This window comes from Carica papaya, chromosome 4 (assembly GCF_054855325.1).
Source record: "Carica papaya isolate Zhongbai chromosome 4, ASM5485532v1, whole genome shotgun sequence".
NCBI lineage: Eukaryota > Viridiplantae > Streptophyta > Magnoliopsida > Brassicales > Caricaceae > Carica > Carica papaya.
The window spans coordinates 13,665,152-13,771,848 of record NC_142312.1 but is presented as its reverse complement, the minus strand read 5'-3'; the positions used below and the strand labels follow the sequence as shown (position 1 = coordinate 13,771,848).

At 36.8% G+C, this 106,697-nt stretch overlaps 5 protein-coding genes and 1 long non-coding RNA gene across 13 annotated transcripts; 2 read left to right on the top strand and 4 right to left on the bottom strand.

Moving 5' to 3' along the window:
* The first annotated feature begins 15,685 nt into the window (after positions 1-15,685).
* On the top strand, positions 15,686-20,945 carry LOC148266289 (uncharacterized). Its single transcript, XR_015818432.1, has 2 exons — positions 15,686-16,398; positions 20,650-20,945. It is a non-coding gene; the product is annotated as an uncharacterized LOC148266289 (long non-coding RNA).
* Positions 20,946-31,898: 10,953 nt separating this feature from the next.
* LOC110812392 (Galactose-binding protein) lies at positions 31,899-34,689 on the bottom strand. The gene is made up of 5 exons (XM_022039164.2): positions 34,302-34,689; positions 33,850-33,942; positions 32,620-33,767; positions 32,419-32,504; positions 31,899-32,331 (listed from the first exon to the last, which is right to left on the bottom strand). Exons 1-5 carry the CDS (start codon positions 34,543-34,545, stop codon positions 32,097-32,099), a joined length of 1,806 nt encoding a protein of 601 aa, XP_021894856.2. The 5' UTR covers positions 34,546-34,689; the 3' UTR covers positions 31,899-32,096.
* Positions 34,690-35,060: 371 nt separating this feature from the next.
* Positions 35,061-48,992, bottom strand: FTSHI1 (FtsH extracellular protease family). Its single transcript, XM_088217901.1, has 15 exons — positions 48,042-48,992; positions 47,856-47,940; positions 46,771-47,205; positions 46,595-46,648; positions 46,434-46,499; positions 42,281-42,376; positions 42,065-42,193; positions 41,665-41,717; positions 40,858-41,053; positions 40,525-40,639; positions 40,179-40,453; positions 35,955-36,038; positions 35,763-35,875; positions 35,425-35,674; positions 35,061-35,320 (listed from the first exon to the last, which is right to left on the bottom strand). Exons 1-15 carry the CDS (start codon positions 48,749-48,751, stop codon positions 35,117-35,119), a joined length of 2,865 nt encoding a protein of 954 aa, XP_088074027.1. The 5' UTR covers positions 48,752-48,992; the 3' UTR covers positions 35,061-35,116.
* An 828-nt stretch (positions 48,993-49,820) lies between these two features.
* Positions 49,821-83,774, bottom strand: LOC110812349 (RING/U-box protein). 5 transcript variants are annotated; one of them, XM_088217898.1, is made up of 16 exons: positions 83,653-83,667; positions 83,484-83,515; positions 83,291-83,395; positions 82,944-83,029; positions 82,182-82,272; positions 81,861-81,910; positions 75,140-75,209; positions 74,147-74,256; positions 62,744-62,809; positions 54,922-55,466; positions 54,734-54,784; positions 54,519-54,600; positions 52,270-53,506; positions 52,093-52,167; positions 50,644-51,741; positions 49,821-50,394 (listed from the first exon to the last, which is right to left on the bottom strand). In XM_088217898.1, the coding sequence occupies exons 3-16, from the start codon at positions 83,357-83,359 to the stop codon at positions 50,176-50,178; spliced, it is 3,849 nt and encodes a 1,282-aa protein (XP_088074024.1). In that variant the 5' UTR covers positions 83,360-83,395; positions 83,484-83,515; positions 83,653-83,667; the 3' UTR covers positions 49,821-50,175. The 5 variants fall into 5 exon arrangements, with proteins under 5 accessions (XP_088074024.1, XP_088074022.1, XP_088074025.1 ...); XM_088217896.1 differs by lacking the exon at positions 83,484-83,515 and having other exon boundaries at positions 83,653-83,774; XM_088217899.1 differs by lacking the exon at positions 83,653-83,667 and having other exon boundaries at positions 83,480-83,641.
* Positions 83,775-94,316: 10,542 nt separating this feature from the next.
* On the top strand, positions 94,317-97,731 carry CBL8 (calcineurin B-like protein 8). Of its 4 annotated transcripts, none has more exons than XM_088217895.1 (10): positions 94,317-94,588; positions 94,765-94,822; positions 95,323-95,418; positions 95,829-95,930; positions 96,100-96,159; positions 96,327-96,435; positions 96,574-96,626; positions 96,914-96,994; positions 97,077-97,189; positions 97,352-97,731. In XM_088217895.1, exons 3-10 carry the CDS (start codon positions 95,365-95,367, stop codon positions 97,410-97,412), a joined length of 633 nt encoding a protein of 210 aa, XP_088074021.1. In that variant the 5' UTR covers positions 94,317-94,588; positions 94,765-94,822; positions 95,323-95,364; the 3' UTR covers positions 97,413-97,731. The 4 variants fall into 4 exon arrangements, with proteins under 4 accessions (XP_088074021.1, XP_088074020.1, XP_021905170.1 ...); XM_022049478.2 differs by having other exon boundaries at positions 94,321-94,588; positions 95,848-95,930; XM_088217894.1 differs by lacking the exon at positions 94,765-94,822 and having other exon boundaries at positions 94,318-94,588.
* Positions 97,732-97,986: 255 nt separating this feature from the next.
* On the bottom strand, positions 97,987-100,157 carry LOC110820101 (SGNH hydrolase-type esterase superfamily protein). Its single transcript, XM_022049491.2, has 5 exons — positions 99,651-100,157; positions 99,142-99,269; positions 98,734-98,973; positions 98,398-98,653; positions 97,987-98,316 (listed from the first exon to the last, which is right to left on the bottom strand). Exons 1-5 carry the CDS (start codon positions 100,063-100,065, stop codon positions 98,078-98,080), a joined length of 1,278 nt encoding a protein of 425 aa, XP_021905183.2. The 5' UTR covers positions 100,066-100,157; the 3' UTR covers positions 97,987-98,077.
* Between the last annotated feature and the right edge of the window lie 6,540 nt (positions 100,158-106,697).

Genomic DNA, 106,697 nt, shown 5'->3' with positions numbered 1-106,697 from the left:
ATCTTGATAGCTAAGAAATGAGAGGACTTTGTGAGCTGGTCAACAATTGTCCAGATAGCATCATGTCCTGAGTGTGCCATAGGCAACACTATCACGAAGTCTATGGTGATATGTTCTCATTTCCACTCCGGGATCGGTAATGGCTGAAGTAACCCACCTAAGCGTCGATGCTCAGTCTTAACCTATTGACATACCAAATACTTGGAGATAAAGTTGGTTATCTCTCTTTTCATCCTGCTCTATCAAAACTGGCGTCACATACTTTGATACATCTTAGTACTTCCAAGATGTATCACGAACCTTGTGCTATGAGCCTCTGTCATGATGTCATTTTTCAGTTCATTGTCATCTGGAATACACACCATGTACTGAAATCTGAGCAACTCGTTGGCAAAGACCTTGAATTTTGGATTTACCCCCTGTTCTGCATCATTCCTTAGAGTTGCTAGGATGGAATCAGTCAATTGAGCTTTATTTATTCTCTGAATCAGTTTGGGTTGGACTGTCAGATGCGCCAGGCATGTAACCCTTTTCAAGTCTTGAAACCATTTTTGTTGTGCAGTCCTATTATCCTGCATTCAGAAACTATTAGGTAAGTCAACATACCGACCCTTTTTTTTGCTGAGTGCGTTAGCTACCACATTGTCTTTTTCTGGGTGATACAAAATCTTACAATCGTAGCCCTTGAAGAGCTCTATTCAATGCCTCTGAAGCATGTTGAGATCATTTTAAGAGAATAGATACTAAAAGCTCTTATGGTCTGTGTAAATCTCAAAAGTCTCCCCATACAAGTAGTGACACCAGATCTTCAGCGTGGATAATGACAATTAATTCCAAGTTGTGAGTAGGGTAATTCTTTTCATGAATCTTCAACTACTTAGACCCATAGGTTATGACCTTTTCGTGTTGCATCAGAACACAATCCAATCTCAGATAGGAGACATCACTATACATTTTGTATTTACCTGTCCCACTCGGTAGAGTCAAAATGGGTGCAGTAGTCAACAACTTCTTGAGTTCTATAAAACTCTTTTCGCAATTCTCGTTCCATTCAAACTTAACGTTCTTCTTTGTGAGTCAGGTCAAATAAGCGGGTAGACTAGAAAATTCTTCCACAAACTTGGGTAATAACTTACCATTCATAGAAAGTTACGAATCTTCTTAATCGAAGTCAATTTCTCCGAACCAAGTACTGTCGCAACTTTTTCGGAGTTCACTGACACTCTATCATTTGATATGATGTGCTATAGGAACGTAGTCTGTTCGAGGCAGAATCCATACTTACTCAATTTTGCATACAATTTTTTTTTCTTAAAAACCTGTAGAATCTGAGTTAGGTGGTGGGGGTGTTCCTCTCTACTCTTTCAATAGACCATGATATCATTGATAAACATAATAATAAATTAATTTAAAAATTATCTAAAACCCCTGTTCATCAAGTCCATAAATATAGCCAATGCTTTGGCTAGCCTAAAAAGCATGACCCTGAACTCATATTATCCGTATCGAGTTCTGAAGATTGTATTGGGAATGCCCTCTGCCCTGATCTTTACCTAATGGTAACCTGAACGCAAGTCTATCTTGAAAAAAATCTGTGCACCATGTAACTGGTAAAAAAGGTCATCAATTTTGGAAAGGGGGTATTTGTTCTTAATTGTGACTCTATTCAATCCCCTGTAGTTGATGCACAGTCTCAGGGTCCCATCCCCTTTCTTTGCAAATGTGACTCCAGCACTCCAAGAAGATATATTGTGTCGGATGAATCTACTATCCTGTAATTCTTTGATCTGTTTTCTCAGCTCTTTTATCTCTATACGACTCATACGATAAGAGACAACTGAGATAGGCTATATGCTATGCTGAAGATCTGTGAACTCAACTTTTCTGTCTACTGGCAGTTCGGGTATCATCAGAGAACACATCTGAAAATTCTCAGACCAAAGAGATTTCTTGAATGCAAACTTCTTTCTTAGGTTTTCCCTGTGTCACATTCGGGTTAGCTTCAGCATCCTGCTGAGTGAGGTTATAAGCTTTATCCTGGATAGGAGGTCTGACCTGATTCTGATTTCACGGGCACTCACTCGCGTAGTGTTGGATACTTCCACATATGCGGCATGTGTAACAATCCCAGAAATCTAAAAGGAAATATATAATAATTTAAGTCCAGAAGCGAAATAAAAGGTTAAGGTTTACATTCCTTACACAATAACTTAAAAGTACTAAACAACATTACAAAATTGGTTCTTTGAAAGAAACACAAGAAATAAGGAAACAAATGAAAAATAAAAAATATCTAGCATCTACTCGTAATCTTCTTGCGGATCAAGCTTTGGAACCTGGTCTTTTTGATTTGAAATTGTTAAATAAAGGATGAACTATACTAATCCAGTAAGGATATCCATTATATCATCGGCACATAAGTAAATATTGGTATAAAATTAAAAACTACTAATGGAGCATTAAATTTAATAAATTCATTTATCAATTAAAAAATCACTTCTCGTTCACTTACCGTAGTGGAATTTATGAAAACAACCTATATAAAAATAAAAATAATACCATATAGATCATACTTTCATGAACCATCAGCAACATAGAACATATTATAAATCCATATTCATTAACAATAAACCAAACCATAACTGTTTCTCTTTTCACCAGCCTACTAGTATCCATGGGGGTTCATAGGGATGTTCCCGCTATACGTAAACCCTTTCCTTTAACAATCTCAATTACAAGGCCGTCCCCATACCCCGTCCGATGTGAATGCCAAAACATTAAACCTCAATACCACGTCCGGTATGAGGGTAAAGCGGGCCATCCTCATACTCCGTCCGGTATGAGACAGCATTCACGGTAGGGTTCCCTATATATTCGGTTTGTCCACCACCTCCCAAGATATCTAGTAAGGCTGTTTTTTCATCTAATCATTTAATCATACAATTTTTTTACCGTTTAAACTTCATTTTTCTCGATTTAGCAGTAAACACGTAAAATAAATCATACATGCATTCAAAGCCATAAAATAAATAAATAAGATACCATCATGCAAGTAAACTGTAAAAACATTCAACAACAGCAGTAGATAATTTCTGTTTCTAGATCTATTAACAACCCGTAATTAATGATGCATGTTTACTAAAATCGCACAAAATACCACATTATTATTTATTTAAACTTCAGTTCTATGATAGAGAATAGAGTGACGGATCCTTACTCGATTTAACACTGAAGAGCTAAACGGTTTACTGCGCCTACGGGCGGTACTTGGGTTCCCTGAATTTTTTTCCAAGAACTGAAACAAATTATAGTACCTATAAATATTTTAAATAAACCCAAAATTAGTCCCAGGACCCACTCGGCCAATTTAAAAAATATGGCACGACAGCTCTGCCATGCTCCAGGGACGGCACCGCCGCCCGCGGCGGCAGTCTGCCTCGGGTTGGCCGTTTTAGGCAAAATTCGACCGATTGTGCATCAATTCCTGCGAGCAAACACGTTAAAGGATCTCGGTTGGTGAAAAAACACGAAAAATCGAAACTCATCGGCAGCGAGGCTCTTCGGTGCGGCGGCTCTTCCGGCTCACGTTGCGGTTGGGTGTTTTGCTTTGGTCAACCTGTAGAGAAGAAAATGATGATCATAACAGTGGAAAAATTACGTGAAACGGGAATCTGGAAGAGCCTCATCGGAGGTAGTTTGTGAAATTCCTCGCGGCAGCGTAGTCGGGCTTTGCCAGTATTTTTTGGCCAATTGACCGGTCTTTGCACTCCAATTTGGCCATGAGTGAGCTTAAAATTGAATTTTGTGCAAAAAAAAAAGTTTTTACCTTTTTTGGCAGTAGAAAAGGGTTCCGTTGTGGGGGTGGGTGGCGACAGTCGGCTCCCCAATGGCTGGGTCGTCTTCTCCGGCGAAGGGTTCTAGTGGCTAGGGTTTGGATTTGGTGCAGATGGGAGTTATTTATACCCATCCGCTTTTGATCTGGGCCGTCTATCGCGTTTGATCTTGACCGTCCGATCGCGATTAAGTAGGGAGTGAATCTGGACCGTTCATCGCGATCCAATCTGGACCGTCCATCGCAATTCACTATGGAACGTCTGATCGCTTTTGAATCTGGCTGTTCTATTTCGTTTGGGAGGAAGCGCATCCAGGTTGTTCGTGCACGCAGGAACAGATCTCATCCGTTCGATCGCGCGAATGTGGATTGCCCACGTGACCCCCCGCGTGGCTCCTTGTGTCAGCGCCTTTGCCATTGGTGCATTCTGGTTAGTCAAGGCTGCTGACTCAGTGTCTGACGTGGCAAAACTTTCTAAAATTGTGTTTTGACCATTGTTTTCTTATTTTTCTTTCAAAAATATCATAAGAACCTAAATTTTCACCCCTTTTCCCCAAAATTATTTTTAATTAAATCCTCCTTACATTTTATTTCATTTTTTACTCTAAATTAAATAAAACAAAATACAATAATACAAAATAAAATAATAAAAATTTATATTTATTAATTTTTAATCACTAAAAGGAAAATTCTGGGTGTTACAACTCTCCCCGCCTTAAAAGAAATTTGGCCCCTCAAATTTGTCTCTCACTCTCCATCGAACAACTGGGGGTATTGGACTCTAAAATCTAGTTCTACCTCCCATGTAGCCTCCCTCGGTGTGTGGTTATGCCATATGACCTTTATAAAAGGAATTTTTCGGTTGCAGAATAATATGCTCTTTTGATCCACAATGCCGACCGGTACTTTCTCGTAGGTTAGATCCTCCTGGAGTGGAAGAGGCTCGTGGGCCAGGACCTAAGAGGGGTGCGGGTTGTACTTGCGTAGCATGGACACATGCTATACATTGTGGACCTTGGAAAGTTCCGGAGGTAGTGCTAGTTTGTAGGCGGCGGTACCAATTTTGTCTAAGATTTCAAATGGTCCAATAAATCGAGGGTTCAGTTTCCCCCTCTTACCAAATCTACTGATTCTCCTGAAAGGAGTGACCTTAAGGAACACCCGATCGCCTTTCTCAAATTCTAAATCTCTCTTCCGGGTGTCCGCATAACTCTTCTACCTGCTCTGAGCTGTCTGAATGTTCTTCCTGATCTTAACTATTTTGAATGTAGTCTCCTCTGCCAGATCTGGCTGAATAGTTTTTTATTGTCTACTTCTTTCCAACAAATCGGCGATCTGCATGGGCGCCCATATAACGCCTCATACGGAGCCATGCCAATATTCCCTTAGTAGCTGTTATTGTAGGCGAACTCTATCAGGGGTAGATAGTCATCCCAATGGCCCCTAAAGTCAATGACACAAGCTCGAAGCATATACTCAAGTGTACGGATTGTCCTTTCTGATTGTCCATAGGTATGAGGGTGGAATGTTGTACTAAGGGACAGCTTGGTTCCCATGGCTTGCTAAAAGCTATTCCAAAACTGAGAAGTGAACCTGGGGTCCCTGTCAGACACTACTGTCACTAGCACTCCATGTAATTTGACTCTCGGATATACATTATTGCTAACTTGTCCAAGGGATTGGTCATCCTCATAGCCAAGAAGTGGGAAGAATTGGTAAGTCGGTCAACAATTACCCAGATGGTATCATATCCTGAGCGTACCTTAGGTAATCCTGTCACGAAATCCATGGTGATATGTTCCAACTTCTATTCTGGGATCGGTAATGACTGAAGTTGCCCGCTTGGGCATTGATGTTTTACCTTGACCTGCTAACATACCAAATACTTAGAAATAAAGTCAGTTATATCTCTTTTCATCCCATTCCACCAAAATCGGGGTCGCATATTTTGGTACATTTTGGTGCTTCTGGGATGCGTGACAAACTCTGAACTATGGGCCTCTATCATGATGTCCATCTTTAACTCACTGTCACCTGGAATACACACCCTTTCCTGGAATCTGAGCAACCTATCGGTGGAGATTCAAAATTCTGAGCTAACTCCCTGTTCTGCATCTCTCTTGAGAGCTACTAGGGTAGAATCGGCGGACTGAGCTTCTCTTATTCTCTAGATTAACTCAGGCTAAACGGTCAGATGACCTAAACATGTGACTCTCCTAAAGTCCTGAAGTCGTGCCTATTGTGTGGTCCCAATCTGCATGCATTCTGAAACCATCAAATTGGCTAATATACTTGTATTTTTTTTGCTAAGTGCATCGGCTACCATGTTGCCCTTACCGGGTGATACAAGATGTCACAATCATAGTCCTTAAAAAGTTCCATCCACTTTCTCTAATGCATGTTGTGATCATTTTGAGTGAATATGTATTTCAAACTCTTGTGATCGGTATAGATTTAAAAGGTCTCTCCTTATAAATAATGGCGCCAAGTCTTCAAGGCATGTATGATTGTGGCAAGGTCTAAGTCATGGGTGGAATAATTTTTCTCATGAATTTTCAACTGTCTAGACCTATAGGCTATGACCTTACCATGCTGCATTAAAACACAATCCAGATCTAGGTAGGAGGCATCACTGTAAACTGTATATCCCCCCGATCCACTCGGTAAGGCCAACATAGGTGTAGTAGTCAGCCGCTTCTTTAACTCTAAGAAACTTCTTTCACAGCCCTCATTCCACTCAAACTTGACATTTTTCTTTGTGAGCCGAATCAAGGGAGCAGATAGATTAGAAAACCCTTCCACAAACCTGTAGTAATAACCTGCCATCCCCAGAAAGCTACGGATCTCCTTAACTGATGTCAATTTTTCCCCGCCAAGACCGCTTCAACCATTTTAGGGTTCACTGACACTCTATCTTTTGATATGATGTGTCCTAGAAATGTGGTATGCTCAAGCCAAAATCTATACTTACTCAACTTTACATACAGCTTCTTTTCTATGAGAACCTACAAAACCTGAGCTAGATGGTGAGCATGTTCCTCTCTGTTTTTTGAATAAATCAGGATGTCATCAATGAACACAATAACAAACTGATCCAAGAATTGTCTGAAGATCTTGTTCATCAGGTCTATGAACTGGTTAGTCCAATTGACATGACCATGAACTCATAGTGTTCGTACTTGGTTTGAAAAGCTGTCTTGGAGATGTCTTCTATCCTGATTTTTACCTAATGGTAACCTGAACGCATGTCTATTTTGGAAAAGACCTAAGCACCCTGCAGCTGATCGAAGAGATCATCAATCCTGGGATGGAGATATTTGTTCTTGATTGTGACTTTGTTCAACCCTCTGTAATCAATACATAACCTCAACGTCCCATCTCCCTTTCTTGCAAAGGTGACTTCGGCACCCCAAGGGGACACACTATGTCAGATAAAATCACTGTCATGCAATTCAATGATTTGTTTCCTCAGTTCATCCATCTCAACACGGCTCATTCGGTAAGGAATAACCGAAATAGGCTGGGTGCCTTGCTGAAGATCTATGGTAAATTCGACTTCCCTATCCACTAGTAGTCTAGGTAGTTTATCCGGAAACATATCTGAAAAGTCTCGGTTACTGGTGTAGCGCCCGGACCGAGGAGGAAGGAAAAAAAAAAAAAAAAACCACGTCGGCAGCCACGTCAGCAGGCCCGGTCAGCAGTCCCGGCCAACCGGGACCTGCCACGTGGTAAAATCACGTCGTTCCAAAAAGGGCCACGTTGGCGATCCGCGTGGGCGCGATCGGACGGCCCAGATTTAAACGCACGGACGGCCCAGATTTAATAAAAAACGGACTGCCCAGATTAAAACAAAATGGACGGCTGAGATCAAAAGGCAAGGGGTTATAAATAGAACCCCCACACCAGACCACAAACCCTAGCCGCCTGCCACTCGCCGGAGAAGACGAACCAGAAGCCGGCCGCCGCCACCCGCCGCCGCACCGGAGGAACTTCCGACCGCCGATCGAGGTAAATTTCGTACCCCCGACTCGTTTTTCCACGCTGATTCCTCCTGTGGCCAAATCGGAGCCAAAATCCCTACCAAACGGCCGAAATGCACGGCCGAAGCCCAGCAGCGCCGCCGCGCCCTTCTCGGTTTTTGCCTCCGATGAGGCCCTTCCCAGCCTCCGTTTGATGCAATTTTTATATCACCGTGATCACCACTCTTTTCTCTACAGGTTGACCGGAGCCGAATCACCAAAACACGAACCTCGCCGGAGAGCCGCCGCACCCGAGAGCGCTGCCGCCGGTAAGCTCCGTTTCTCCGTGATTTTTTGGCCCGCCGAGGGCCCTAGGGTTGTTTTCTCGCAAGGACTGATGCGAGTGTGGCCGAATTTGGCCGAAAACGGCCGAAAACAGCCAACCCGAGGCGAATCGCCGCCGCCAACGGCGGCGCCGTCGCCGGAGCACGGCGGAGCCGCCGTGCCGGAGTTGCGATTTGGGCCGAAAGGGGCCCTGGGCCTAATTTGGGATTTTTTTGGAACACGTGCAGGTACCAGTAGTGCGTTTCAGTTCCCCGAGGAAAATTCAGGGAAAATTAGGGACAGCCTGCAAGCGCACTGTGAAGCCGTGTTCGGACCCCGAAACGAGTAAGGACCCCTCACCTTATTTCCTATCACGGTTTTAAAGTTCAATAAATGATAAAACGATATTTCATGAATCAACGAATGTGTGAAATTGCTTAGGGTCGCTAATGGAGCCCGAGTCTAGTGTGTTTGTCGGTTAATTGTTATTTGGCCTGTTTTACAGTTTTAAACGTAGCATGAGGTTCGATGTTTTCATTTTATAGTTTCGTGTGCATGTTTTACTGTTTTATTGATTATGGATTAAATGACCGGAATATTGATGCTGTATGTTGTCTGCTTAGCATAAATTATCGTTTTGCTTGCTTGTATGTGGATTAATGATGCTGATTGAGGAAAAAGAGAACGAACAATTATGTAAATGGATAATGGTATAATGTGATCAGCCTGACTAGATATCCTGGGAGATGGTGGACGGACCGGGTCCGTAGGGGGCCCTACCGGGATTGTGGTCTCCCATACCGGACGGGGTATGGAGATCTTATGTGTTTTGGCGCCCGTACCGGACGGGGTATGGGGACGGCCCGTTTCACCCTCATACCGGACGGGGTAATGAGGTCTATGGTTTGGCGCCCATACCGGACGGGGTATGGGGACGGCCCTGGAATTTGATTTCAAGTATTACGGATTTACGGGTAGCGGGACCCCCTATGGATCCCCATGGATACTAGTGGGCTGGTGAATTAGGAAAATATGTTGTGTAACGATTGAATTACGAAAAGTGTGATAGGTATTATGTTATACAGTTCATATATATGTTTCCATGATGATAATGATGTTATTGCTTTCGTACATTGTTTTATGAATTTCACCGAGGTAAGTAAATGGTAAAGGTTTTATTTATCGATAAAAGGATTTGTTGTAAATTATGCTCCATTGGTCGTTTTGTGTTTTCTACCCACTTTTCTACCCACCTTTACCTCCATGACGGTGAGATATCGTGATGTCTTTACTGGGCTAGTGTAGCTCATTCCTTATTTAATCATTTCAGATCAAGAGGACATCGTTCCCGAGCCGATTCCGCAGGAGGACGACGAAGGGGACGCTTAAAGACTCCATAGTCACATTCGTAGTTTTTACTTTCAAGTTTCTCCTTTAGGTAGTTTAATCTTTTATATTTTGTGAGCACGTTTCGGTTTCAGTGTAAGGGATGTTATTCAAATTTTGACCTCGCTTCCGCATTTGATATTTTTGAAAATAAAATTCCATTTTAAATTTCCGGGGCTGCTACAACTGGAATCTCTTGAATATAATTATCTTTCTTGGATTTACCTAGTTAGAGATAATAGTATGGTTAAAGTACTTGATGAATAAGAAAATTTGTCATGAAGGAATAAATGGTAAATGGTTTTATTAATTTTTAAATGGCTCCTCATTAGGAGGATTGAATACAACCTTCTTGCTAAAACATTCTACGGTGGCGTGATACGCTGCTAGCCAATTCATTCCTGCGATTACATCAAAATCTCCTGTGTCTAATTCTATCAGGTCTACACTCAATTTTCTATCTGCTATATCTACGACACAAGCCCTATAGACAACTTCTTCCAATAGTGTCATACTCTCAGCGGTAGACACAAACAATATAGAATCAAGTTTATCAGGTAATACATTAAATTTTGATGCAAAAACAAGTTAAACAAATGAATGCGATGCATTAGTATCAGTTAAAACATGAGCGAGGTAGTTACAAATAGTGTATATATCTTGTGCCACGTCCCGGTTGGCTTCTGCATCTTACTGGGTGAGATTGTAAGCTCTGCCATGGATAGGGGGTCTGTCTTGATTCTGGTTCCTTGGGCACTCTCTCGTATAATGTTGGGCACTACCACATATGCGACAGGTGTTGTTGAGGTGGTAGCAGAATTGGTCCCCATGATCCCTTCCACAATGCCTATAGATTTTACCGCGTCCTACCACTAGAGCCTGAGGGAGGAGCCTGGATCACCGGCCTAGACATCTTGTTTTATTGAACAGGCGCAGTAAGTGCTGGTCTGCGGGGTGGAGTTGAGGGTCTGAGGTTCATTGCTACCTGAGAGAGGGTGCAGAAGCTCCTCTCCACTAGCTGTGCCTTGGCTAGAATGGCTAAATAAGTCCTGAGCTCCAGCACAAATAAATGTTGTTTGATCTCTGGGCGGAGGCCCCACTCGAACCTCCTAGCCTCCTTGCCTTTATCCAACAACGTCTCAGGGGAGTATTGACCCAATTCTAGGAACTTGTAAGCATATTCTGACACAGTCATGTTCTCTTGGACCAACTGGACAAACTCCATATCCTTCAGATATCGGAGATGCTCTGGAAGATACTCTGTATGAAAGGCTGCTAGGAATTATTCTCAAGTAACTGGAACAGGCAGGGTGGTCTGTTTGAGTTCCCACCAGCGGTCTGCTTCTCCCACTAGCATGTACGTAGCAAGGGTGACCTTCTGTTCGGGAGTCACTCCCAGGGTCTTGAAGGCATTCTCTATCTCTGCTAACTAGTACTCAACATCTTCAAAAGAGGATCTCTCTGCAAAACTAGATGGGTTTAGTCTCTTATACCTCTATATGTAGTCTGGGTCAATCATGGAAGGAACTGGGTCCCGTGGAAGAGGGATCGGGCCATGCTGAGGAAAGACTGGGGGGCCCTACGGTGGTACTTACTGATACGATGGGGGCACTAGATTGTACTGTGGCGGTGCCGGGTGGTACTGTGACTGGGACACCGGATCATACTGCAGTGGTGCTGGGTGGTACTGTGGAGGAGTAGGGTCGTACCGGGGTGGTTCGGGATCCTCTTGTTGTAGGGGTGGCTCAATCTGTGGTAGCGGGGGAGGGTCAGGTAGCTCCCTCCTCTCCTCTCGGCCTTGTTGGGTAGCAAGAAGTCTCTCCAGCATCTCAAATATCCGGTCAACATCTTCCTTAAGCGAACCATCCCGGGCTGCTCGGTTTAGTGGGGGTCTTCCTGTCCTCATCTCTCTGTACCTACATTTCACAAGGAATGGTTGAGTGATAATTCATTATTTTGGTGTTTTCCTAAGGATTATTGTGTAAGGAATGGGTCTGAGGAACGCGGCTCTGATACCAACTATAACGACCCTAGAAATTCAAAAGTAAATATATATTAATTGTACTGTAGTGGTGCCGGATGATACAGTAGAGGAGCAGGGTTGTACCGGGGTGGCTCCGGACCTTCCCATTGCAAGGGTGGCTTAAACTGTGGTAGTAGGGGAGGGTCAGACAACTCCCTCATTTCTTCCCGGCCCTTCTGGGTAGAGATGAGTCTCTCCAGCATCTCAAATAGTTGATCAACATCCTCTCGAAGCGATCCATCCCGGGCTGGTCAGTTTAGTGGTGGTTTTCCTTTCCTCATATTCTCGTATCTGTATTTCATAAGGAATGGTTAAATGAAAATTTGTATTTGGTATTTTTAAGTTTTTGTGTAAGGAATGGTTTCGAGGAACGCGACTCTGATACCAATTGTAAATGCTCGAACTAAAAAAAAGATTTATTATCTAAAGGCATAAGAAAATAATAATTAGGATTTATATTTATTACACAGTAAATTAGAATGCCCAATAGGGATACAAGAATATCTCTACTACAACGGCTCGTAAAAAGAAGCAAAAAATGACTTAAAACAAATAGATAAATATCCTAGGGGTTAACCTCTACTAGCTCTTGAAGGAGTTCGGGAGGTAAACTACTCACAACCTTCTTACTAATCGAGATTTGGATCTTGATCCTCTTGATCTGAAATGGTTAATAGAAGAGTGAGCTACACTATCTCAGTAAAAATATCATGCTAATCACTTATACAAAAAATAAAAGTTAGTAAAAATCACAAAATAATTAATGAGTATCTTAATTTAAGTAAATTCATTTAATATCAAAATGTTATTTCCATACTTATTGTTATGAGTTTTCCAAAACCAACCAATAAGACAAACACCCATATAACATTTATAATTTCATGTACAAGTGAGTAAAATCAGTCATTCTCTTTTTTTACCTAATTACTGGGACTCTTAGGAGTCCATAGGGATATCCCACTACTCATGAACCCAATATCTAGATTTTTTAATTTATCTGAACGTCCTCATACCCTGTCCAGTAATGGGTGCCAAATACACCATTGCCTCGATACTCTGTCCGATATGATAGTGAACCATATCTCCCAACCCTTCCGATATGGGACCCCTCAGCCATGTCTGACAGGTATTGTCCACAGTAGGGTTTTTTCCTATGTACTGTGTCCGTCCACCCTTTCCCAAGGTACCCAATAAGTCTTTCATATTTAGATCCCCATCAATAAACAATTACCAATTGCCTACTAACATCTTATTTTATATTCGCAGATCAATTAAATGATATTTAAACAAACTGTACATTTTTTTATACCTTAACAACTAAGAACATAATTAGGGTCTCTATTTTAAATTAGTCAATCAGATAAAAATCACAATCAGACAATCAATAACAAGGAAGTAATTAAATGTAACAATTTAATTCATACGGCAGAACAATAAACAATTTAGGCAATATAAGAAAATAAGTAGATATATAGACGAGCTTAGGGTAGTGTCAAACTGACCAATTTTTTAACTCCATTAGTGACTTATAATTATTGTCAGGATTTTTTTAATTTTTACAAAGTACAAGATTATTAATAAATTTATTAAACCTCCATTTACCGTAACAGGAAATAAGGTGAGAAAGTCTTACCCGAATCGGTATTTCGACGCGCTGTACTACCCACTACGCCTCCTGACGGGCCCCAGATTTCTTTAATTTTTTATGCAGGAATCAAAATATTCGTCATGTACCCAAAAATATCTCCAAAAATTCAAAATCGGTGTTAAAAAATCTTTTCGGCCAATTTTAAGGTTCCAGTATGGTAGTGATTTGCCTCGGCCTAGCTTGTTTTGGCTGATTTTACACGTATCCTTTCAAAAAAATACGTTAGGAAGCCTCGATTGTCCAGAAAAATAATAAACTGAACCTACGGCGGGGGGTCTGCGGGTGCGGCGGCTCTGCTGGTTCTCCTTCACGGTTGGGGTTTCTTCTTTGGCTAATATGCATAGAAAATGACAGTAAACACAATGGTCAAAAAATCGTATGAAACGGGAAACGAAAAACGGGAAACGAGAAGGAGGTAATTGGATAGGGTTTAGGTTTTGGCTGTGGCGGCTTCGCTGGGGTTTGCTCACGGTTTTCAGTTTACTTATTGTACCTGTTGCTCCGATATGGCCACAGTGAGGCTCGAAATTAAATTCTGAGTAGTGAGAAATTTTTTTTTACCTTTTTTGGCAGTCCTTGGTGGCTTCAGTGTGGCGTTAGCCGGTGGTCGGTCTTCTTTTTCAATGTCTAGTTCTTCTTCTTCAGCGAGGGAAGGTGCGGCTAGAGTTAGGGTTCCCTAGAACGTGATGTTTAAATACCCATCTTATGTCGATCTGAGCCGTTCGTTCGGGGATACGTGATCCTCTCTCGTCCATTAGATCTATCTTATTCGGAGAATGAATATGGGCCGCACGATCGGACTGAATTTGACCGTTCGATCGTATCTAAAGAAAAAACGCATCTGAATCGTTCACACGTGCAAGATGAGATCTAGACTGTCGGATCGCTGGGCAGGCAAATCACTCGCGTGTCGTGTGGTGCCAATGTCAACGAGGTTGCCACGCGACGTGCTCTGGTTCGCTGGGGCTGCTGACTGGGCCGTCCTACGTGGCCAAACTTTCTCTTTTTGTGTTTTAACCATGTGTTTTCAAATTTTATTTTAAAAACACCATCCGAATTCAAATTTTCACTTTTTTTTATTTTTTTTTCAATTTCGTTCATAATTCATTTTTTCTCAAAAATTCAATAAAACTAAATTAAAACAAATTAGATTAATTATTTTTATAAATAAAAAAATAAAAAAATAAAAAAATTCATCTCGGGCCGATTTTTGGACCCGTATATTACATTTTATCTCATTTGTACCCAATAGTTACCATACTAATCCATTTAAGATTACCAATATTGGTTATTAATTTTTTTTTAAAAAAAGTTTAGTCATATTGGACTAGTGCCAGAATTATTCTTAAATTTTAGCAATATTTTCATAGCATTGAAAAAAAAGGTCATTGATTTTGATTTTATTAGTTTCAACCACGAATTAATTTACCAATTTATTTCACTTCCATGATAAGTTGGCATAAGTGTTAATTACATGTTGCTAACTTTGTTATATTGAATATTGCTTGTTATCTAATTATTTTATTCAAATATCCTTTAATGTCACTAATACATGAAATTTTATTAATATTGACTTCAATCAAGTATGCCTACAAAGTCCATTCTACCATATTAGCAATAACTTCTTACCATATTTAGCTACTCTATTTTTGTAGAATCGACATAGAAATTATTAATTAATATTATGTTTATTCATAATATCTAACTAAATAACATACAATTTTATCGGATTACTAAAACTTTGTTATTTAGCTAAAACATTGTCGTATAATGTAACCAATTTATTTGAGGTAAAGGAATTTAGTAATGATTAATAAAAAAATTATAAGAAATAATAAGTTGTTAATATTTTTTATAAAACATAATCTACCATATTTACAATTAATGAATATAAGAGATATATAAGTTTTAATTAAAAAAATTATAAAATAAAAAAGGCAACCACATATATTTAGTAACTTATGTTCATGCAAAAAATTTAAAACAAAAAGAGAAAAAATCACAATAAATAGATAAAATATTAATATACTTTAAATAATTATTAGACGTAATTTTACACATACAATATAGAGATTAAAAAATATATATAATAATAAATAATATGTCATTAATTCTCTATTTAAATTATGTTAAATAGTAAAATTTTAATATATGGTATTTTACGAGCATAAAAAAATTGTGTTTGTTTTAATTTCTAATTATAACAAATGGTATTTAACTGATAAATTTTAGAATAAATTTTTAAATTACTAAATTGATGGTATTTAACTGATAAATTTTAGAATAAATTTTTAAATCACTAAATTGATGGTATTTGATGAATATTCTCTCTTTAGATAGATACATAAAATAGATAGATGAGAAATATATATAAAAATTCATAATATTAGCCAACTTAACTTTAAGTTGTATATATATATATCTATATATCTATATATAAAAGAAATGAGACACCCCTCAACCTATTCCAATATATGAATTGACCCTTAAAATTTTATGTGCATATTTACAATTTTAAAACTATTCTAAACTTAAAACAAAAGGGAAAACAAAAGAAAAGCAAAAGAAGAGGGTGGATGGTTTAACCCCATGGGCAAACATTGCAGAAAATGGTCCGCGGGTACACACGCAAGCATGCAAACCTCGGGGGCAGAAGTCCCCCGCCCTGCACGATCGTATCTGCACGCCTGCACGACTGCAGAATAGTATCTGTGCGCTTTTTAACAGACAAAAAGCTGACCCGCCACAGTTCCATCTGACATCGTCTGCCACTTGGCGTGCATGCAAGCTCCTCTGCCAGCGCCGATTAGCCACTAGGCCGATCAACGACCAACTTTCTTTGCATGTGATCCAACGGATCACATTACTCCAATTTTCGGTATTTAAGCTCCCCTCTCCTTCCTTTCTTCATTCTTCCCTTCTGCGACTCAAAAAAGAAGAAGAAAAATTGAGAGAAATTATTATTCCAAGAGCAAGGAAAGGCCACCACTTCCTCTGCCGTTGAAGGCTTGCCACCGAGGCTTTTCCTCTCCTCGAGCGGTAAGTCTCATCAATTCCATTTCTTCTTCTTTACAGTCCTAAGGCACCTCACATGCACACTTTCTTTCATCCTCGATCGTAGAACACGTTTTGCAAATCCTTAGACAGTCGTTGCAGCTGTCTTCTTCCCTCGAACCCGTGAAGCTTCTCCATTTCTTTTTGGAACCCGAAAACCAAACTGTAAAAGGTAAAGAAAAGGATAACTACACTCACGTTTCTAATGAGTTTTTTACTGTTTTGAAATGTTAAACATCTGGACTTGAAATTGCATGAAAACTGATCAGTGTGTGTGTCGAAGTTTGATTTTTCTCGATTTTTATGGTTGATTCTTGCTCTGTTTTGGGTAGTTTGGATGCTTGGAAAATTTTTCGTATGCATGCATGAAACTATGATTTAAATTGTAATAGAAACCGGAAAGAAAGAGGGAAAAGAAGACGGATTTTCGAGCTGATGCAATGAGGGCATTAAGGTGCTGCACAATTTGCAGCAAGCGGCTCTGCCACACCTGCGTGCGTGAGAGACACTGTCCTGGTACGCCCAGGTGCCAGGACAGGGCTCTCGACTCATTGTGTGCACACAACAGCTGTGCGCAGGAGCACAAGTCCAGCTGGGCATGCCAACATGCCGAGGAGACTTGCTGCAGGAGCCGTGTGCGTGTCTGTGGATGTGCGTGTGCGTGTGCATGCGTGTATTCGCGCGCGACCTACCAGACATGTTCGCATGATGAGAGGCTTGCGTATGAGGGAACGATGCGGAGGGGGCGTGTGCAGCACGCCGTGTGGTGATGCCTTGCCAAGTGTGTGCGTGCATTTGCACGCATGAAGGCCTGCCTCACCACACCCCAGTGCCGACATAGCTCGCCCGGGGCACATCACTTATGCGACATGTTGTGCTGTGAGGATTTGTGAGGCGCACCCTTGTGCCGAGCGTGCCTTGTGGATGGGCCTGTGCCCTGCCCCATGGGCGAAGGCAAAGAGGGTTTACGCACACGAGGCCTGGAAGTGGCCCGACAGCCCTAGTGGTTTATGGGCCCCAGTTGAGCTGAGTTTGGTAATGGGCGCTTATTGGGCTGGGTTTGTTAATTGGCTCTTATTGGGCCAGGTAGTGTAATGGGCTGAGGAACTTTTAAAAATGATTCGATGGACCCAATGGGTCGAATTGAAATTTGTAGACCAAAATTTGGTTATGTTTTACATTACGTTTAAAATAACAAAGAAAGATTTGAAATTCATTTGATCATTGTCACTGACGGGTGATTGAATATGATTATTATTCACTCCTTATGATTGGTGCTGCCTTTTCCTTTGACGAGAGTAGATCGCGACTAATTGTAGGGATTACAGTGACAAAGTAATGTCATTGTCATGACAAAGTAATGCCATTGTCATAGTATCTGATCAGACTACTCTATACTGAATTAAATTGTTTTCCATTCACAATAGTAGTTGGTAATCTCCTCTGCCCTCCATGATATAAGTTTAAATGTGTTCGCTCGAAAATTTGTAAATGGTGAAACTAAATCAAGGAACATGATTGGTATAATTAGGACTCTTGCTTGTTATGTTAGGTGTCTAAATAACTTTCTTTATATTGATTGTGATTGTTACTATTTAGTCATGTTGCTTTTGGTTTTTATGTATTTCGAAATGAATTTCATATAATTAAAAATATAAGGTTTTTAGTAACCTCTTAAAATAAACATAACTGCACTACGAAATCTAGAATGGTCTAGAACGATAAGTGATATTGTGTAACATCCTGAACCTACCCGAACCTACATAGGTAATATGATTGTTACCTTTCATTCATATATATCGAAGTAATTAATAACATTCATATATTTTTATAAGGATTGTTATTCTTATAATTAGTTCCAGCTTGTTTCAACTATAACATGTTACCTTTCATTCATATATATTGAAGTAACTAATAACATTCATATATTTCTATAAGAATTGTAATTTTTATAATTAATTCCAACTTGTTTCAACTATAACATGTAGTAAGATATTTAAGATATTTAAAATTTTTTCCTAATATACTTGAAATCTAAGAGGATCATATGACAGCTTTAAAGTTTGTAAGATAAAATTCACAAAAACAAATGTTTCTATATCCTTTGTTCATTTTAAGTAAGATGTTCCTCTTCTAACATGTAATATTTGAGTTCGGAATTTTATTTTTAAAAAAATTGTATAAAAATTTAATTTTAAAATTAATAAAATTTTAATTTAATGTGAATTATGAAAAAAATAGATTGAGAACGAAATTGAAAATAATTTTAGAAAAAAATGGTAAAAATTTAGGTTTGAATGGTATTTTTGAAAGAAAAATTAAAAATTGGGGTCAGAATGTAATTAAAAAAAATTACATTATGTAGGATTGCCCAGTTAGTAATTTTGATGCATTGGAGCATGTCGCATGGTAAGGTACGTTGATTTAGTGTCACGCGAGAGGTCATGCTGCGATCTACGTGTCTTGCAATCGGACGGTTTTAAAGCATTCTTGCGCGCGTGAATAGTCTGGATCTATTTCCTCAAGTGCGATCAGACGATCGTAATTAAACACGATGAACGGTCTAAATTTTTTCTCTCTTTAAATACGATCGTACGGTCGAGATCAAATTGTGATGAACGGTCAAGATTTATTTTTTCTTTAAACGCGATCAGACGGTGGAGATCAAATGTGATGAACGGCTTAGATTGACGCGAGACGGGTGTAAATATCTTGTATCACACCGAACTTAAACCCTAGTCGTCAGTCTCCTGCCGGAGAAGAAGAATCAGTCGCTGGAGAAAGAAGCCGTTCGCCGCTGCGTCGGAGCCACCTCTAACCGCAAAAAAAAGTAGAAATTCTCCTATCAACTCGAAGCTTGATTTCGAGCACCCACATGGCTAAATCAGAGTAAAAGAAACGACAGATGAGATGAAAACTGCGGTCAAAGCCCAGTGGCACCGCCACGGGCAAAACCTGCAACCGCCTTCGATGAGCTCTTTTTCATTTTCCGTTCGTACGATTTGTTCATCATTGTGATCATCATTCTGTTTTTCACAGGGTGATTGAAGGAAAATGCCCAGCTGTAAAGATGAGCCAGCGGAGCCGCCGCACCAGAAAATTCCATCACCGGTAGGTTTCCATTTTTTGATTTTTTTTCGACCAACCGATGCCCCCTAATGTGTTTTCCCGCAGGAATGGGTATAAAACTGGCCGAAACCGGCTGAAAACGGCCAGGTCGTGGCAAACCACCGCCGCGGGTGGCTATGTCGTCGTGGGCGGTGGTGCCTTCGTCGGAGCACGGTGGTGGCGTAGTGTCGGAGCACTGAAATTAGTCGAAAAAGGATTTTTAACACCGATTTTAGATTTTTAGATATTCTTAGGTACGTAAAACGTGTTTTAATCTTCGCAGAAAAATTTAAAAAATTCAGGGACTGCCAATAGGCACTGTAAAAAGTTTGATATTTCGGACACCAATTCGAATAAGAATCCCTCACATTGTTCTCTGTTATAGAATTGAAGTTTAATTATAAATAGTACGGTATTTTGTGTAATTTAGAGAACTTCGAGAATTAATTACAGGTTACTAATAGAGACGAAAGTAGTTATTTATTACTGTTTGTCATGTTTTAACTGATTGTTTGATTTTACGATTTTAAATGCATAATAATACAGTAGAATTGGTAAGATGATTCAGTTGTGTTTTTTTTATGCATGTATTGCTTATCTTGCGTAATTTACGCTTAAATTATGAAACTGAAAATTAAAATATAAACGAAAAATTATTTGGTTAAGTGCATGAATGAATGATTGTCTAATTAGATATCCTAAGAGATGGTGGATGAACCGGGTACATAGGGAACCCTATCGTGAACGTTGCCTCATACCAGACGGGGTATCGAAAAATTGTATTTTTTGCGTTTATATCGGACGGGATATGGGGACGACCTGATTCACCTTTATACCGGACGGGGTATTGAAAGATGGTATTTTTGGCCCTCATATCGGACGAGGTATGAGGACGACTCGATTCACCCTCATACTGGACAGAGTATTGAGGGATGGTACTTTTGGTGCTCATACCGGATAAGGTATAGGGACAGCCGGTTAGTTGACAAGGTTTGATATGGGTTCACGCGTAGTGAAACATCCTTATGGACCTTCAGGGATACTAGTAAGGAAATAGAAAGGGAAAGTTGTTATTATAGTCATTTGAATATGAGATTATGGTGTTATTTGTATTATTGCCTCTATAGGTCAGTTTTGGAAATGTAGTAACAGTAAGTATGTAATAAATAATTTTATTTATGATAAATGAATTTACTTATTTTAAGAGTTCTATTTATTATTTTTATAATTTTTACCAATATTTATTTCTGTATCAGTGAGTAGTGTGATATTCTTACTAAGTTAATATAGCTCACCCTTTCATCAATCATTTCAGATTAAGAGAAACAAGATCCAGATTCCGATCCACAAGGGGGTTGTGAATAGCTCACCACCCAGATTTCTTTTAAAAGCTAGTGAAGACCGTCTTAATATGTCTAATTGTTTACTTTTCATTTATTTCTTTGATATTTTATTTGTTCTTTTAGAATGGTCATTTCCGTATCCTTATTAGGTATTCTAAATTATTGTATAAAGAATGTAAATCTTAACTCTATTATTTCGCTTTCGCATTTAATTTATGATTTATTTTCTTTTAAGTTCCGATCTTTTACATAACAGTTCTTCAGTTTAGTTCTGCACTTCCTGTTCTGAAATTTATAAAAAAAGAGTAAGCCACTACTTGTTCAGTAAGAATAATTTAATACATCAATCTAGAGATCGGAGATAATATACTAATTCAAAGCATTACCTTTACTTAAACTCAACATGTCCTTCACAATCATCTGATTTTTATATCTTACTACAATTATATTGATTTTACTAATCATATATCTTCGCTTCTCAAATACATAATTTCAATTCGAAGAATAATCACCATTTTTTAATCTCAGTAGTATGACATCATAACCACATTGATTGTCGATATTCATATATAGAATATTTTTTCTTCTCATATATTTTCAAATCATCCAATAAATATCTATAATTATATAATTGCATTATAATATATTACTTTTGGCTCACTCTAGGGCTCATAATAACAACATCGTATTCATATTAATTTCACTTATTCACATAATAATAAATTCTCATTATTCGTTAAACATAATCAATACACATGCATAAATTATATTGTTTTATATAATAACATTTACCTACAAATACAGAAGGAAATGTTACTCACACTCTCAACATAGTAACATATTCATAAATCATAGTTACTGTCATAGTTACAATTATAATCACAGTCAAAATTACAGTCATAGTTATGATTCATATCATTCTCTAGGGACACAAGTGATAGTTACATTCATAGTTACGAAGCAATATATGGCTCATGAGATAGAGTTTGTAATTATTCCTAACCAATCCTGGACGACACATATACTCACATCTCAACGAGAAGAAAAATCTTTACTGCTAATCCCAAGTATTCTCTATCATAATTTACTTCATATAATAATATTTCTACTTAATTTATCTTTATTCAAGAACTCGTCAACTTCTAAAATATCTTAATTTAATTAGGATATTAGAAGATCGATCACACTATTTAAATTTCAAATTATTCACATAATGAATTATTTAAATTCTCCACTAATTCATAGTCACTCAACAATTTCTATATTTTTCTCATTGTCTACATTGTTATCACAATTTGATCAATCGCAATTCATCTATAATTTCGTAAATAGAGCTTATCAACTACATTAGTTATTAAATCAAATCACATATCTAATCTTTATTTAAGGTATCATATCCATTGATAATGCTACATTTTATATAATTTACCCTTTTTTTTACTGTAGTACATTTTTTCAATCAAGATTCTAGATCTCTAGCCAACAATTTCTATTCATTTCCGGGACTATAGATTCTTTTTGTTGGACTGTAGACGAAAAACCCAAATAACCCTTAATTTAAATTTGCTCCCAGGTTAAAAAGTCCAATAGAATAACCCATTTTATTAATTTCTCAATACCTTTAATTCATCTTTTATTTTTCAATGTATACCCAATTAACCACTGGATTCACTTAATTTATCCTACATGCTTAACCCATATAAACCTGGATACTTTTATTTTTATTTATTTATTTATTACATCTTATATATATATTATTCAAAACCTTAAGTCTAAGCTACTGACAACTTTGGTCAATTCTTCAAATCTTTTTTTTATGACTAGGCTCATTCGAGGATGACTCTATTTATTTATTACTTATTATTATTATTTTCTTTTTTTGTTGACTTAGTCCATTCCATCATTGAATTTTTTTACACTTCTTATAGGTTTAGCTCATTCGAACTAGGTATTTTTTTTTTTGCTCAAACTTTAATCAATTGTTACATCAAACTCATTAAAATAATAAGGCGGCCCACCTCGCTAGGCCCATTTCTCTATTCGGCTCGATCTACCTAAACATTTATCTTCCCTTCTCTTTTCCTCTACTCTTTTTTTATTAAGACCATAACACAACTTATTACTAAGTCCAATACATATACACACCCACTTGGGCTTGGTTCATCTACACTTATCTTTCCCTCTTTGTTTTACTAACAGACCCATTCAGAAGGTTTATTGGGCTCAGGTTTAATAATATTACCATGGGCTCGGATATGAACCCCATAGGTTACCCAACCCAACCCGACATTAAAACCTCTTCAAAATTGTCTTCAACCACGAAACCCTACATACATCTGATACCAGCCAACTCCCTCGTCTCAAACACCCAATCATTTCATATTTTTCAAATATCCATCATAAAATTCATCGGAATATCCACACTAATCATAAAATGTTTTAATCCTATCACAAGCAATGAGTTAAATCACTATATTAACTTAAATATAGGGATTTAGAATACAAACTAATATTACTTTTTTCTAGATTTAGGACGGACGACGATCACGATGCGGTGAATCTTTCTTTTATCAATTATCTGTATAACATGAGCCGACAAACTTTACATTATCTCACTATTCAGTGTAGGACACTGAAATACCTTCAGGTTTAAGATTAAAATGGATAAAGTTCATTTAACGCGAAGGATTTATTGTTAGATCAACAATGGTATACTGCCAAAGTGAGCTCGTGCGGCTACTTCCCCTCTCCTTTCTTCTTGAACTGATGGCTCCTAAGTCTCTTAGGGTTTTGTTGCTAAATTTTGAAAAAACTTATCTATATTTATAGTCTCTCTAATTAAATCTGAACCATTGGAATTTGAGAAAAAAATCATAAACGTTGATTATACAACTTTAAATTTCTTAGCAACTTTCCAATTAAATCCCTACGATCCCTTTTCTTAATTTATTAAAATTTCTAAAACTTCAGATTTATTTAAATAATTTTACCCATGCATTTCATCAATCATAAGGCATCCATATATATATATAAACTTTTTTTTTTGGGTCATTACCATTCTTGCCCTTTTACAAAATATTTGGTCATCTAAATTTCTATATTACAACAAACAACTGAGGAGACATGGCTTTAAAATATGATTCTAACTCCCAAGTAGTTTCATCCTATGAGTGATTCTGCCCTAATACCTTGACAAAGTGAATAGTTCTTTTGTGAAGCATTTTTTATTGACATTCTAGAATTCAAACGAGTACCTCCTCATAAGATAAGTTTTCTTGAAGTAAGAAAGACTTGTAGGATAGAACATCTAGAGGATCAAGATTATACTTGCGTAACATTGATACATAAAAGATGTTGTAAACTCGATACAATTCTAGTGGCAATACTAACCTGTAAGCAGACACTCCAATCTTTTCCAAAAATTTAAAAAGTCCAATGAAGTAGGAATTTAGCTTTCATCTCTTTCCAAATCTGGTAACACTTTTTAGAGGAGTGGCCTTAAGGAGTACATGACTACCTACTTCAAACTCTAGATCCCTTCTTCGAGTGTTTGCATAACTCTTTTGTCTACTATGAGCTATCTGGATATTTTTCTAGATTTTGAGAATCTTTATCATAGTCTCATCCACGATATCAATGCCAATTAATTTTCTCTCCCCTACTTCTCCCCAAGAGATTGAGGACTTACAAGGTCGACCATATAGTACTCCATAAGGTGTCATACCAATATTTGTCTGATAACTACTACTATAAACAAGTTATATTACTGGTAAATGATCGTCCCAATGACCTCCAATATCTAAAAATGCTATGAGCATATCCTCAAGTGTACGAATGGTTTTCTCGAATTGGTCATAAATCTAAGGATTGAATGCTGCACTAAAGGATAACTTGAGTTCCTATTGCTTGCTGAAAACATTTTCAAAACCTAAAAGTGAACCTGAGATCTCTGTTTGATACTATTGACACTAGAATCCCATACAATCTGACTATCTCTTTGATGTATTTCTTAGCCAGGTTATCCAAATGATCAATCATCTTTATTGCTAAGAAATGTGATGATTTAGTAAGTCGGTCCACAATCACCTAAATAGTGTCATGATTGGCATGAGCTCTAGATAAACCTACCATAAAGTCCATTGTAATATATTCTTATTTCCATTCTAGTATTGGGAGTGATTGTAGTAATCCACATAGCCACTGATGTTCTAACTTAACTTACTGACATGTGAGATATTTCAAGACAAAAGTGGTTATATCATTCTTTAGACCACTCCACTAAAACCAAGGCCTCAAGCTTTGATACATCTTTGTGTTGCTCGGGAGAATATAGTAAACTTTGAACTACGAGTCTCGGCTAAAATATCCTATTTAGTTTTTCAACATTAGGAATATATAACCTGTCTTAAAACCTGAGCAAACTGTCATATTAGACTCTGAATTCTAGCTTCAAACTTTGTTCTGTCTTATGGCTGTTAGAGTTGGATTGGTCAATTGAGCCTCTTTAATTCTCTGAATTAACTTAGGTTAGATTATCAATTTTGCCATATATGTAACATTTTTCATGTCTTGGAGCTATAAAACCTGCATGGCTTTGGCTAATTGCCACTCTAAAATCATTATATGAGCTAACATGCATGTATTTTTTCTATTAAGGGTATCAACCACCTCATTAACCTTACCTGGGTGGTACAATATCATACAATCATAGTCCTTTAAAAGCTCAATCCAACGCTTCTAGTGTATGTTGAGACCTCTCTAGGTAAATATGTACTTTAAATTTTTATGATCAATAAAAATTTCAAAAGTCTCCCCATATAAATAATGATGTTAAATTTTCATGGTGTAAATGATCGCGACAAGCTTCAAGTCATGTGTGGGATAGTTCCAGTTTTGAGTTTTCAATTATCTAGATCTGTAGGCTATAACTCGCCTATGCTGCATTAGTACACAACCCAATCCCTAATATGAAGCATTATTGTATACTGTGTATCTCTTTGTTCCATTTAGTAGAGTCAATACAGGTGTAGTAGTCAATTATTTCTTAAGCTCTGCAAAGTTTCTCTCACATGCTTTATCTCATTCAAACTTGACATCTTTATTTGTGAGCAGTGATAGGGGAGCTAATATTTTTCAGAACCCCTCTATAGACCTGCGGTAATATCTAACAAGTCCTAAGAATCCCCTAACTTCCTTGACTGTAGTAGGTTGTTCCCAATTCAACACTATCTCAGTTTTACGCAGATTTATTGATACTCTATAAGCTGATATTACATATCCCAAAAATATGACTCGGTCTATTCAAAACGCACACTAGCTTAGCTTAGCATACAATTTCTTCTCTTTAAGAACCTATAAGGCTTGTGTCAGATGTTGAGAATGTTCTTCCATGCTCTTGGAGTAGATAAGAATATCATCAATGAAGACTATAACAAACTGATCCAAAAATGGTCTGAAGATTTTATTCATCAAATCCATGAAAATCGTAAGTGCATTGGTGAGTCCAAATGACATGACCACAAATTTGTAATGTTCATATCTTGTCCAAAAAGCTATCTTCGGAATGTCTTCAACTCCAACCTTCAATTGATGATATCCCGAACACAAGTCAATTTTTGAGAACACTTTCGCACCCTGAAGCTGATCAAAGAGATCATCAATTCTAGGAATGAGATATTTATTCTTGATTGTGACCTTATTCAGCTCCCTGTTCACGAAGGCAGCCCCAGCACCCCAAGGTGATACTCTATGCCGGATGAAGCCCTTGTATAACAATTCTTGAATTTGTTTCCCCAATTCTTTCATTTCAAAACAACTCATCCAGTAAAGGGCTACTGAGATTGGATAGGTTCCTGGTTGGAGGTCGATTGCGAATTCAGCATCTTGATCTATTGGCAACCCTGGTAGGTCATCTGAAAAAATATCAGGGAAGTCTCAAGCTATAGGGATGTCCATCAGATTAATCCCTTCTGTAGTTTTACTTATTCTCAAAAAAGATCTTGAGTTAGTTTTTCTTAAAGCAAAATTTATATTTCCACATGTAATGGATTAAAATAACGAGAACAATAACAAAAAAATGACTCTTCATTAAGGATATTGAATACAAGTCTTTTGTAGTGACAGTCCATTATAACATAATAGGCATTTAACCATTCCATTCCCAAATTACATCAAAATTCTCAAAATATAACAATATTAGGTCTACTGTTAATTCCCTACCAGTAATCTCTATAATGCAGTTATTATATATTACATCAGTATATAGCACCCCACGTGCCGAAGTTGATATGGCTAACCTACAATGCGGTGGAAGTGGATTAATATTTATATATGATGCAAATGTGGGTGATATGAAAGAATGTGTAGATCCAGAATCTATTAAAACTGTAGCAAGATGTCTAGAGATAGAAAACATACCCTGGATGATTGGTGCTGCCTAGGCCTCTTCTCCGAAAAGAACAAATGCCCAACCCAGAACCATAGGTCTAGCTTTTCTTGAGAGCTCTAAGTAGTTGCAGACCATATGTTGGGTACTACCACACTTATAACATGTCTTGTTGAGACGATAAGAAGGCCTAATCCCATGATTCTTACCATAGTGTTGATAATTCTGATCTTGTCCCGTATTCAAATTTCAGGGTGGCATGGATGGTGCAATCTTGGGTCTTTTACTCTGTTGATATGGTATTGTGAGTGTGAATCTATAGTGTGGCGCTGAGGGTCTGGAACTACCTGCAACTGATGTGAAGCTCTAGAGTTCACTCTTAATCAACTGTACTTTAACTAACACTTCCTTATAGGTACAGAGTTCTAGTACATATAATTGACATATTATCTCCGTATGTAAATCCCACCGAAATTTTCTGGCCTTCTTTCCTTCATCAGTCATAACCTTTAGAACATAACGACCCAACTCTATGAACTTACGAGCATATTTAGTGACTAATAAATTCTCTTATCTAATTTGCATAAATTCCACCTCTCTCTGGTAGTGTACGTGCTCTGGAAAATACTTTAAGTTAAATGCTGCCACATAATCCTTCCAAGTGATAGGAGTAGACAAGATGATTTGCTTCAGCTCCCACCAACGTCGAGCTTCTTTGACAAGCATATAGGAGGCAAGAACAACCTTCTATGCTTGAGTGACTTCCAGTACCTCAAATGCTTTCTCAATCTCTTTCAACCAATTTTCTGCCTCTTCAATTGTGGATGCACCTGCAAAGGTAATAAGATTCACTCTCTTGTATATTTTGATGTAATCTGGATCCATCACAGGTCGTGTCAAGTCATGCTGGGGAGTAATCGAATTCTGCTGAGGTAAAGGTGGTGGAGGATCAGTTGCATCACCCCTAGGAGGCACTTGAAGATCCCTCATATCATCTCTTGCCTGTTGGCTATTAATGAATCTCTCCATCAGATTGTAGAGATGATCAATGCTTTCTCACAGAGAGTCTTCGGGGGCAGCTCTATATAGTAGGGGCCTTCCTCGCCTCATTTCCTATTTCCTGTAGTCACAAGATGACAATTCTTAAAGTTAGTCATCTGGATATTTCGAGGAACTTAAGCTTTGATACCAACTATAACAACATGAAATCTCATAGTAATATGGTTGTTACCTTTCATTCATATATATCGAAGTAAGTAATAACATTTATATATTTTTATAAGGATTGTCATTCTCAACTAATTCTAACTTGCTTTATCTATAACATACTGTAAGGTATTTAGAACTTTTTCCTAATATACTTGAAATATAAGAGATTAGATGATGCTTTAAAGTTTGAGAGATAAAATTCACAAAAACAAATGTCTCTATATCCTTTCTTCATTTTAAACAAGATCTTCCTGTTCCAACAATTCTTTGGTTTGGTCTTGCACTTCCTGTTTTGAAATTTATAAAAAATGAGTGAGCCATCACTTACTCAGTAAGAATAGTTTAAGACTTCAATAGAGATTGAAGATAATATACTGATTCAAACTATTTTCTTTACCTCAACTCACCATGTCCTTTACAACCATCTGATTTCTATACCCTACTAAACTACGCCGATCTTACCAATCACATGTCTTCGCTTCTCAAATACTATTTCAATTTAGAAAATAATCACCATTTCTCATTCTCAATATCATAATGCCATAACCACACACATATTCGCATATATAATATTTTTTATTCTCATATATTTTCAAATCATATAACTACATTATAATAGATTACTTTTGGCTCACTCTTAGGCTCATAAATACAATATCGTATTCCTATTAATTTCACTTATTCATATAATAATAAATTCTCATCATTTACTAAACATAACTCATACACATGCATAAACTGTATTGTTTCATATGATAACGGTTAGCCACAATCACAGAAGGAAATGATACTCACACAATCAACATGGATAGTAACATCTTCATACATTATAGTTACTATCATAGTTACAATCATAATCACAGTCAAAGTCACAGTCATAGTTACGATTCACATCGTCTCATAGGAAAACAAGTCATAGTTACAGTAATAGTTACGAAGCAATATACGGTCAATGATATAGAGTTTGTAATCATTCTTAACCAATCCTGGATGACACATATACTCACATCTCAATAGTAAGAAAAATCTTTATTGTTAATCCCAAGTATTCTCTATCGTAATTTGCTTCATATAATATCTTAACATTTCTACTTAAGTTATCATCATTTTAGAACTCATCAACTTCTACAATATCTTAATTTAATTAGGATATTAGAAGATGGATCACAACATTTAAACTCCAAATTATTCACATATGAATTATTAAAATTCTCCACTAATTCATAGACACCCAATGATTTCTATATTTTTCTTATTGTACATATCGTTATCATAATTCGATCAATCGCAACTCTTCTATAAATTCGTAAATAACTTATCCACTATATTAGTTATTAAACCAAATCACATATATAATATTTATTTAAGATATCATATCCATTAGTAATGCTACTTTTTATATAATTTACTCTTTTTTTGTTGTAACACATTTTCTCAACCAAGATTCTAGATCTCTAGCCAACAATTTCTATTCATTGCTTGGAATATAGATTCTTTTTATTGGGCTATAGACTAAGAACCCAAACAACCCTTAATTCAAATTTGCTCATAGGTTAAAAAGCCCAAAAGAATAACCCATTTTATTAATTTCTCAATACCTCTAATTCATCTTTTTTTTTTTTTTTGCTCAAACTTTGATCAATTGTTACATCAAACTCACTAAAACAATAAGGGCCACCTTACTAGGCCCATTTCTCTATTGGGCTCGATCTACCTAAACATTTATCTTCCCTTCCCTTTTCTTTGACTCATTTTTTACTAAGCCCATAACACAACTTACAACTAAGTCCAATACATATACACACCCACTTGGGCTTGGGCTTGGGTTCGGTTCATCTACACTTATCTTTCCCTCTTTGTTTTACTAACAGACCCATTCAGAAAATTTACTGGGTTCAGGTTTAACAATATTACTATGAGCTCAGATCTGGACCCTACGGGTTACCCGACATCAAAACCTCTTCAAAATCGTCTTCAACCCCAAAACCCTACATGCATTTGATAATAGCTGACTCCCTCACCTCAAACACCCAATCATTTCATATTTTTTAAATATCTATCACAACATTCATTAGAATGTTCACACTAATCATAAAAAGTTTTAATCTCATCACAAGTAATGAATTAAATCACTATATTAACTTAAATATAGGAATTTAGAATATAAACTACTTTTTTTTTTCTTCCTAAATTTAGGACAGACGACAGGCACGTTGCGGTGAATCTTTCTTTTATCGACTATCTGTATAAAATGAGCCGACAAACTTTATATTATCTTGGCATTCAGTGTAGAATACTGAAATAATTTGAGATTTAAGATTAAAGTGGACATAAGTCATCTAAAGTGAAGGATTTACTGTTGGATCAATGACGGTACGTTGCCAAAGTGAACTCGTGCGGCTACTTCCCCTCTCCTCCCTTCCTTACCCGACAACTCCTAAGTCTCTTAGGGTTTTGTTGCTAAATTTTGAAAAACCTAATTATATTTATAGTCACTTTAATTAAATTTGAACGGTCGAAATTTGAGAAATAAATCATAGCGGTTGATTATACAACTTTCAATTTCTCAACAACTTTCCAATTAAGTCCCTATGGTCCCTTTTCTTAATTTATCAAAATTTCAAATTTATTTAAATAATTTTATCCATCTATTTCATCAATCATAAAGCATTTATATATGTATATATAATTTTGTTTTGGGTAATTGCATGCTGACTATAAAAGTAATGATATTTTCTTAAAATTAATTCAATTTTTAAAACTTTAGCAGCGTAATTTAAATACTATTTTTCTTACTAAATTTTATAAAATTCATCCCAAATCTAACTCCCCAGATGACGTGAAAACTGTAGACTTGCCTCTCGATCTACCTATTGATGCTTTCTTAGATTCATTCCTGGATCCGTGGTTGAGGAGTGCATTGATGCGTTGTACTCCGATGATGAACTCTATTTTATATTTTGTAGGATTAGCTGAACAATCATTTGTAAATTTGTAGCTAATTATTTTGCCCCAGTGTTATACACATTGTATTTTGTAAGAAATAAATTCATCTTCCGTTAGATTTAATATTTTAAAATGCACTCGTATTTATTCTATTATCGAACAGTGTTATCCTTATCCTTCGGATACTAAAGATGTCACAAGAAATATGTAAAAAAATTAATAATAGACAAATTAACGGGGAACATAATACCAATATCAAAATTAAACAACATAACAATATTCCCCCAAAAAAATAATAAATCCGATTATAATTAGACTGAAATCCCCAACAACTCAATATAACTTCACCCAATCATTTTGATGAAAGAAAGGAAATTACTGAATTAGTAATAATAATCTCTAAAACTCATCGAACATTTTATCAATCTTGAGGGTAGGACTCTACTACATACAAAACAATTAAAACTTTCTCCTCATTAGAGATGTTACCTACTCTTCTTACAGAACTAAAAAATATAAAATTTTAAAAGCTTTGTTTAGCACATAAAAATAATATATATATATATATTTAAATTTATATACTTTTATGCGTGTATTTATTAAAAAAATTATTTAAAAATTACATATTTGTAGAATAATGACAATTTTGAAAAAAATAATTTTCTAGAGAAATCAACAACATTTTTGAAAAAATTAATTAGTTTTACTTCTTCCTTGTTAATTAATTTATAAAATTTTGTACATAAAATATATGTAAATTTAAAAATAAAAATTAACAAACATTTTCACGTACTAAACTGAGCCAGACTGAAGAATTGTTTTCTACCATAACTACAAAAAGGAGGGGCTCTACCTTCTGCTTTTTGAGCCAGCCATGTCCTAGCTCGAAAGTAAGGTAATGAAGAGTGTCATGCTGCTGCTGAGAAGTGTGAGAAGCCAACCCCTACTCGACTGGCAAACCTTCTCTGGTTGAGTCGCTCCAAAGATGGCCAAAACCCGCCATGAAACTAGCCTCACAATTGACAAGGACATAAAGAAAAGACTTACTGCTAGCACTGCAAGCTCTTTGCTCTCAAGATTTGATTGTTTTTTACTAATTTCTTCAAGTTCTGATCTGCAATAAGATGAAACAACAAGGTGGGCATGTTGAATATGTAATGATGGGGAATATATCTTTCAAAACTAAAATATACATGCCAACCTTAGAATGCCATTTTCTCTAACCAATAAATCCAAGCGAGAGGAGACAATAGCTTTCCATGACTCAAGCTCTGCAAATTCCTTTTCCTGAGCGAAGAAAGAAAAAGAATCCATATTATAGTATAAAGCTGCTTTCTTTGATTCCGAGGAGTTCAAAAATTAATAATTAAAAGAAAAAAGAAACTCGGTAGTCATTAGGTACCATTATCTCCTTCCATGCCATTAGATCTCGGGTTTCTTCTTTGCTTTTTTCCAGGAGTAGTGAAATTCTTGTTAGCTCTTTATCTAGCTCCGATAAAGCATCACCCTGTCTTCTGTTCAATTCCCTAATATACTCCTCCAGCATGCATAAATTTTGCTCAAGCAACTTCACTTTCTGCATCAAGATCTTCAGAACAGTATCACCTGGCATTCTGCCAGCAGACTGTTGTCTAACTTCTACTAATGGATCAGGAATCTTTGCCATGCTCATTGACTCCTTTGTCACATCTTCATTGAGCTTTCGGGTATCCTCTACTTTTTCTGCCGCACTAGTAGCAGTTGCAGCTCCAACTTGAGCTTCACCATTTTTCTTACCATCAACAGAATCCACTTCTTGTTTTGAAGAAGGTGCTGTGGTCAATTCAGGCATTGGAAGTTTAGCAGGAACAGCTTCTTCAGATGCCACAAAAAGATCTTCCAGCATCCTTTTAATTGCATCCACCCCATATACTTCTACAACACTTAATGTGCAGTAAAATCCTGACCCATAATGACTAAGTAAATTTAACTTCAAGTACCTAACCCATTTTGGTTCGGGCAGCTTAAAAGGTTGAATGTGCTTGACATTTCCAGCAACAAAACTTCCTAAAGGAGACCACACTTGAGTTGGATAATTTAGACTCCCTGACAACTCAAATTGCTTGAAATTCGAAGAATAGTGCTCAAAATTTGCAATTTTGACAGCATCAACAAGAGTCTCCTCTGCAAGTTCAATCACAACAAACTTGTCTCTTACAGAACAAGGATTCCTCAGGTACTTATCATGATCCTTCCCCAGTATGTTACTTGCTCCTTTTGCTTCTTTATTATGAGCTACCACCTTTGCACCCTTCATTGCAGAGGCATAGTTGTATTCTGTACCATCAAGTTCAAGACGGTGGGTGATATTAGCAAGCTGGTTTGATGTCTCCAAAGCCTTTTCCTGCCTTGTTATATTGCGGAACTTGTCGAATTTCAGATAAGTTGAATGACAAGTTTTCACATCCGGCAGCTCTCTTTTATCTCTACTCCCTTCTTTTTGCTTTAATTCACATACTAAAGGCTTGTAACCTAAAACTTTCCAGACCACATCTCCTAGTCTCTCCGTTCCTGGAAGAGAACAACTGTAATTTGTGAAGAAAAGAGGAGTTAATTACCACTCAACTTAATTTAAGTTCCAACAGCATTCCACCTGTATAATTCTTGCTTTGATATGAATATGCATCTGAATCGTTGCAGACACCTGAGCAGATTGTGCTTCTTTTGATAGGAGCCAACTTATTCCCTAGAGCAGGACACAATTCAATCAACATAATTCAAGAGAAAAACATAAATGAAATTTAACACCAAATGAACACAACAAACATGTATTGATGAACAAAATTCAACATCAAGAATTGAAACTTGGCGTAGCTTTGGATTCTCAAATTCATAAAAGTAGGAAAATAATTCTTGGAAAGGAACCTATATATATAAGATCATGTTTGATACTCAAAGTGTTTTAGTGATTGTAACAAGATTCAAAGGATATCCACCTTATTTCAGTCTATCAACCATTCAGTCCACATAAATTCAAAAGCACATTAACTCTCAAAAGAAACAAAGAAAAAGAAAGGTGTGTGTATGACAAGAGGAAAAATGTACCCCCATTTTCATGGCTGAGGCCGAGTTTGGAGTAGAACAAAAAGAGAAAGCACCAGAGTGAGATGATCAAAGGTAAAGAGAGTTCAAAGAAAGTTCGTCTATTGTTATTGTTGTTGTTGCTACTGCTGTTGCTGCTGCTGCTTTTAATGGTGTTTTTGTCAAAATTACTTTTTGTTTTGGTTTTGTTTTTGATGTTGGTTTCACATCTGAGATTTAAGATAAGAGGATCGCCATTGCGCTTCATGTCTGAAAAGTTGCAGAGAGAGAGAGAGAGAGAGGGAGAAGGGTTAGGTAAAAGACAGAAGAAGAAGAAGAAGAAGCCGAGAGAAGAAAGGCATGTTTAGCGAGAGGGGAGTGGTCGTACACTCGCACTGCCTACGGAAACAACTTTTGGCCGTTTAAAGGAGAGATTATTGCAGGAACCAATTTTAATTATTTTTTGTTTCCACATCATTAATAATATTATTATTTCTATTTTTTAGTTTTCTTTTTCACTCAATAATTATTTTATGCCATAATTATTGGATTTTTAAGAATGAAATAAAACTTAAGAAATATCATAATATTAATGACATTTTAATAAAGATTTTTTAATCACCATTACTTTAATTATTTTTTAAATCCTATTGTTCGATTTTAAAAATAAAAATTATTTAAATAATTTATATTAAATATAAGATTAATAGCAATAAATTAGTATTATATTTTTACCTTGAAAATAGTAAATTAATAAATTATTAAAATAAAAAATTAATAATGTACTCTTAATAAAATTTATTAAAGAAAAATTTTCAATTTATTACATTGTCAAAATTTCAAACTCCATTTAGCTCATTCCCAGTCTCAGCTTTGCAATTACTTGCGAGGACATACTCCAGTTCACGCCCTTGTTCCTTGTTGAATCTTAGACTTCCCGGATTCTCCTCCTCTAAGAGAAGACTCACAGGAGTTTGTGGAGGATAATTATTCAAAATGAAATCAATCTCTTCTCCACTGATTTCCATCTGATTGAGAAGAACCTGCGATGTAAATCCACAAGAAAACTCTTGAATCGTACCACTGATAAACTCATTCACAATTAAGGTTCCAAAGTAAACCTTTACGTATCCAAAACCCAGCTTACCTTTACAGCTTTTAGCAGAGCAGCATGGTGCCTTCTAAGAAGAGAAACTGTCTTACCGTACATGCTGCGAATAAGTTTTTCTGTTCTTTCTGCAACTTCATCGTCCATATTGAAGTTGACAGGGGGTTCAATCAGACCATAGTCATCATAGAGTGATCCTTCAAAATCCAATCGAGGGCCGACAAATTTAACCTTCTTTGTCCAAGGAGGTGGTTCTCCATGTATGACCATTGGGTTTTCTAAATTCCATCTGGTGAAAAGAGAAAGATACATTTAATATTCGCATAAAAGAAAGCATGAACTGTTGGAAAGAACATAATGATTTGCAAGGAACCAACATGGTTAAAATTTTACGAGCGAGCCAAGATGCATCTGCAAGGTAGTCGACTGATGCTCTTGATGTGTCCCGTCCGTAAATTACCTCTTCTGCGGCCCTCCCTCCTAATAAGACCTTCGACAAGCAAAGAAACTCAAATAGAGAAATAAAAACAATATGAAAAGGACAGAGATAATGAACCCCAAATCAACACCTGAAGGCGATGGAGTAACTGCGGTCGACGCTCAAACATATATGATTCATCATGAAGGCGGTGAAATATGACTTGCGACAACGTCTGCAAACATGAAGCATTTCACCATTTGGAAACAGCAACAAAAAGAATCAAGCTAATCTATCAGAAACTATCTTGATAGTCACCTTTAAGGGGCTGATGGTTATTATAAAACCTTGAGAAATTTTCTATAGTTTTCTTATTTAAAGTTGAAAAATTATTACTTCAGTTGTTGAACTATTTGTCACATTACAATACATTATGAAAGTTTTTTTGGTTATAACTTGGTCAATGAACTTATATAATTATTTTTATTCATGATTCTTTTACAAGTTCTTTTTGTTTTACTCATATTTTGTTTTGCTTAGAGTTTGAAAGTTGTAACAAAAAATTACTCTCAATGAAATTAATAACAATAACTTTGTTTTACTTAAGTAATGCAAATTACAATAACCTCCACTAGAAAAAAGAGAAGTCTGTAATAACTATCAGCTGATTTTTTATTTTCAATTCCTAGTCCTGAATAGAATAATTATATTTTGATTTTTTTCATACTAACCAAAACAAGACGACTTTTAAAACATGTACTTTTAGGTTCTCAAATAAGTTACTTCAAATATCATGTACTTTTTATCAATATCTCAACCCAAGATTTAAACTTGCAATCAATTGCATCTTTTTAGGATACAAGGTTTTTAAAAGTTAAATATTTCAATTGGAGCACAACATCACTTTCTAAAGAAAAATATACATTAAAAATTGATTGTCACACCATTATGCATCTAGATGAAGGGATCTAATTAACTTAATCACTTATTTTGAAAAACTGTAATATAATTGACATCTACAAAGTCTGTATTGTCAATTTCTGGTGTAGTTTATCATAGAAGTCACTGATAGGGCATCTTACAAATCTTGAAAAGGACAAATAATAAAAAAAACCACTAGAAGTGTTAAGTGTTAACGCAAAACAAGTACTGAAAATTTAGAGGAAAAACAGAGAAATTAGAAAGAGGAAAGGAAATTCCAGATTAAGAAGAAAAAATATAAAAAAAAAAAAAAAAAAAGGGACTGAGCGGAAGAATAAACACATAGACATAACAGGGTATAAACCACTTGCAAAAAACTAGTTAATTAATCATTGCCTATCCTTTCTTTTTATTTATTTTCTTCTTTTTACTTATGGTTACTCGCCTATAAACAGATATTAGTTAGAACTAATAAGTAAAACATGAAAATAGGAAACCATAGCTTCTACAGAGAAATCTACTTAAATAGCTAAGTCCTAATAACTTCAAATCTATCTAAAGAAGCTAAATAAGTCAAAGATACTAAATTATAATAATAATTATAATAAAATTCTTCAATAAAAAATTTATTCCACATTAAGATTTTCTTGTTCTGCATCAACTGTAAATCCTAATCTATGGAATGGTCAAACAAGTCTGAAGATTTTATACTGCTCCATTTCTTGTCATCTTCAAATACTCCTTATTTAAAACAGGTCAATTTCGTTTCATATCATATATTTCTTATTTTAAATCAGGTCATTTTTGGTCATTATAATTCTTTTTTCAACTCTCCTCTTAGAACAGCCGGGGCAGCATTTTAACTCTCTATAACCCAACCTTCTGGACCGAACCAATCTCCAACCATCTTAATGCCCCTTTCAGTAACTCAATGTCCAGGTTGTCTCCTATTAAGGTTCATGCCAATGAAAGCCCCAATCATTTTCATGTAGTTTGCCCATTTTCTAGAGGAGGGTAATCTAAGATTTGAAAAGATTGGCAACCTCAGCAACCTCTAAGGTGATGAGAAATAACCACCGGTCAATAATCTTTTTGATGCAAAAATCTTTATTACACTGTTATGGATGAATATGGATGCAAATATTCAATTAAAGATGAAATCTTAATTAGTATTACATTTTTAAATAGTTAAAATTCTAATTATTATTAGATTCCTATATAATATATATTTTTATTAGTATTTAATTGTTAAATAATTAAGAATTTCAAATATTTTAATAAAGAATTTCTAATTAAATTTAGATTTTAAATTAAATTAACATTTCTAATTAAGAACTATAACTCCTATATAAAGGAGAATGTTTGTTATTAATAAAATAAATCAGAATATTATTTTAAAGTATTAGATTGGAGCTCTCTTTAACGAGATCCAAGATAGCAGCTCTTTTTGATGAATTGTAATATATTTTTACAAAATAAGTCGCTCACAAAATCGCAACAAAGAGAAGAAGCAGATTATCGAATTGAAAATTTCCTATAATCACCCAGTGATAAAATCTTGGTCTCTTGAACATAACAAATTGGTATCAAAGCCTAACATAATAGCCGACTCTGCAACAAGGGAAGATCTACGATTAATGGTAAAGGAAGCTCTAGCCGCAACCGAAACACGAATAGCAGAAATTGAAAGATGCTTAGATATTTAGCTGCAAGAGTTATCCTCGCAATTCAAGGAGATTTTAGCTAGAATTGGTTAGAACATGCGAATTATTTCAGAAGGAATTGCCAGTAGTCATAACTTACGAGAACAACCGCCCTAAACGTTTCACGCGGGAAAAGTCATTCGCAAGGCATAAACCATCATCCGAGTAATGTGGTTGTTTTTTGCTACACTAAATTAGTCTTTCCAACATTCGACGGTTCTGATAATCCTCTTATATGATTACATCAGTGTGAGATATTCTTTACCAATCAACACACACTGGTAAGAGATAAAGTGGAATTGGCTGCCTTCCACATGCTCGGTGAAGCACAACTTCGATATCATCAATTAGAATTTGAACAACCCACAATCAATTGGGCTGGATTCAAGGAATACTACTCGATAAGCTTTGGACCGCCAGCCGGAAGTAACCCATTAGGGGCGCTGGTGAACTTGAAAAAAACAGGATCAGTTATGAAGTATCAGATGCAGTTTCAGAAAAATTTGGCATGGACAAACAGATTTGTTTGAGTTGATCAGCATGTAAGTTTGTTCACAGTAAAACTGATTGAATTGTCTTCGCTTAGAGGTCGAGATACAATCACTTGCCACTCTTATGCATGCAATGAGTATAACAAGAGTTTTTGAAAAGAAACAGCGGTTGTGGATTATGACCAAACACAATTATATTGACTTTTCTCGATTTGTGACAAGCGTAACAATTCAGTTCAAGAAACACCGGTTCTACAGAGTAACAACATTACGACACAATCTAATAACACTTCCTTTCCAGTTATAAAGAAACTAACAAAGGCAGAAATGACAAAAAGAATGCTGAAGGGGCTGTATTATAACTACGATGAACCGTTTGTTTCAGATCACCAATGTAAACGACTATTCTAACTCGAGATTGAATATGATACTGGACAACATGAAAAGACCAACGAGACAGCTACATCCACATTTCAAACTTAAGGACAAACTTGAAAACCAGAGGGGAGTAATGTTATGGATGCAAATATGGAAGACGCAACAAGAATACGGAAATTAATGTTCAATTAAATATGAAATCCTAATTAATATTAGATTCCTAAATAGTTAGAATCCTAATTAGTATTAGATTTCTAAATAATATATATATTTTTCATTAATATTTAATTTCTAAATAGTGTAGAATTTTCAATATTTTAGTACAATATTTCTAATTAGATTTAGATTCTAAATTAAATTAACATTATTAAATAAGAATTGTAATATTTATATAAAAGGAAATACATGTTATTAATAAAATAAATCAAAATATTATTTTAAAGTACGAAATTGAAGCTCTCTCTAACAAGATAGTTGTAATCTATTTTCACGAAATAGGTCACTCAAAAAATCGCAATAAGGAGAAAAAGCAAATTATAGAACCGAAAATTTCAGATAACCGCTCAATAACAAGATCCTGGTCTCGGGAACATAACATACACTCTTTTTCTTTTTATTGAAGTAAAGGTTATACATCCAGCTAAGCTTGAAGCATCATTCTCTCAGGCAGATAACAGAACTAGCTGGACTGGTGTCTAGTTTTCTTATTACTTCGTAATCTATTGGTGCTATATTATTTCAGCTTTCCCCGTCAACCACAGTATGAATATCTACTATTGGCTCTCAGTTCAGAGAGAGGAGTCATTATTCAGCATAAAATGAACAAGCATCCACAAAATCTGTTCATGGAGAACCATATAATTAAGGGAATAGAAAGCAGACCTGACCACGGGGGATAATCGAAATGCGATCACAGCATTCAACTTCTGCATTTTCATATCTCCGAAGCAAATGAGAAGTCATGGCAACTCCCACTTCAGTAGTAGCTCTACGACATTGTCCCTGATGGCCCAACTCTATGCCAACACGTTTGGGTCCTACTGTAAGTCGATCAACCGCATCATCCATATCTGACTGAAGAATTGACTCGTGACCTTTCCTGACTGCCACAAGAGCAGCCTCTTGGACCAGCTGCGCCAACTTAGCTCCAGTCCATCCTGACGACAAAATGTATAACGTTGGACATAAAAAACATAATTGCAGTATAAGCTTTAAGTTGAACACATACCAGGTAAGTTGTTAGCATAAGAGGATAAATCAACAGACTCCGAGATCTTCACTTTGCTAGCATGAATCTTCAAAATTTCAAATCTCCCTTTTGCATTTGGAGGACGAATTCTTATCTATATAGTAGAAAGTATATAGAGAGATAAAATCAAATTTTAGAGATACAATGGCCAAGAGAAGCAAACTAAAATTCCTCTTGAAATGGCAGATTCAATCTCCATAAGATGATACTCTTAAAGAAAGCACTTTGATGCCCATAACAAAAATATAGCTGTTTTCCCTCCCTTATTTTTCTTCTTTTCTCTTATAATTGTCTGTAAATTAATACCAGTACCTTGCGATCAAAACGACCTGGTCGAAGAAGTGCAGGGTCTAGAAGATCCCGACGATTTGTAGCAGCTAAGAATATAACACCTTTTCCAGTGTCAAAGCCATCAAGCTCTATCAACAGCTGATTCAATGTTGTTTCCCTTTCTTGAGTGGCTGCATTATACAGGTGGTCGGTGGATTCTCTGAAAATCCCTTGACGCCTGTTTGTGGAAATAAACAAATCATCACTTACAAGTTGATCAGATCATTAATGTGCTATTCAAAGTTGAGACGAACAAACACCAGCCTTGACATTTAGCACAATTCTTTAGACGATTAATTTCAGTTTTAACCAGCACTGATCATAGAACATGCTTGAATCCTCAGTTCAATCATATTCCACATACTTTCATTTTCTCTTCACATTAACAGGAGTATCTGAGAACACCATCAGTTTTATAGGTTCGGGGAAGTTGCATATTCAAGGACAGAAATCTTATGACATGTTCTTAATGGATATGACATTCCCGTCAATTCTAGTATAGCTGTTTCAGTGCATAACTTGACTTTAATATATGACGTTTGCATAGCTTTCTAAGGTCTCTTTCTACTTTTGGCATTAAACAGAACAATTTGAGCCAAGCAATGAAAACGACCTTTGGAGAACACTGGTATATCTCTAACCATGAAAAAATATATATAAAAAGACAAATATAAGAATGATATCAGAATACATACAGTCTTGATTATAGGAAGGGAGTAACAAAAGAAAGAGGGGGAAGGGGATTGAGAAAACACAAAAAACTAGTTTTCATGAGAAGAATTCATATACCTAGTCGCCAATGCATCAATTTCATCAATGAAAATAACAGATGGTTTGTTTACCTGCATAATAAACCATTTACATTCTCAACATATCACTTAAAAAAATAATGAGAAAAAAAAGAATACCAAGCAACAAACATCCAATGAAATACTATGCAGCAAAGATAGGAAACCAGATTAAATTTCCAGAAGACTTCTCGTGATTGCAGAAGATTAAAACTTATCACAGCAGTTGGCAACGAGAACCATAATGCTAATGCAATTTTATACTGGCAGTCATAACTGAATATTCTCCAACAGAATAGGCATAAAACAGGATTCAAAGACATCACAGAGAGAGGCAAAGTTATCTCTGTTAGAGGATAAATAATTTGCATTACAAGCAATAATCCAAAGAAGCCTATCACCTTGGCTCTCTTAAATAGGTCCCTGATACGAGCAGATCCAACACCAACCAAAACTTCAACAAATTCAGATCCAGCCATTTGATAAAACGGAACACCAGCTTCACCTGCTATGGCCTTAGCAACCAGAGTCTGGAAAAAAACAAGAAAAACAATCAATATTTGGAAGGAAACTGTCACCCAGATAACTAACAAAAACATTCAACAAATATAACAAACCTTGCCACATCCTGGCGGACCCTCCAAAAGAACCCCATGAGGAGGCTTTATCCCCATTTTATCAAACAATTCTGGATTCTTCAAGTACCTCACCAACTAAGAAGCAGAAATCTCATTTTTATTAGTAAAAGGGAAGAATACATTCACATGGCATCAAGTTGTTGCCACTTATGTACAGCTAAGCAAAATGTTAGTGCTCTTCTCATGCTTTATTTGATTACAATGAAGGTTTTGAGTAACCAAAAAACAAGGGTAAAAATTTCATAAAACGTGAAGGTGATTATAAGAGAAAAATATATAGGATTAGGCAACAATATGAGCGAAGAAACATAAAACTATTGATAACAAGGGAGAATGAAGGAAAAAAAAATTCTATTCTGTAGAATGAAGGGAAAAGATCCTATTATCATACTCATTTATTTTTATAGGGAAGAACAGGATAGTGAATAGGACAAGACATCCTTTGGAAAACCTCTACAAAGAACTGGGAGAAAAACAAAAGAAGAAAAAAAACTCAGTACAAATAGTACCCTAATTCCTTCTGTAACAAGGACAAAAAGATATCTTTAAACCATCTGTGTGCCTTAGCTCATACAGAAGCCAAGAAGGTTATCTGTCCTGAAGAAGTGGAGGAACAGCAGTCCATGTAGATTGTATCATTACACTCTAACCACAAAACCACAAACAACCAAAAGGAGCACCTCTCAAGAGGATCCTCCTTCCTTCTTCACCCCAACCCCCTTCATTGAGGAAATAAAAAACACTCAAGAGAGCAGGGAGATACCCACATGACACTGAAAATATCAAAAAGCATAGTCCAAAACTTTCAAGCACCATGATGGTGGAAAAGAGTGATATATCAGTTCTATATTGAAAATACATGTGATTGCTGAGCTCCACATAATTGCTCAAATCACACTATCAAAAACTTAAGCTTAAACTTTTCAAAGCCGATGGTTTGAGTCTGAGAGATTGTTGAGTTACTGGTGCTTGAGCTTAAAGTTTTACAAATTGCACCAAAGCACTTGCTAGTTCGATAACTCTACCTGGTACGATTTTGGACCTTGTGATCCTTTGGATTGAGATTTTGTGATTGTATTATATGTGAAATTGATGAGAACATCAAGAATTTGAGTGATATAGATTACGACACCTCAATCCCATATCGGAAAGATATGTGATAGTTAAGTTTCATATAAGACTTAAATCATCTATTACTAATAATTTAAACTTAAAATATTGAGAGCAGGTGATTTAGGTCCGAAAGATTATTGGGGTACTGGTGTTTGGGCCCGAGGTGTCGCAAAGTGGCAATAGGATTCAACCCTCTTGAAGCAAAAAGCCAGTAATCTGCTTCATTTCTACAAACAAAACTTCAGAACCTCCTCCAGCTATCTTTTATAGCAACTGCCTTACCTTCATCAGGCCCTGTTTAATCATCTTCATCTATGATCGCAGCAATAGGTAGAGGTTGGGGAGGTTGATTGTTAATCTTGGTGACTGAAATAGATCGTAGACTAATAGGTGCTACATCATTTGACCGAATAACCCCAATGCCAATTGAAGGTTGGGCCTGATTCTGCTTCACCAAAGAGGCTACTGATTCAACCCTAGACCACTTGGATTTGGCAATCCACTTCTGAACAAGCCTCTTGACTTACTCAGGCTGCTCCAGAGATCTCTTACCAACTCTTCCTTAGCTTCGACAATACATGGGTTTTGATTCTTTACAAGGATTTCGGACAAGTCTATAGGAAACCAAGGCTTAACCACCCTCTAATAGGCCCTGCCAGGCCTTAATCCTTTCCATCCAAAAATTTTCTCTCATCAACTTGAACATTATAACAAGAGATTCATAATTTATTTGCCTATTTGTTTCAGTTTCCTAAAGACAAGGTTCATGTTATGCTTTTGATGCCTCTGCTGCCAAAGGCTTCACCACCTCCAGAACTACCAACACTGTAACCAACCTTCAATGGAAACCTACTTCTGACGATTCTCTCTACTACCTAACAAAAGAGATGCACCATGCCTTCTCAGAATTATGACTGCTTCAACCACAGAATGCATGGCTTCTGCCAACCTGGTCTACCCTTGACTACTAGGATTACAATCATTGGCTTCCTGCCTCCATGATAGTATTCAGACACTATCAGAAACCTATTCTTTAAGTTCCTCGTGCACCTCAACCAAAAAGTGTTCTATTGGCTTCTTAGAACATTTTTATCTGACTAAATATATATTGTCTTACTAATTTGGATGAGAAACCTTTTCAGCCATCTGGCCCTTCTACACTCATCAAAATCTAAGATATAAATCTTATAGCAATCCAGAATATTAACATCGAAAAAACTGCTTCCTCCTCAAGAGTGAAATAGAGGACCTTAAATTTAAATTTTAACTAACACCTCCCATGATTACGAAATAAGAACTCATGAAAACAAGAGAAAAAACGACTAATTGAAACAAAGCAAGAGAAAAAAATGATTAACCAAAGCTAGAACAACCATTGCGGATTCAAATTCAATTTTTTGACACACCCTTCAATTAAACACCATTCATCTTATTATGATACATAATAAGGTGCTACCATACTTAAGTATTGATGTAGAACAAAGAGAGTTTGAAAACAAAAAATTAGGAAAAATCTATGAAGAACAAAACTTATATATTTCAGATCTCAATAATTAAAACAATATCTTAATATTCGAACAATAATTATGAGAAGTCTACTTAATAGATAAGATGTCTTACTCATATGTAATAAAATAATAAATCTAGAAATCTAGTAAATAGGAAAATAAGGTAAATAAGAAAATCAGGAGGTTAGTTTAAAAAGAAAATTAATCGTTCTATTTCCTTTTATTGTAAAACTTTCTGAAAGTTTTATTTTACTAGAAAAGGAAAGTAAATCATCCTATTGATTTTAGCATAAAACTTTCTAAAACATTTATTTCCTTTGATTGGTTCTGCATCAAATATTGGCTCCTTTTACAATGGTAACGATATGGTACATGGTACCATGACGAGAATACATTATTATGCTCTCGCACCCCTTGTAACCTGATGAGTTCCATGAACCACCACTTTAAAGGAGCTAGATCGAACATGAAAATCAATATTTAGTTGAATAACTACCAAACAGCTAAATCAAACAACACAAACTTCCTACCAAAAATCCAGACAATAAATTTTGGGAAAAGGCTTGACGGCAAAATTTATATGAAATTAATGACAGCCAAGATGACCCACTGGGGGGAGTGCTCCAAAAAATGAAACATAAAACAAACAACATTCAGCCTTCCGAGTGAAATAGACAAGCATCAAATCGACAAGCATCAAAGTAACTACGGGTTATATGAGCCAAAACATAGAGACCGCCATAGTATCAAGCAAACATCTTGAAATCTCCTCAAAGGGATAGTTGGAACCTTGAACACTACAGAGAAAAAGGAAAGAACATCAATGCAACACAAGAGAAGTAGAAAACAATTGTTAGAAACAACTTGATCGCGCATGCCATTGATGCATCAACAACCAACATCAGGTGAAACAACTTCTTCATGTGCCAGCAACCAACGGCAGGTGAGACAATTTTCTACGACAAGACTTGGACAAACAACAAGAAGAACAGACTGAAATAACCACTATGGTATTGCTCTTGTTATATGTTGAAGAAATAACACATTATTTATACAGATACTTAAAACCAAAAGATCAAACTTGCCAAATAGAAATCGACAATATGCTCTATCATATTCGAACTGATGGAAAGAGAATAACCACACTGGCCTAGAGCCATGAGGGTTGGAGTATGTAATAACAAGCACATAGCTGTTCATTGCACTTGAATAACTCTTCAACCTACTTAAAGTAATTTGCGCAAATAGGACTAACATGTAACTAGAAACTCCAGGTCTACCAAAATCTTACAACCTTCAAGAACTCACCCGACCTAGACGAAAAACCTCCAACATGATTGAAAAATCAATTATGAGAATGCGCATAAGATTTTCATCTTCAGCATAATACTGTAACCATGAAAATGTAGTGCAGGAAAAGAGAAACAAAATAACCAAATAAGAAAAATTGAGATACCAAAACCTAAAGTTTTCACATGAACGATTCAAGTGAAGCAAATGTGTAAGGCTACCTCTTGAAGCTCCTCAACTGCTTCATCAATCCCTGCCACATCACTAAACTTAACCCCAGTCGATCCCTGAAACAATCAAATAAAAAAGAAGTCCATAAAGAATGATACTAGTATATCTGTAACTACAACATATGAAACTACATATAGCATAGGAAACTAACATCAACACGAGCTTCTGCTTTAGATCGAGAAAAATCAATCCCTTGCCATAAATCCTGAAAAATGTTGAAACAAAAACAAAGAAATTGGGTTACCAAATATGTAAGGAGAAAAAAAAAGTCAAACCATCAAAGTGCCGCACATAAGAGCCTAAAATCTCAGTATGATAAATATTTACCCATTTCCTGAAGTTCTTAGGCCTTCGAGAAAGTGTGAATCGAACAAGAAGAACCATGGTTAAAACAACAAGCATAATTGGTTTGAGCATCTCAAGGCTTGCAGAAACACCACCAAAAGTGTAAAATTCGTATAACTTAGAGAATATTCCACCATCACCAAAAAAATCAACAATATTATCCCAAAACCTCTCCAGAATACCAGAGATGAGACCTAGGAAAAGTTTAATAAATGGCTTGGCTATTGGCCATACAACATATGAAGTTGTTACAAACACAAAACTGGTAATAGCAAATAAAGCCGAAGCTAAAAGACCCCCAACAACAACTGCTGCTGCAACCATTACAGCAGTCACCATCCCAAGCTCCACCATCATTCTGCTAGATATGGAAGATGCCACTGGATGAGGATACTCTGGCACTTTTCCTACCCAGGACTGAAAAAAAAAAAAAAAATCCAAACAGTACAGAAGATATATAAATAATTGATATAATAATCTAAGGGCCCAGAAAAGTATGCCTCAGTTTCTATGCAAACGTACATTTTTTATGTTTGTGCTTGTGCATTATCAGAGATAGAAAATGGACTCAATACTAAATTAGATGCGAAATATATATATATATATTGAAATAAAAAGGTGAATTAGATGTGAAATATATATATATATATATATATTGAAATAAAAAGGTGAATTAGATGTGAAGAATATAAAGTTCTTCTGATCCTCAAATGAAAAAACCGAAAACATAAAACTTTCGTACTCCTCGCATAACAATACATTGAATCAATCTAGATAATTTGTTAATGATTAAATTGATGGACCAGAAGTTCCAATGAAGCTTCTTTTCCATGCATGAGCTATACTTCTATCTAGCCATAGCTTCTGTTTCCAGTTTACATGATTGGTGACTCATCTCCTCTTGGAGACACACACACACAAAGCATATATGATACAAGGCTAACACATAATCATTGATTAATTACCTACCACTTCCTAGAAAATTCACATATTACTCAAAACTCAATAGCCAAGAACATTGACTAATGTGTAACCCATGAAACCCAAACAAGTTAAAGAAGGATCACCGTCATATGTTGTTCTATTTCATATTGTGGACCTGTATATTCCTCCAAAAGAGCTTGAGCTTCACTTTCGTCAAGCCTCATTGCCCTGTAGAAATGCAAAATCCATAAGAAATAAGAAAAAACGACATTGAAAAGCATCCATGAAAAGAGAACTCTCAGAGACACTTATCACCTAGTTCTGTTTACCATTTAGTTCTATGCAAGCCTTTGTCCCCTGGAATCTCCTTTAAATCCACAATGAAATCCTTGTATCCATTTCCATAGGAAACGCCCAAAGCTTCCTTGGAAGTCAATAACTTAACCTTGTCACTCTTCATAGCTTTCCTAAAATCATCAAAGCTCATCTTAGGCAATTCCTCCAAGTTCCTATCAAATTCCTCCTCCTCCGATAACTCCGCCCCAAAAATCTGTTCAGGCACAAAAAGTTTCCCTTTATATTCCCTCAAAATATCTTTCAAGTAGACGGTTTCGCTTCTCTTTCCACTCTCAATTTCATGGTCTTCACTGAAGTTCTCGGATGTCACTTTCGAGTTCAGCTTTCTCTTTAAAATTTCGAGGATACCCGCATTGCGGTCCTTACTCAAGTTCTGTTTCTCTTTCAAAGTATAAAACTTATCCCCAATTCTGTACCTGGGTTCTACTTGGCTAGGGTTTTCCTTCAGAACTGTAGTGACAAAATCATCCCCAGTGGGTTTACCAGCGTCACCGGGCTGTGATATAGAGCCAGACTGCAATTCATATAAAACCGTAAATGATCGACGAAGAACTGGAGCTCTTGATCGAAATTTTCGAGTGAAATTAAGAGAATTTGAGCGTTTAGGAATTGTTTTGGCGAGTGTGGTCTGCGGCTTAGGGAGATAAACCCCAGCTGAAAACAAAGTGTCAATGGAGGTCATCGTCTTCAGCAGAATCGAGAAGTAAACTTGATCAAATTATGGTTTCGGATGGACTGCATTGAGAATTTGGCAATGCGGTCTTAGTCTTCCAATTGATTACCATAACCAAGGAAGGTTTTTGGTGAACTGAAAACAAAAAAAAAAAAAAAAAAAGCGAAAGAAAGCTTTAACGCTGCTTCGCCATTTTGGTTTATCCAAATCGAAGGTTTTAAAAGAAATGCTCAATTCCACAGTTTGTCCCTCACTTTTACTCTAATTTTCAGAACTCTAACCTTTTAATCAGTTGAATTTATATTTTTTTTTCTCAAAAAAATATAATTTAATTTTTCTGTTAAATGAACCACACTCAACTCCATTTTTAATCTCAAGGTATAATTATTAATTTTATTGAAATTTCTGTTAAAATCTACAACTGCACAATGTATGTTATTATCCAAATATTCCTATATACAGTTTAAAAAATCTGAAAAAAGAAAATGAAAAAAGAAAAACACTTACTCATAATCTTCAGTGACTTAAATCCTATATTTGAGCAAAATTTTCTACTGTTTTTTTTTTCAATAGAGAAAATGATAATGAAAAATATAGAGTAATTTATATTACAGTGATAAAATTTATATACAGTAGAAAAAATTCAAAAACAAAAAAAACAAAATGCAATTCACTTTACAAAAGAACCCTTACTTAAATTGGTTAAAATAAATTTTATCCGCCCATAATTTTTAGATATTTAATATTTGTAAAAATTATTCATAATTTATTACATAATTAAAACAATTTTATTATAAGCATCTTCAATTTCATAACTACAAATTTATTATCTGAAATATTAAAGAGCAAATTAAAAAAATAACATATTTAAAATAAATATAATAAGATGCTATTTTTATTCAGATTTCTATCCTATAAAATTACAATTTCAATTAACTGGGTTATAGTCAAATTTTTTCCTTAGAAGAAAAATCGAAGTAAGATATTTTTGGTCATCTTTTTATATGTTATTATGTACAATCCACAACAGAGTATAAGAAACATCTCCTTAGGTAATGAAATGACAGCCAAAAAAATCTACAAAAAAGTTTAATCATATTGTATTCTCTTTGAAGTTTCTGTGACAAATTTACACTCTCTTTAGTTTCTGTTGGCAAAATTCATGCCGCTTAATACATATCTTGCTTTGTAAGGACTTAAACCATATAATTATTCCTGGTGCGAGTTTGAAGTGCCACCTTTTACAATGTAAGCTTTAAGGATGCATTCGGTATAAATCCCCTAACCAGCAATAAATAGGGGAAGGAAGAACAAGCTGAGCATTAGATTTGTTGGATTCCTGACAGGAAAACTACTTTACCTTATGATATACCATCGCTCCTCTTAACATGAAGGTAGGTTCAAACATCATTTTTTTTTCTTCAAATGACTGATCATACAAGATCGCTCTTCTGCTGTGCAGTTTCCACATATTGTTCTGCAAGTTTCTTCACCTTCTCACCCTCTTTAATCAGGAAATTTGCATTCTTGGCATTTGAATGATATTTCATAACCTTGTCAGTAGTTTTTGCCACAGCCCACCTGTACTGTTCTGCTGTAATCACACCACTTTTGCACAGTGGCCTGAGATGTTCTTTGATGTAAGCTTCCACCTGTAGGGTCCAAAAGCTAGATTAGTAGAAATTAAACTGGTGGATATTCAGCAAAAATAAAAAAGACAAACAAATTAACTAACTAAAAAGAAAGACCTGGTGGACAGAACATTACTCAGAAAAATGACAGGACTGCTTCTCACAAATGAAATTTCCAGAATTGTTATTACATTGATAAGTCATAGAACAAATGTAGAGGTAAAGAACGATAAGAAAAAAAGAACTAACAGCAGATGTGTCTGCTAGTACCTTTTTGGATATAGAGTTAATTACAACAGATTGCTTGTTAGTATCAACACTTAGCTTCTTTTCCTTCCTGCGGGTATTTTCACTGGTTTGAATCTCATGTGACAAATTTTCCTCACCTACAGTGTTATGACAATTGGTGGCAACAGTTACATTGGCCGCAGCACTCTCACTTCCAAGTTTCGATACCTTTACTAGTTGGTTTGGTATATCATTGTCATTGTTTTCAGGAACTCGTTTCCCAGCATGTACTGCTGCATTGACCAAACAATATAGCTGTGAAGATTCTCCTTCTGGAAATTTATTTACAAGTGGTTCCTTATCAGGGCCATATAGTTCTTCACATTCTGCCAGAGAAAGCTCCTCACCTTCTTCAACAGCTTTAGATTGGAAAGACACACAGGACTTATCTGTCCCACCATCGACAGTTGAGCTTCTGATCTCAGTATCAGCATGACCCGGCTGCAAGCAAGGAGAATCACTAGGTACCTCAACACTTCCCAATGTCCCGATAATTTCTGAGGATCTTTCAGAGTTAAGAGTGGAGAAAACTACTTTCATTTTTGAGCCACTTTCTTCTGGCAGCTTATTCAATTTTGCAGTGGAACCAATGTAGTCTTCATCTTCCAAATCATATTCAAAATCACCATAAATATCGACATCTGGATGTGAATCCATCTCAAATATGTTATCAGGCCCTTCCACTCTGGCGGAACAGAAGGAATCATCAACATCTGATACCTCAACCTTCTGACATGGACTATTTGGAGGTGAATCAGACAAAAGGCCTGCAGTCCTCAATGCTTCAACTACTGTAGGATCAGTTGAAGATTCATCAGCAGTTTGTTCTAACCTATCAGAAGAAACCTCTGAAGGGGGTGAAGAGTCCAACTCTGTGGCACTAGTACGTCCATTATCTGAATGATGTGATATCTCCTGTGAACATAAATTTAAATATACTAGTTTGCTGTTTGACCTATCCGCTACCTGCTTTTCAATATTTACAGCATCTGCAACAGCCAACTCGGTAACAGCAGTTCTGCAAATAACTGGCAAGTTTGCTTTTCTTAAGAAGTGCTCTGTCAGTCTGTAGAGCTGTGTCTGCACCAAATAGTTAAAAGGAGACACACAAACAGTAATCAAAATGAGAACATAGCAGAGTCTGCCATTTTTTAAAGATGATTCAAGCAATGTAATAGTACATACTAAAGAGAAAAATATATTGGAATCATAACCTACAAATAAATTAGCCAAAAATTTAGAATCTAGGAGGCTAATGGATAAAGGAATTGTTTGACAAATCACAGTGCATTTGGCTCCATCTGGACATGAAAAAGTGCAAGAAATCAAAATTCATTAGTGAAGAGCTGGAAACAATAGGATTCATACCAGCCCACTCACAAAAAAACATCGAGTGCAGTTAAGTCAAAGCAGAGACAAGAAATTTCATACCTGTCTAACAGACACGGGGATTTTCTTATGGTGACTAGGTGCCAATACTGGTCTCATGTCTACTGGTAGTTGAGCCTGTTTCCAACCACAAAACAGATCACAATATCAGTTCATAAGCATCAGGTATTTTCAAAAAAGTAACTTAGAAGCTAGGGGTCATGTCTTGTCTTTACGTACCAATAAGGGATAGTTTCCTTTCAGTACAGCATTGTCTTCTGGCTTTTCATGGGTTATATTATTGCCTGCTAAAGCTTTTTTTCTGGCAAGCACCTCCAAGGCCCATTTCCTTTTATCTTTATTTGCATCATCAGACTTCAGAATCTTTTCCTTCTGGGAGCTAACCTTAGCATCACTGGATGATGAAACTGAATGTCCTTCTCGTAGTTTGTTTGAATCTACTTTACCAGAAGCAGTAACACCTTTGGAACAGGTAACATTAGGACTTCTCCCATTAACATCACCAACCTTTGATGAACTAATTTCAGTAACTTTCATATTGTTGTCATGAGATGAATTCAAAGTCACTTCCGCTGAAATAATTTGTTCTGTGTCCTCTTTTGAGTTATCAGTCACTTGAAGAACAGCAAGAGGCTTTATATCATGCTTTCTTGGGAAAACAGAAGTATCTGCCAAATATAATCTTGAAAGAATAGGATTTGAAGCCTCACAATCAACTGCTGTCTTCATCTCTGGGCCCTCTGAGTTCTTTCTTAGGAGGTTAAGAACTGACTTCAAAGTTTCAATCTTTTCAGGTTTTGTAGCTCTCATGCAGCGGTACTTCCAAAATTCAACTTCACAGTCTCTGTCCCATGCACGTCTTCGTCTTCCATTTGAATCCCCATAAATTTTCTTAGTTAAATTGTCACGTACTTTACCTTTCTGCAGTATGGCCTTTTTTGTCTTTACAGCTGTTGATGATAATCTTTTAGGAGTCTCAGTTTTTGGTCTGGCAACAGCAGCTCTAAATGCGGCCAGAAGTTTTGGGTCAAAAAGGTTTTGCCCCAGGTCTTTTGTAGATTTGTTACGAACAGCTTCTCTTATCTCTTTTCTTAATTCTTGAACAACAATGGATGACTCCTTATCCTCAGCAGCTCTCCTCATGATTTTTTTAACTCTCAAGCCAGCAGTATTTTCTTCTTCTTTTGAAGATTTATCAGCGGGTTGTTTGTTTACAAATCTTTTAGAAGGTTTACGAGCTGTCCCTTTCACTATACTCATTATATCACAAGCGACATCTTCCTTTTTAGGATAACATTTTAAGGCATGGCAGTTTGGTGAATCAGTTGGAACAGATGTATTCTCCTGGTCCTTGGATTTCATTTCAATCTTTCTCTCTGCTCTAGGTTTCTTAGGCAAAGCTTCATTCTCATTATTTGCTTTGGTATCATCAGCATCAGCAGCAATATAAACATCACTAATAAATATGAAAGAAATCAGGGAGAGCAGAGATCGAAAGATCTAAGACCTACATGCAGAAAATGTTACAAAAAACTAATTTCAAATGTGTATGAATCTTAAAGCGAACATGACAATCAACATGCAAAAAATGCTGGCAATTTTACTTTCCATTTTGCTTGAGGACTGAGAAAAAGAAAAAATTTCTACAACTTGTCAAACTCCAACATAACATATCTGATTCAGTCCTCTTCTGAACCTTACAGTAGATGCAGCAGTAGCAGGGCTAAAAGAAGAGAGAGACTTCATGGTGGACAGAAAAGATGGAGGGAAGGCAATCTTTCAAATGTGAACTATATCCTACAAGTCCTGCAAAGTTTATGCGGCACCATAACTTCCATATTGCTAAAATTCCATGACCTACATTGAACTTTTTGGTGAATGCAAAAACATTAGGAGCTAATAGCCAAAACAGTCATTTGGGTTGCTGCTGGTAATGTACACCAGTAATTTCAGTTGTTGTTTTGCCCAACTGGATAGATAGTCTTCTAATAAAAGGCTATCAACTCTTCTCAACCCTAAAATTTGAGTTCTCTAAGTCCTAACTAACTTTGACCTATGTACAGTGGTAACCATTGCAATTAATTACCACAAAATCTTATTTGCCGTAAGAAGTCACATGGTTACAGACTAGATTAACAGAGTCTCGAACCAGAAGCTTGGATTTGGAAGATTTGCAAATGAACTTTAAGAGAACTTATAGACAACACAACATCCAGAAGAAATCACAGAAGTGGCAAATTCCTAACAGAGAAGCAAGTGACCAAATTTATTTTCTTATATCATGGATCACTATCTAAGTGCAAGCAAAATCATCACAAGGACACATAGGGAAAATTCAGAAAAATTGTAGTCACAATCAAGTAGCAGTCTGAAACTGAGACTGGATTGCCAGAAACATGTAGAACACATGCTTTACAAATATTAACTGCTGAAGATTTGAGATGAGGAAACAGTTGAAGGAAAATGACCTGCAATCAGTGTGCTTTCTCTTTATGGAAATATTTCTGACAGCATCGGCATTCATATCAGGTGCAGTTCTATCAGCTGAAGCTGAAATCTCATTAACAATAAGGAAATAGGAACAAATGTCTTTAGAAGTGTGCACTTGCTTTCAACAGGCAAGGAATGTTATACAGAAAGCAAAGAGAACCATAAAAAGAGCAAAAGAAAATATCCTCCATACCTTTTGATGAAGACCCTTCTGCAGGATTCTGCTGCTTCACATCTCCAGTAACTAGAATTACATTAAAAAATGGTTTAAAATCCATTATCAAATATTTAAAGCTAACACAAGTTCTCCGCTCCGTAATGTTCCAAGAACAAGAGTTATGCCCCACAAATAAGCAGGCACAAGTAAATAAATCCACATACCCGACAAAAAGGAGCCCACTGACAAACCAAGATGAAGACCCATTCTGGACTCACTTTCAGATATTTTGCCCCCAGAATGGAACTTGCTGAGGCTCGAAGAGGTTCTAGCACCATCAAAACTGCTGGACTCATTCATTTCTTCATCTACACTGTTGCTCTTCAGCCCATCAAATGACAAGGATAGGGGAACTAAATCAGAGGACGTATCACATGATAACGAAAGTTCCAACCCCTTTCCCTCTAAAATCAGTTGACTACAGTTTCTCTCATTAGATGGTGCTACCACATAGGAAATATCACTATCAGAATTCTCGTGAATTTGAGAGGTCAATATAGAGTTTTTGCTTGGTTCAAGAGTCCACTGATTCCCGCTCACCATTGAGACAACAAGAGCAGTCTCTCCAGCATCAGCAACAGAAATAGAAACCTTCCCAGAAAAAGCAGCCTCAGTGCATTCATTATTTGCACCTTCTGGAGCACACTGGTTACTCATTCTCTCTATGGGTGTTATATCGGATTTTTGTGACATTTCATTAGCTATACACCTAAAATAAAGTCCAGACAAGATTCTAAGACAAAAGAAGAGCATACATAAACCAAAACTGTACCGAGAGTTCTAAAAGAATGTTTCAAATGCCAAATTCTTTTTTGTTTCTGGAAATAAATAAAAATATGAACAGTATATTAAAGAAAAGGCACCAAGGGAGTGTCACTCGTATACATATTTATATATCAGTAAGTTAATGATATTTCCAACATCATCCCATCTATAAATGTCATAACCCAAAATTAAAGAATCAAAAAAGTGTAATCATTTTTCTCTAATTTTATACATTTCATATTCAATCCTCTCAAACACTCTCCTATTTTTTTCTTTCCACACCACCCAAAAGATAGTTAAAAGAATGAGAAATAAATTGTTTTTTACAAAAACCCGCCTGAGCGCTGAGTTCATCGGTTAACGACCCCACAAAAACCCAATTAATCCCCAACAATCCAGAAACCATAGACCACATATCATCCACCACTGGGTACCAGAGAAGAATATGGTTGCATGTCTCTGCCACCTTCTTTCAAAGATAACAGCCATTGACAAGAGTTCGACACCTTCTCATTAAGTTGTCAATAGTCAAGATACATTCCCTACTCGCCTCCGAAGCAAAAAAGGAAATTCTTCACCTTTCAAATATGCTTACACGGATATGATCTAGCCCCCATCATCTCAGCCCCTCAAAAACTTATATTGGGATTTCTAGCCCCCATCATCTCAGCCCCTCAAAAACTTATATTGGGATTTAACTGTGAACTACCATCGCTTCTCTAATTTCCACACAAGTCTTTCATTTTTGTCCTCCAGTTGAACAGTAGCTAAAAGTTGAAGTAAGGTCTCATATTTCTCAATCTCCCAATCATTCAAATTCTTATGCATATTCACCACCCAAATCGGTCTCCCCTCCACCATCACATATGCCTCATCCACGATCGTCGTCTTCGATTGTGCAATGGCAAAGATACTAGGGAATTGGTTTTTGAGGCACCCATTCATGATCCATTCATCATTCCAAAAACTGATTTTGTTACCTCTCTCCATTCTCCATTGAAAACAATCATAGAACTGTCGTCTACCCATCTCAATCTTCCCATGAGATCTAACCATCTCCCTCGCCACCCACTCCTATCCCCCACCCCCCCACCTAACATCAATCACCTCCTTCCACAACCTCGCATCTTCACTCATGAATCTCCATAGCCATTTACCTTGGAGAGCAGATAGTATTAATAGTATTTTCACCTCCTCCCATTTGACTAAATAGTATTTTCTTCTTCTCCCACAAGAACCTACATTGGATGGGTTCCATTTATTTTTACCATCTTAACGAGGATAGTAAGAGCAGATAGAAAGTAAATTGGAAGGTTGGAGAGTGTACTCTTTATTAGTCTTCACCTGCCACCCTTATATAAAAAACTTCTCTTCCAACTAGCTAGTCTTCTTTCAAATAGGTTAATCACAGGTTCCCACGTCTTCACATCCTTATATTTAGAACCCAAAAGCAAACCGAGGTACTTAATAGACAATCTCACCGCTTTGCAGCCCAACAACTCAGCTAACATAATTTCTTCCCTTTTGTTCCCAATCTTCACCAACTCAAATTTATTTAGATTAATTTTCAACTCGAAGACCGCCTAGAAGCATAAAAGAACACACCATAAATTCAAAATCATCCTTATCTCTGGTTGACAGAAGATCAAAATATCATTAGCAAAGAAAAAATGAGAGACCTCTATCCCATGAACTCCACCACCCACTATCACCCCTTTCAACAAATCTATCTCGCAAGCCCACTCAATAAGCCTACTTAGCGCTTCCATCACAATAAAAAACAAAACGGGAGAAAGTGAGTTCCCCTGTCTCAACCCCTTCGATGCCTTGAAGAAAGAAAAAGGACCACCATTCACCATAATGGCAAAAGAAGGCGTAGTAATACAAATCATTCACCTCCTCCACTTATGCCCAAATCCCAATCTGCTCAACATGTAGTCCACAAAGTTCCAATTAACATGGTCGTATGCATTTTTCATATCTAGTTTACACAAAATACCTTATTAGTTACATGCCACAAGATCATGCACCACTTTATTGGCCACCATTACAGCATTCAGAATTTTTGTCTTCCAAAAAAGCATGCTGCCTCTTCCCAATGACCTTACCAAGGAACTCAGATAACCTCTTGGTCAGGACTTTTGAAATGAGTTTATAAATGCAACTCATCATATTAATGGGTCTAAACTCCTTGATGTCTTTAGCACCATTAACTTTGGCAATGAGCACTAAAAAAGTGGAATTCAAAGATTTGACAAAAAATTCAGACTCGTGGAACTCTTAAGCATCTCTATGATATCCTTTTTAATCACTACCCGAAATTCCTGCAAGAATGTCGTGTTGAAGCCATCAGGATCCGGTGCTTTATCCCAATTGCAATAATTGAGCCCATCCCAAGTCTCATCTTCAGAAAACTCTCTCTCCATACTAATTCTGCTAGAAGCCTCCAAAGTTTTGAACTCGAAGCCATCCAACTTAGGCCTAGTTGCCCTGTCTTCCGCATACATAGATTGAAAATACTCTTGAGTTTTTTTCCTCATGCTATCATTCCCTCTAATGGTACTATTATATATAACTATTTCTTCAACATAATTACATTTTCTCTTGTGACTAACCAAACAATGGAAGTACCTCATATTGGTCCTTCAACCATTTCTCTCTAATCTTCTGTCTCCAAGGGATTTCCTCTATGTGCATTTCGTTAGCCACGTCCATTTTGATAGACTCTCTCTTAGTAATGTCATCCGATGAAAGACCCTCATCACCCTCTTTCCTATTCAGTATCTCAATCTCCCTCAATAGATTTTCAATGCATACCTATTCTTTCCCTCCCTCCTCCTTCACTCGTTCCCTGATCTCAGTCTTCGACTTCATGAGTTTTTTTGCTACTCTGAAACTAAATCTTTCCCGGAAATCTCGGTATTCTTCCAACACTACTCAACCATGACACAGAACTCGTCCATCTTTAGCCACTTGTTGTCGAGTCTAAACGGAACTAGCTCCCATTAGATGTCATTTGCAACTAAGTTTAAAGGAAACGGTCAGAAATAAATAGGCCTTTGTAGAATATTTTGACACAGACCTGATAGCTTTAGGATGCAGTCATCAGACACCAGAAACCGATCAATTATTGAGTAAGATGGTTGAATTCTTCGATCTCCACATAATTACAAGACCAGCCGTCACTCCTTTTGCCGAAAAAGCAAGCTACCTCATTTTTTTCACCCTCCACAAACTCCTAATTTTTTTTTATCTCCCAATGCTTCCATTTTGGTTTCTTGTAGGCATGTAATCTCCGGTTTCATTCTTGACCTACATCCCCTTATAATTTGCTCCTAACATACCAAGATAACATTTTCTTATCATTTTATTTCAGCCCCCATCCCTTTTACTATTTCTCAACCTACAATCATAATTAATCATAGATTGTAGTCTTTTCAACTCCCTTGACCCCCTTCTTCGTGGTTTTTCTTTTCCTAGTATTTGCTTCCTTAGCTTTTCTCTTCTCCTTCTTATATTCTAATTCCACAAAAAAACTCCATTGCATTGTCTTCTATGCCAACAATTGGCTTATTTTTTGGATGCTTTATAACACCCAAATAGAGTTGAAATCCTTTCCTTTCCTCTTCCCTACATATGTTCCAGCCACCAATGTGTAGTGAATTTTGGCCTTATGCTCCTCCTCCATAAGAGCCAATTTTGGTTCAAACTCCACCACCACCAGCCCTAATTCCTCTTCCCTAAATAGTAATATGGAACTCAAGATTAACTAATGCGATCAAAAACCTCATAGAGAGTCTAACATCCAGAATTTTAAAACTCTCAACAAATCTTCTCTACCTAACCTACACTCAATTTGTGAATGTCAACTAAGATAATAGAGATGAAAGTTGAATTGATTAAACAACGCAAGATATAATCTTGATAAGTGAAATCAATTCAAGAAGGATTGACAAAACGTCACAAGAAATTTATTTTGATAAGTTGAATCAACCCAGCATTCGGCAAGATGGTTGTAGACATCCTCTTAGAGAGCACTCACACAATTAGCAAGAGATAAAAGCAAACTTGAAACTTTATTGAATATTGAACTTGTGAATTACAAAGGGGGTGGTGGCATCCTTATATAGATTTCCATCTACTTATTCTACTAGAAAACAAATTAAATAAGTTTAATTAAACTCTTAATTCTACTTAAACTAGAATTACACTTAAATAATAATAAAAGAGTTAATAACAAAAGAAATCCTAATGCGATTAGAAATCAGAAACTTGATTAAAATATAATACTTTAATTAATAGATAAAGTCTTTCTCTTGGGTGGTGTTCAAGATTCCCATTCAGCCACCATCTTGGAATCCATTTCGGTCTTGATTTCCTTCTTGCATTCGGTTTGTACTTCTTGATTCTTTATTATTTTCTTGAAACAAATTTGAGTTGGAAAGACTTGTAGGATGTGGTATTGGAGTAGGAGATATGACGATGAATTCAACAAGAAGAGAACTTTCTTGGCCGAATCTTGTAAGGACTTGATCTTCCTCTCCTTGTGGAATTCTTCTTCTCTTTTCGTGGATTTTGGACTTCTTCTTTGTGTAGAATTCTTTAAGATAGAAATCAGAGTTTGAAAAGAAGAAAACTCTTGGCAATTGGACTTGTAGGGCTCTCTCTTTAGCTCTATGTCTCTTATCCCTAGGAGGTCTTCCTCCACTAGCAGGTTTTTTCGGAAAACTCCATTTATTCTGGTGTGGATGGCAGGCAGGAAGAAGGAATTGGGTTTCCCTCTCGAGTTTGACTACACTTGGCGAACTCCTTTTTCTCCTCGGATTCCTCTTGCTTTTTGAAGGCTTCTCTCCTAGGAGCCTTATGGATGACTCCTCTTTGCATTCTTCTTCTTGATCGACGGTCTACAATTCGGAATGGGAGTTTTTGATGTCCCAATGGAAGATGGATTCGGGTATTCAAAGAAAAGGGAGAGTTCTCACGCGGGCAGGCTTCCTTCCTCTTCCTTCTTCTCGACCATGGAACCTTAAGCCCCAAAACATGTATGGCCGAATAGTTCCTTGCATTCTTGGACTGTTTCTTGATGGATCTTGGGCTGCCACACATATTTCTTGGTTGAAACTCCTTTGGATCGAGCGGTTTGGAGCTTGGGAAATTCTTTTATGCCAGATTCTTGGATCTTGACCTAAAGGTCCTTGAATCTTGGTTTCTCGAACTTTGAGCCTACTTTCTTGATGTTTCTTGGATTGATCTTGGTGTTGGATTGGAAGAATGTATCTTAGATCAAAAATCCAATCCTTGATGGGCTTAGAGTTGTGGAAATCCAAATGGAAATAGGAGTCCAAATTCCCGTAGGATCAGGAATCCCTGCGGACACAGGAGCTCTTTCCTGTGTGCTTCTCACGGGTGCAGTTAACTCCTTGCCCCTCCGGGATTTGCTGTTTTCCCGTATCTAGGATCAAATCACAGAGCCTCCCTGCCTTCCATTTTCTCCCCCTCCTCTGTCCTGATCGTTGGAACCCTAATCTTCATCATTGCATCACCTTCTTCCCTACCACAAATAGTCTGCTCTTCCTCCCCTTTCACCATTGGTAATATTTATTCAATCCCGGATGAAAACTAGCCAACTTCTTTGCCCCCGCGCATTGAATCCCTTTCTTCTTTTGCAACTTCACTCTTCTCTCCCTGATCTGCAGAATCCATCGACCGGGTCGGATTCAACCTCACAGATCTCCAAACCCATTTAATCAGTGGGCACTTTTTTCTGTTTTCGCCAAGCCCAGTACTTGCGACCCACTTGCCCTTCTATTCCTAGTAGTAACATCTCAGTCTACCTGGCTCATTAGCATCCGACTTCCCGGGCCAAGCTTACTAGCCTGTTATTTGCTTTCTGCCCGAAATGACTCCTCCAGCTTGCGTTTTGAAGCCTGCCAAACTAATCTAGATCTCCATCTTGAAAATGCACCCGACTCGCTCCTTCCTCTATGCTTATGAGCACATCAGCAAAAGTTCTCTCCCCTATCACTTCCATGATGACCCTCATATTAACATTACAATGTGGAAATTAAACCACCACAGAAGGGCACCTTGTTACTTCCACCACTGCCACGACTACCCCCGCACTTTTTTTTCCCTCTCTGCTGTCTGGATTGACTGGCCTATTCACCAGCTCAAAGACCACTTCCATTACATGCCACCAACCCCCAACTTCCTCCCCTTCTAGAATGAATATTCTTCTTACTGCCCTTCCTTTCTCCTCTGTCAACACAAGGTATCTCCCAGTACGATTCCATCTAAGGGCCAACCACAGTCGGTGGTTTTTTCTGGCCATGTACCTTCCCCATGTTCTTCCTCCTTTTCTCCAATAAAAATCTTCCAAAGCATATATAAGTCAAGCCACATCCTCATCCTCAAAAGAAATGGACACTTGAAACCCTCTTCCATTCTCACAAATTCTCAGACCCTCCATCTTCCTCCTTTCACATATCACATCTAAAGATCTATTCTCAATCACCAAAAACCTCTTCTTCTGCTCCGCCATTCCTCCTCTCCCTCTGGCCGGCTTGGCCGACCGACCAAACAGGACATTGTGCCCCCTTCTGGCTCTTCCTTCCTTCCCCACGACCCCTACTCCTCTTCCCTCAGACAACCCTAAAGTCTTCAGTTGTCACTCTCTAGCTTTCTCTCTCTAGCAATCTCTCTCTAAATTTCTCCCCGCGACCCCTACTTGAATCTTCAACAACAAGTAATGCAATATAGAAAATGTATAGAATTAATCCTCTAAAGACAAAAAATTGGCAGCTCATGCTCCAGAGAGATGATGAATATTAAACTGAAACCCCATTTTTGGGTATTACTTTCTAAATTGATGAAATTCGTTTCAAGTGGCAAAACTCATTTATCTCTTAAGCCTAGGGTGCAAGAATGAGAGCAAGGAAGTCATAATTTCTGAGTCCAAGCTAAAAGAAACAAGAGGTCATAGCCACAGATTATGAATTGTCTGCATGGCCTTGCTCATGAACCTGAACCACAAGACCCAGAGAAAACCTCAATGAACCAAACTTCATGAAATAAAAAATCTCAGTTATTCCGAGGTTTTGCATTTTAAAGATCATGCTGTCTGTTAATAGATCACAAAATCTAAACTATATTTTCAGAAACATGTTGGAAAGGAAATTCTCCATAAATAATTAAAACTGCAATGGTATCCTTGAAGTCTACCTAGGGCATATCCACGTGTCCTCTGATGTACCTTCAGCATCAAAGCCCACACAAAAAGCATGATACCTGTCCACACGGGCAGTAAGAAAAATACATTAGACAGCCTTTTTCTGATAAATTTATATGCTTCAATGTACAACTACATGCAAAGCCAGATCAGAAGGAAAAACTTACTACTAATCGTGAAAATAAAAATGTCATGACAGAAATAAATTAAAAGAAAAATAAACTAAGAAAGAAATTGAAAAATGAAATAGTGGAAAGAACTTGAGTATTACCAAACAATGTCCTAGGAGGCATTAAGTATTATTCAGAAAGATTAGCTTTAGACTGTCTAAATAGATCAGAAAATATAATTCTATTAAATGTAAATTATTATACTATCAGAAGTTTATTATTATAGTTTCAGCAACTTTAAGATTTTATTTTTTAGTTTTTTAGTTTCTCTATTTGTATTAGTATTATTTCTTATTTTATTAGGAATAATATTCTCAATCTTCTTAGTACTAGTTCCCTATCTTTTTTTTAAAATAAATTAGTTCCCTATCTTATTAGAAAAAATAAACTAATTAGTTTTAGTATGCTATAGTATTATTTAAAAAAAAAAACTTTTCCTTAGTTAATCCTATTTAATAAAAATTACTTGCGAAACAATATAAATATCTTTCTAATTTTTAATTCTTGATATAAAATTCAGTTATTCATAAAAATACTTTCAGAGTTTTTCAATTTCCTGGTTTTGCAATGCAACTAAACCCTTAAATTTGATATTTAAAACTTCTTAAGATGATGTTCAAGAAATCTTGGGTGCCATGTCAAGGTTTTTACATCTAAATTTCTAAGTAGATAAATAAATCCTATTTGTCCAACATCAAAGTATTGTTCAGAGTTGATTCAGTTTCACCTTTTTATATAAACAAAGAAGTATTATTAATGAGAGAAAGGAGAGTACAAAGAGACGGGGTTCAATTTCATTTTTTCTGAATAAAGTAACCCAAAAAAAAAAAAGCAAAATGACAAATGCTTGTGTACCAACATGTGAATATTGTTTCATATGAATGGAGACAGCAGATGCGCACGGTTATAAACATGTATATCTCATGCACGAATTGGCTCCAACACTACCAATGCTAATTTCTTAATTCAATGTTATATTACAGAAATAACAGCTCTTTATCCAGATGAATTTCATTAGTTACTGGGAATATGATTTTATAATTCAAATGTGCATGAAATGCAACCAAGAAATCAAAAAGGAATTCACAAAAACAAGTTGATCAAAATATCAAGTGGCCAGCCCAAAACCTTTACCATGAACCATTTTTACCAGGATCACAGAATTCCTTGAAACACTGATCTGGATTTTGTGATACGAAACACGGTTCATTTGCTATTCAGTCACGCAAAACCAGGAACCAAGTAAAAAAAAAAGATGAGAAATCATACATTTTCAACAATTTACGGAAGAAAGGCAGCAAAGATTACAGATTTTTGCTTCTTTGTACTATATGGAAAAACCATGACAGAGTAGCTAGATTCTAAATGTGTTGAATATTTGGTATTTTAATGCTTTTAAACTACTTATTTAGATTTTCTTTTACCAATGTGATTTTAGGCATTATTCTATTTCTTCAAGTGCATGTATAACATATGTATTAAATGTAAATATATAATGACCACCATAAATACTCTAAAGTGGGTACAGCATAACTCATATCCAAAATAATCAATGTATGAACTTACCCCTATCGCAGTATACCAAAACAAATAGCCAACCAGAGCCGTCCTGTGCGGTGAACCAAAATGAACTATGATCCAGGTGCCTATGGGATAATCCTTCAACAAAATACAGCAAATAGTAATCCCAAAAACCATCAGTCTTCTTCAGAACTCCAACCACAACCTCAAGGTGGCTACACCACCCCATCAAAAGGCTCAGACAACTCCAGCGGTGATCATACCCACTACTTTAGCTTTCAAAGATATACTCTGAATTCAGTTTTGAGTGTACTAGACACTTAAAATAAGAATGTGCCATTAAGACGGCGAATGTGAATGCTAGATACTTCTTCTACACATGCTGTTCAAGAGTTGTCTCTCTAAATGCTATCCTATATTTCATTCAAAGCACACAACCAATGAATTGGTAGGTGAGCTTATCATCGCAACTCGCATTAATACTAATCTAGTGTCTCAAGAACTGATAGATTTCTTTTAATTACCAAGCCGCTATATGTACCTCACACAATTTCATGGTATTCTTTTTTCTATTAAGAACTCTTATTAAGGTTAAGTGTATTGTGATGTGAAGCTTGTAATTTATTATTGGGACACATATGGAAATTTGTTACAGATGTCCTTAGAAGTTGCAAAATGATGTAAGACAAATAGGGTTGATTTGTCCAATTAAGGATTTGGGTTGAAAACCTAACATCACACCTATTGTTTCTTAGACATCAAACTTAAGAAGTATTAAGCATCACAATTAAGGATTTGATTGCATAAATAAATTATCAATAAATGAAATTACAAACCTATTTATAATAATCTCTAAATAAATTTTCCTAAATAGAATTAAAGTAATAAACAATAAACTAGTAGAATTAAGAATAATAATCCTAATAAGAATAAGAAACGAATATTAATAATATTAGGAATACTAATAAGAACAGAAAGCCTAAATTACTAAAACTAATAATACTTCTAAATAATATAATAATAAATTTCAAATTAATATAGTCGTTTTATATTTAATATAATTACAATTTCTAATTTATTTGGGAAATCTTATGCTAGCACATTCTACATTCTCCTTCTCTAATTGTAGAAAGCTCATTGATGAGTTTTAAATGGGCAAATGATGTAAAACCAACTTTTGAGCTTTCCATGAAAACTTAGCAACCTTTGTTTTTAGTTTGTTCTAGCCAACACCTAAAATAGTAGAAATGCGCAATTGTTTAGGAATATCAAATCTTAGTGGGATGATGAAATCAACATGTTGACCAATCGGTATGCCAAATCTTTTATTGAATGGAACTTTCATAGAGTTAACTCTTGGGGAAAGATATTGAACAATAGGACGACGTAATCGTTCTCCTTGCCCATCCATAGAGGTAAATCTTAGGGAAAGATATTGAACGACACGACGACGTAATCGTTCTTCTTGCCCATCCATAGAGTTAACTCTTGGGGGAAAGACTTGAGCAACAAAAAGACATATTGCATCTTCTTACTATTCCACTTTGGAATTTGATGATATGCACTTTAACAAAAGAGATGTACTTGTTCATTAGGAGGTAAACATCAATTCTCGTTGGATACATAACCATCATCTCTTTCTTGCACCTCTTCATTTTCTTTTATTCCAATATGCACGTTAATCTCCGTTGGGCATTCGTAATTCATGTGCTCACTTGCCCACATCTAAAGCACATAACTTCCTTACCTTTAGGAGTTTTGAAATTTGATATTGATTCATTCTTCAACTCACCTTCTGATTGAATTATATTATTAGGAGTGTGCTCCACAATGTTTTTTGGGATTGGGTATTTCAAATTTTCTTCCACATCAAGGGCCACTTGGTATGTTTTTGCTATAGTTGCTGGAGGTTGTCGAATTAATTCTATTTTAATATCAACTTTTAGTCCTGCCTTGAATTGAGATGTTGTTTGACTATTATCTTCGACAACTTGACTCTGAATGTTTAACTCTTCAAACTTCTATATATACTCAGCTACAAAGATGTTATCTTGGACTAAAGTAAAAACTTGGTTTTAAAAGTTTGTAAAAGTTGTTGGGAGGTAAATACTTTTTACAAAGAATAATTTTCATCTCATCCTATGTTTCAATTGTTAGGTGCCTCCTCCTTGTTATATTTTCATCATTAGTGTGCCGCCATATTTTTGCAAGCCGAACCTGCTCATCTTGGAAAACCAAACTCTTCGTGCCTCTAATATATCATGCCAGTTGAAGCATTCTTCCATTGAATCAAACCAATTAAGAAAGAAAGTGGGGTCTCTTCTTCCATCAAAATCAGGAGCTTCAACCTTTACTCTCCCATTAACATCTCTGTAAAATGTATATATATTTACATATATATGTAAAGGGTAACTTAGTCTTTTCCAGTTTTTAGTTGTTATGACAGCTGGGTATGCCCTCCACCTTAACAACCAATTTTTCTCCTCTTCCACTTACTTGTTAGAATTTTTTTTGTAACCTCTTTTGTCTGGGTTGGTGCCTATATAATAACACTCTTGTGTCCGTGAAAATTAAGGAAAACTGTGAAAGGAATTCTCCTCTTCACTTTGTTCAAATTCTTCTTCCTTCATTTTTTCATGGTATCAGAGCAATCCTGATCAAAAATCATCATCCAAATCACGCCAAATGGCCACGGATGAGCAGACCTCTTCTCCACCCGAAGTCCTTTCGGGTTTCTACCTTTCCATACCGGTCAACCACTCACTCGTTGATCAGACACCCTCATTCATCACTGGACATAGGCTGAATGGAAGCAACTATCTCCAATGGTAATCATTGGTCTTGATGTTCATTCGAGGAAAGGGCAGAGAAGAATACCTCACTGGAGAACTCGTTTCGCCTCCAGCCAATGACCCAGGAGCTCGTGTGGGGAAAGTCGAAAATAATCTCGTTATGTCATGACTGGTAAACTCCATAACAAATGAGATTGGAGAAATTTTTTTGCTGTATGAAACCGCTTATATACTTGGTTTGCCGCACGCGAATTCTACTCCAGCCATGATAACACATCAACAATCTTCAAAATAGAGACTCATCTTCACAACCTGTGACAGAGGGAGCTTTCTGTAACTCAGTACTACAACATCTTCACCCGCAATTGGCAACAGCTCGATGTCTTTGAAGAACTCCAGTGGAGTTGGCCCAATGATGCAAAAATGTTCAAATCCATCACTGAACACAAACGAATCTTCAAATTCTTAATGGGTCTCAATAAGAATTTAGATGAAGTCCGTGAACGCATTCTGAGCACCAAACCGTTGTCAAGTCTCAAAGAAGCGTTTTCAGAAATCTGTCGTGAAGAGAACAGGAAGAAAATCATGATGGGTGAATCTCTCTTTGGTCCGAACTCAGCGGAGACTGGTTCGGTTCCTGCTGCCCAGAAGAAAACCCTACTGGGCGAATCCCAATTTGGTGCTCACGCTTCCGAGACTGCCTCTGCCCTCACCAGTTGTGCTTCTGATGCTCAAGGAAGAAAAGGTAGATCGTGGTGTGAATTTTGTAAAAAACCCCGTCATATCCGTGATAAATGCTGGAAGCTGCATGGTATGCCTGGTGAGAAGAAAAACCTGAGAACAGAGACACATCATGGAAATTTGGTGATTAATGAGGAATCATCATCTGCTCCTACACCCACCGAAAATGCTCTCTTCAATCCAGCTCAGATGGAGGCTCTCTTGCAGATGTTTTCACAAAAAGGCCTTTTTGGTAATGCTTCCGTTGCTCAGAGAGGTAATTGCTTACTCAGTTTATTTGCCAATTCCACAAAAAGACAAGTGTAGATTGTTGATTCAGGGGTATCCGATCATATGATTGAAAATATTTCATTCCTTCGTCAATACAGTGAATGTAAGGAAGTATCCTCTATTAAGATTGCTGACAGAACGAGTTCTAGGGTGGCAGGAGTTGGTTCAACCTATATATCATCGTGCTTGATACTACATTCCGTCCTCTGTGCCAAATTTAGATTGCAATCTGTTATCTGTAAGCAAATTGTGTAAAGACTTGAATTGTGTAGTTAACTTTGACAATAATTTCTGTGTTTTTCAGGACTTGACCTCAGAAAAAATGATTGGTAGTGCTAAGAACTCAGGACTATACCTTCTACCTGTCACAAGTTCTCTTTCAAATAGACAAACTTCAAGTGTAGTATGTACTAATTCAGTTTCTGTAAGATGTTCTAATATTGACCACTCTATTATGTTATAGCATTATAGATTAAGACACCTAAACTTTATGTACTTGAAATAACTATTTCTAGTTTTATTCAGAAATACAAATTCGAGTTCATTTCAGTATGAAGTATGTCAGTTTTCTAAACATACTCGCAATTCATATCCCATTGTTACATATAAACCTTCAAAACCTTTTGCATTAATTCATAATGATGTATGGGGATCAGCACGGATAAAAAATATTACTGGTACAAAATGGTTTATCTCCTTCATTGATGATCACACTAGAATAATCTGGGTCTAGCTTATGAAAGAAAAATCTGAAGTTGACCAAATCTTTTAGAAATTCAACACTATAATTCAAATTCAATTTTAGACAACAATACAAGTGTTGAAAACTGACAATGCATGTGAATACTTTGAGTCCAACCTGGGAAAATACCTCACTGATCAAGGCATTGTCCATCAAAGTCCTTGTGTGTACACCCCACAACAAAATGGTGTAGCCGAAAGAAAAAATAAACATATTTTTGAAGTGTCTCGATCACTTATATTTACCACAAATGTTCCCAAATTTCTTTGGAGAGAGACTATTCTCACTGCTACCTAACTGATCAATAGGATGCCCTCCCGTATTCTTAAATTCAAAACACCCTATATTTCCTTATTCAAGCCTTCCCAAACTCTCAAATCTTACACACAATCTCATTTAAAGTCTTTGACTACTCTGCTTATGTACACATTCATACCCATCTTAGAGGAAAACTAGACCCAAAAACTCTTAAATGTATTTTTGTTGGTTATTCCTCTAATCAGAAAGGTTACAAATGCTTTTGTTCAGCCACCCGTCGGTTCTATAACACTATGGATGTCACATTTTTTAAAAACCAATTATTTTATCCCACTCTTGATATTTAGTGAGAGAATTTTATTCAGCAATATCAATTGATGGATGTGAACATCCCTCCACTACATATTCCATTGACTACATTAGAAAAAAAACCAGTCTCTGAAACTACTAAATAGTCTGAACTTGTCACAGAAACTGATAACACATTACCTATAGTGAGTAAGTTACGTGTCTATACCAAGAGGAACAAGACTCAAAATGGTGGTAAAGTATCTGAATCAACTATGCACTGTCATGAATCAACTCCTGAACCAAACACCCAGAATACCACAGGTAATGAAATATCTTACTCAACTATTGATATTGAATTGTCTATTATTTTACGAAAAGGTGTTCGTTCTTGCACAATGCATTCCATACAGGATTATGTCTCATATGGCAAATTGTTTTCAAAGTATCATACTCTTATGAGTAAGTTTGATAGTAGCCCCTCATAACCAAGAACGATTCATGAAATTCTCAAAATTCCTGAGTGGAATGCTGCTATCCAAGAAGAAATTACAACACTTGAAAAGAATGGGACATGGGAGTTAACTGATTAGACTTCAGGAAAAATTCCAATAGAATGCAAAAGAATATTCACCACTAAATACAATCCTGATGGTAGTGTGAATCGGTAAAAAACACGACATGTTACTAAAGGTTTCACTTAGTTATATGAAATTGATTATCAAGAGACATTTGCTCCACTTGCCAAGCATAATACTATCCAGGTACTATTCTCATTAGTCTCTAATCTTGATTGACCTCTTTATCAACTAGATGTGAAGAATGTTTTTCTCAATGGTGATATAGAAGAAGAGATGTATATGGAAATCCCACCTGCACTTGAAATGAATCCACAAAAAGTATGTAAACTAAAGAAGGCACTTTATGGACTCAAACAGTCACCGATGGCATAGTTTGACGGATTCACCAGGGCAGTGAAGCATATGGGATATGAACAGTGTCAGTCCAATCACACATTATATGTCAAGCACTGTATCACAGGAAAGAGAGTTGTACTGATTGTATATGTTGATGATATTATCTTAACAGGTGATCATAATGAAGAGATTCAGAAACTAAAAGACTTCCTAGCCAAAGAGTTTGAAATCAAAGATCTTGGGATACTTAAGTATTTTCTTGAAATGGAAATAGCTCAATCCAAGAAAAGAATTTTTATATCTCGGTGGAAATATGTCTTAGATCTTCTGAACGAGACTAGTATGCTTGGTTGTAAACCCGCAAAAACTCCTATAGAATCAAATGCTAAACTTAGTCTCAGAAATGATAGTAAACATGTTGATAAAGAAATGTTTTAGAGACTTGTAGGCAAGTTTATCTACTTGTCTCACACAAGACCTGACATCTGTTTTGCAGTAAGCACTGTAAGTCAGTTCATGTCTCAACCTACTGAGGAGCATATGAGCGTTGTCTATCGAATTTTGAGATACCTAAAAATAACACCTACACAGAGATTATTTTTTCAGAAGACTGTGACAAGAGAAATTGAGATCTTTACTGATGCAGATTGGGTATGATCTGTAACTGATAGGAGATCCACATCCGATTACTGCTCATATGTATGGGGTAATTTAGTCGCTTGGCGTAGCAAGAAACAATCTGTTGTATCAAGAAGCAGTGCTGAAGCTGAGTTACACTCACTTACTCATGGAATATGTGAAGGAGTGTGGCTGAATAAGATATTACTAGAACTAAGATTTTCTGCTCCTACTATTATAAGAATTTGGTATGACATCAATCGACTATTAGCATGGCTAAGAATTCTGTGCACCATGACAGAACTAAATATGTCGAGATCGACCGACACTTCATCAAAAAGAAAATTAAAAGCCAGGATGTGTCATTACTATACATCCCAACCAGTCAACAAACAGCAAACATACTCACAAAAGCACTACCAAAAGGAGAGTTCAATAATCTTGTATTCAATCTAAAATTACTCAACATTTATATAATCTAAATTGAGGGGGAGTGTAAAATGCATATATATTTACATATATAGATATATAAGGGGTAACTTAGTCTTTTCCAGTTTTTGGTTGTTATGACAGCCGGGTATGCCCTCCACCTTAACAATCAATTTTTCTCCTCTTCCATTTACTTGTTAGAATTTTTTTAATAACCTCTTTTGTCTTGGTTGGTGCCTATATAATAACACTCTTGTGCTCGTGAAAATTAAAGAAAACAGTGAAAAGAATTCTCCTCTTCACTTTGTTCAAATTCTTCTTCCTTCATTTCTTCAATCTCCATCATTATCTTCAATGTGTCTTCTATCAACAACTTCTTCCTTGTATATTTTGAATTAGCAGACGTACTTGTCTTATGCATAAGTGTCTCACTTATTCCAAGATTGCTTTTATAGTTTTTTACATTGATACCAATATGGTCTTAGTGGTTGCTTCCTGTGTCACAAATTTAGCATTTAGTTCAATGCTAGTCACTATTATTGAAGCTTAATTTTTCTTTAGAAAAGTCCGGCTGAACCGAGAATTCATTGAAGAAGCCAAAAAGAGAACATATTGCACAAGGTCTACTCACGGCTAGCCGCGCGTGGGCTTCACGTGCCAGCTTCAAGACATCGGACAGCGTCAATCTTTAGTGGTCTTAAATGGAGGTGTTGGTTGCAGACCGAAGGTCCATGTGAGACACTGTTGTGTAAAATACAGGATCAAGAGAGCCTATGACAAAGAAGACTTGCATTGGCAAGTGACATTTTCTAAGAATACTAATTCTAATAAGAATAAGAAACTAATACTAATAATATTAGGAATATTAATAAGAATAGAAATCCTAAATTACTAAATTTATAATAATATTTCTAATAATATAATAATGGACTCCTAAATAGTATAGTTATTTTACATTTAATATAATTGTAATTTCTAGTTTATTTACGCAATCTATTGCTAGCCCATTGTACAGCACAAACGAAATATTTCTTTATTCCCATAAAAAACAAATTTCCCAAGAAGAATTCACAATTAAGATGACAGAAAAAGAAAATTTTGAAATGTCTTTGCAAAGTGAAGAGCAATGACAAACGCTAGAGTTATGTAAAGAAAGAATGGAAAAACAGCTGGAAGAAATAACAAAAAAATGAGTAGAGAAATCACATAGGCAACACGATGAGGAACAAGAGAAAGAAGTTGAAAAGATGGCTTCCAATGTTGAAAATATTATGAGATTGATCTGCACACTTCAGTTAAACATAAAGCTACACATGTTGGATCCAAGGAGTAAACTGAAAAGAAAAATTGAGAATATTTGACGTTTTCTCTTCCTTCATGGGTTCATCAACCTTCGAGGATATACTTTGCAACAAGTTTATTAGAGAGTGACAATTCAAATGATTTTCAGCAAAATTTGAGATATTCATAGATTGAATTTATTCATTCTCAGCAAAATTTGAGATATTCATACATTGAATTTATTCATTCTTCAAGACTTTATAACTTGAGGTCAAGTTTTCTTTAAGTGGGAAAAATGATGGGAGAAGAATTATAGAAATAATACTACTAATATTATTTAAAAGGATTGCTATTTATTTTAGGTTTACATTCTGAAATAGGTTAGTAGTTTAGTATTATTTTTAACTATATTCTTAATTACTCAGTACTTATGTTCTAAATCAGTTTTAATTTGTTTTTCTATTCAAAATTTATGGTAGTATTAAGTAGTTAAGTATTAGATTTTCTTAGTAATCATTGTTGTGACCACTATAAATTTGTAAATCAAATGGTTTGTAAATAAGATATTCAGTTTTACCAAATTTTATATTTCGTCAATGAGTAATTTTCTTCTTCTTGGTTTCTAAGAGTTCTTATCTCCCTAATGAATTCCAATGAGACCTTAATGGATCCTAGGTTACTTGTCTAATTTAGATGTTATAAGAATACCTTTGTAAGCTTGAATAAGATCTGCAAATCTATCCCCTCTTTTGTTATGCATCACAAACGACATCTAGGTTGAAGGCTAAATTCCACAACTGTCTTCCTTAAAGACATTAGAGAAGCAAATGGTTAAGGAATTCCTTCTCGCTCATGCAATCAAACCATCTTTTAACAAGGATGGGGGCCATCTTCGTTACATTGCCAATCATTAGAGTCCCCCCCCCGAGGTCATATCACACAAGAAAAAGGTAACAAGAGGAGAGGCCATTCTTTTCCAAATATACTTATAGTTCCAAGGAGAGCAGTTCACAATTTGATCCGAGGCCAATGAGGAATGGTTACAAGATTTAACAAAATATAGACAGTCCTTGAAGAGATTTCATATCTGTTGATCCATTCTGTTAGGCTGCAGCCAACAATCATAGTGTATCCGGTTAAGAGTAATGTTCGGGTGCCGAATATAGTCTGGTTTAGAGTGATGTCCAAGTGCAGCCAAAATTTGTGGACCACATTATGTTAAAAGTATGCAGAATATGTGCAATGTGGTATATTTCAGAGAGACATTTTAAAGACAGCAGCAATCTACTAAATATCCCCTGAGCCACATAACCAATGATCGACCTACAAACCAAGTTCTCATAACTCTACTTGAGAGATTGAAGTTTACCATATGTCACAAGAATCACAAGCAATTGATGTATCAAGATTTGAATCCCCTTCAAAATTTGTCGGTTCAGTTCGAATTTTGCAGCCATCTCCATCCAAGCAGATAACTGCCTACACAATGATTAAATACAAAGATTTAGGTGGTGAAAAGATTGATACATTAACTCTATTTAGAGATGGAAGTCTAGAACAGAAAGTTGATAGTAAGATATTTATCCTGAATACAGATAGAACCTTGCTTCACTAGCAAACCCTTCTCACAAAAACAAAAATGTTATACTATATTACCAAACATGAACAAAGCTTGGACTAGCATCAATATCTCCATTGCTAAGATAGACAGGATAATGCCATTGCAAGAGATCTTTGCTAACAGTTTCTTCCCCATTTACATCTATAAATCCACATTGAAAATTTCAAGTCTTTTCCAGTATGCAAAAATATATCCCAAATTATATCTAGGGATGGCAATGAATCAGGCCCAGAGCAAGTTTCATGAAGCTCGAACAAGTTCCAAACATAAAATAAAGAAACACAAAACCAACCTGGTTGATCTGGACAGATTGGAGGAAGCAAAATTAATGGCTGCTTGGAGAGAAATAGTCAATTATTCATGTGATCAAGGAGATTTTGTTGAGAGGCTTGCAGACAAGGTTGTCTGCTCAGCATCAACTGATTCAACTCTTAAATTTTTTTTATTATGCATATTCCTTGTCTAACATTTATGTGTTCTATTTATTCTATTTACTATTTCTTTCCTTCCTTGGGCTTTTTTCTCATATCAGACCAAGAGAATGGACCCTCTTCTAGTTGCTTAATCCAGATAAATGATTCCCAAGATAAAGCAAACAACTAGGGAATTTACTGCTAACATCAAGTTAAGAACCATAAACCTGACTATAAAGCATCAACAATCATGATAGTAAAAGTTCAGAAGACTCAGCAAGGTTCACTCCTCTAGCAACTTGAAGGCATAATAAGTCGGTGCACTTACATTTTCATCAATATAGTATGAAGGAAAAGAAAGAGTATTGCCCTTCCCGTCAACAAACCATTCGTCATCCCTGCGTTAAGGGGGATAAAAAATATCAACTATAGCATTAAAGCCAAGATACTATTACAGCATACTAAAATATAGTATAATATATATGTATATATAAAAAGAGAAGTATTATCAGAAAGAGGGAGGAGAAATACAAGATAGAGAGTAATAGTGTCTATATTGTATTATTAGAAGTTTTACAATGTATCATAAATGCAAATTGTCGTGACAAATCACTAACCCCTGCAAAAAATATGCCACATTTTTTTCAATAAGTCAGTCGCTATGATTCACTCATACATGATATAGCGTATCAATTATTGTGTCAATTCCCAGGTGATTGAATGGACCTAAAATCTTCAGCAATCTACTTACACCACAATATTATTCCGTGCTGGAACATCTACAAAGTATAACAAGATTTTTTCTTTACTTAAAATGATTACTCATAAAATATTGCTAAATGTCAGGATTTATGGCAAACTAATAGTAACCAGCCACTAAAAGTGGACAAGTTTCCAATTAATAACATGAAGTGGGTACCAGCATAAGTCTAGACGAACAATTCTTAACCTGAAAACACTTTGGTTCACAATCAGTAGGGACCCTTCTTCCCTCTCCCAATCTGAGGTATGTGCCTCAGCAACACTTCATGAAGGATGCAAGAATAGTTGATGTTGGTTTTCCCAGTAAAAAGCAAAACAACAGTTTACTTGGGCCTGTTCTTCAAGTGAGCTGAGGAATGCCATGGTGATTAGGAAATCCAATAATGCTGAAACGTTTGTGATACAATTGGATTTCTTAATCGATCTATTCTTTTTTGTTTAGGGAGCCCTCTGTTGTCTTTTCTTTAGCCTATTTGTTCTCTTCCAACTATGAGGGAGGTAATTGATTTCCAGTTAAGGCCAAGTCCTTCAGAATTTTTAGGGTAGCGGATAGCATCCTCAGGACGGTGTTTGTTTCAGAATTCCCAAAGGAGAAAATTTATCAAACTCTTCTTCCGTCAGAATTAAGGAGCTTCGACTTTTATCCAACTGCAGCAACTTGTGCAACTTATAGGTTTTGAGCTTGTGAGATTACGTGTGCGGTGCTCAAGTGTTTTAATTCTTCCAAAATTGCATTAATTGCATTTTGAATTGTCTAGATTTTGGCATAAGTTACTGCCTCATATGCATCTTGTCATCCATCCAATTCAACATTAGTCACTGTTATTGAAGCCGGTAAATAAAGTAAGGGACAAAATAATTGAAACTTTTCTTGAAGCAATGTTGAATTGGTCTGATTTGGTGAAAACTGGTCAAGGAGGCCTGTTATAGTTGAAACAAGCTTTAAAAGTCAAAAGAAAAGCAAAATTTGCAGTTCACACTCATGGGTCATGGATGTGTGGGGCCGAGGCGCTGGTTTCCAGTCACTTTACAGAGTTGTAATTCTGACAATAGGCTGCTTGAAATGGTAAAAGCAGATTAAGGGATAGTGTCAGATGTGCTTGCAGCTGATGCAACTATGAATATGGAGGATACGAAGAAAGACAGTGATTTCAAGTTGGAAGGCTTGATGGCTTATTTGTTGCAGAAATCTTGCAAACAAAACTAGTGATTGTTTTGCAATTGAGAAGCATATCGAGGGTGGGCATGCCATAGAAATGCCAGTGAACCAAACTTTTGCACCTAAATAGGGAGTGCCTCGTTTCTCTCATCTTGAGCATAACCATTTTGTGCACACTATAATCCTCACATTTTGGATTTTAATTTTAATTCCCTACCCAATGTCCTGTTTATTAAAATAATAACCTTTTCGGTGGGGACAATATGAATTGCAACATTGATTTTTCACCAAAGGAGTGCAACCCGTATATAAAAGATTACAAGTCTAGCAAAATGTCAATTATGTTCCTTAAATCTTCGTTTGGAAAAAGCAGTTGACCATTAATCAAGAAATCAAGTCCTGGAACCAAGAGTTCTTTCTATCTAGGATATTAATCAGACACGTTTTAAAATCTCTATACCTACAAAAAGACATTTAGTTATAGATCCGTCTATTCAGTCAATTGTGACAAATGTTTGCCCCCAAGATCCTAATGGGATCCTTAAGAAACTGAACTTTACATTAGTTTACTCTTCTGGGAAAGAAGTTAGGATTAGAGTATCACCTAAGACTTATCTTAGAAGGAAATGCAGTACTAAGTTTGAACTGAGGAGATTAACCTCTACCATCCATCTTCTCCGAATGTTCTCAAGAGGAAAAATATCATAATGTTTTCAAGAGGAAAAAAGATCAAGTAAGTTATTTCTCAGGCTAATCAGGATATTGCTATACTTCAGGAGACTAAGATGGATTTTTTCAATTGCTCCTTGTTCATAACATTTAGGATTCTGGATTTAAGAGCTGGTATTTTACTCTATCTGTAGGGGTGTCAGGGGTTTGATTCTCTGCTCTTCCCTCTTCTCTTTTCTCCATATTAAAAAAAGTACTGGGGTTGGTTCTTTTGTTGATCAGATTGAAGGGTCATTTTCTTTCGACTTTCTTGAATATTGGCAATAAGGGGTCTCGGTGGTTTTCTTGTGAATGCGAGCCTACTCATCCTAGTATGCTATCTTTTTTATATAGCACTTTTTGATGTATTGCTGATGATTATAATACTTGCAAAGATACTTTAGAAGATGTTTACCGTGAATAGGATTACTGTAACCACAAGGGAGTAAATTATTTCACTCAAGATTTTAAACTTAGGGATCTCCCTCTTTCCAATATAAACATACTTGGCCAGTTAATAGTGGCAGGATCATCTCCTCTTGTATTGGTAGGTTTCTAGTATCCAATCACGGCAAAACTGACTTGATTCAGGGATCTTGCCTCACCCAGTGTCTAAACCATTTCCTATCCTCTTGGAATCTAGCCGTTTGAATTGGAGCCCTACCCCTTTTTGTTTTAAAAACATGTGGCTAACACATAATGATTTCTTGGGTAACATCAACACTTTGGTTGCACAAGTGTAACCCTATGGGTCGGAAAGTTCTTAATTTCATGAAAAGCTTCATTTCTTTAAGGATAAGTGGAAGATTTGGAAAACAAAGAAAGGTCTTAGTGATACTTGAGTTAGGAAAAATTATATTCTTGATCGAATTTCTGTTCTCGATAGAATGGCCTTGGACAATGTTATAATGATTATCAAATTATAAGGTTGACCTCTCTTAAATTTTGAGGCATTGCTTATTAATGAAGAGATGTAATTCGAGACAAATGGGTGAAGGAATTTGATGCTAACTCTAAATGTTTTCATGGTGGTCAGCAATAAGATGCAGAAGAGTTTTAGTAAGGAACTAGAACTGGAAGGGGCCAAAGTGGTAAGAGATTCAACAGCCTTTGGTCCTTGATAAATAAACTTTTAGAATCTCTATGAGGATGAGAACATCAACAAGCCTTTTATCAGGGGTCTTTGTTGGTGTTCGAGTGGGGAGCAAGCTGGATAGGTTGAGTGTCTGTTTGACAAAGATGAAGTCAAGAGCTGTTTAGAACCTTGGTACTAAGAAGGCTTTGGGGACCAATAGTTTTGCTATTGCCTTCTTTCAGGTTTAGTATAATACCATAAAGGATGATTTAGTCATAATTTTTAAGGAAGTTTATATCAATTGTAAGGTAGGAAGTATGAATTCCGCTTCTATTACTTGGTCCATAAGAAAGATCATTCTGTTAAAGTGTTTAATTACCACCCTACTAGTACAATTATGTGTTTATAAGATCATCTCAAAAGTGCTCTCATAGAGGTTGAATAAGATACTCGAAGAGATGATATCTTTTCACTAGAGTGAATTTACGCCGGGAAGGGGGGGAGAGAGAACTTTAGGTGCCTCTCTCTTTTGCTAATGAGGCAGGAAGGAAGGTGTAAAGTTGAGAAACAAAGGCTTGGAATTCAAGTTGGATTTTGTGAAAAACTATTTTTTTTTTGTAAAAAGTGTGAAATATATATTGAAAAGGTATCACGATGGTACAGAAAATTTACAAAAGTGTTAGGATGTCAATGACATTTCTAAAATTCTCATCCCTAATAATGTCATGCTCTAACAAGATATACCCCAAAAAATGACACCATCTATCTCTCAACCTATAAGATGCTACCTCTTTACCCTCAAAAGCTCTAAAATTCTTTTCTTTCCAAATGACCAAAAAATGGTCAATGGAATCAATTTTTCAACTTATCTTCTTTTACATAACTCATCCCATGCCAAAATTTCCTCTCTAACAGCACCAGACATCACCCATTTAATCCCCAGAAGACCATAAATCATGTTCCATAGATCATAAGCTGCAGGACACCACAAAAGAAGATGATTGCAAGACTCCACCGCATTCATGCATAAGTAACATTTGTTTACCATAATATGACCTCTAGTCATCAACTTATCTATAGTCAGAATGCATTCTGGCTAGCCTCCTAAGCAAAAAAAAAAAAACGATTCTAGGAGGCGTCTTTAATTTCCAAATTTGGTGAACCGAATAGTTGTGGCTCCCGTCAGGTCCACTCCTCACAATGTGCTTGTAATAAGATTTAACTGAGAAGTATCCATTCTAGTTCAGCTTCCAAAGAACATGATCTGGCCCAGTATTTACCTGTTGTGAGGCTAGTAGTTGCAAAAGAGCTTCACACTCACATTTTTTCTAATCATTCAGGGTTCTAGTAACGTTCACCATCCAATCCCTGACGCCATTAAGGTCCCTGTACGCCTCCTCAATCACCATACTTCTTGATTGTGCAATAAATTAGGGTTTCCTCGATAAGGTCGTGGAGAGGAAAGGCTTTGGGTGTCAAACGGAAAAACTTCATCTTGGGTTGCTCTCTTTAGCTGCTTTTTGTTGTTTTGGTTAATGGCAAAGCTAGAGAATGGTTTTCAAGGTAGCACGGTATGACACAATGGGTCCTCTGCATCTTCTTCTCTTTTTAGAAAAAAAAAATTAAGCATATTTTTCTCTCTTTGAGTTGAATATCCTCTAGAGATTATGATAAAGACTTACCCAAGGGGTTTTAAAACTGATCTTGATACGTTGGAGATGCCCAATTTTCAGTTTGGAGATGATACAATTCGTTTGTTTTCCTATAATCACATTAAACTTTCAATGATCAGGTTCAAGAGAGTCCATGAGAGAGGACATAGAGTTGATGGAGTCTTGATATTGGGAATCTTTATCTTAAAAATTATTCTTTTAACTAAATGGTTATGATGGTTTCTTTTGGAACCCAACTCCTTGTAGCATGCACAAGGCTATTAAGAGAAAGTTTGGTATGCACCAAAATGGCTGGAGTTTCAGATTAATGCTTCGAGTACATATAAGAGCTCCTGGAAGGCTATTTCCAGCCTTTATGCTTTGTTTTTACCCCTAGTAAATTAAGGGTTGGCAATGGCCCTCAATTGCTTTTTTAGGAAGGACCCTTGGCTTGATAATCCTTCTAGCCTCCTTTTTCCCTCGCTTAACAATTGACCATCACTTCCCCATCGCTTAATTTAGACCAATCTAAGATTCCCATATGTGACATTTGAATTTCCTGAGAAACCTTGATAATTGGGAAACATCTTATATGGTCTCTTCAATAGCTTCTAGAGTATGCAGTCTTTTCTAATCCCCTTGACTGCAGAATATGGCCTTTGGATTCCTCGAGGTTTTTTCCTTACAAGTCATACCGTGGTTTTTTTGACTCATAATCTTGCCTCTCATAACGATGTTTTCCATGAATGCTTATGAAAGGTTCTCACTCCCTCAAGATTAAACTTCTTGCATGAAGCATTGTTCTGGGCAAACTTTATTTTATTTTTTAAATAAAAAGTATGAATGGTATTATTCACAAAGGTATCAAGGGAGAACTGCCCATATAAAGTTTGGTTAGTGTATCTGTAATATTCCCAAAATCCTCCGTCCTATAAATATTATACCCCAACATCAAGGACCCAAAAAAATGAAACCACCTATCCTTGATCTTGTGAATCTCATTCTAACTAGCCTCAAAAGCCCTATTGAGTTCCAGAACCATCTTTATATAAAATTCGATGTTCTTGGAATCTATTGCATCAGATCTTAAATGCTTTTAGTCTCTCTCGGGTTTCACCTAGTACGTCAATGGTTTTCTCTCTCCTGTCCTATTAGGTATGAGAATGAAGATGAAGGTTAAGGCTCTCTATTAAGGGGCATTTTCCAGGAAGATGTGGGTCATTTGGTTGGAGAGAAATGCCGAAATTTTTAAGGATCCATTTTCTCTTTTTTTTTTTTAAGCTCTAGGATAAGCTACCTTTCGTTGCTCCTAAGAGGGTTTAAGCACGTAGTCTATTTTAAGGATTTATCTTCATCTGTACTGTAAAGAGATTGTCTAGCTATTCTCTCACAAGATTAGCTAGGCTTTCTTATTTTTTCTCCTTTTTGTTTACTTCTTTTCTAAGGATTCCAAATCCTCTCTATTTTGTACTCTTTTCTTTCCCTTCATTAATATATTTCTTTTTCTATCGAAAAAAGAGGTACCAAGATAGTTGCATGAATTATCCAAATAAGACTGCAAGAACAAAATGCTGATGTAATACTGACTCTACAATATTCATGGGTTTTAGTAAAGTAAAACCAACAAAATTGGGGGAGGGGGGGAACTTTTTTTAAGAGGAAAAACAATGGGAAAGAACTTAATAAGAAATACCTGGAAAATGTTTCCTCATCAACCTTGTGGCTTCCAATAATATCATATATCTTCAAGATAAATGAATAGTCAGCAAGCTCAGCCAACAATTTGTGCAAACTTCCAAACATGACTTAAAAGGAATTCAAAGAATGAAGAGTAAATGAATAATCAGCATGCTCAGCCAACAATTTGTGCAAACTTCCAAACATGACGTTACAGGAACTCAAAGAATGAAAAAGGCATATGAATGAGAAAAAAAAGAAACATTTTTTTGAAGGGAAGGACAAATGATTGTAAAATGCGAAGCAGAAAGAATACATCTAATAATGCATCACTCACCGGGATACACGTGATCAACTGAAATTCACTCTGGCAAAGTGGGCAAAGGTTTGTGATAGTAGACCAGTTGTCAATGCATGCAAAACAGAACCTGAACTCACAAAATCCACACAAGATACTTATCCAAATTTGCTTTCAGCCAATGAAACAAAAAGCTTACATAACCAACACAATGTTGATATTTTTATATCCATATGAATGCAGATGATGAAAAGTTTTTGACTTCTCTTGAAACCCTTCATAAACCAGATCAAAGAACATAGCTTTATACTAGGTTAGACCTTAACAATGTGACATTTTAGGGATCTCGGAATCAAATAGCATATAAATGGAGAATGTTTGGTTCCAATCCCAAGATGATGTTGTTGAACACTAAGGTGAACCTCCAACCTTTCCTAAGACCAGATTTGCCAAAGGAGAATAATTTCTAAAACAGAATAAAGCTGTTGACATCCAATGTGCCACAGGAAAATAATTTCTGAAACAGAATAAAGCTGTTGACATCCAATGAATTCCATAAGTCAAAGCATTGCATATCCATGGAAATCCTGTGAAATAAAATATCCACATATGCAAATGGCAAGCATTTTAAAACTAAAAATAGAGACTTTTCAATAACAATTAAGAATACTCCAAAGTTTCATAAAGGCTTATCCAGAACACCTAGTTCTTAATCACCAGCCATATCCTATGACAGATTAGAAAATATGGAGAAAAGACAAGAAGGAACAAAAGGAAGGGATATGGGTTCTTAGTGCATACCAATGCTGGCAGCAATCCAGAAGACCCCTGTCAATGATAATATCCATGCATATTCCACATCTTTCACCTTCAATATTAGAAAGATCCTGCAAATTATAAAAATTTTTTCCACAAAAATCTATAATTGTCATAAATCACAAACAGTATCTGAAGTCTGAACAGCTGTTTCTGCTTTGAACTATTTTGCTGAAATAATAGAATTTTCTTTCTTGAGTACTGATATCTCTTTTTCTACAATAGAAAAATAGAAATAAAATAATTAAGTAGGAGTCAGGCCAAGAATCCCTCAAGCATCACCGCTAAGGTAGGCCTAGAAACCAGTAACTTGTGATAAAACGAAGGCTTACATGATTATTCTCTTCAATTTCAACCGGTTCCTCTTCCAATAAGTTAGCCGTAACAAAATCCAGCTCCATTTCGCAATCTACTTAACGTACCTATCAAATGAAAATCTGCATCCCAAAAAAAAAATTAAAAAGAAAAAATTGAGAATAAACTAATCGAAAGGAAAATAGGAACTGAAATTTATTTTTCACTTGCATATATCTGTTCAAGTTTTGACTGGCGCTGAGCTGGGATAAATTTCCGATGAGAAGAAAAAGACATTAAGAAATTAATGGATTGATGGTTCTCAAAGTGATCATTTTAAGGGGAAAATGGGGAATTGAGAAAAAACAAGAAGGAAATCAGGCTAAGTGGATGAAAATACCTGCAAGTGAAGATTACATGAGGCAGAGAAAGACCGCCATTCGCGTCTTCCTGGGCGAGGTGACTGCAGCGAGTAAATGCAAACGGAATGGAGGGGCAAGTTGGTCATTACATGTTTACAAATGTTAAAGTGTAGCGTTTTGGAGCAAACGTGTTTCCCTTTTTTTAAAAAAAAAACAAATAAAAATAAAAAATCATTTTGATTTTTAGTATTTAATATTTTATTATAAATATTTACATACATAGGGACAGAAGACATATTCCATCCACTTCATTCAAGTGTCCATCCCACCTTGCTAAATATTTTTTTTTTTGTTTATTCTATGTAATGTATTTAGTATTTAATATTCATTATGAACATTTAATTTTATTATTTGTTTTATAAACTAAAAATTTCACATTATTTTCTTAATTTAGTGGAGAATTTGCATCATGCTCATACTGAATTAAATATAGATTTACAAAATAAATCCCTCAAAATTTATAGAATTGTTTCTAACATATAGCTTTAGTAATGATTTGTAGGTGGTTATGTAACACCCAAAAATTTGTATTTTATTTTATTTTTATTTTTTTAATTTATTTTAATTTTATTAGAATTTTTATTTAATTTTATTCTCTTTTAATATTTAATTTATAAGGTTTTAATTTAATTTAATTTAAATTAATAGAAATAGAAATAAAAATAATAATAAAATAGGGTAAAATTATTTTTGAGATTTAATTGAAATTGATTTTAAAGAAAATGAGTGAAAATTTGGATTCTGGGGGTGTTTTTGAAAAGAAAATCGAAAACCAGGGGTCAAAACGCAATTTAGAAAAATAGTACCACGTCAGCAGCCCCTGCCAACCAGGACACGCCACGTGGCAGGGACGCTAACGCGGAACGGAGACACGTTGACTATCCGTGTGGGTGCGATCGGACGGCCTAGATCTGTTCTCGCGCGCACAGACGGCCCAGATCAAAGGCGCACGTGGATGACCCAAATCTCACGCGTGCGGACGGCCTAGATTTGATCATGCATGAACGGTCCAGATTTATTCTCAATTTAATCGCGATCGGACGGCCCAGATTAAATCATGATGGAAGGCTTAGATTAAAAGGGGAGGGTTATAAATAATCGCATCCACACTCAACTCAAACCCTAGCCACCAGAACCCTCGACGAAGAAGACGACCCAGCCACAGGAGGAACTGGCCGCCGCCACCTGCCGCCGCACCGGAGGCCGCCAAACAAGGTAAAATTTCTCCCATTTGCTCGTTTTTCGATGCCGAACCTTCCTGTGGCCAAATTGGAGCCAAACCACCAGCTGATTGGCTGGAAAACACCGTCGAAGTCCAGCGGTGCCGCCGCGTGTTTCCTCGATTTTTGCCTCCGATGAGGCCCTTCCCGTTTCCCGTTCGATGTAATTTTTATACCACTGTGACCACCGTCCTTTTCTCTACAGGTTGACTGGAGCAAAACACCGAATCACAACTCGCGCCGGAGGAGCCACCGCACCTGAGAGTTTCGCCACCGGTAAGTCTCGGTTTTCTAAAATTTTTTTGCCCACCGAGGGGCCTAGAGGTGTTTTATCACAGGAACCAATGCAAGTTTGGCCGAATACGGCCGAAAACGGTCAGAAACGGCCAACCCAAGGCAGATCGTCGCCGCGGGCGGTGGCACCATCACCGGAGCACAGCGAAACCGCCGTGTCGGAATTTCGATATTGGCCGAAAGGGCCCTGGGTCTGATTTGGGATTTTTTGGGGACACGTGCAGGTACCGGAAGTGTGTTTCAGTTTCTGGAGAAAATTCAGGGAATCTAGGGACTGCCCATAGGCGCAGTGAGAACCCGATTTCAGACTCCGAAACAAGTAAAGATCTCTCACCTTATTTCCTATCATGGCATTAAAGCCTAATAAATGATAAAACGATATTTTATGAATTAATAGATATGTATAATTGATTAAGGTTGCTAATGGAGCCCGAATCTGATATATTTTCGGTCAGGTGTTGTTTGTTTTATTTTACAGTTTTCAATGCAGTATGGTGTCTGATGTGTTTATTCTATGGTTTCATATGCATGAATTACGGTCTCATTTATTATGCTTTGAATTATTGTGAATTCGATGTTGTGTTACCTTATTTGGTGTCCATTACTGGTTTACGTATTTGTGTTTGATTGGATAATTGAGATTTAAAAAAATAGTAAAAAGGTATGTGAATTGATAATGGATAATGTCGACAGCTTCACTAGATATCCTGGGAGATGGTGGACGGACCGGGTCCATAGGGAACCCTAACTGGAACATGGTCTCTCATATCGAACGGGGTATGGAGACTTTATGTGTTTTGGCGCTCATACCGGACGGGGTATGGGGACGGCTCGTTTCACCCTCATACCGGACGGGGTATTGAGGTCTATGGTTTTGGCGCCCATACCGGACGGGTTATGGGGACGGCCCTAGAATTAAGTTATTAATGTGAGTGGTTCACGTGTAACAGGGACCCCCTATAGATCCCCATGGATACTAGTAGGCTGAATAAAAGGGAATAATTGTTGCCTGATGATTGAAATACAAAAGCATGATATGTGTTATGTTGCAGAGTGTGCGTGATCTTATAATATTTATGATGTAATTGTTTTCATAAATTATTTTCATGAATCTCACCGAGATAGGTGGACAGTAAAAGATTTTATTATTGATAAATGAGTTTGTATAAATTATGCTCAATTAGTCGTTTTCGTTTTCTACCAACCTTTACTTCTGTGATAGTGAGATACTGTGATGTCTTTACTGAGCTAGTGTAGCTCATTCCTTACTTAACCATTTTAGATCAGGAGGATTTGGTTCTCGAGCCCGTTCTGCAGGAAGACGACGAGTAGAAGCAAAAGAATTATTTAGTTTTCCTTACAGTATTCTTTCATAGTATTTCCTTTAAGTTAGTTTATTCTTTCATACTTTAATTCGTTTTGGTTATTGTGTAAGGGATGTTAATCATAATTTGTTTTATTTCGTTTCTGCACTTAGAATAAATATATATACATTTTTTTTTTAATTTTCGGGGCCGTTACAGTTGGTATTAGAGCCGCGTTCCTTGGACCCGTCCCTTACACAATAATACTTAGAGGAATACCAAACTGAGAATTATTACTCAACCCTTCCTTGTGAAATGCAGGTGCAGAGAGATAAGGAGAGGGAGACCTCCACTAAACCGAGCAGCCCGGGATGATTCACTTCGGGAGGATGTTGACAGAATATTTGAGATGCTCGAAAGGATCATGGCTACTCAACAAGGTTGAGAGGAGAGAAGGGAATTACCCAACCCTCCCCCACTATTACAGTTTGAGCCACCGCTACAGCGGATGGATCCCGAGTCGCCCCAACAAGAGCCTGCTCCCCCACAGTACCACCCGGTACCACCGCCGCAGTATAATCTGGTGCCTCAGCCACAATATTGTCCGGCCCCGCCATAGTATGATCCGGTGCCCCCACTATATCAGCAGGTGCCACCACAGGGCCCCCTAGTTTATCCTCAGCCCCGGCCCAGTCCCTCTTCCACGTGACCCAGCTCCTTCCCTGATTGACCTGGGCTACGTAGAGAGGTATAGGAGACTAAACCCTTCTACTTTTGCAAGGGAGTCCTCTTTTGAAAATGCCCAGTACTGGTTGGCGGAGACAGAGAAGGCTTTCAAGACCTTAGGAGTGGTTCCTGAGCAGAGGGTTACTCTTGCTTCCTACATGCTAGTGGGGGAATCAGATCGTTGGTGGGAGCTCAAGCAGACCACCCTGCCCACGTTTGTCACTTAGGAGCAGTTCTTAGCAGCCTTTCATGCTGAGTACCTCCCCGAGCACATCCGACATTTAAAGGAGATGAAGTTTGTTCAGCTAGTCTAGGGAAACATGACAGTGTCGGAATACGCTCGTAAATTCTTAGAGCTGGGCCGATACTCCCCTAAAACACTGATGGATGAGGGCAGAAAGGCCAGGAGGTTCCAGTGGGACCTCCGCCCAGAGATCAAGCGGCATTTGTTGGTACTAGAGCTCAAGACATATTCAGCTGTTCTGACAAAGGCGCAGATCGTGAAGAGGAGTTTCAACACCCTTTCCTAGTCATCAGGGAGTCATAGACCCTCAGTTCCACCCCGTATACCAGCACCTATTGCGCCTGTCCAACAAAATAAGAGGCCCAGACCGGTGATCAAGGCTCCCCCTCAGGCTCCAGGGGCAGCACGTGGCAAGATCTGTCAGCACTGCGGCAGGGATCATGGAGACCGACCCTGCTATCGCCTCAACAACACCTGTCGCATATGTGGTAGTACCCAGCACTATGCGAGAGAGTGCCCGTAGAACCAGAACCAAGGAAGACCTCCTTTTTAGGGTAGGGTTTACAACCTCACCCAGTAGGATGCCGACACCGACCCGAACGTGGTACAGGGTATGTACACTATCTATGACCATATTGCTCATGTTTTATTTGACACTGGTGCATCGCATTCATTTGTTTCACATGTTTTTGCATCCAAACTTAATGTATCACTTGATAAACTTGATTCAATGTTGTTTGTGTCTACTGCTGGGAGTGAAACACTATTAGGAGAAGTTATCTATAGGGCTTGTGCCGTGGAGATAGCAAATAAGAAGTTGAGTGTAGATCTAATAGGGTTAGACACAGAGGATTTTGATGTAATTTTAGGGATGGATTGCCTAGCGGCGTATCACACCACCATAGATTGCTTTAACAAGAAGGTTGTATTTAATCCTACTAATGAGGAGCCATTTACAAATTAATAAAATTATTTGATACTTATTCCTTGATGGAAAGTTTCCTTAATTTTCAAGTACTTTAACCTTGCTATTTTCTCTAACTAGGCAAGCCCAAGAAGGAAATTTGTATCTAAGAGATTCTGGTAGTCCAAGACTTTCTAGATGTGTTTCCGGACGAACTGCCCGGGCTGCCAGTGGACAGGGAAGTTGAGTTCACTATAGACCTACAACCTGGCACCCAACTCTTTTTAGTTGCTCCTTACCGCATGAGCCGCGTTGAGATGGAAGAGCTGAGGAAACAAATCACTGAATTGCAAGATAGTGATTTTATTAGACATAGTGTGTCTCATTGGGGTGCTGGAGTCACGTTTTCCAGAAAGGGAGATGGAACGTTGAGACTGTGTATTGATTACAGATGATTGAACAAGGTCACAATCAAGAACAAATACCCCCTTCCTAAAATTAACGACCTCTTCGATCAGCTGCAGGGTGCACAAGTCTTCTCCAAAATAGACCTGCGATCAGGTTACCATTAAGTGAAAATAAGAACAGAGACATCCCCAAAACGACCTTTCGAACCAGGTACGGGCACTATGAGTTCCTGGTCATGCCATTTGGGCTAACCAACGCCCCGGCCATCTTTATGGATCTGATGAACAGGGTCTTCAGAGAATTCTTGGATCAATTTGTTATTGTGCATCGATGATATCTTGGTCTACTCAAAAAGCAGAGAAGAGCATGCTCACCATCTAGCCCAAGTTTTACAGGTCCTTAGAAAAAAGAAGCTATATGCAAAGTTGAGTAAGTGTGGATTCTGGCTGGAGCAGACTGCATTCCTAGGACACATTATATCGAAGGAAGGAATATCAGTGAATCCCGAAAAGGTTGAAGCGGTACTTGGCTGGGAGAAGTTGACATCAGTTAAGGAGATTCGTAGCTTCCTGGGGATGGCAGGTTATTATCGCAGATTTGTCGAAGGATTCTCTAGTCTAGCGGCTCCCCTAACCCAGCTCACAAAGAAAAATGCCAAGTTTGAGTGGAATAAGGACTGTGAAAGAAGTTTTTCAGAATTAAAGGAGCGGCTGACCATTGCACCCGTACTGGCCTTACCGAGTGGATCGGGGGGATATACAGTTTATAGTGATGCCTCCTATCTAGGCCTGGGTTGTGTCCTGATGCAGCATGGGAAGGTCATAGCCTATGGGTCCAGACAGTTAAAGAATCATGAGAAGAATTACCCCACCCATGACTTGGAACTTGCCGCAATCATACACGCCTTGAAAACCTAGTGCCATTATTTATACGGAGAGACCTTCCAGATCTATACCGATCATAAGAGTCTGAATCACATATTCACTCAAAAGGATCTTAACATGCGTTAGAGAAGGTGGATGGAACTCCTTAAAGACTATGATTATGATATCTTGTATCATCCTAGTAAGGGCAACGTGGTGGCAGATGCTCTCAGCAAGAAAAATGCAGGTATTTTAGCCCAATTAATGGTTTCAAAACGCAGGCAAATTGGGGCCACACAACAGGTTCGGCTTCAGGACCTGAAGAGAGTCGCATGTTTGGGTCGTCTGACCGTCCAGCCCGAGTTAATACAGAGAATAAGAAAAGCTCAGTCAGTCGACCCCGCTTTGGTAGCCCGCAAGAATGATGCAGAACAAGGAGTGAGCTCAGAATTCTGAATTTCTGCCGATGGGTTACTCCGTTTTCAGGACAGGGTATATGTCCCAGACGACAGTGAGTTAAAGAGAGACATCATGACATAGTCCCAAAGCTCCAAGTTTGTCATGCATCCCGAAAGCACCAAAATGTACTAAAGCATGTGACCCCGGTTTTGGTGGAATGGGATGAAGAGGGACATAGCTGACTTTGTATCTAAATGTTTGGTATGTCAGCAGGTCAAGACAGAGCATCAACGCTTAGCCGGGTTACTTCAGCCCTTACCGATTCCGGAGTAGAAGTGGGAACATATCGCCATGGACTTCGTAACAGGATTACCTAAGGCACGTTCAAGACATGACATCATCTGGGTAATTATTGACTGGCTTACCAAGTCTTCCCACTTTCTAGCCATCCGGATAACCGATCCCTTGAACAAGTTGGTAAGAATGTATATCCGGGAAATAGTCAGATTGCATGGAGTTCCAGTGACAGTGGTATCCGATAGGGACCCCAAGTTCACTTCTCGATTTTGGAGTAGCTTTCAGCAGGCCATGAGAACAAAGCTGTCTCTCAGTACTGCCTTCCATCCTCAGACTGATGGACAGTCAGAAAGGATAATCCGTACACTTGAGAATATGCTCCGAGCTTGTGTCCTTGACTTTGGGGGCCATTGGGACGACCATCTACCCCTGATAGAATTTGCCTACAACAACAGCTACCAAGTGAGCATTGGCATGGCTCCGTATGAGGCGTTATATGAGCGCCTATGCAGATCGCTGATTTGTTGGGAAGAAGTGGGCGACAGAAAATTGCTCAGCCCGGAGTTGGTGGAGGAGACCACGTCTAAAATAGTTAAAATCAGAAAGAACATTCAGACGGTTCAGAGCAGACAGAAGAGTTATGCGGACACCCGGATGAGAGATTTAGCGTTTGAGTAAGGCGACTAGGTGTTCCTTAAGGTCACTCCTTTCAAAAGAATTAGTAGGTTCGGTAGGAAAGGAAAACTGAACCCCTGATTTATTGGACCATATGAAGTCTTAGACAGGATTGGTACTGCCGCCTACAGACTAGCACTACCTCCAGAGCTCTCCAAGGTCCACAATATGTTTCATGTATCCATGCTACGTAAGTATAACCCGGACTCCTCTCATGTCTTGGCTCATGAACCGCTCTCACTCCAAGAGAACTTATCTTATGAGGAAGTCCCAGTCGGTATCACGGATCGAAAGAGCAGAATACTCTGCAACCAGAAAATATCATTTGTAAAGGTAGTGTGGCAGAACCACTCGTCAAGGGAGGCTACTTGGGAGGTAGAATCAGATTTTAGAGCCCAGTATCCTCATTTGTTCAACTAAGAGTAAGAGGCAAATTTGGGAGACCAAATTTCTTTAAGGGGGGGAAAGTTGTAACACCAAAAAATTTGTATTTTATTTTTTTTAATTTATTTTAATTTTATTAGAATTTTTGTTTAATTTTATTCTATTTTAATATTTAATTTATAAGATTTTAATTTAATTTAATTTAAATAAATAGAAATAAAAATAATAATAATAATAAAATATGGTAAAATTATTTTTGGGATTTAATTGAAATTGATTTTGGGAAAAATGGGTGAAAATTTAGATTTATGGGGGTGTTTTTGAAAAGAAAATCGAAAACCAAGGGTCAAACCGCAATTTAAAAAAATAGTACCACGGCAGCAGCCCAGTCAGCAGCCCCAGCCAATCAGGACATGCCGCGTTGCAGGGACGCTGACGTGGGAAGCCACGCGGGACGGAGACACGTTGGCAATCCGTGTACGCGCGATTGGACGGCTCAGATTCGTTCCCGCACGCACGGACGGCCCAGATCAAAGACGCGTGCGGACGACCCAGATCTCACGCGTGCGGATGGCCCATATTTGATCACACATGGACGGCCCAGATATATTTTTAATTTAATCGCGATCGGACGGCCCATATTAAATCATGATGGATGGTTCAGATTAAAAGGGGAGGGTTATAAATAATCGCATCCACACCCAACCCCAAACCCTAGCCGCCAGAACCCTCGTCGGAGAAGACGACCTAGCCACTGGAGGAACCGGCCTCCGCCACCCGCTGCCGCACCGGAGGACTTTCCGGCCGCCAAACGAGGTAAAATTTCTCTCATTGGCTCGTTTTTCGGTGCCGAACATCTCTATGGCCAAATCGGAGCCAAACCACCAGCCGATTGGCCAGAAAACACCGCCAAAGTCCAGCGGCACCGCCGCGAGTTTTTTCGATTTTTGCCTCTGATGAGGCCCTTCTCGTTTTCCGTTCGATGTAATTTTTATACCACTTTGACCACCGTCCTTTTCTCTACAGGTTGATCGGAGCAAAACACCGAATCGCAACTCGCATCGGAGGAGCTGCTGCACCCGAGAGCTTCGCCGCCGGTAAGTCTCAATTTTATGGAATTTTTTGGCCCACCGAGGGCCCTAGAGGTGTTTTATCACAGGAACCAATGCAAGTTTGGCCGAATTTGGCCGAAAACGGCTGGAAACGGCCAACCCGAGGCAGATTGTTGCCGCGGGTGGCGGCACCGTCGCTGGAGCACGGCGGAGCTGCCGTGCCGGAATTTTGATATTGGCCGAAAGGGCCCTGGGTCTAATTTGCGGTTTTTTGGGGACACGTACAGGTATCGGAAGTGTGTTTCAGTTTCTGGAGAAAATTCAGGGAATCTAGGGACTGCCCGTAGGCACAGTGAGAACTCGATTTAAGACTCCGAAACAAGTAAGGATCTCTCACCCTATTTCTTATCACGACATTGAAGCCTAATAAATGATAAAACAGTATTTTATGAATTAATAGATATGTATAATTGATTAAGGTTGCTAATGGAGCCCGAATCTGATATATTTTCGGTCAACTGTTATTTGTTTTATTTTACAGTTTTGAATGCAGTATGATGCCTAATGTGTTTATTCTATGGTTTTATATGCATGAATCACAGTCTCATTTATTATGCTTTGAATTATTGGGAACCCGATGTTGTGTTGCCTTGTTTGGTGTCCATTACTAGTTTACGTATTTGTGTTTGATTGGATAATTGAGATTAAGAAAAATGGTAAAAAGGTATGTGAATTGATAATAGATAATGTCGACAGCCTCACTAGATATCATAGGAGATGGTGGACGGACCGGGTCCATAGGGAACCCTACCGGGAGCGTGGTCTCTCATATCAGACGGGGTATGGAGACTTTTTGTGTTTTGGCGCCCATATCGGACGGGGTATGGGGACGGCCCGTTTCACCCTCATACCGGACGGGGTATTGAGGTTTATGGTTTTGGCCCCCATACCGGATGGGTTATGAGTTTGTATAAATTATGTTCCATTGGTCGTTTTCGTTTTCTACCAACTTTTATTTATGTGACAGTGAGATAGTGTGGTGTCTTTACTGGGCTAATACAGCTCATTCATTACTTAACCATTTTAGATCAGGAGGATTTGGTTCCCGAGCCCGTTCTGTAGGAAGACAGCGAGTAGAAGCAAAAGAATTATTTAGTTTTCCTTACAGTATTCTTTCATGGTATTTCATTTAATTTAGTTTATTCTTTCATACTTTAATTCGTTTTGGTTATTGTGTAAGGGATCTTAATCACAATCTATTTTATTTCGCTTCCGCACTTAAAATAAATATATATATATTCTTTTAATTTCCGGGGCCATTACAGGTTACATGTCCTAGGAGAGCAATTTATGTCTTACTTTATGTTTGAAATAAATGAATGTGTAAAGTTCATATTTATTGTAATTGGGATATGATAAAAGTTTAATTGAAAATAATAAAAACTGAAATCTTATATAGAATTAGGATATTTCATTCTAAATTTATCAGAATTAATAAACTCTTAAATGTATTATTTTATTCTGAAGTAAATTTTTTAAAAATAATTCAATTATTGTTAACATATAATAAATTTAAATTGAATTTATGCATTATGTATTTACATCAATCACAATACAATAAAGTATAAATAATCTTTCAAATAAGTACATAATAAAATATAATATAATTTGAGCTTGTAATTTTATACATAAAAATATATATATATATAATAACCATTAGACAAAGTACTTTTTTTTTCAACTGAAAATTCCTAATAAAAGCATAAAAAAGAGGGAAAAAAAATGCATATAGTCAGAAGGGTTGACTTTTTCTTGGCAAAGTCTAAGGAAGTACAGAATTCCATATTTTATGTTGTCAGAAAAATGAAGATGCGTCATATCGCAGGGTCATAGGCGTGATTTTGCATGTCCAATCATCACACACCAATCTAATAAAATCCCACACGAAAAAAGTAACAATCTTGAAAGCTCACTTCTCACCTTTGAAGTACATTTTGCCTCAAGTAGTCAGTTACCACACAGCCATAAACGATATTATAGTTAATTCAAATACAGACAGCTTACGGATACAGATACAGAAGCAGAAGAAGAAGAAGAAGAAGAAGAAGAAGAAGAAGAAGAAGAAGAAAGGGTAATAAACCCAGGTCAGCTCCAATCAAAAACCTTTCGTATCTTGATTTCATAAATGTATGTGTAATGTTTTCTCATGTAGGTGACGTGGTCAGATTAGGAAACCTTGAAAACGTTGAATCACGTTTGTATTTTCCAATAAATGGAGTACTTTTGATGATTAACGTCTTACTTTCTTCTTTGGATTTAGGTCCTACTTCTCCTGTTCTGTTGAGAGTTGACTTTCCTTGAAAAGCATTATTTCCCCTGTAAATTCCCGGATCCATTTTGTTTCCTATTTTCTATATTTCCATAAATTTCTTGTATATATGATGGGTTGGATAGCATCGCATCCTCTGCCTCCTTGACTCTTTTACTTAAAACGTTAAAGCTAAAATAAATGGGAAAAATTGTGTTTTATTGTTGTGATACTCCAATTTCAGAAGGGTACATGATTGTTTAGCTTCATATCAAGATTCAAATCACATACTACCAACAACTTAAACTTAAACTTAAACTTTAGAAGATCGGTTGTTTAGATGTAGAGAGTTATTGGACTAATAGTGTTTAGGCACTGGGTATTATAGATATAACCGTTAGCTTATTTTATTGAGAAGGAGAACTTGATTCTTTCTTCTAAAAGTTGGATCTAATGTGAACTTATCAAGCAAGACAAATGGAGTATATACCTTTAATCTGTAACATACTTGATAATATATAATGATAGTGTTTTCATACTTGTTTTTCCTTTCATATTTGGATGTGGAAGCAATTATGTCTGCTTTCAAGAGTTGCTTTTGCATGAAGAAGTATGGGAAAAGAGCAGGACTTGAGGATCCAATTATACTTGCTTCTGAAACACCATGTAAGATCAAAACTACCGTTTCTCATTCTTCTTGCACTCTGTTGGAAAGTAGTAGCTACTATGCAGCAAGAATAGCAAAGAAATGTATTATAATGTGCTTATTTTACTGATTTACTTTTGAAATAAATAAGATGTTAAAAAAGTTTTCCAACACTTGATTCAAGCTGTGTGGATTCCAGCATCAGACAGATAAGAAAATATAAGAAAATATCTAGATAACTTTTGTCATCATCCACTATATCCTCATGAACATCTGTTTGGATTGTCTTGCATCACTATATCCACTTTATTATTCTTTCATCTTAGATTACTATTTCCATAGAAATTCCAATGCTGACCTCGTTTTTTTTTTTCTTTTTGTAACTTCCCATCCCTCTTTCTTTATTTGGCCTTTGGATTCCATGAACTAGAACCTTTATTTTTTGGCAGTTACCGTGAATGAAGTAGAAGCTTTATATAATCTGTTCAAGAAGCTAAGCAGTTCCCTAGTTGACGATGGTCTTATCCATAAGGTATCTCCACCACAGGGTTGAGTACAGAAATCTGTTTATTATCTGAGATGTCTAATGACCTACTTATGGCTATTTAACCGGCTTTCTAAAAGCGATTTCTTTGGTTTGGCAGAATATTGATGTCTGGGATTAGCTCTTTACTGCTAACTTCTTGCCTTATTTTCGGCAGGAGGAATTCCAACTTGCACTTTTCAACAACCAAAGCAAGCAAAATCTATTTGCCGACAGAGTATGGATATCAACACTTCTTTTTTTTCAGTTGTCCCTTAAGGAATTCATGTTACTAACTTGAGTTGGACTTACCACTTTACATATTTTTATAATTTCTCAGGTGTAGTGTAACATAAATTTGGAGAATATCATAAATTTCCAATATTTCATCCCTAGTAATTGCAGGTATTTGATCTGTTTGATATTAAACGTAATGGCGTTATCGAATTTGGGGAATTTGTTCGGTCATTAAGTGTCTTCCACCCAAATGCTCCTCAAGCAGAGAAAAGTGAATGTATGATACAGCATGTTGTTATAGAACAAATCAGAAATTTTCCTTTTTTCTCCACAATTTTGTACTGAAAATTTGAGTATAAACTGGATTCCAACTCTCTCAAATACAGGCACTAATCTGGAAAATGTTCTTTTTCAGTTGCATTTAGGTTGTATGATCTATGGAATACCGGCTACATTGACCGTGAACAGGTGACAACTCTTGCAAATTTTCTCTTTTTCTTGCTGTTTATTTTATTGGATAACAACCGTAGTAGCATATCACTAACAATATGAAGTGAAGATTACCTACTGAATTAAGGGAGTTGTTTGTGATAGATCCATCCTCTAGGGACTGAACTAGTAGCCAGTTCCATATCCTGTTTCCGAATTTTATTACTCTTGAAATTCTATTTATTATGCTAATGTTCCATCATAAATCCAATATGCATAATCCAACCTTTCGTATTCCATTTTGGGAATCATTATCGATCTTGAAGTTGAAGGAGATGGTATTGGCTCTTACGAGAGAATCAGACCTTGGACTTTCTGATGATGCAGCAGACTCAATTGTGGACAAGGTGTCTACTATTCTGGATTCTTATACTGCTGTATTTCTATCATTCTTATTTCTCAATTTCATTTGTTTTCTATTTTTTACAGACAATGATGGAGGCAGATTTGGACGGAGATGGAAAGATTAATCCGAGAGAATGGAAAGAATATGTTGAACGGAATCCATCTCTCTTAAAGAACATGACTCTTCCGCATCTGAAGTGTGTCCTAAAACTCTTTACAGTTTCAGCTAAAATTTCATTTGAGTGTTCATTGCTAGACCATTAGAGAACTTTAAACTTTCTTATCTTCTGCTCATATGACATACAAGTTCCAAAATTAGAGTCACAATCTTGAATTCCTCTTTGATGTTTACTTTTCAGGGAACTGACTCTAGCATTTCCCAGCTTTGTGATGGACACCAAAGTTCGAGACTATAAATGACTGTAACTTTCACCTGGTTATCGCAGAAATCTTCCTTGTGCATTAATAGTTGCATGTAAAGCTGTCCCAGTAAAATGTTTTGGACACTATGTAAAATAATGTTCAGCAGCTGCACTTTTTCTGGCTTCTTTTACACCATACACATCGGGACTATGAAGGGTGCTAATTGATTGTTTACATTACTAGATTTTATTGATAGTTCAACTGTTTGAAAGTTGGCTAAAGGTTTGTTTTTGGCATGAAGATAAAGAAAATGTAAAAGAGACAAGTGCTCTTGCGGTTATTTCAATTATACAGCTACAATTATGTTTTCCGTTCTTTCAAATTTTCTGCTGATAATTTGGCTATGAAGTTTATCAGGTTCTCTCTATCACCAATTAAAAGTGAAGAACAGATCATGGTTACTTCCATCTGCCATCCCACAACAGAAGGATGCTCATTACTCTTGATTAACCATAACAAACTTAAGATTAATATTTCTGTTTTAGACGCTAGTTACTCTTGATTTATTGTATATGCCTGTAAATATATTGCTGTTTTTTTCAGGATGAGGGTTTTATTAGCCAGAACAAAGTAAAGCACCAAAGAAAACATGTTTATATATGAAAATATAGGTAAGGAGAAAAAGTGCAGAGCATCTAGTCGTAACGAATGGGAAAACATGTTCAACCATTAGACCTAGAAGCAGCAACCATCTGTTCCAAATTCATGGGATAACACATTTTCGTGTGGCCGTCATTCCACACATTGTCTGCCAGTATAGCATTCACTGCATCAGTTGGATGAAATTGATCCCACCAGATATGATTAGCTGCATTCCTGCAAGCCATTTCTGGTGTTAAGCACATGATCCAACCTTTATACTTGCCCAATCCACAACAAGCTTCTGTAGTGACATTGAAACCTGATCAAAGAGGATATAATGTAAGCCCATCCTTTACTCCATGGATCTCTCTAACCAAAAATTTTACAAGAGAAAAGTTACCGTAAAGTTGATGATTCTCAATAATATCCATAGAACCTTCAAAAACATCACAGAAGATGATGTTTGCGTCAGGAAGCTCATCGTGAACCTCCTCCACGGTGTATCTCATTAGAAAGTTGAACTCCATAATCATGTCGTTTATTTCCTCAGCACACTCTCCGTTCTTACTTTGATACTTCCACAGGTAGTAAGGAGCACAACCAATAGGAGCCACTCCCATTACAACCACATTCCTTACATCTGTGTTGTACAAGCTCTGTGGCATCAACAATTACAAAAGTTAAAGAAATTTCTCAAGCAATCAACAAACAAGTAGAATGAACAGACAGGAGTGACCTTAATTGCCTCTCTCATGCCTGATGCTAGGAATTTGCTAAAACCCCATGGTAGGTACCGGTTTTGCACATTGGATACATTACGCAGATAGTAATGTATGTAGTCGTTTACACCAATCGAAAGATAAAGCACAGATTTTGAGATGAGATCAGTTGCAACATCCTGACCCATTGTTAGTACAAACTGCTGGTAGGTATCTGTGAACTGCTGAATCTGGTTAGTTAAGGAGATGTGTTGACCCTGCAGCAGATTACTTCCAGAGTAAGAGCTGATCAATATATTTTTCCCTACTTGAGACATCTACATATATTACTTCAATTTTAAGTTACTTCAATGATGAACAGGGATTATGCATTAACCGGGTGGATGAATATTCATGCACAGATAGAAAATAGTGAAAGCGTTTACCAATTCTGACCCGCTTGAGAAAATAATTCCAGCAGCAGCCGATGCATAGTTGACTCCTTGAATCATATCTTCAACAGCTCCAATGTGTCCAAGATAACTTGGTACAAATGGAAGCCCAAGACGCACAGCTGTGTCAAAATCAGATGAGTGATTGAATTATGCAGCTAGTCTAACAAGCCTAAATGCTAGATAATACATGAGAGAAACCAGTACGTTCCTCTCCAATTTTCTCCTTTTTCTTTTTCTGAAAACCAGCGGAACAGAACAAGATGGAGATGCGACAATCAATTTCATTTGCCTTTTTTTCCGTTCCATTTTCTCAGCAACCAAACAGAAGGGAACCAAGAAGAAAAGACGAATAGAACCAAGAAAAAGATAAAGTCTTCATCCAACCCACATTCTCAGCATCCAAGAAAAGAGTTAAAAAATCAAGAACGACATATCCACTTTCCAATTTTCTATTCTTCCCCTAATTTTCTAAGGAAAAGAAAAAAAAAACAAGTAGTTACCAAGATAATCAACTGGGATTCTTCCATTACAAAAGCGGCCGGTGGGTTGATGGGTATCGAAGTCTCTGCCGTAGGGAAGATGATCAGCTCGAGCAAAAGTTCCAAGAAAATTATTGGTACCGCAATCAACAGAGGAGTCTCCGATGACAAAAAAAGCCGGGACGAGAGGATGAGAGTGGTGCGGAGGGTCGGCTGTCAAGGATTGAGACAGTGAGAGTACAGAGGAAAAAGAAGAAGGTGGTAGGGTCAGAGAGGTTGATGATAAACCGTAGAGTTGTTGAGGGATAGGGAAGGATGTAGGTTGTGGAGATACTATAACCACCATTAGAATGGAGAAGAGAAGAAGAAGAAGAAGAAGAGGGTTGAAGGTCATATTGTTAGAGTCAGAGGAAGTCTGAGCGATGGCGGGAACCATGTTTATAGGCTGTAATTTTAGGCCATTTCAGCTCGCTTCACTTAACAATAAATGGGCCAGTTATTTATTTATTTTGGTAATTACAAATTTCATTTTTATTACAACCTCCCATTTAAAAAAAATTAAATAATTAAAATTATTAAAAATTTTGAGTAATTTGAAAAAATGCGTATTAATAATTTCTTTTTTTTTCTTTTTACTTCTCTCTTATATTATTGACTTTCACTGTAAAAATAGAAAGACTATAAGTAATTAATGAAAAGTTTTGTTTAATGAAATGATGTATTGATTTATAATAAAGTAATCCTCTGTCTTTTGGATTGAATTATATACGTGCAACATTGTTTTTCAATTTAATTATTTGTAATAATTAAATTTGAAGGGATTTAAAGCTTACTACTAATTTAATTTTAAATAGAACTAATATTGAAACAAATTCATAGTTTAGAAGACTTATATATAAAGAAAATATATAAACTTAGTTAGAACTTTCCCAAATTCTTATAATAATTTATTTATCAAAACCATATAATATAATGAAACTATATTTATTAAAAGAGAGACATACTAGCTAGATAAATTTTTTTTAAAGAAAAACAATTATTTTTATCATCAAGTATATAGCAATCTTATTGCATACATATACATTTTAGTATAACTATTACCACATCAAATAGCATCATTAAAAAATATTAATTATTTTTAAAATTTATTGAATTACACATTTCAATTATATATTTAATCAGTATGACTAAATGATCACAAAAATTAATACAATTTGATAAGTATAAATTATATTTATGACATATAATTGAATTAATTATTTATCTATATTAATTCAATTAATATATTACATATTTATATATATATTTAATTAATATATAATTAAATTAATTAGTATACACATTGCATATTAATTTTTTAACTATTACATATTTAATGATTACTAAATTAAATTATTTTGATTAATAATATTTTAATTTATGTATTTTTTATTTTTATCAAGAAACTTATACTCAAATACGTTGTTGCTTATATAAACATTGTATATATAATACACGAGTTTGGAATTTGGCCTGGAATTAATTTTAGCATTTAAAAATAATTATAAAATTATTTAAAAATTAATTTAATTTTTATTGAATTTATTGAAAAAAAATAGGTTAAAGATGTAATCGAAAACAATTTTGAAAAAAAGTGGTGAAAATTTGAGTTCGATGGTATTTTTGAAAGAAAAATTAAAGATAGAGGGTTAAAGTGAAAATAAGAAAAATTGTGTCACGTAGGACCACCCAGTCAGCAGCTCTGACGAATCGGAACACGCCGCGTAGTAAGGTACGCTGACGTCGGTGCTACGCAGGCTATCCACGCGCCCCGCGATCAGACGGTCTAGGATCGATCACGCGCGCATGCGACTCGAATTTATTTCTCCATTAAGCACGATCGGACGATCGAGATCAAATTGCAATGGACGGTCTAGATTCATTTCTTCCTTACGCACGATTGGATGGACGAGATCGATCGCGATGGACGACCCAGATCAACGCAGTATGGATATAAATACCTTGCATCACACGAGAGCCCAAATCGCCAACCGCCAACCGCCAAAAAAGATAAAAATTCCTCCTACTCGCTCAGAATTCAATTCTGAGCACCTTTGTAGTCAAATCAGAGCAAAAAGGATGGCGGATGAGTAAAAAATCTTGGATAAAGCCCGACGAAGCCACTGCGATCAAAACCCCTCCGATGAACCCATTCCCAATTTTTGTTTTATGTAATTTTTCGATCATTTTATTCATCATCCTTTTCTGTGCAGGTTAGTTGAAGAAAGAATCTCAGCCACGAAGGGGAACCGGTGGAGTTACCGCACTCGGAGGTCCCCCCCGCCGGTAGGTTCAGTTTTTTGTGATTTTTCGGCCAACCAAGGCCTCTAACATGTTTTTCTGTAGGGATACGACAAAAATCGGCCAAAATCCGGTCAAAACTGATTAGGCAGAGGCGAACCGCTATTGTGGGCGGCAGAGCTAGTGCTGGAACCTCAAAATTGGCTGTGATGAGTTTTAAATACATATTTTAGATTTTTAGAGTATTTTTATGTATGTGACGAGTGTTTTGGATTTTGCAAAAAAAATTTAGGAAGTTTGGTACCTGTTAAGAGGCATAGTAGGCAGCGCGACGTCTCGAAACACCAATCTGGGTAAGGATCTCTCATTCTATTCTCTGTTACGGTAAATTGAGGCTTAACATTGCATAATCTCGTGTTCTCATAAAAAAATAGAAAATACTAAATATAATTATAGGTTACTACTAGAGCTGGGACCGATTAGTGCACATTTTATCCTAATTCAAAGTTTATTTTTATGTACTACCTAAATTATTAACCATTACATTGTGTATGCTTACATTGATAGTTTTTATAGTCTTCTCGATTATCTAGGTTAATTGGTTCCTTTCTGCATAATTTATCTGATTATTTGATTACTTGGTTATTGGTTGTGATAAGTTTAATCGCTTGCTTAAATGCCATTTATTTGATTTGTGAATATAAAATGAGATATTAATACTGCGTGGTTGATTGTGATGTTGATGAAAATCTGTATGTGAAAGACTTACTAGGTACCTGGAAAAGGGTGGACGGGTCCGGTACATAGAGAACCCTACCGTGAACGTTACCTAAGTCAGATGGGGCTGGGAAGTCCCTTACCAGTAAGGTTTGGTAGATATGGTTCACTCTCATACCGTGAACGTTACCTAAGTCAGATAGGGTATCAAGGTGGTAAAATATCTGGCGCCAATTATCAGAAGGGGTATGGGGACGATTGGTTTAATTTTTTAATTGGATATTGGGTTCACGAGAAATGGACATTGCTATAGACCCTTAGGGATATCAGTAAGCAGGTAAAAATAAAAAGTGATCATCTCTTGTTATTTTATATGTTAAAATAAAAAGTGTATGAATATGGGTCTCAATAGGTTATTTTTGAAAAAACTTGTTATGTGAATACGGAATAAATGACTTTCTTTATATTAAATGAATTTACATTAAATTAAGAGCTTCATTAGTTATTTTTCTGATTTTTACCAATCTTTAGTTTTCTGTATTTGTGATTAGTGTGATATTCTACTAGGCTACTGTAGCTCATCTTTTCATTAACTATTTCAGATTAAGAGAACCAGGATCCAGATCCTGATCAATAAGAGGGTTGTAAGTAATTCACTACTTGGACTCCCTCTAAGTGCTAATGAAGATCGTTCTAGGATATTTATTTATTCGCTTTTTTTTAATTATCATTTGTCTTTTAGAAGGGACTTTTCCGTAGTCTTATTGGGCATTTTAAATTATTGTGTAAAGAATGTAAACCATGACTCTATTAATCACTTCCGCATTTAATTTGTAAAATTATTTCTTTTTAAGTTTTGGGTCTTTACAGTTGGTATCAGAGCCAAGTTCCTCGTAACCATTTCTTACACAAGACTTAAAAATGCCAAATACACACAATCGTCCAAACCTTCCTTGTGCAATACAGGTACAAGGATATGAGGAGAGAAAGACCCCACTAAACGGAATAGCTCGAGATGGTTCACTTTAAGAGGATGTTGATTGACTCTTTGATATGTTGGAGAGACTCATTTCTATCCAGCAGGTTTGAGAGAAAATGGGGGAGCTGTCTTACCCTCCTCTACTGCCATAATTCAAGCCACCCTAATAGCGAGATGATCCAAAGCCACCCTGGGGCAACCCTACTCCTCCACCCTATCATCCGACAATGCCACAACAACATCTGGGTCCCTCTTCCATGGGACTCGATTTCACCCATGATGGACCTGATAGAGATTGACACAAGGGGGCCTTGATGTATTTTCTAGGAATGAATTGGTTAGCACTGTATCAAGCCATCGTGGATTGTTTCCACAAGAAATTTATATTTAAGCCTCCTAACAAAGAGTCATTTACAAGCTAATAAAAGTTATGAATATTATTCTTTTATAACAATTTCCTCATTACATAGCACTTTAACTCGGTTGTTTTCCCTACATAGGCAAACCTACGAAAGAAGTTTGCATTCAAGAGATCCTAGTAGTTCGAGACTTCCCAGATGTATTTTCTTGATGAACTACCCGAACTGCTAGTGGACAAAGAAGTTGAGTTCACTATAGATCTTCAGTCAGATACCCAGCCTATCTTGGTTGTCGCTTACTGCATTAGTCGTATTGAGATAGAAGAGTTGAGAAAATACATCAATGACTTGCAAGATATTCATCTGACATAGTGTGTCTTTTTAGGTGCTGGAGTCACATTCGCAAGGAAAGATGATAGGACGTTAAGATTATGTATTGAATGTAGGGGATTGAAAGGGTCACGATCAAGAATAAGTACCCCATCTCCAAGATCGATGACCTTTTTGATCAGTTGTAGGGTGCTCAGGTCTTCTCTAAAATAGGCTTGCGTTCAGGTTACCATCAGATAAATATAAGGGCAGATGACATTTTCAAGACAGCCTTCAGAACCAGGCACGGACACTATGAGTTCCTGGTCATGCCATTTGGACTAACTAGTACACCAACCATTTTTATGGACTTGATGAACAGGATTTTCAGACAATTCCTGGATCAGTTCATCATTGTATTTATCGATGATATCATTGTTTATTTAAAAAGCAGAGAGGAACACGCTCACCACCTGATTCAGTTTTACAGGTTCTCAGAGAAAAGAAGTTATATGCAAAGTTGAGTAAGTGTAGGTTATGCCTCGAGCAGACTACATTTCTAGAGCACATCATATCAAGGGATGGAGTGTCAATGAACCCTGAAAAAGTTAAGGCAGTTCTTGGTTGAGAGGGATTGACCTCGGTCAAGGAGATTCATAACTTTCTAGGATTGGCAGGTTATTACTGCAGGTTTGTGGAATGATTTTCTATCATAGTCGCTCCTTTGACCCGGCTCACAAAGAAGAACGTTAAGTTTGAGTGGAATGAAGACTGTGAATAAGCTTTTCAGAACTAAAGAAACAGTTGACTACTACACCTGTGTTAGCTTTACTAAGTGAGACAGGTGGATATACAGTTTATAGTGATATCTCCTACATGAGGTTGGGTTGTGTTCTGATGCAGTATGGGAAGGTCATGGCCTATGGGTCCAGACAGTTGAAGAGTCATGAGAAAAACTACCACACCCACGACTTAGAACTTGCCGCTATTATCCACGCATCAAAGACTTGGCGCCACTACTTGTATGGAGAGACTTTTCATATCTATACCGACCATAAGAGCTTGAAACATATATTCATTCAGAAGGATCTCAAAATGCATTAGAGATGTTGGATAGAACTCTTCAAAAACTACGATTGTAACATTTTCTATCACCTGGGTAAGGGCAATGTAGTAGTTAACGCGCTCAGCAGAAAAAGTACATGTATGTTAGCTCACCTAATAGTTTCAGAATGCAGGGTAATAAGGGTCACATAATAGACACAACTTTAGGACTTGAAGAGAGTTACATGCTTGGCCCACCTGACTGTTCAACCTGAATTGATCCAGAGAATAAAGGAAGCTCAATCCGCCGATTCTACCCTAGCAGCTCTCAGGAAGGATGCAGAACATGGAGTAAATTTAGAATTTCGAGTCTTTGTCGATGGGTTGCCCAGATTTCTGGACATGATGTGTGTTCTAGGTGATAGTGAACTGAAAAGGGGCATCATGACAGAGGCTCATAGCTCAAAGTTTGCTATACATCACAAAAGCACTAAAATATATCAAAGTATGCGACCCCAGTTTTGATGGAACATGATGGAAAGAGAGGTAACCAACTTTATTTCTAAGTGTCTAGTATGTCAACAGGTTAAGGAAGAGCCTCAATGCCCAGGCATACTACTTCAGCTATTATCAATCCTGGAGTGGAAGTGGGAACATATCACAATGGATTTCATGATAGAGTTGGCTAAGGCACGCTCAGAACATGATGTCATTTGGGTAATTGTCGACCGGCTCACCAAGTCTTCTCACTTCTTGGCTATCAAGATAACCGATCCCTTGGATAAGCTAACAAGAAGGTATATCTGGGAGATAATCAAGTTACATAAAGTGCTAGTGACAGTAGTATCCGACAGAGACTCCAGGTTCACTTCTCGATTTTGCTCTAGTTTTCAACAAGTCATGAGAATGAAACTATCTCTTTGTACTACATTCCACCCTTAGACCAATGGACAATCAGGGAGGAAGATTCGCACACTGGAGGATATGCTTCGAGTTTATGTTTTTGACTTTGGGGTTCATTGGGATGATCACTTACCTTTAATAGAGTTCGCTTACAATAAAAGCTACTAAGCAAGTATCGACATGGCTCCGTATGAGGCATTATATGACCACTCATGCAGATCGTCGATCTGTTGGGAAGATATGGGTGATAGAAAATTGTTCGGTCCAGATCTTGTAGAGGAGACTACAACCAAGATAGTTAAGATCAGGAAAAACATCCAGACGGCACAGAGTAGGCATAAAAGTTATGCAGACACCCAGATGAGGGATTTGGAATTTGAGAAAGGTGATCAAGTGTTCCTCAAGGTCACTCTTTTCAAGGGAATCAGTAGGTTTGGCAAGATGAGGAAATTAAATCTCCGATTCATTTGACCATTT

What these genes read in the sequence shown, in the direction of transcription:
- LOC110812392 (XM_022039164.2), bottom strand. Translation starts at nt 34,545, where the DNA reads ATGAAGCGCAATGGCGATCCTCTTATCTTAAATCTCAGATGTGAAACC. An exon ending in CCTCAGCCATGAAAATGGGG is followed by an intron (nt 33,943 to 34,301) that starts GTACATTTTTCC and finishes GTCCTGCTCTAG; the next exon opens with GGAATAAGTTGGCTCCTATC. An exon ending in TCAAAGCAAGAATTATACAG is followed by an intron (nt 33,768 to 33,849) that starts GTGGAATGCTGT and finishes GTTCTCTTCCAG; the next exon opens with GAACGGAGAGACTAGGAGAT.
- FTSHI1 (XM_088217901.1), bottom strand. Translation starts at nt 48,751, where the DNA reads ATGACCTCCATTGACACTTTGTTTTCAGCTGGGGTTTATCTCCCTAAG. An exon ending in AAATAGAACAACATATGACG is followed by an intron (nt 47,206 to 47,855) that starts GTGATCCTTCTT and finishes TTTTTTTTTCAG; the next exon opens with TCCTGGGTAGGAAAAGTGCC. An exon ending in CAGGTCGTTTTGATCGCAAG is followed by an intron (nt 40,640 to 40,857) that starts GTACTGGTATTA and finishes TCTACTATATAG; the next exon opens with ATAAGAATTCGTCCTCCAAA.
- LOC110812349 (XM_088217896.1), bottom strand. Translation starts at nt 83,359, where the DNA reads ATGGAGCTGGATTTTGTTACGGCTAACTTATTGGAAGAGGAACCGGTT. An exon ending in AGTTGATCACGTGTATCCCG is followed by an intron (nt 81,911 to 82,181) that starts GTGAGTGATGCA and finishes TTTATCTTGAAG; the next exon opens with ATATATGATATTATTGGAAG. An exon ending in GATGAGGAAACATTTTCCAG is followed by an intron (nt 75,210 to 81,860) that starts GTATTTCTTATT and finishes CCCTTAACGCAG; the next exon opens with GGATGACGAATGGTTTGTTG.
- CBL8 (XM_022049478.2), top strand. Translation starts at nt 95,328, where the DNA reads ATGTCTGCTTTCAAGAGTTGCTTTTGCATGAAGAAGTATGGGAAAAGA. An exon ending in AAAATCTATTTGCCGACAGA is followed by an intron (nt 96,160 to 96,326) that starts GTATGGATATCA and finishes TAGTAATTGCAG; the next exon opens with GTATTTGATCTGTTTGATAT. An exon ending in CAGACTCAATTGTGGACAAG is followed by an intron (nt 96,995 to 97,076) that starts GTGTCTACTATT and finishes TATTTTTTACAG; the next exon opens with ACAATGATGGAGGCAGATTT.
- LOC110820101 (XM_022049491.2), bottom strand. Translation starts at nt 100,065, where the DNA reads ATGGTTCCCGCCATCGCTCAGACTTCCTCTGACTCTAACAATATGACC. An exon ending in AATCCCAGTTGATTATCTTG is followed by an intron (nt 99,270 to 99,650) that starts GTAACTACTTGT and finishes ATTTTGACACAG; the next exon opens with CTGTGCGTCTTGGGCTTCCA. An exon ending in GCATGAGAGAGGCAATTAAG is followed by an intron (nt 98,654 to 98,733) that starts GTCACTCCTGTC and finishes TTGATGCCACAG; the next exon opens with AGCTTGTACAACACAGATGT.